The sequence below is a fragment of the Spermophilus citellus genome, assembly GCF_964194105.1.
Source record: "Spermophilus citellus genome assembly, chromosome: 4".
NCBI lineage: Eukaryota > Metazoa > Chordata > Mammalia > Rodentia > Sciuridae > Spermophilus > Spermophilus citellus.
In genome coordinates, this window is record NC_138185.1 from 226,710,342 (window position 1) to 226,846,426 (window position 136,085).

Here is a 136,085-nt window from a genome sequence, read left to right on the forward strand (position 1 = left end):
TCTGCAATCACTGGTGCCTCCGGGGGTCAGGGAAGATGGTAAAGGTGAAGAGAGTTTCTGCTGTTTGCAGAAAGTCCCTGACTCCTGGTGAAAATGTCTTTAAGGAGAGCACGAGAGGCTGTCGGCAGGGAGCGCATCTGCAGAGCTCCCACTCAGATCTGCATTGCAGAGGTGGGAGGGGCTCCACACCCCCAACACCCCCGGCCCCTGGGCTCTGGCAAGCTGGCCCTGGGGAGTGGGGGAGGTATGGTGCCCACCCCAGGTCAGTGCAGAGCACTGGGCAGATGGGGAGGGACAGGGCCCCAGGCTGGGGAGAGCGCCCCTGCACAAAGTCCTCCCCATGGGCCAGGCCCTCGACATCCAGCAGCCCCGCTTGCTCTGGAGAAGTAATGGGCCTAAGGCCCCAATGAGGGAGGTCCCCCTGATACATCTGAAGAGGGAGAAGAAGAGACAGAGCCCATGGCGGCATCCTATCAGATGGCGGATTTCAGCGCAAAAGCATGCAATGGAATAAGCAGGATATTCCTTCAGATAACACACGTACCCCACCCGTCAGCAAGCCCTAGGAGAGGTGTGCTTTGCCCAGACATTGACCTCCAAGCAGAGAGCAGCCCCTGACCCCCGTGAGCAGCAACACCTTGCACACCTACAGAAAATGCACACAGCCAGCCACTCCATGCCACTGAGGAGGAGGCTCTGCACGCAGGAACACCAGAGCCGCAGGACAGGATGACCTGAGGGTCCAGTGGTCCCCAGCAGTGCCACGGGCATGGTCAGGGTCTCCAGAGAAACAGAGCCAACAGGACTGTTACAGTCTGGGTGTGAAGCGTCCCCCAAAAGCTCACGTGTGAGACAGCACAAGAAGGTTCAGAGGGGCAAGGATTGGGTCCTGAGAGCCTTAAGCAATCGGTGAGATTGAGTGGGAACTGAAGGCACGCGGGTGTGGCTGGGGGGTGGGCATCGGGGCGTGGCTGAGGCATGTATTTGTATCTGGAGAGAGGAGTCTCTGTGCTGTCTGATGGTCATGTGAGCTGCTTCTCTCCACCACACTCTTCTGCCAGGGTGTCCTGCCTCACCTGGAGCCTGCCATCACTGGACTGAGGCCTCTGAAGCCACAAGCCCCTAAATAAACTTTCCCTCCTCTGCAACCATTCTTGAAGTCACAGCAGCAAAAAACCTGACTAAAACAGGGACGGGTGGTGTCCTGGTCAGTTTTCCATAACTGCGACACCTGACAGGAGCAACCTGGAGTGGAGGAGTTTTATTTTGGCTCCCAGGTCCAGAGGCTCGGTCCATGGCCAGCTGACTCCACTGCTCTGGTGAGAAGGAGCGTCCTGGCAGTGTGTGCAGGAGAGCTGGGAAGCACAGTGAGGGGAGCCAGGGGGCCAAGATAGAATCCCCAAGTCACACCTGGTGACCCACCTCCCCCAGCCACCTGCCTTCAGTCACCACGCAGCACAGTTGTCCTCTCAAATTGCCGACCCATCAGATCCACCACTTATGAGGCCATGGCTCTTGTGACTGAGTCCCTTGTGCCTCGGACATCCCTGCATTCACACGGGAGCTCTGAGGACACCTCACACCCAAACCACGGGGGGCATAGACGCCCTCGCAGGGGACGAACAGTCAGCTAGCCGGAGACCCAGGAGTCCCCGGTGCAGTACCGGCCCAAGGCCAAAGGCCTGAGAAGCAGGGAAGCCAATGGTGTGAGTTTCAGGCTGAGCGCAGGAGAGGGTGGAAGTCCTAGCTCCAGCAGACCTGCAGAGGTCCCTTTGCACAGCCTCTTTGTTCTAGTCAGGCCTCCCACTGCCTGGACAAGGCTGCCCATCTAGGGGACAGCAGTGTGCTTCGCCCTCCTGCTTGGAGAGACTCCCCAAGACCAGCCCAAAGCAGGCCCCTCCCAGGCACACCCCCACCACCTTGTGCTCAGGGACCCACACCGCCTGGCCCTGGGAAAGCTTTGTAGCCACCCAAGGTCCCAGTCCCATGGGAGCCAAGCCCAAGAAGTCCCTGCTGGTCATGGATGAGGCCCCAGCCCTCCTCCCTTTGCTAGCCAGAGGACACCCCAGCTCCACTGTGGCACATGCAGGTGGCACTGGGCATCGTGTCTGCCTGTTCCTCAACTTTCTTTCACTGGCATAGAAGCTGAGATTGGTGTTTTGTTTCCTAAAGTCCTTAAGGAGCAAAATCCCACACCATCTTGGAGGAAATTAAATTTAGAAATTAGATGCTAAGCTTGGCAGGGACCTTGGCGGAGCCCCAACAGGGCCAGCCTGACACATCCGCTGAGACCACATCACACTTATTAACCTCGTGCTCCAAAGCATATGGAGAAAAGCTGCCAGAAACACGGAGGGGGGGGGGTCCTAACCCACAGTCACAGTGGGAGACTTCAATGTACCTCCTCAGTAATTGCAGATCAAAAAATGAGTAAAGGAAGAGAGGATATCAATAAAACAATTAGCCACGTGCATTAATAGGCAAACAGGACGTTGCACTCTACAAAGGAAGAAGGCAGGTTCCTCTCAAATACCAAGCAAACAAAGGACATGGGAGGACCCAGAAAGCCTGAGGAGGTTCCGAGAGGGCAGCCTGCAAGCTACTCAGCGAGCACAGTGCGCTAAGTCACGCAACTAACAGAGACCTCGCCGCAGAGGCTCTCCCCTCTAGTCAGCTCAGCATTGCCTCAAGGACAAGCCCACACTTGCCCTCCTGTGCCCTCACGGGCAGGTGGCGTCTGCCTTGTGTCTGTGGAATGAGGACCACGCTGTCACACACTCTGCCTCTGGAGAGGAGAGGCAGCAATTCTTCAACATGCACAGCACAGGGGACACAGAGGGTGCTCAACAAATGCTAGTGTGAGACAAGAAGCACGGCCTTCTGGATGTCTCTGACTCAAGGAGGAAACGAAATTCCAGATTGCAGGCTCTTGGCCCAGGGGTTTAGCCAAAGCAGCTCTCAAAGGACAAGGCGTAACCTTAAGGAATTCAACAGGAAATAAGGACGAGTGAGCCCACGCCTGCATTCAGGAAGCCTGGCCAAGGTCGCATTCGCCTGGATGGAGCCGCTTCACTCCCTCCACCTTGGAGCTGCGTCTCCTGGGTCTTTATAAGGAGCCCGTGTTGCTCCTGCCTTTCGGAGAGCAGCAGCAGGCTGTTCCTGCTGCAGTGGGTCCCAGGCCCACTCGGCCTGCACGGGTACGCTTTCTGGTCCACCCTCCTCCCTTCCCAAGACCAGGGACGCTGCAGGGCAGCCGGCCTGAGCTGGGCAGCAGGCATGTGCCAGCCACTGAGGACGAGGCTGCCCGCCCTCTACACATTGTCCTCATCTTCTATTAGGAAACTTTCAAACACAGAAAAGTTGAAATCACAGCACAGAGGCCACCTCTCCCACCCGGTACGTGGAGTCCTGGATCTGTCCCCTCACCTCCTGTCCCCACTGGCCTCCATCCCTCTGCTGCTGGAGCTGCCGGCCGCTCCCCTGAGCCTTGCAGGTGGGTCGTGAGCTGGGTCAGGTTCCGTGCGAGCTCACCATTCTCTTTTCACTTGAAGTAAAATCTGCACGTAGCCAACGTCATTGGGCCACAGCAGCTTGAGGACAGGGTGCCGAGGGAGAGGAGCCATCACGAGAGCAGACAGCAAGTCCACTCGTGAAAAGTCCAGCACAGGGACAGAACATGGATCTGGGTCGTCCAGGGCTGGGGGACTCAGGGGCGGGGCCAAGAGCTCTCCTGAATGTCCCTAAGGAAAACCAGCCCACCCTGGCAGCCCACACCCTTCACCCCAGAACATCCCTCCCACCATCTCCTAGCCAACCCCCCCCCCAGGCAGCCATGGGGTGACTTTGGCCCTGTGACTTCTGCTCAAGGGCTAATTTTGGCCATTCTGGAATTCCACATCACAGTGCTCCGCGGGGGTCTCTCTGGCATGAGATGTCTCTTACTTCAAGAGATGTCTTTGAGATTCATCAGTGTTGTCCTCTGTATCATCAGCAAACACTGACCTGCTTTCAACCACCATCGGATCTGTCTTTTAAGAAGATCTAAACCACAGGCCCGGGGTGCCCGCTGTCTCCCACTGTAAAAGACGATCCTGAACAGGCACCGACCTTTCTTTTACCTCATATGTCCATTCCACTTGGCCCACAGAGTTCTGAACCAATGTCTATGTCTTACACCTGAAAAATATTCACTGACTACTCCTCAAACAGCTATCGTTGGGACCAGTTGAGGGTCCCCAGGGTTCCTGTGTTGAAATTCAGCCCCCACCTGAGGTAGTGGGGGTGCAGAAAGAACCGACTATGGAGTTGAGTTCAGAGGTGGGGCCCCGGGTTAATTCAGACAGATAAGGGAACGGGGTGGGGCCCCACGACTGAACCTGCAGGCTTAGGAAGAGGGGACAGAGAGAAACACACCCGCGCGCACTCTCCCCTTCTCTTGCAGGGTGAGGCCCTGTACCACCTGCCAGAGCCTGTCAGCAAGACTGCCCCTCGGCCTGTCCCTCCCCACCTGGCACGTGGAGTCCTGGATTGGGCGGGGGTGAAGCTCAGCGGGGGTGCTGCCTGGCTTGTGCAAAGTCCTGGTTCAGTCCTCACCCCGCACTAAAAGGGGAGGGAGTTCACCCAATCATTGTGTAATTGGCCACAGAAAACAGAGCTATAAAACATCAACTACTAGTGGAAATGCCACTTTCCCGCTCTCTGATCCCAGGGCTGGGACTGAATCCAGAGCTCTTGATGGGGGCGAGTGCTCTCCACGACACCCCCCACCCCACCCTGCCTGGCACTTGGATTCTTTACCTCCTTAAGCTCTTTGTTAGTCCACATTTCTCTGCCAGATTTGGCTATTTTTACAATTTTCAGCTCACAACTCGTCCAAACCACAATTTGGATGTAAATGATCTATGTCATACGTTTTGACACAAAGGTATTATGCACAAAAAGCACGTCCCCGTGACCCTCCTGCCGCCGATGGGGCGGGTGGGGTGTAGCTCACGTTTCCATGGATGAAAATTACTTATTGTTAAAAAAAACACTGCTCAGCATCCAATTTACTCCTACTTTGGGGTTTTCAAAGATGTTAGCACCAAGCAACTGGTTCACATAAATGAGCACAAAGGGACAAAAGGAGCTTTGTCACAGAAATTCCAAAAACCACAGAGATCCATTATCAGAAATTACGGCAGCGGTCAGCTGATGTGCAGGGCCATCTGCCTGGGTGCCTGCGTCTCCCACTGTCCACAGCGGGCTCTGTTGGGCCCCCAGGTGGGGGCGACGCCCCAGACTGAGGGGCCTGTGGGCAGTCTGGACACCCTTTCACTGTCCGGCCTGGGGAGACCCTGCCCAGGGAGACCCGGCCCAGCTGCCCTGGGACAAAGAGGAGCGGCACCGCCTCTCACCAGCAGAGGGCGCAACACACCGCCAAACGAACTGGGGCCGCGCAGACCGGCTCCTGTATCTGCCCAGGCTGGCGCGGGGACAGAGGGCGGTGCTGCCACCTGCATCCTGGGTTCCAACAGGAAACCCTCCTGCCTGTGTAGGCGTGGGGGACTCCTACCTATGTGAGCCCCCAAACCAGACCAGAACTTGGAGGCACCCTGATGTGACTGGGCGCCCCCATACCCAGCAACTCTGCCCCCAGGGTGGGGAAGACCAGCCAGCACCCCCAGCCTAGGTCCTGGGCCTGGACCCAAGTCTGTGGAGAAGAGCCAGGGGTGGCCTGGGCATCATAGACACCCTTTCTCCCTTCTGAAGGCGGCTGAGCACCTGTCCCTGCTCCAGGGGACGAGGTCCTGGGCCCTCACAGGGAATAGCTTGATGGCTCAGGACCCTCCCCTGGGGATGGCCACACCCAAAGCAAGCCCTGACTTGGCCAGTAGGAGCTGGGTGGCCTGCTGCAAGTAAGGCTTGCCCCCAGCTATGCCCAGGCACTGGGACTGCCCTTATGTCCCCTGCCAACCCACCTGTGACACAAGGGCTCAGCATGATGCCCAAAAAGAGGAGGGCCCAAGGTGCAGGGGGCCCTGCCTACCCTGCCCTCCCCTCCCCTCCATCTCGGCCCAGCTCTTCCTGGAACTCACCTCCCGGGCCCCAGCTTCCCCCTCTGCAGAGCAAGGGTGTGGACGGCTTCCAGCTGGAAGACTGGACCTGCGGAGCCAGCCCGAGCAGGCCATCAGAGCATGGCATTTCTAGCCCAGGACACCCCAGGGGCCACCAGCGCTTCTTGCTCTCCCTCAGTGATGTCACTCCCAACCTGTTGACCACCCTCTGACCAGGCTGGGCCCCACACAGCCCCAGCTTCAGCTCTTGGTCAGGGAACAAGCCCGGGGCATTGCTGGCCTCAACCTGAGGATAGGAATGGAGGCCTTGCTGGCCCTTCCTCCAGCCCCAGGGCATGTTCAGGCCTCCAAATAGGCTCAGGGCCCTTCCAGCTGTCCGGCTGGAGAACTGGCAAGGAAGCAGTCTATCAGGACTACCATGGGCTGCTGCTCTTAGGAAAGTCTTGGTACAGACATCACACCTGGCTTGGGGACCAGGAGGCTTCGGGCACTGTCAGGGTCAGGAGAGGCTGGCGCTAGCCTGGGCCCAAGTGGGGAAGACAAGGCAGAGCTCACTGTGCAGGAAGAGCTCCCCAAGGCCCAGGCTCAGGAGGAAGGACACCCCTGGGGCAAGTGGGCAGAGGCTGGGCCAGCTGTGAGGTTTCTGCAGGGCTGCACCTCAGAGGAGGGTACCCTGAGCAGCCAGAGCCCCTTCCACTCCAGAGGAGGCTTTTGTATCCAAAAGGCACAGGGGCAGATGGCCTTGTAAGTCAGCTGACCACTGCCAGTCTTGGGTGGCTCCAGAGCCCTGACCACCAGGCCCACCCAGAGCATCACTCAGATTGGATTCAGCAGCACCCAGAGCACACCCAGGAATGCAGGCCTGTCTGCTGCCTTAGCTCTAGCCAACACCTGGCTTGTAGCTGCCTGTCTGCTGGCTTCTCTGGGCACAGCTGGAAAGGGCAGGCAACCCCTCAGGGAGTGGCAGGGTGAGCACAGCTTCTCCCCAGAGCTCTGGCCCTCTTGTTCATGGTCGAGTCAGAGACCTGGGGAGAGGTCCAGCAGCAGAAGGTGGGTGTGAGAAGCCAGAGGGCAGGATTTGCCAGAGACCCCCAGCCCTCCCAGGACAATGAGAAGGGGAATCCCAGAATCAGGAGTGGACAGAAAGTTCCCTGGCTGGGAGGCAGGACCTGGGCTCCCATCCCCACCCCTCCTAGCCCATCCACCTGTCTGCACCACAGAAAGGAGGTGCACCCTGCAGGCCTGCTGAGCTCAGTGCTCCCCCTGGGCCTCCCGCCTATGCTGACATCCCAGGTCACTGTGGAAATAAAGGCCACAGAGCCCAATACAGAAGATGAGGGGCATCTGCTGGTCCCTGCTCATGTGCAAGACACACCACAGCCAGGGGTCTGCAGGGCCTTACCCGGCTGAGCCGGGACCGTGGCCTGGACAGCCAACCTTGTCAAGTGGGGACTCTGGGGACTCCTGGCAGGCAGGGGTGGGCCAGACGGGAGGCTGACACCAAGGGGGAGGTCAAGTAAGAGGAAGGTCCCTAGTGGCCCAGGAGTGGGGGACAATCGGGGCCAGCCACATCACAGGGAGGCCGCCTGAGGGGCTCTGGCTGTGGAAAGGCCAGCTGAGGGGAGTAGGACCCAGGCAGGGGAGGAAAGAGGAGCAAGAGCCACTCTTCAGCCATGCCTGGGGAGGACGGCAGAACATCGGGACGGCAGGACAACTTCCTAGAGGCAGAGGCGAGGGGCAGCCAGGCGACGGGTGTCAGGAGAGCCAAGGCCCAGGTGGCCACTGGCACAGGAGCTTCCTGACTGTCCAGAGCAGCAGGGCGTGCCGTGCCCTGACCATGGGCTCACCTCTGCCCATGCTCCAGGAGGCCCTGGCTGCAGTTAGTGGAACACGCACTTTAAGAGCAATCTGGGCCCCAAGGATGCCTGGGCTCCTGGGCTGGTCAGCATCTTCAGGCAACGTGAAACCACTCCTCATGCTAAGGTGAATGACCAATGTCCAGTGCATTTGGAGCCCCGTTTTACCTCCTGCACCTGCGTCCAGTACTTGGGACTGTGTCAGTCAGCGTCCTCCAGAGGAAGAGACCCAGAGAAGGCATCTGTAGGTGCGGCTGTAGAAGGCGGATTGATTAGACTGTCTTACGCCCCACGACGGCTGGAGAGCTGGAGGAGCCCGGAGCTGGGGCCCCAGATGGACCAAGATGCAGCCCAGTCCAGAACCAGAGGCCGGGGGTGCCTTGGAGAACCGGGGGCCAGGGTCCACTTGGGAAGAGTGAGGGAGCTGGAGTCCCACGTCCTCCCGGGTCCCAGCAGCAATCGAGCACCCGCTCAGGAAGCAGCGAGCTTGCGTCTGGACTGCTTCCTCCTCTCCCACCTCCTTCCCACCAGGACCCCACCCCACTGGACTGTGCTGCCCACACTTAGGGCAAGGCTCCGCCTCAGTTTGCAGTCCTGCCAGCCAGCTGTCCCTAGAAATACCTCCCTGGGTTTTCAAGTTCGAGGCCAGCTGCAGCAACTTAGTGAGGCCCTGAACAACTTACCGAGACCCTGTCTCAAAATAAAATATAAAAAGGGCTGGGAGTGTGGCTCAGTGGCTGAGCACCCCTGGGTTCCCTCTCCAGAACCAAAACAAAAGTGTGGGGGACACACCCTCACTGACACACCCAGAAGCCTCTTAATCTTAGGCATCCCTTAAGTGATCAAGTTGACAATCCAGATTATCCACACCCATCCATAACCGTCTGCTCCCCGAATTTTCCCCGAGAGCCCCCAACACCGGGCAGTGCCTGCACTGAGCTGTTACCCAGCGCTTGTTCCCATACCTGCAGGAGAGTCCTCTAACCTTGCCATTCTCCTGCCTCAGCCTCCGGACGGCAGGCAAGGGCCCAAGACCAGCTGTTCATCCACATCCTGAAACATCTCCCACTGTTTATTTATTCGCCGTGTCCCCCTAGTTCAGTATCTATAAGGTTTTCCGTCTTGTTTATTTTTCTTCCCCAAGTTCGATTCTGTCTTACATTAATGCTTCATCTGCTCCACCACTGTTGTTCCACACCACCTGGACCTGGACCCTGAGAACCAGCCCAGGTGCTGCCGGGAGAGCAGAGCGCAGCACATGTAGCATAGGTCAGGGAACCCCCCGAGGGAGGCGGGGTCCTGGCTCCTGCAGCCTGGACCAGAAAGAGGGGCATGTTTCCAGCGGGGACTCTCCTGGGCTGCCTGAGCCTGGTTTACCTCAGGTCACGTCAGGTGCAGCCCTGGGCCGGTCTGGCTGTGAGCCTGCCCTGTGACTCCAGCTCTGTGTCTGTTTACAGGCTGCTGGGAAACGAGGCAGGGAAATCCAGCAAGCGCTCAGGACGGTGACTCACGATCCCACAGTCAGCGCTCATGACCGTGACGACTCAGACCCCGAAGTCAGGTCGGGCTGAACCCACACCAGTCTTCAGGGCCTGGACCTGGTTTGAGGTGCTGGGCTTGTTTTGGTCTGGGCAGTGGCTGAGCCGAGGGACCGCAGTACCCGACTGCCCGGTGCCTGCTCACAGTGCCCTGGCTGACTGGCATGGCTGGCAGAGGTGAAGGTGCCCTGGAGTTGGCTGCCTGGGCTTGGCACAGGGGAGCCTTCACGTGGGTGCAGGCAGCCCAGCGGAGAGGCCGCCGCAGACTGGCTCTTTCATCTACGTGGGTGCGTAAGTTTGGTAAAAACTGAAACTTAAAATAGAAAAGGGAATCGAAAACATAAGCGAGAAACAGGAGGCTACCAGAAATTTTCAGACAGATTAAAAAACAGAACTTCTAGACATTAAAAAATACACATTCTCATTGAAATTAAAAACTCATTCGTCGTCACCGTGAACCCATTAGGATGAGTACCAAAAAACAAATCCAGAACCTGACACCTGGTGGTGAGAATGTGGAAGAACTGGAACCCAGGCCACCATGGGAAGCATCACCGGGCGGCACTCCCGTTTCCACTCAGCCAGGACTCCCTGCGAGCCGCAGTCCCACTCGGGAGACACACCCAAAAGAACTGAGAGCAGGGGCGTGGGCCGGCGCTCACACCCAGGTTCACAGCAGCACTGCTCACGGCAGCCAGAAGGTGGCCGCCACCCTAGTGTGCAGGAGAGACACAGTGGATGAACAGTGAGCGGTCCAGCCACACAGTGGTACTCATCCCTGCAGAGGGAAGCCCTGTCACGTGACCCAGCATGGTGAACCTTGAGGACACCGTGCTGAATGCAGGACAAGTGGACGCGGGACTTTAGAAGGACAAGTGCTACCAGACTTTACCCACGGGGAGTTCCTGGAGCAGCCAGGGCCACAGGCAGAGACAGGACGTGGTTGCCAGGGGCTAGGCAAATGGACGGTCCCACAGCACAGACGCCAAGCCACGGTGGACGTGTGCACCCCCTGGTGCTGGGGGGAGGGTAGGACTGAGGAAGCCAGGCCTGCGGCAGACATGGCCGAGGCACCACCCACGACGGCCTGGGAAGGGACTCGGGGAAAGAAAACAGGAGGCAGTGACTCCGCATCAGTAACTTGAGGGCTCTGGGGCGAGATAGGTCCAGCTGCTGGCGAGCAGCGCCCCGCAGGTCAGAGGGCGTGGCCAGCCAGCTCCCCCACTGCCCCTGCGGCACCAGACACTGGCTATCCTCAGATTCCAAACACAGTGACCTTGTTAAGACAGAGCACAGAACCAACCTCCACTTCACATTTTGAGGGAAAAAACACTCAGTCTGGTCAGAGCCAAGAAAGAGCACACCCAGCAGAGAGCAGCCCTGCAAAGGCCCTGGGGCCAGAGAGGCACAGTGGGCTGATGTCAGCACCCTGGGGGCAAAGGAGACATGCAAGATGCAGCTCAGGTGGCTGGCCCAGAAGGCAGGGGCAGGCTCTGGGGGCCAAGGTCCAGCTTCCCCACAAGCAAGAGCAACTGCAGGCTTCACCTGCAGGGAGGGGAGACAGAACGGGACTGTAGTGGAGCTGGTGGGCCAGGTGAAGGAAGGAGAGCAGACCTTCAGGCCCTTGATGCAGGGCAGGGCAGGGGAGGGGTTAGACTGGTCAGGTTCAGGAAGGATCACCACCCCTGGGTGCGGGGGAGGCCAGGAGCAAGGCCCGGCTGGCTGAGCTGAGCGGCAGCGTCGTCAGCTGGGGTGGAAGCCTCCCACGGCAGGGGGTGCCACTGTCCACTGGCCTCTCCAACTGTGTGCCTCTGGTCCAGTCTCACTTGCTCCCGCAGAACCAACGGGAGGCGAGGGCCAGGCAGACGTCCTGGAGGACCTGGGTGAGGCTGAGCTGGGGTCTGCAGCAGGCAGTGCTGAGCCAGGGCAGGTGGACACCAGGGAGAACAAGAGCAAAGCAGGGCAGAGGAGGCGGCGGGGCCTGGGAGCTGGGTGTGCTGCCAGGGAGGTGGGGGGCATCGTGTCCCCGAAATCCACATCTGGAAGCTGCTGGGGCAATCTCCCACCGTGGGCCTCAGAAGCAAGGTTCCTCCTGCTCTGTCCCCCCTCCTGTCGCTCACCCGCCACTCCCCCCAGGCAAGCCGTGGAAACTAGAATTCCTCTCCCCAAGATGGTCCTGGAAAGCAGAACCTGCTTCCCCCAAACCAGCCACAAAACACAAACCACTGCTCTAACTTTCCCTGCGCTTCCGGGTAGGTCCTACCCCGATTATAGGTCACAAGAGCTGTTTCCAGAAAGGGAGCCTCCTGCCCGCCACCCAAGGGAAGAGGGGCACAGAGGACCCTGAGCACACCAGCTGGTCAGGCCCGCTGAGCCTGAGGGTGAAGTGGCAGCCCCTGGCCTTCAGGTCCCCAGGTCCCCAGTGCTCCTGGCCTTGGCTTTCAGTGAGCCGCCTTTCGTCACAGAGGTGTTGGCGTGACCCTGTATGATGGACAGCACAGGGCCAGCTCCCTTTCTGCCCCTACAGAGCTCAAGCCCCCATGTGGCCATATTTGGGGACAGGGTCTTCAAGAGGCAATGACAGTCACAGCAGGGCACGAGGGCGGGTCCCAATCCTGCAGTAGCCTTCTCAGGACCCGTGAGGCAATGCTGTGGTTTAGCCGCCGCCTGTCTGTGGCAGTGTCACGGCAGCAGGGTTGACTGGCAAGGGGGAACCGAGAGTGTGGGGGCCGCGACACCCCGAGGGCAGGAAGGAACAGAACTGCAGCCTGCAGAGAACCACGAGACAAGGGCACGGCACAAACCCGTGTATCAGCAAACAAGCATTTTCCTAATGCACACATGCACTGCCCAGACAGCTGCCCCCGGGCCTCAGAGGTGCCCCCCTTGGCTGCCACACTGCCCCCACACTTCTCCTGGACCCAAGCAGGACTTTGCATGGAAGTGAGCTGAGCGACCTACTAGGATGGATTCTTCCCCTCCGTACAGGGGATTGAACTCAGGGACACTCAACCACTGAGCCACATCCCAGCCGTATTTTATATTTTATTTAGAGTTAGGGTCTCACTGAGTTGCTTAGTGCCTCTCAGTTGCTGAAGCTGGCTTTGAACTCACGATCCTCCTGTCTCAGCCTCCCCAGCCACTGGGATTACAGGTGTGTACCTCTGCGCCCAGCTGCTGGGCTGGATTCTGAGGATGCCACACTCATTCGTCTCACCCCTCTGGACACTCACTCTGGCACCCCAGCTCCTCACTGCAGGGAAGCCAAGCAGTCCCTGGAGCCTGCAGAGACAGGAGCAAGGCCTTACCCCCAGCACAAGTGAGCGAGCCTTGCAGAGAGGCCCACCAGCCCCCACCTGGCTCCTCCTCAGGACTCTTCCTCCTGCAGCACTCAGGCCTGCCCTGGAAGCCTGGGCTAGGTGCTGGGGCCTTCCCACCACGCCTGCACAGTGCGAAGCCTTTTGCCTGGCAGACGGGGCACCCCAGTTACACAGCAGGAGGTCAGCCCTGGAAGCCAGGGGGTCCCCCCGAGGTGGTAGGGGCCCTTTTGCAGCAGTCTGAGCCGCACCACAGGAACACAGCCCCAAGCTGCCTCCCCTCCAAGTCCTCCAAGTCCTCCTGCGCCCAGCCCACCCCCAGCCCACCCTCAGCCTCCTCCAACCCCGCCTCCCTGTCTGTTCTGGGAACAGAATCCTCAGCTGACCAGTGGAGCAGGAAAGGAGGTGGTAGAGATGGGTAAACTGGGGCAGAGGTCGTGGGCATCCTCGCGGGTCCCCAGCCTCAGCCTCTCTCTCCTTGCACGGGGCTTTACAGGCTGCTGCGAAGCCACCACTGGCTCCGCGCCCCTCCCGTCCCTGGGCCTCAGTTTCCCGGGCAGGAAGGGCGCGGGGTCTCTGGGCCTGGGGCTCCGGGCTCACCGGGACACCACCCAGACGCCAGCCAGTCTCGTGCGACGGAAATGCCCGCCTCGCTGCCCTCCTTCCGGCGAGACTCCGCCCGGCGGCGGCGGGTGCTGGGACTTCCTAGGGGGCAGTGACCCGTCGCCTGTGGGCGGAGTCCGGCGGGTCCCCACGCCGCCCAGCCACGGCCTCTGGGCGCCACCGGGACCCGCCGCACCTGCTCGGGCTGCGCGGCGGCCTCGGGCCCTCGGGACCGTCCTCCGGACCGACTCGCTGCGCAGGCCGCGGGTTCGGTTCGCAGAGATCTGGGTTCAAAGCCGCCCCCGCCGCGCTCGGGGAGCGGCCGCCTCGCAGGTCCTCGGCTTCCCCTCCAGGAGGAAGAACGGCCCCAGCCGGGGTCGCTGGACGGCGGCGTCGCCAGGGGAGCACCGAGGAGTGTCCGGCTGGCGCTGCGGGGACTCCCCTGGCGGAGCTAGGGTGGCCAGCGGAGGCGGAGGCCCAGCCGCTCACCCTGGGCTCGCACTGGCTCCAGCCACCCGGGGTGGAGCGCAGACCCCGTACGTCCTGACCCCGTCCCCGCCCGGGTCCTCGCCCCCACCCCGGTCCATGCCCCCACCCCAGGCCTTCCACGCCTGTGCCCAGGTCTTGCATCCTACCATGGGGGGACAGCAAGCCCCTCGCCTGGGTCATTTTCCAAGTCGTCTTAGATGCTTTTTGACCTGTATTCCTGGATGTAAAATCTAGATGACATTCATCATTTTCTTTAAAAGTGGAAAAAAAAATAGGAGCCCGAATCACATTGAGTATTCTTCCTGTCCACTCTGCTGGAATTATAGAATGGTTGCAGGGGGCCACCCTCAAATGGCATGGCTCCTCGGGGTGTGCCTCTCCCCACAGCACTCCTGGGCCTGGGGGAAACTCCTCTCCCCATCAGGGGGCCCTGCCAGCCCGAGACAGGCGCTCCCTGCACACACTTTATAAGGAGCCCTTTTTAAAGTCCTCCCTGAGCATCTGATTGGAATGTGAACATCTTTCCTGCTGGCTCCCCATAGATCTAAGGGGTCCTCCTAGGAGTTCAGGAATCAGTCAAGGCACATCCCATGTGGATAGATCACAAGACAAAAAGTATTGTTTTTTTCAAGTGATACATTTGTGACTTTTTAAAAATCTGGCAGATAGGGGCAGGTGAAGCCTCCCTCACAGGTGAATTGTTCACCAAAAACCCACCACAGAAGTACATTTGGGGGCGGTAGGTGTAGATGTGGTGCTTGTCTAACAGGTGTGAGTCCTGGGTTCCATCGGAGCACTGCTAAACAATAAAAATAAAATGAAATGAAAACAAATTGGTGATAGCCAGGGGCTTGGGGGCAGAGAGGGAGTGGGTGTTAAGACAGGTGGAGCACAGGGGACTTGGGGGACAGTGAAACTGTTCGGCATGTCATTGAAATGGGGACAGTGACACTATGCCTGTCAACATAGCCTTACAGCAAAAGGCTGAGCCTTGCTTACAGCAAGTTTAAAGACCTAGTAAGAGGTGAGGGTCCCAGGAAGAGGGCAGGCTGTGGCAGAGAATCTCACAAGTGCAGGCAACAGCCTCCCAGGGGCGCCAGGGAGGAGCTACCCCAAGTCTTTTCAGGAACGAGTAGAAATTGAAAACTGAAAGTGAGGCATGCGGGCTAGCACTGTTGCCTCCTGTAGGGTGGGCCACTGCTGCACTGGAACTCAGCAACAGGTGGATGGAGGGCTCCGGCCCCTCCATTGGAGAGGGAGGTGCAGATGACCAAGGTAGGGGCAAGCAGGGTCCACGTGGGATGGACTAGAGCCCGAGACATTGGCGCCAATTCATGTGTAGTCTAAATAGACAGATGGTCACACAGAACTACATATAGACATGTGTTTACGCAGAGCTTAGTATGAACACACTGTCTTACTCCGTTTTCTGTTGCTGTAACCAAATATTCAAAGCAGGGATCTTTATAAAGAAAAGAGACTTATTTAGCTCATGGTTTTGGAGTCTGAAAGTCCAAGATTGGGCCACCATGATGAGCCACATCAAGCACATGGGGTGGCCTTGCTTTATGACCTCTTGCTCTCATGAGAACAAACAGGGGTCTCTAAGAACCACATCAGCACCTTGCAAAGGTGATGCTCCTGTGACCTACTCACCTCCCACTAGAACCCACCTCTGAGGGGTGCCAGCTCTGGCCACCACCACCTCTCAGGCTCCCAGTGTGTGAGCCTGTAGGGGACACACTCAAACCACATCTGAACCCAACACACACACTTCCTCACTCCGTCAGTCCCCTGAGGTCCCAGAAGGCGCAGCACCTGGCAACAACAACCACACCTGCACCCAGATCTGGGTGTCTAACAAGGTCCTCCAGTGCCAGGAGCCAGGGCTCCCTGGGGGGACGGCTGGGGCCAGGGCTGGGCCAGGAAGTGCACAGGATGAGCCTGCAGCTTCTTCAGAGCCAGGAAGTAAGAGCAGCTCCTGCACCCAGGGAGGGGGTGTGTCAGAGGACGCTGGTGCCAGTGAGATCAGGAGCTCCCAGCGGCCAGAGCTGGCACAGATGGTACCACAAAATAAATAACAGAGTACTGGATTAAAGCTCCAGTGGAGATGGGTACCCACAAGTCCACGCTAACATAAATAGATGAGCACGTGGCAGGAGGCAAGTGTCCGGGTAGAACTCCAAGTAAATCTGTGCATGCCTCCGGGAAGGGCTCCCCTGCGCAGCCCGGGAGTGTGGGCTGTCTAACAAGGTCCATAACCTTCCACAGAGCACAGTGTGGGGAGGGCAGGGCGTGGCTTCCCAGGGGCGACGCCTCTGCCAGGCCCCCAGTAAACGGCGATTGTCCTGTGGGTAGGCTGCCCCCTTGACATGATGTGGTGAGCATACCACTGCTCATTTGCCTTCCTCCAAAGACCTGTGCCCCCGGCTCACCAGGAGGGAAGCAGGCCCATCCCAGAGGAGGGGCGTCTCACAGGCCCTGACCAGGACCCCCCGAACAAAAGTCCAGGGGAGGAACACCTGAGAAACTGTCTTCTGGATAATCCGGAGGGGACAGGGTGACTAAGTGTCACCAATAGAAGGCGGCCCAGAGTAGACAGTCCCATTCTACAAGAATAAGGGCTTGGAAAGGTGGGTGGGACCCCAGGGCCACGTGGACCTGCCTTCCCTGCTGCTCAATCCATGTCCAAATTCAAATCCAAATCCATAACCAAACTGTAGCCCCCAGTTTGAGTGTTACACATTTTTCAAGGAATTTATCTATTTCATCTAGGTTTGGGGGTTTATGATTTTAAATAAACACATTATTCACAGTACACCTCTAGTTTTTAATCTTTTCTTTGTCTGTATTCATGGTACTGTGGATGGAACCCAGAGCCTCACACATGCTAGGAAAGTGCTCTACCTTGGAGCTACATCCCTGGCCCTTTCAATTTTTATGTATTTTGTGACAGAATCTCACAAAGTTGCCACGCTGGTCTCAAACTTGCAATCCCTCTGCCTTGTTCTCATGAGTCACTGGGATAGAGGCATGTCCCTCCACCCCTGGCTGAATCTGTTGCATGTTATAACTTTCTTTCTAGCACTACTCAAGCCGGGTCTTGCGCGTCTTGGTGTTGCAGAGGGTTCTTAAAATCTCGCAGGAAGGATTGCAGATAAGTTGCACGTGGCAGCAGGAATTTGGGAAAGTGAGCATAAGAGAAATCAGCATGTAGAACAGGTGCCGACTGGCCTGGACCATGTCTGAAGGGAACGGCCCTTGGAGATTTGGGGGCTGGAAGGGACTTGGGCTTCTTTGATCTTGTTCTGTTCTCTTGGACCCCGTAAGTGGCTGATTATCCCTTGGGGTACCTTTGAGCAAGTTTCCTATGTGAGGGCCATGATGACCCAGTCACAAGGGGTAGTTGTGACATGATGTTGGTAATAAGGGAGGTCCTGGTGATCTGGTCACAAGAGACTGTGGTGACATGGTCTGGAGCCTGTCATTCCCTTAGGGATTGTAAGGTTCAGACGCACCAGCCTTGTGTTCCTGAAGCTTGTCCACGTCTACAAGGTCCCCCATGATTTTAAGTGATTGTTCTCCCAAGTCGGGCTCCCACTGGCCAGGGTCTCACCTGTCCAGTGAGTCTCCCTCTGACCTCAGCTGTGACTCGCGGGTCTTCCTGGGGCTTCCCTGCAGGTTACTGGCCCTCTCTGTCCTTCCCCTGCCCACCTGCCTTGGCTGGCCGCCTATCTGACCTGGGCATTTGTGTGCTGTCATTTCATTCACTCTTGCTCTCCTCCCTCACTTCCTGTCTAACCCTAACCCTGTGGGGACAGCAGTGCTGCTGTGTGTGCCCTCACGACAGTCCTCCAAGCAACTGCTGAATGCACCTTTTCTTTTCCTGGCTTACACAGGGGGAAACAAGCCCAGGGCCACAGCGTGACTTCCCGGCGCCCCAGGTGCCACAGCAGCCCAGGACTTGACCTGACTGCACAGCATCTCCTTCCCTCCTGCCCCCTCTTGGGTGGGACCCAGGCCTTTGTGTTTTTGGACGCCTCTGGCAGCCTGGTGGAGCCCTTTTCACAACCTGGCTGATAAGCACCCCAAATAAAATGCACCAGATTACAAAGGAAACCAGTGATGTTGAAATCCAGTGACCAAAGCAATACAAAATCCACTTTGTCGTACAGTGAACAGTGGCCTCTCCCGTTAAGGTGTTGATCAAGGCCCAGCAGCAGGTCCCTCAGTGTCGAAGCAGGAGCCAGAGTGAGGCCTCGGGGTGGCACAGCAGTTTCCTCCTCTGACTTTGAGAAAATACTAGCTTCCTGCTGGCATGGTGGGTGGCAGGCTCCGTGGTGCTGCCCACCCTTGCCTGACCCTTGCTGAGCAGCACCTGATCTGGGGAGTGGGGGGGGAGACAAAGAAGCAACATGTCTCTGAGTGCCAGGCACAGGATCCCCTCTTCAGGATGCTCCAGCTTGGTACCCGGGAGGGGCCCACCCTCCCTTCCCTTCAGCCTCTGCCACCCGATGGGCACTGCTCCCAGCTTTACTTGCTCCAAACAGGTTTTTGGCGTAGGTTCTGCAAGAGAAGCTGACATGACAAGATCCCAAACAGCTGCCCTCTCCCATGGGTGCTGCCTTATCTGCCCTAATGCTATTTTCCACATGTATCCCTGGCACTTATTACAACTTTTGTTTTATTTATTTCAGCAACCGTGTCTGCAAACCTAATGTCGCAGGAGAAGAGGTGTCTCTAAAGGAGTCCCAAGAGAGAAAGGAACTCATTCAGGACCAGCGGGGGTCTTGGCTTATGTGACAGAATTTCAGCACGTACCAGTCAAAGGCCCAAACAGAGGTTTATTTAGGAGGTGAATACGCATTCGAGGGAGAAGCAGGCCATCTCGAGGGTGTGAGATGCATCTGTGGAACTCTCAGTTTTTCTTTTCTTTCTTTCTTTTTTTTTTTTTTAAGAAAGCCTGGTGATGGTGGGTAGGGAGAGACGTGGAGGGAGGATCTCGGTCTGGTGATCTCAAGATGGGATCTGGTGCTCTCGTCCCTCCCAGCGTGCTTAGGCTGGGAGGTCTTCGTCACCGCATCAGTAGAAAGCACTGGGCAGTCCCCTGATTTACAGGTGTCTTCAAATACTGTATCTCATTTTTAATAATAAATTTTTGGGGGTGTTGGTTAACCGTGTGCAGGTAGATGCACAGATTCCAGGCATTCGGGAGGAGCGGCCTGCAGGGACTGCTCTGGAGCGGCAGGCCTGGACGGCACGGGGACCCCTGGGCGGGGTCTGGTTGGGCCTTGGTCTCCCTCTGGCCTCTCTCACTTCTCCCTTGCTGGCTTTGCTGCAGGTTCTGTCCTGCGACTGGTCCCTTCCTGACCACGCTCCTCCTCCTTCTCCCAGGCACACCTACCACTGGGCTTTATTTTTTCCGTGCGTATTTCAAGTTCCTGGTCCATCTTCTCCAGCAGCCATGCCTCATCCAGGGGAACTTTCAGCTCCTGTCTTTCGTGGCCAGAGACCTGGGCGCCCTACCACGGGGAGGGCAAGGGGAGGGGGATGTGCCCCAGGATGTTGACTCCAGCCAACCCCCTCAGCGCCTCCCCTTTAGCCAGGAAGGGCTCCCCATGTACGCCCCACACCGGGGGCTTGAGGACAGAGGAGGGAGGAAGGAGTTGCCAAACTGTACCTACAGGTACCTTCCTGCAGGAGCGGGAAGGGGAGTGGGCACCGAGGCCTGCTTAGTGGGCAGGGTGCTCTAGGAGACCCTCCTGGACAGTGCATGGGGTCATTGCCACCATCCCACAGGATACCGAGAAGGCATGGAGAGAGACACGGAGAAGGGCCCCTGGAAGGACCTGTCAGGGTTTGGAAATGAGATGTTCCTCCAAATCTCCTGTGTTGGTTCAGGAATATTCAGAGGTGAAATTATCGGATGATGAGAGCTGTAACTTAGTTCATCCCAGTTTGAACGGACTGACTGTGGTCCCTGCAGGCAGGTGGGCCACAGCTGAAAGAGGGGGTCACTGGAGGTTTGCCCTGGTGTACCCTCCCTGAAGCCCCTTCCCCTGGCTCTTTTTGCTGTCTGGTCACCATGAGGTGAGCAGTACTCACCCTTCACTGTAGGTTCTGTCTCACCTGCAGCCCAGAGCAATAGAATCGACCACTGTGGACTGAAACCTCTGAACCCCTAAGCAAAAGTACTTTTCATCCTCTAAATCGGTCTTGTTGTGTGCTCTGATCACAATGGTGAGAAGCCAACTAACACAGAAATCGCTCTTGTCGGGTGTTTTGGTCATAGCAACAAGAAGCTGACTAGAACAGAAGTCAGTACTGAGAAGTGGGGTCTTTGCTGTGACTAATCTGACCATGTGGTTCAGAGCCTTGGAACGGATTTCCAGAAGAGTTTGGAAAAGCTTAGAAATGCAAGCTGGGGAAGCTTAGAGTGTTACAAGTGGAGTTGAATGGGTGATTCTGGTGGGAGCTCTGAAGACCAGAATGCAGACAGTGAAGACTGTAAGACTGTGCTCGTGAGGTGGCACAGGGGAACAAGGATCGTATTTGAAACTGGAATAGAGACCACTCTTGTTCTATTCTGGCAAAAAAATTTAAAAAAGAAAGAAAGAAAGAAATTCATCTACATTTTACCCATGTCCTAAGACTTGTGAGGCTAAATTTCAAAGTGAAGGACTAATTAGTCGGGCAGAGGAAATTTCAAGGCAGCCCAGCATTCAGTCAGCGGCTGGCAGCTTTTAGCCAGGCTTACTATGAGAACTGGGAGCAGAAAGCAGAACTGAAGATTTTTTACAACTTGCAATTTGATCAGAAAAGTGTGTGTAAACATGGGGACAAGAGGGTGTAGTTGTTAAAGAGATAAAGCCCCTTAAGAGATGCTGAGTACTTTGCCCAGAGACACTAGGAAAGATGGCTTGAGGACATCTCAGGAATTTATAAGACCATATCCATTGTAGGGCCAAGGATATAACAAGGAAAAGTCCTTTGAGAAGAGATCCTGGAGGCACCCTGTGCAAGCAGAATCCTCTCACTGTGCATGGTTGTCCAGACACTCAGAGGCCCTCCACGCAGGGTGACAGGGAGCCCAGCTCTGCTCAAGCTGCAGCAGACCTTGGAGTCGTCTGCTTGGTGCTGCTCCTTCAGGAATGCAAAATGCTGGAGTTAAGGGGTCTCGGGAGGCTCCTACCAGGTTACAGTGGAAGGTCCTGGAGGTCAACCAAAATGCAGTGGGGTGAGAGCCCCTGAGAGGGTGACATGGGAAGCTGTGGAGGTGAAGCTGAAGCTGGAAGGGAGGCCCAGGAATTGAGATTACCAGTCATGTGCCTGTCTGCCAGGAGAAGCTTCCAGCCGTGGGGAAAGCCAGGCTACAGGAAAGCCCGAGTACGCTACGACCAGCGAGGCCAAGGGGCAGGGCTGCCGAGCCCTGGGAGGGCGCACATCTGCCCAGTGTCCAGGTGCTGTGCAGGCATCCCAGGACCCGTTTGCCCAGCTGGGCTTTGGTTTGCACTGGTCCCCTCCCTTCACCCTATGCCTTATTCTCCCTTTGGGATGGTACCATTTACCCTGTGCCACTGTGTATTGAGTGTAGGTGACTTGTTTTTGCATCTTTACAGGAGATCATAGCCACAGTTTGTCTTGAATGTCCCAGCAGATTTAGGACTTAGTCTTCCGAGGAGTACTGGAAATATTAATAGAACTCCTGAAGATGGACTAAATGTGTTTTGCACTGTGAGATGGTAATGACTTTGGGGGGACCAGAAGTGGAATGTTATGTTATGGATGTTATGAGGCATCCTCCAAAAAGCTTAAGTTAATGCAGGAATATTCAGAGGTGAAATGATTAGATTATGAGAGCTCTAATGTGGTCAGTCCATCCTAGTTTGAGTAGACTGACTGGGTGACACCTTCTCAGCTGTCTTGAGACTGAGGCCCAGGGCTCATCTGTGGGGTTGGTGATGCGGGCTTCGGGGTGTGGGGTTCATTGTGCGGGTGCAGTCCCAGGTCCCACCAGAGACTGGCAGTGTTGAGCTGCCCGAGCTTTTCCATTCTACCTGGGCAACAAGGGGCAACTCTTGGGTGCCGACCAGAAGGCAGGTGAATGAGCCTCTACAACTAAAACCAGTGCCCAGGCTTCGGCTTCATATGGGAAAGGATGGCTCCCCGAGGCGGCTGCTCCCCAAGCCCCAACTGAGGAGCCAGGCCCACTGCGGAAACCTTCCCACCAAGCTAGCTTCAGAAGTGGGGGACCACAGGACAGGTGGAGAACTGTCCCAAGGCTGGCAGCCCACTGCCCGTCTTTTGCGGGGACATTTGCCCCTTGGGGTGTGGGCTGAGGACTGGACTCGGCGCAGGCAGGAGCTCCAGCTCCAGGGAGCTGCATGCTTCCCACGGGCATGGAGGTCAAAGAGGCAAACTTGGAGACTCCAGGGCCTCGGGTGCTGAGCGGACCCCCATCCCCCTCCAAGACCAGGGTGAAATCTTGACACTGCATTTTGGGAAGGTCAAGGCTCCAGTCTGCCCAGCTCAGACCTGCCCGGCTTCCAGACGAGCTTCGAAGAGGCCAGTCCCTGAAGCAGGCAAGCCAGAGGAGGAAGACCCGTCTCACCAAACTCTGACCCAGTCCTGGCCCCAGGCCAGCTGGGATCCAGTCCTGCCCTGTCCACCCAGCTACTTCTGAGGTTTGGGTACAGAAATGACTCCCATGAGACCATCTCCTGTGCAAATCACAGCCACAATTGCTGACCAAACACAGGAGACACTCGCCAAGGGGCCTGGAGGGGGCCTGAAGCCAGACCCAGACTGTGGGGACAACACTCGGGAGGAAGGATACCAGGGGCAGCTCCCTTGGTGCCAACCCCTGACAACCCATGGGATTCCTAACTGGTAGAACCAGAGGGCAGAGTTTGGGGTGACCACAGCAGCCTGGAAGTGAGGGGGAAACCATAAAAAAGAAGGCCACAGGGTCAGGTGCAGTGGCACATGCCTGTAGTCCCAGCAGCTCAGGAGGCTGAGGCAGGAGGATCGCATGTTCAAAGCCAGCTTCAGCAAGAACGAGGTGCTAAGCAACTCAGTGAGACCCTGCCTCTAAATTAAAAATACAAAATAGGGCTGGGGATGTGGCTCGGTGGTTAAGTGTCCCTGAGTTCAATCTCTAGTACCTGCCCCCTCAAAAAAAGCCACGGGGAGGGATCTCCAAATCCTGCACTGCAAACTGCTGAAACCTCTGGCTGACCCTGGAGCTGAGCTGGCCTGGGACAGAGTCCAAGCAACCCGGGTCGCTGGGCCGGGATTGCACCTGCCTGCCATGTGGGCAGTGTCTACAGTAGAAGTTCATTGGGTTGGTTGCTGGGTAAAATAAAATAAAAATAATGTTAAGAGGCGGATAACAGAATCCTGATGTTACCGTAAGGTCTGGTTTTGCTGCAGGGTGGCCAGGTATTCGGAGACCCGAGTTGGTGAGGAGCAAATTAGGTCTTACTAGGATAAGCTTCCTGATCCCAAAACCAGAAAACAGCCTCACAAAGCCTGATACATTTTGTTTTGTTAGTTTGTTTTTGTTTTGTTTTCCAAAATAGAAAAGCTATTTTTCTGTGCTGCTGGTCTAGCTGCCACTGACTGCATATCGTTGGGCAAGTCTATTAGCCTCTCTGAGCCTTGATATCTACAAACGTAAAATGCAGATACTAATACCAAATTCACAGGATTTTCATGAGGATTAAATTTCAATTTAAATTATTAGTGGGCTGGGGTGGTGGCTCAGCGGTAGAGCGCTCGCCTAGCATGCATGAGGCACTGGGTTCGATCCTCAGCACCACATAAAAATAAATAAATAAAAATAAAGGTATTTAAAAAACAAAACCTTTTAAAAATAAATAAAATGAAGATATTTTGTCCACCTAAAACTAAAAAAAATAAATGTTTAAATAAATAAATTATCATTAGAATTCTATTCTTAGTTTCTAAGTGCCTAGAGAGGGAAAAAGGCGTGAATGGGCAGAGCTGCGCTTCCTGTGGTGGGCCTAGGTAGCAGACTTGGCCCCAAAGGAGATCACAGACCTGCAGTCAGGCCGCTCCCAGGGCTCAGCCTGGGGCTCCAGGGACAAGAGGCTCTGTGGCCAGGAGGGCTCTGAACTGAGGTTGCCGTGGCCTCCCACGACAGGGGACACCTGGGCTGCACCCAGCACTGTGGGGTGCAGGCTGGCATTCTGAGCTGTACTGAGCTCAGGGAAGCCCTGGGGGTTCTTGGGCTCCTGAAGTGAGCAGGAGGGAGGCTGGGGGTTTGTCCCTAGAAGAAGTGCCTTCCTTCCGGGTCCTGAGGAGCCTGGGAGGCCCCTCCCATGGTCTCATGGGGCCCGTCAGGGGGCCAAACCCAGAGCTGCTTTGGAGAAAGCCACCCCCCAGGCCCCAGGGAACTGGCCTGAGTGGGCCCTCCCTTCTCCCTGTCTCCTCCTCCTTTCCCTCCTCCCCCTTCCTGCTTTCCCCAGGAGGCAGCTGGCGGGGGGAACCTGCTTCCTCCGTCTTCCTTCTTCCGGAGCATGACTCAGTCCACAGCTGCTCACCCCCGCAGGCAGTATGTCCCCCAGCAGGGGCCTGCTGGCCAGAGTCTCCTAGCTTCTGCCCACACCAGGGTCTCCCCAGATCCCCCAGCAACTCCATCTGGGGAGTGCAGGGCCGCACAGCTGAGGGTCCCCACCAGGACCTCCCCAGGCCTGGGTGGAAAAGGGAACCTGAGAACACCCCCCAACCCTAGTGGCTGAGCTCCTGGGGGACCCCTTAGGGCCTGTTCCCCTTATGCCCTGGAGGGCAGTGCAGAGGAGAGTACCTTCAGGGCAGGGAGTCTCTGGACTGGGCTGCGGCTTCTTCCAAGGGACACAGTGGACCTGCTGCTTCCACCCTCCGTAGTGGGGGGAAGAGGGCTGCAGGGGAAGCCCAGGGGACAGCACCAGACAACACGGGAGGTTGGGAAGCATGGAAGTTCCTGGAGCGGGCGGCCAGCCAGGGTGGAAGGCTGTGGGAACCGGGCAGGGCAGCCTCCACCCCGCCCTGGAATGCCCTTGGGGACAGACAGCAGGCCCTGAGCCAGGGACTGCTCCCCTCCTGCTCAGACCCTGGGGGGGGGGCACCCCAGCTTCTCTCTTCTGGGATCCACCTCAGTCACCTCCTCCTCTTTCTCTTTGCTCTGCCTCACGGGGGGACCGGGCACCCCAGGCTGCTACTCAGCACCTCTGTGAGCTTGGGCTGTGGTCAAGGCCCCACTTCCAGCCCTAGAAGATGAGACCCCTCTGTTGTCCCCACCTCCTGCCTCTGGACTCCAGCCCTCCCATGTCCCCAGACAACAGCCACTGAAACAGAATCAAGGTCAAATTCCCTCACCCAGGGCCACGGCAGCTACGAGGTGACGCTGGGAGTGACTAGGGTCTCTGAGGCTCTCTTTCCACTTGAAAGCCCACGAGAGTCAGGCCGTGCAGGGGTCCAGGACCCTTGGCTGCTGGCCTCCTGCCAAGTAGGCTCCATGGTTGATTGAACACCATTGCCTGCAGGCCCAGGTGGGCCTCTGTGCCCCACAGAGGTCCCCCAAGAGCTATGCCAAGGGCTGATGTCCAGCCATGATCAGGCTCCTCCCTGGCCTCTGACAGCAACTGCCCCAACTGTCAGCTTGGGCTTCTGCATCTGTACATGGGGACGATGAGAACCCTGCCAATTGCCCCTGGAGACCTGCAGAGTTGTGGGGAAGGGGTGGGGTGCAGGGCACCCACCTCCTCTAGGGGTTGAATTGCCACTCCAAGGTGCTGCCTTGTGCCGGCCAAAGCCCAGACCAAGTCACAACTGAGGCGCCATCTCCAGGCCTAGAGTGAAATCTTTGCAGGGCCTGGCTCTCTGCTGTCTCTGCCCAATGCAGTTCATGGGGCTGTGAGCAGCTGGCCCCGGCCACATGGGCGAGTGTGAAGGGCAAAGTGAGGGTCTGACTGCACTGCCCACGTAGGACCAGAGGCAAAGCTCCCAGTGACCTGTGGCTCTGGTCATTTCTGGCCTTGGTGGTGAAAGGGCACCAGAGGAGCCAGCCATCCCTGGAGGGACCCCAGCAGCTGTGGCTCTTCTCCAGGAGTCATAAGCTGAATGGGGGACTGAGGCCGCAGGGGAGGGCAACAAGTGGATAAGACTGACCCCCAGGGTGTCCAGCTCTTTGTAAATTGCCATCTGACTCATCCTTGCCCAAACCAGCAGCTCAGCACGGCCAGCGTCCCTGGACGTCCACTAAGCAGACTCCCTGTGCAGAGATTCCTCCGTAGCCTCATACCTACCTCCTTAGCTCAGCCCCCACCACGGCCTCCCCACCTCCCCACCCTCATCCTCTCAGCCTCTGGCCACTACCGGTGGGCAGAGCTCCCATAGCACAGGCAGAGCTGGGCAGCGGTCAGCACCCCTCCCCAGCCCCCACAGCCAGCTCTCCGAACTCCAGCTGCAGCTCCAGGGAGAGGGGATGAGTCAGGCCCCAGTCAGAGCCTCACAGGGAGGCAGCCACACAAGCGGCCCCAGGAAGACCAGGCTCCACCTGCAGGGCCATGGGAGCCCTGGCTGGAGCCCTGGACACTCAGAGAGGTGGATGGGGCTGGACCGACACCAGCCAGGGGAAGAGAAGCTAGGGTCAGTGAAGCAGGGTTACCACTCAAAGAGTTCGCCCCGTGGGCCCCCCACATGGCAGGCCACTCACAAACCCCCACTGGAAACTCCAGGCAGGCCAAGGACACCCAGCAGCCACTGAGTCACTCTCAGCCACCACCCGCTCCAGGCAGGCCCTGGAGCTAGGCGGGAGTAGGGGTGCAGGAGGAAAGAGCCCTGGGGATAAGCGTTCCTGCCACTGCAGACCAAAGGGTCCTCTCCACACCCCACTGTAACATGGACGGACAGATGCCTCTGTGTCCTGCAGATAAAGACGACATAAAATGTGCAAAAAGAAATAAAGAATGTTCCGGAGACAGCCAGCCACAGGAAGCCTGGCAGCCTTCTCCCTCACCTCCCAGACACTCCACGTGGGATGTGTGGGGATGCTGTATCCCATCTGGGCTCAGAGCTGGTGGGGGCGTGCAGGGAGGACTCACTGTAGAGGCTCAGTTTGGCTCAGACCCCCACGTCAAACCCACGGGCTATGCATGGGAATCCCCAGCCACCAACAGTGCAGAGATGCCCATGGCCAGTTACTGACCAAGAGCATCCCGGCAGGCTGGCCAGGCCCCTCTCGGGGCCTGACTGGCATTCCATTTTGCAAATGTAGCCAAGGCTGGGGCAGCGCTGAATGAGAGGATGTGAATGCCAGCTGGGGGGCTGCAGAGAGCCACACGTGTGCAGGGTCTGAGGAGAGGGGCCCCAGCCCTGGACACCAGGGTGGGATGGCACCATGCAGGGCATGGAGCTGGGACTGGGGTGGGGGTGGGAGAGAGCCACGCAGGCTGCTGCAAGAGGAGACCCTCCACCTCCTGCTCCGCCTCTGCACACGGCCTCCCCTGAGAGCACAGGTGCAAGGGCCTTCCGCGAAGGTGAAGGAGCACAGGTGGCTGAGCACAAAGCAGGGCTCACCCTGATGGGAGAACAGGGCACCTGGGGACCTGAGCTGGGTCACCGGGGACAAGCAGGGGGCTGTGGGGCCTGGGAGCCTGAGCTGGGTCACCAGGGGCCAGCAGGGGGCTGCAGGGCCTGAGCTGGGTCACCCGAGGTGAGCAGGGGGCTTTGGGGCCTGGCAACCTGAGCTGGGTCACCTGGGGTCAGCAGGGGTCTGTGGGGCCTGGGGGCCTGAGCTGGGTCACCAGGGGTCAGCAGGGGGCTGTGGAACAGGGGACCTGAGCTGGGTCACCTGGGGTCAGCAGGGGGCTGTGAGGCCTGGGGGCCTGAGCTGGGTCACCAGGGGCCAGCAGGGGGCTGTGGGACAGGGGACCTGAGCTGGGTCACCTGGGATGAACAGGGGGCTGTGGGGCCTGAGCTGGGTCACCCGAGGCGAGCAGGGGACTTTGGGACCTGGGGACCTGAGCTGGGTTACCTGGACCAAGTGAGGCCCACCAGCTGATGGGCAGCAACCCCTGGGGTCTCAGGGTGTCCTTGAGGGCTACAGGGCCTGCCTATCCAGGTAAGGGAAGAGTGCAGATCAGGACTCAGCCGTTAAAGGAGTGAGGGTCCATGGGGCTGGGAGCAAGCTGGACGAGGGCGGTCTTATCTACCCTCAATCTAGCAGTAAAGCTGAGGTTGCGTAAGAACTGTAAGAAGCGGGTGTTACTCAACCTAATTCAGGCGCCCATTGTGCAACCACCCAGATCCTAAGGGATGGCCTAGGTGGCAGATCGACCAGCCCCCGGTCCAGGACACGGGTAGCCATCACAGAACTCCTGCTTCCCTCCTGGATAGTCTAGTGCGGATGTGGAGAGAAAGACAGCTGAGCCTGGGATTAACTCGTCCTGCCTGAACTGAGGTCACCGCGCACACTGGCAGGTGCCCAGATCACTGACGCCTTCTCAACGCTAGAGAAACACAGTGTGTCCATGGGTGGTTCGGTGTCCCACAGCCCAGTTGGAATGGCACTCAGGGCTGGGCCAGGAGGCACCTGCTGCCCATGGGCCCCAGGATGCTCCATAGGGCAGGGTCTCGGGGCCCGCCTCACGGGCTGAGAGCAGACTTCAGGGTGTTCTCCTCGGTATCAGCGCTCCTGGTCCAGCTCAGTCACAGTAATAGATTTCGTGATTTTAAGTAAAAAGAATAAACTAATTTAGCCCTCTTTGTAGGTGATATTAAGATTCTTGAAAGAACTTGAGAATCGTCATATTTAAAGGTTTGTTCCATTAATTCCACTGTCTGAAGTGTTAATGACGCAAATCACATACCTTACCTCATGAACACACTGGAAACGGAAGAGGGGCCACGCTGAAAGTCTCTCTCGGAACTTACTGGATTCACAGCAGAACAGTAAGATGGTAAAACAGAGCCCAGGGCCAGTGTGGAAGGCGTCGCCTTAACAGACTGAGGCTTTGTGCCGGAAACCCAGGCCTGGCTTCTCAGAGTGCCTGGGCGTGGCCGGGCAGAGAGGGCCAGGCAGGGAGGGTGACCAGCAGACCAGGGTGGCCTGTGGGAAGGGGCACTGGGGGGGGCTGAGGAGAGCTGGAGTAGGGAAACCACGCCTGGGATGCGGGGTGCCACAGGAAAGGCCAGGACCTGCCGGGCAGTCAGGAGCCCGCTGACAGCCGCGAGCAGCAGATGCAGGAGCGTCCATTCCACATCAGCACTGCAAACGCCTCCCCAGAACCCTCCAAGGCCTGGTGCCTGGCCTTGACTGTGTGGACAAAACAGTCCAGGGCCCAAAACCACCAGCAATGAAACCGGGTCCTCCACACCTCGCGGGGGACCCCAGGCAGGTTCCAATGCCTCAGCCCAGATGCCCTGTGGTTGTCCTGCCCAAGCCTCTCTGCTCCTGCTTTCCAGCTGACCCTGCTGAGTCACCTGGCAGGGCGGTTAGGAGCAGGTCTACATTCCTGCAGAAACCGGGCCTCGGGGCTGGGGGACTCAGGCGCATCTCTCTGCTCAATGTCCTCAAGGAGCACACATTCCACCTGTGCACCCGAGCCCACCCCCAATTCCCAGCACAGGGTGCGGGCACAGCAGCTCCCCACTCCTCACTGGCAGAAGCCCTTAGGGCAAAAGATGACAGGGACTGGCCTGGACAGTCATAGCCGAGCAGATCCTCACCCCTTCCCACCAAGCCATCGATGCAGAACCAAGACTCTCAAGGGGCCAACTGAAGCCACCACAGAAAGGGAGGGGCGCCCAGGGGTCATGAGGGGTGGGTTGGGGTCAGCAGGCTGCTCCCCTGGCCAGTCACTAACTGCCTTGGACAGAGGGCCCGGAGCTTGGGACACCGCCAGCTCTGCCAGCTCCCTGTTCTCTTTGCACCTCCTCAGCAGGGAGGCCTTGCTGCCCGTCCAGCCTGCAGACCTGGGAGCCATGGCCTAACGTGGGGAAGCAGCTAGGAGATGGTGGCCCACACCTGGCCCTGCCCAGCCCTGGAGCCCTGTTGGTTGGTTCAGAGGGAGAACCAGAGTCAGGGCTGAACACCTGCATCCGCAGCCCCCTGCGGGACACATCCAGATGCACAGGCCCTACAGCTAGACTGCACCCACCCACACAGCCAGCAGCCGTCCAGTGTGCTCCGAGGCAGCAGCAGCCATGGAAAAGGATGAGCTGCTCACAGAGCAGCAGGATGGCTCTCGGCCCCGCATGGAGCAGAGAGGCCAGCCACCGGCACGCCTCCACAGCCAGGAAGGGGACGGGCCGTACATCGGGGAAAGGAGAAGTGACCCTGGGGTGCATTAGGCACTAACTCGACTAGGGAAACACCTGGCAGCGTGCCATGGCTCCATCTGCTGTGCGCCCAGACTCAGTTGCCCATCAATAAACACATGCCCAGTGACTCTCGTCCTCACTGCAGTTGTGGTCCCTAGAGTCCCTGACTTGGCACCGATGGAGCCATTGCTCCCAGGGTAGGCTTCTGGGAGCCTCTGATTATGAGGTTCCTCCTCCAATCAAACACAGTCCCCTTGTTTTATGTGTCCCAGCTGCAGACGCCTAACGCACATGTGTGTCATCACCATAAACACTGAGCTCATGTCCCGACCTAGCCCAGCACAAGCATGTTCTCCACGAGTCACAGCACAGCCTGTCTGTGCTTGGGAACGCCAGGCAGCACCTCAGCACTGTGCCTGGGGCCACTTGTAAAGCAAAGTCACCAAGAAAAAACACATATATATATATATATATATATATATTTTTAAGGCACTAACTAGACCAAGAGAGGGCCCTTCATACAAGGTGAGTGCAGGGCAGAGCGGAGAGCGGCCTGGCTGGGCCCCAGGAGCACCTGCGCAGCAGGGGCTCCAGCCTCCACGGATGATGGCAAAACTCAGGTACTTGATCTTAGGGTTATAGGTACGCTTTAGGGTTACAGATAAATTAGGTAGGCAAATTCACAAATACAGAACTAGCAGGTATGAGATGCTGCTCTTTGTGTGGGTGACATTCAAATGAGGAGTACAGAGGCTCCTGACTGAGCCGAGCCTTGACTGACGGCTAAGGGACCGACTGCTCCTTCTAAGAGCAGCTGCGTGGTCCCAGCTTCTGCCTCCCCTTCCCCAGACCACGGATGACCCTGAGCAAGGTCCACCTGAGGTCAGCCTCCTGCAGCCGGACACTCAGCTGCTCTGAGGGTCAATGGAGTACAGGAGAAATGGGGGAGGTACTGAGAAGCTGCCTTGGCTGCTGAGCCGCTGGGCAGGATGCAGAGGGAGGTAGGATGCAGAGGGAGGTGGGGTGCAGAGGTGAGGGGAGGTGCAGGGAGGCCCAGGCAGAGCCTGCAGTCACCTCTCTGGTCCTGTCCATGCCAGCAGGCCACCAAAGTGCGTGGGTGGATGGGGGACAAGTAGATGGGGAGGTGGGCTGGGGGTGATGAGGGGTGGGTGGAGGTGTTTTTAGTGACTTCACTGTGTACCACACCAGAGGTCATCTCAGGGCACCGGCGCCAGGCAGAATGAGAGATTTGAAAAGGAAGACTGCGGAAAGCTTCTGGGAGCCAAGCTGACAAAGGAAACGAAACCCCCGCCAGGCTGTTGCTGGGGTCCGAGTGGTCCCGGTGGCGCTCTGGCCTGTGGACAGCCACCTGCAGCACTCAGGTCTTCCAGCTTTGCACAGGTGGCACTCGGAGGAAGGTTCCTCTCGGGGAGTGCCCACGCCTGCCTGCCTCTTTCTGGTGGCTCAATCTGCAGCCCTTGGGCCTCTCCCCCTCGTCCCCGTCTCAGATTCTGCTTCCCAGCAAGAGGCAGGGGAAGCTGCCTGCAGGCGCAGTGGCAGGACCACCCCCATGTCCTTCGAGTGGGCAGGCATGTGGCCTTGCCGGGGTATGGGCAGCTCCTGGGTGTTGGGCTGTGTCTACCTGCACATCTTTGGGATCTGCTGTCCAGAGCTGTGGGCAGGCATGTGCATAATTCCAGCTCTGAGGACGTCCCCACGCCCCAGGTGGGGAGCTGCTCACAGACATGGCTTCCAGAAGGAACTTCCTGAAGTCAGGTGGAGCCCAATACGCTGGGCAGTGGCTGCAGGAGCAAATGTCTCCCTCCCTCCTCCTCCCCCCCCCCTCTCTCTCTTTCCTGGGGATGGGACCCAGGGTGCTCTGACACCAAGTTATAGCCCCAGCCCTTTTTTGAATTGTTTTTATTTCAATACAGGGTCTCGTTAGGGTACACAGGCCTCAAACTTGGAATCCTCCTGCCTCAGCCTCCCAAGTAGCTGGGACTATAGGCGTGCACTACCTCACCCGGGTAAAACTTCTGAGTCCACACTGGTCCTCGGGTCAACCTCAGGGATAGGGAGCAGCTCAGGATGGGGCTGGGAGGTACCCAAGGTGCAGAGGGTTACAGTTGAGCCACTGGAAGAAATGGGAAGGCCCTTGAATGTCTCCGAAAATCAGTGGTCAAGGTAGGTAGAGCCCCAAAAGCTGACTCCACAGCCCTGGACATGTCAGTCCAGGCCCAAAGTCCAAGAAAAAGCACCCTCTGGTTCCACAGTCCTCACCCGCACTCTGCCAAGGTCTCTGACCCCTGACCCCAGCTGCCCACTACTCACAATATACAGATACCACACAGGGATTTCCTGCTCAGCCAACCCTAGGAACTTCCTCAGTCTCCCCTGTTGACCCCAACTCACCCTGCCTTCTTCACCCTGCTCTGGCCTAGGGGGGCCTGGCCCAACCCTGGGTCCCTGGGCCTAGCCACCCTCAGGCAGGATCAGGGACGCAAGCCCTTGGCAGAGCTGCCCTGGGGAAGTGGGCCCAATCCTTCCCCACCAGGGTAGGGTCCTCCCATTGAGCGTGCTACAGAAGGTCCTGGAAAGGTGGCCCAAGTGCTGCTGCCTGCCCAGCCAGAGCCCCTGCCTGTGTCTGAGTGGAGCTCAGGTGGACAGGCGCTGGCTGGCAAGGAGCGAAGCCTAATGCCAGTATCTCTCCTGCACCTGGACTGTGGCTAAAGGCCACATTCCTCCTCCGGGTCAACAAACACACCCACTGACAGAGCACTGCAGCCTGGCGCCAGCACTGGACATGAGTCAACTAGCCTGCCCCTCCCCCCACTGGTACAAGGCCAGGCCACCACTGAGGTCCTGGCCTCCCTGCCCCCAGGTGGGACCACACCAGGACACTGATGGGGCCCAGGAGACATGGAGGCCAGAACCCTAGCTGGGGGGTGGTGGGCAGAAGGTAGGGCCTCCGCAAGGACTCATGCATTCCAAGAATGGCTGAGTCCCTGCACAGAGAAGAGCCAGTCAGTGCTGGCCCTGGCGGCTCCCCTGGGCTCACCAGGCACTCAGGGCTCTCCTTGGGCAGTGGCCAGCAGACAGGCTGCTTCTGTACTAGGGCTGAGCTAGGGAGATTTCCAGGGCTGAGGCTGCTGGGACTGGGAGTGAATCTGCTCCAGGAGTAGACATTCAGAGACCAGGAAGGATGGGGGAGTATGGGGAGCACCCAGAGGGCATGCCATTGGCTGCAAGGTTAGGAAGCCAGCTGGACTCAAGTCTGAAGAGCCTTCTCTGCCCCTGGGCTGCGCAGTCCGATTACAGTGGAGAGTCAAGGCCAGGTGAGGGGTAACCCTCATCCACGGTCCCCATCCACCCTCATGCTACTGTGGAGGTACCACTTTACAGCTGGGAAAACTGAGGCTCAGCAGAGTCACAGCCCAGTCTGAGGTCACCTGAAGTACCAGAGGAGGTTCTCACAGAACTGGGGAGGGGAGGCGGGATATGCTGTCCATTCCCAGAGGGGAGCTGCCTCTGGACAGGTTTGACAAGGCTCTCCTTTACCCAGAGGGAGAGCGCCAAGGAATCCCGTCCCTCTGCCTCCGTGGGGTGGGCTCGCCAGAGTTAGGGCTATCCGTGGGAGTGGACCTTGAGGATCCTAGGAGGGCGGGGGAGTCGCGGGGGAAGGGGCAGGCAGCTGACAGTGAGCTCTGACTGGGGGGACGAATTCCCGCCGTCTCTACCCCGGTCTGCGCCCACCCGGGCTAGGCTGGCAGGGTGGAAAAGGGGCCCCTCCAGGGCGTTCTCATGGGCGCTCGGGGAGACCCTGCAAGCTCCCTCCTCGGGTGCAGCGGGCGGGGCCTCCCCGGCGACCCCACCTCAGCCCGCCCCCCACGTGGCCGCTGGCGGGCGGGGCGGCGCCTCCCTTTCCTCCGTCGGGCCCCGCCCGAGCCCGCGCTAGCCGGGTCTGACTGTGCGGAGCGCCGCAGTGGGGCCGACTCCCCGCGGCCCCCGACCCGCCGGGACCCAGCGCCGGCCGCGCCACTGCCCCGCCGGCGCCCCCACCCGGTAAGTCCGCAGCCCCCGGGCCGGCCAGGACCCCAGGATAAACTGAGTCCGGGAGGAGGCGGGCGCGCTGCGCGCTTGGAAGGGGACTCCGAGCCCCCGCGGGTGCGCCCCGAGTGATGGCGCGGGCCCGCGGGGCGGCGGGGACCAGTTCCCGGGGTGGGGACTTGGCGCCCCTGGCCTCGCTGTTCCGCGCGCCCCTCCCTGGTCTGCGGCCGGCGCCGAAGTGCGGCCAGAGCGCAAACCACCGGCGGGTGGCGGGCCACGATCCGCTGGGCCTCCCTGGGGCAAGCAGTTCCCGCCTCGCGGCTGCCACATCCTGACCGTGAATCAGCCACAGTTGAGAGAATAAACTTTAACTCCGGTCCCCTGCCCCGGTGGCACCCCAGGCGTGGGCGGGTCTGCGGCCGCGCCCTGACTGCTAGGTTTCTAGCTGCCCGTGCTTGCGCTGGTGGGTACTGCCCCGCCCTAGCACACCAGCGCCTGGCCTTGGGGAGTGTGCCCCTCACAGTTGAGATTGTTGGGGGTGGGAGTGTTTTTATGCTCCTCTTCCTAGGCAGGGATCCCAGGAGTGACCATGACTTTGGGAGGGAGGCCTGTGCACTGCCCCAACCCAGCCCACAGCTGACCCTGGGGAGCACAGTCCCACGGCCAGGTCTTTCTGATCCTCCAGCCACCCAGGACTCCAGGCTGCACAGTGGCAGCACCACACCCCAGCTGGTCAAACCCAGAGTCGGAGTGGCATGGGTGCCTGCACCCAGGCTGGAGTGGGGAAGTTCCCTTCTGCCATCCTTGTCCCTCGCTCTGGCAATGCCATGGGTGGGACCCTGCCTCTCTGGGTCTTAGTTCCCATCTACACTGAAGAGTGGGATCGGTAGCTGAGGCACAGATGTCGTCCCTGCTGCCCTGCAAACCTGGCTCAGGGAGCTGCCCAGGGCAGGGCCTTCAGGAAGTGAACACTGTGGCCTTTGGTTGCAGGGATGGGGTCTGAGGCTTCACCCTGCCCTGTCCCCTCAGGTCATCAGCAACTTTCTGTTAAAAAAGTCAGTTTGGCCCCCAGAGCTGCAGACACCATTACCTGATCTACCTCCCAGCCTCCCCAAGAGCTGGAGCTCCAGACTATCAGAGGCCCCCTGGCAAGCAAAGGGCGAATCAGAGGCCCCCTGGCAAGCAAAGGGCGAGTCTCCAGGAGGACTGAGGGGCAGGAGGGGCTGCCCTCCCTCCGGGAACCGGCCCAGCAGGCTGCTGTGGAGGGCTCTGCTCTCCAGGACCTGGTAACTGGTAGGGCAAAGAGTTAACCCTCGTCACCCTCCCCACTTTGTGGGGGTGCTGACGCCTGTCAGCTAATTGCACAGGCTGTGTGCTCTGGGACTGAGCCTCCTACCTGAAGTAGACTCCGCCTGCCATCAAAGTGCAGTTGTTTCCAGGTTGGGAAAGTTTCAGGGTCGTGAAGGCCACAGGAGGACATGGGATCCTCTGCAGCTTGGGCCAGGTGGAGTCACCAGCCCTGGGTGGGGCAGTGGGTGCTGTCTGAAGCAGGCTCAAGCCCCAGCTTTTTGAAGTGCTTTGTCAAGGACCCCATGGTGGGAGGGATAAGGCCTGACTCTGCTACCTGACCTCTCCCCTGCTTTGGTCTTGCATACAGCAGGAGTCTAATAGGTGGACACAGTGGACACAGTGCATTGAGGAGGGCATGCCCACTTCTGTGGACAAGGCCAGGAGAGCTGGGTGGCAGAGGTCAGCACAGCTAGTCTCTGAGGGGCTGTCCCTCAGGAACACCCAGTGTCAAGGACAAGGAGGCATCCGGGGTGAGTGCCAGTCACTGGAGGTGTGAAAGCAGGCCCAAAACATGTGGCCTCCTGTGAGAGGCCTCTACCCTGCCGGCTCACTTTAGTGAGGAGACTCCTTCCCCCAGGTACTCAGACAGCCTGAGTCCCCAACCTGCTCACAGCTTCGTCTGCCCAGTACCTGCGACCTCCAGCTGACCACCAGCTATGCATGAGCCAGGCAAGGAAAGCAGGAACAACTTGGCCTGTCCCCCACGGGGGCTGTTGCAAGAACTCTCTTACAGCCCCTTTCTCAAGTGATTAGGTAAAGAACAGGGCTGGGTGCTGCCCAGGTGTCCCCTCTGCCTCAGCCCTGAAGAGCTGGCCCAAGCCTGGCCTGTCTTCTGACCACTCATGGCTCCTGAGCGGTGTCTGTGAGCTGAGAGAGTGGAGGGAAGTGGACCGGCCTGCCATATTCCCACTGCTCCATCTGGCCCTTGTGCCTATCCCATGAGGTGCAAGTACTTCAAATGCTGTCCATTTCACGGGTGAGAACACTGAGGCGGAACCATTGGGTTACAGACTTGGGGTCATCCTTTCTGGCAGGAGACACTTACAGAGCCCTGTGGGCATCTGCCCTTGTGCCAGCTGCCCCAGGCCCTGGAGCTGCTGCTTTATCGGGCATTGGGGTGATGGTCTGGTGGGAAGACTGAAGCCAAGGCCCCTCTCCAGCACTATCTGAGGACAGAATGGCCATGGCCTCTTTCCTGTTCTATTTTCCCAACCCCTGTGGCTTCTCCCAGCTGCACCCTGCTACAGGAAGCAGGGGTGGGCAGGATAGCAGAGTGGGTAGAATGGGACTGGGAGAGTCTGGAGTGGACAGCCAGGCAGGGCTCTGCCAGCCTCTATGCCCTTCTTCCTTGCTCCCCTGGTGTGCTAGCACACAGGAGGCCAGGCTGGGCCCTGGCCAGTAATGGAGGCCTCTGCAGAGTCCTGGGGCAGGTATCCTGAGCAGCAGGCCTCCTGCCAGCACGTGACCACAGCTCTCTCCACTGCCCCTTCCCTGAGCTGAAGCTGCTCTGAGTACTCCAGGTCCAGCATGAGAAGAGAGGGGAGGGTCGCCTGGAGAGCTGCCCCCCTCCCCTGGGGATGTGCCCTGGCCAGCCCCACAGTGGAGGCAGACATCTCCCCAGGCAGGGTGTGTGGCCTGGGCTGCCAGGAGGCCAATCTGACCAGGGCCCAACAGGGAGCCCTTGATGGACGGAAGAACAGCCAGAAGACACTTGGGGAGCAAGAGGCAGGGTCTGCTTTCCATTTTGCAGTTGGTGCCACTGAGCCCCAACATCAGAGCTAGTGTGGAGACCGGTCCCAAGCACAGTGGGTCAGAGAGCTGGCAGGTGTCCTAGCTGGACATGCCCGGTGGCAGCTTCCCCCAGACAGTCTGGCATGTGCAGCAGGGGCTTCTCCGTGCTGAGCTTGATCTTGGTCCTTGTTCAGTGCTGGACATGGCCTGGAAGTCAGCCTCCGGCTGCATGAAAACATCTTCATGGCCTCAGTCTCCCCATCTGTTCCTGGCCCTGGGCTGTGGCCTCTGCGTGCAGCCTGCCTCCCCCACCTTCCACATGCCTGTTGTCCCCGTTCTGCTCCAAGTACAGCTTGGCACTGCCGCCTGCGCCCAGCAACAGGGGGCAGGCTGCTCTTCACTGGCCCAGGCGCTGCCTGTCCCCGCCTGTCTGCCTCCTGTGTGCACAGATGTGAGTGGCTTGAGAGCAAGATTCCTGGGGGACCCCAAGCTCAAAGGGCCCAGGCAGGAGAGCAGGGGCTGCTGGGCCCAGAAAGTTACCTCTGAGGGGTGAGGGGTGGGCACTGCGGGCAGTGCTGGCCAAGCCAGCTGGGGGCAGGAGCCACAGGCCCCTGGAGAACACCCTGCCCATTTTACAGACGAGAAAACTGAGTACAGAATCGGCTGGCTTTCCTGAGGGCCCTGGCACTGACACTTCCCCAGGATGCCAACAGGCCTGCCACACCCATGCCAAGGATCTCACTCACCCAGTCAGTTCCGACAGGTCCCCTGGGGCTGGCTGTGGAGGGGCAGGAGCCTGGGAGACTAAAGCAGTGTCCCAGCTGACTCCTGGTTGTCGAGCCGGCCAGGTCTTTGGGTGTGCGCAGTCAGAGCATGGCCCTTTGCTGCAGCTCCAGTCCAGGAGTGGCTTTGACACGCTCCTACGTGTGGAAGACAGTAACGGGAGTCCAGTGGGCCGTCCAAGGCACCTGTGCCCAGCTGTAGGCCCCTTTGTGCCTGGAATCCGAGCTGAGTGCCTTCCCTGGCAGCCGCCCTCATGCTGGGGGCTGCAGGCCGGGCCCCTCCCGCTCCCAGGCTACCTTTGTTCTCCCTGCTTCTGGGGGGTGGCCTGGTTCTGGGACACCTGGGGGGGGGGGCTTGTGGAGCGCAGGCTCAGGACCGGACATCGCGAGGCCCAGAGGAACACTCAGCAGTCAGAACCCGAGTCCTGAAGCCGGCCATCCCTCCCTGGGGAGCATCAGGGAGACCGGGAGGGACAAGTGACCAGTCTTGGGGAGAGGACCCGGCAGGCATCCTGGGATGAGGTGGGGCCTTCAGGCTGCCTGCCCCATCACCCATTCAGCTCCCGTAGGTGGACAGGCCTGCGGCACATCAGCCCAAGGTCATCCCAGCACTGCCGCCTGCAGGGCCTGGCAAGTCCCTTGGCTTCCTCATCTGAGCCCAAGAACCACACCCCTGCACTCCACATTGCTGATGGGGCCTAGCACAGAAGGCGCTGCTGAGGGTGAGGACCTTGGACTCCAAGAGTCCCTGACTGGCGGCCACAGTCTTTGTCATTACCCCACGCCTCTCTCTGGCCCCAGACTCTATACCAAAACCCCCAGAATGTTGAAGGGGGCCAGGCTCTAAGCAAACACCCAGTGGCCCTACTCTGTGCAGCTGGGGAGACTGAGGCCCAGAGGGACCCCTCTGGTGACAGTGCAAGTCTAGGGCACCCTAGCCCTGCTTTATGTCAGAGCAGGTGGAAATGGAAGCCCAGCGTCCTGGCGTGGAGGCCTGCGCCCTTCCTGTCCTCCTAAGGCGAGCTTAGTGAGCTGAGCTCAGGAGGAGGGGACTCTGAGGCCACCCCAGCCCCTTAATAGAGTCCCAGACACAAGGTGCTCAGCACAGGCAGCCCTGTGCCAGACCCTCCTGCCCGGGCCCAGGCCAGCATCGCCCACCGAGCCCCAGCAAGCACTTCCTGTTTACTGTTTCTGTTGGCATTCAGCAGGTGTCCCAGGGACACGTCACAGGCATGTGGGTGAAATCCTACCCAAGGCTTCTTGCTCCTGTGATTCTGGCTTTGGATTCAACACTGCCAGGAGTGCCTTCCCGCCCGCCCCCTCCTCGGACCCCCTTTTCTGGGCTGCACACCTCGGTGCTCCGCAGGGCCCTATTGCCCCAGCCTGCTCCCTGGCCACGGCCACCTCCGGCCCTATATGATCCACGGCCGTGGACATGCAGACAGTGGGTGGACACTCCTCCACCCTTTCCTGAGACCTGCTGTGCACAGGACTCCTACCTGGGCTGAACCCACAAGGCAGGTGACCCCACAAGGCAGCCCTGTCCCCAAGGGCCTGCAGCCTGATGGGAAGGTGCTATACTTGCTGGGTCAGGCTCAAGGGAGCCCAGATTATAGTTAAGAGGGAAGTTGACGGGGTCGCAGCAGGACAGACTCAGCTCTGGGGGCTGCCCCTGAACTCCAGGGAGCTGCCAGGAACTCGAGCAGCTATGGAGAGCTGAGGGTTGCCAGGCAGTGGAAAAATTTGGGCTTTTGGAGGAGCTAAAAATACAGTGTGGCAGCCCCTGCTGCAGTTCCGGAATCCCGCTCCTGCCATGTTCTCCGCCCACCCCTGGAAGACAGGCTCCCTCCTTCACCCTCCCCACGCCTCGGCTGGGTCTAGGCCCAGAAGCATGTCAGCCCCCACGCTGGTGCCAGCAGGCCCCCTCAGACCTGCCACCCCACCCCAGGCCCCCCTCCCAGGCCTCACATGCCCCCCCTGTGTTGAGGTCCCCAGAGCCCCTTGGATTGGCAGTCCTTGCAGGGATGGGCCACAGATGGCAGCACCCACCTCCCCAGTGTCCAGGCTCAAGGGCCAGCCTGCTTATGGGGAGCCTGACCAGAACATGTCACGGATCTCCAGGCCTGGTGGGGCTGGGGACCCAGAGACCCTGCCCTGTGCCGTATGCAGCAGCCTGTGGTTGACTCCTTGGAGGCCGGGGTTGTGGTTTTCCCTGCTGCATAGGTGAGGGAGCTGAGGCCCAGAGGCTAAAGGGCTCACCAGATCCCCCAGAGGGCCAGGATCCCCACGGTGGCCTGCTGGAGGCCAGGGTAATATGCAGGCCTCCTGGCCACTGTGCACAGCTTGGTGCCCACCTGGGCAGCCGCCCCTCTCTGGCCCTGTTTCTCCATCCACTCAGCAGGGGCTGGGTAAGTGGTGTCTGACCCGGGGGCAGCGTTGGTCCTGCTCTGCATGCCCCAGCTCAGCCTGACAGGCGACTACCAGGCAGGGGCAGTGGCCGCCTGGCTTCCGTGAGTAGCACAGTGGCCAGGCATGAGGGAGGCAGGCAGGCGTCTCCATTCCGGACTGGCCAGGCCCAGGCAGAGGAGGCAGACAGGAGTCATACCCGGGAGGTGGCCCAGGGCCTCTTGGACCTCTCCTCCAGAGGGCAGGGTGGGCCCTCAAATCTGGGATGACCCTCACAGGGAGGGAGACCAGGCCTTTGGCATCCGCAGTCTGTGCTGTGCCTGGCCCATCCCAGTGGAAACCCTTGTTGGTAGAAAAAACCACTGGGAAAGAACCACAGTGACCCCAGCAATGTGGAGCTGGAGTCCCCAGGGCTTCAAGCACTGCACCTGAGGCCCTGTCCACTGCGGTTTCACTGACTGGCGGGGGACTCTGGGGGCAGAGGGGACCTTTCTCAGTGCCCTGATCTTCAGCGTCCCAAGGGGCTGAGCCTAGGTGCTCGGGCCCGCAGAGCTGGGACCCTGCGGAAGCTGTGGAAATACAGATTCCTATGCCCCGGGGGAGGCCACGCTGCCACCCCAGGGAGTCTAAGCTGAAGATAGTCCTGGGTTCTGGCTTGTGCCAGGCCCATCTGGGACCCTGACTCTCAGCCTGAGGACATGTAGGGGTGGAGGGGAAGGGCCAGGTGTGTGCGGACCGTGTTGACATCCGTGAGCAATCCCGAGCTCTCACTTTGCCCCCACCCCAGTTCCTCTCTGCGGACCCCACTGTGTCCCAGTTTGCAGATGGAGAACAGAGGGGCAGAGTCACTTGCCCAGGGTAACGTGGAACATGGCTGGTAAGCCCAAGAGGAGCTCTGGAGGCTTCCCGAGTGTTCCACATGGCCTCGTGACATCTGTAAACTGGATTCCCCTGCCCCGGTGCCCATGCACAGCCCGTGGGGGCCTGTGGAGGCTGCTTATTTGGAACCATCTGTGGGGGGTCAGCCGCCACCTCTTGTGCCTGGCAGGGACCTGAAGGCAGGCAGGGGAGGGAGAGAGCTTTATAGATTTGTCTGTAGAAAAGAGGGACGCCTCGGGGATGCACTGGTGGAGGCCACCTGAAGAGGGGATCCTGCAGCTTAGGGGTCTGCCTTCCTCTGGTTGGTTCTAAGTTGGAAGCAGGTGCAAAAATTATGGAAACTGTCAATCATTAATCAAGTCCCAGCTGTTGGGGCCAGTTGCTGCCAGGTTTTGTTTGACATTTGGACTGGTGGCTACAAATCGTGGGTGGGAGTTCTGTCCATCAGTCACCATGGTCCCTTTGTGTACCCAGCTGCATCCTGCAGAGCTGGGATGTTTCCAGGAGGACATCCCTGGTCAGGGCCTGACCCTATGAATGGGCCCGTCCTCCATGAGATTTGGCAGCTTGGCCAGTGTCAGAGAGAGGAGTGCTCTCACCTTGCCTCTGGGTGTCTGGCTGAGTTCCCTGTCCCAGCTGACCCACACCCAGTAGACCCCTGCCCCAACCTGCTGCCCCACACAGGGCCAAGTGGGGCAGCATGCAGCTCAGCCCCAGGACAGGGCATGGGGCCAGGACACAACCTCCTGCCCAGGTGCTGCCCCACAGGCTGAGGGCTCCTGTCAGTTGGGGTCTATAGGGAGAGAGCCTGTAGTCCTGAGGATGGTGGGTGCCCAGGGCCGGGAGGATCCCGAGCACCCTGACCTTTGGTCTGACAGCCTGGAGCCTGGTGGGTCAGTTCTAAGTGACTGTTATCTCTGAAAGATCAGGTTCCCCTGCACCAAGGGCCCCTGGGGCTCCTGGCTGGAGAGGGCACCCTGGATGTCAGAGGCCTGGCCTGGGAGGGTTCACACTCCGTCCCACCCAGTCTGTGCCGAAGGGACGGCAGCTCTGGCCAATGGAGCAGAGGATGGGTGGGGAGGGAGCGTCAGTTCTGGGAGCCTCCTCAGGGTGGAGGGAGATGTGCAGAGGCCGGCAGTCTTGCTCCTCCTGGCCCTGGAGCCCTGGCTCCCTCGCCACCCAGAGGGCTCTGGGAACCTGAGGCTGCCCGGGAGGGCCGAGGGCCAAGGTTGGTGGTGGCCACTTGAAGAGGGGATCCTGCAGCTTAGGGGTCTACGGTGATGAGAAGCCTGAGACAGGAATGGGTGGGCAGAGGCAGCCGCAAGGTTTTGCGCATTTGGGTAAGTGGACAGACGGAGGGAGGACAGCCTGAGGGCCAGGCCTGGGGGAGGGCGCGGGCTCCCCACTCTGAGGCCCAGCATAGGATCTAGATTGAGGAGCCGTGGGGCTGGTATCCACCCAGACGGCCCCCTCACTGCCTGTAGGCCAGGTGTATCCACACCCACAGCCCCTAGGATGCTCCAGCCAGTAGATGTCCAAGACACAGATGAGGAAACTGAGGCTTTGATGAGAATGACTGAGTGGAGGCCTGCTGATGGCCCGAGCTGGGTCCACATGCATAAGACAGCCCTCCTGTCCACACCAGGTTCCTGCCAGAGGGGGCCCAGGGGCCCTGCAGGGCAGGTGGATAAGCAAGAGATAGGGACTAGGCAGGCTGGGTGCTCCCAAGACGCTCACCAGGGCAAAGCCCAGCAGGGCCCTAGGGTGAGGGCAGGCACTGGGACCCAGAGCCTCCCTCGGCTTACTCCTCCAGTGTGGCCATGGTCTCCTGGGTGGTCCCTCTGGCCTGGGGTCTCCCCTCTAGTTTACTGGGTGAGGGAGTACTTGATGCGAGGCTGCACTGGACATTTAGCAGACTCCAGGTCACCAGCTGTGGGGCCATGGGCATGTGACCCTGCCTCCCAGGGGCTGCCTTGTTTCCCCCACCCAAACCTGGCCAGTGTAAATGCCTGCCACGGGAGAGGGGACAGCTGGGGTCAGGTGGAGGGTGCGGGGAGAGCCTGGGGCTTTGGAGGGGTCTGAAGCCCTAGGGCCGTGTTCCACCAAACCCTGCCTTCCACTCCCTGCACCACACTCTGGTTCTCAGGGGCTAAATATAAGATCCAGCCATACATGGTTGCATGAGGGCCTGGGATGCCCCTGACCTTTGAGGCCAGTCTCTGGGGACTACGGTGGGGATGGCATCACAGCCAGCTGGACCCAGGCAGGGCCAGGGGTGGGTGGAGGTGAGAGCAGGGTGGTTTTGCCTGTCCCGTGTTCTGCTTTGGGGAAGGGTCTGGGCTGCAGTCAGCCTGTCGCCCCTGACCAGGTGCACCCCATGTGCCCAGCGTCCGCTCCTCACTGGTGCGCCCTCCACCCACCAGAGGCTGCCAGGCCTGGGGAGACCGGCCTGGCGGGGCTGCTGCCCGCTGGGGGCAACTGGAGCCCCGTGACCCGCCCCTCCTCCCAGCCCTGCTGCCAAAGCTGTGGGCGGCCCAGGAAGCACCCAGAAAGAAAAGGGCACTTTGTTGTGTCGCTGCCACTGCCCAGTGCTGTTCCAGCCAGCCTGGCCACTGCAGCCCATCAGGATCCAAGTTCTGCAGGGACGGCAGGTCCTCTGACCCTGCTCTGAGCCTCAGGTCCTCGTGGGAACGGGGGACTCGCTGCCTGTGCAGGCCCAGGGGAGCCCTCGCTGAGGCCTTCCCAGCTCCTCAGGGCTTGAGCTGGAAGCATGAGGGGAAACTGAGGCAGCGGAAAGTGGCATCCCCATGCCATGGTGACAGCTGGGCCCTGGCCTCCCCTCTGGCTAAGCTGATGGCCCTGTCCCTCTTGGACCCTGCAGTTTGGCAAGATGTCGGTGAAGGAGGGAGCACAGCGCAAGTGGGCCGCGCTGAAGGAGAAGCTGGGGCCGCAGGACTCGGACCCCACGGAGGCCAACCTGGAGAGTGCCGACCCTGAGCTCTGCATCCGGCTGCTCCAGATGCCCTCCGTGGTCAACTACTCAGGCCTGCGCAAGCGCCTGGAGAGCAGCGATGGCGGCTGGATGGTGCAGTTCCTGGAGCAGAGCGGCCTGGACCTGCTGCTGGAGGCGCTGGCCCGGCTGTCGGGCCGTGGCGTGGCCCGCATCGCGGACGCCCTGCTGCAGCTCACCTGCGTCAGCTGCGTGCGTGCCGTCATGAACTCGCAGCAGGGCATCGAGTACATCCTCAGCAACCAGGGCTACGTGCGCCAGCTGTCCCAGGGTAAGCCAGGCCTGCCCAGGTGACATGGGCACAGCCCCTGGCTGGCAAGCACAGGGCAGGCCTGGGGCTCTGGGGCAGTAGGAAGTTGGGCCTGCAGGCCACCTCTCTCCCTCCACCACTCCCACGGGTTGTCCCCCTTCTCCCTCCGCCCTGTGACTCCGTCAGCCCTGTGCTGGCTCCACCCCTGGCTTCAGGCCCTGGTTATCACAATGTCCACCTGAGTGGCCCCCACATATGCTCCACCTGGCTCCAAGCCCTTGGACCTTAGCCATCGCAGCCCCATGTCTGGCCCACTCCTGCTATTGCTGTCCACCGCTCAGCACCCTCCACAGCTCTCCACCCTGCTGTCCCCACTCCTGCCCTAGAGGGCTTGTCCTTCCTGGCAGGCAGACCCTGGCCTTGGCCTCTTGTGCCTACTGCTTCCTGCCTTGTGGCCCCAAGGGCTGCATGTGCTTTATGTTCTGGCCCCAGGGGGTCTCCGCAGGCTGTGGCCAGAGTTCATTGCGGCCTCTGTGAGACACATGGCAGTCTCTGGGTCCTCTGCCCCCCAGCTGTGCTGCTCCAGGGTGGCACTCAGGCTCCAGGGACAGTGGGAACAGCAGGGGCCTGTGTGGTGAGGAAGCCAGAGGCCACCCATTGCTTGTCCAGCGTAGGCCCACACCAACCTCAGCCCCTTCTAGGCTGGGCCCGGCTAGCCCCTGTCAAGCCCTGTGGCCTGTTCTCAGCAGGACGGAGGAGAGACCCCTCCGGACCTTTCCCAGCTCGGGAGATGGGGTGGAAGGCAGAGGTTCAGGGGAAGAGACATCAGGCTGTCCGCTGGGAACGCAGCTGGTACTGAGCTCGGGGAAAACAGCCCAGAGCCAGCAACAGGGTCCATCCTAGTCCAGCCTCATCTGACCCTGGGAGTGCTGGGGTCACCTTCCCCTTCCTCCAGGTGGTCTGGGAGGCGGGGTCAGCTTGGCAGGCAGGGCCCTGTGCCAGCACCTACTGTGGGCATGGGTGAGCACACAGCGCCCCCTGGTGTCTATGTGCCAGGCCTGGAGGGAGTTCCCCCTGGCAGGCAGTGCCCTGAGCAAGGCTGGTCAGGGAGGGTAGATAGGGGACCCATGAGACATCCCCATCTGCAGCCCTGGACACGTCCAATGTGATGGTCAAGAAGCAGGTGTTTGAGCTGCTGGCTGCCCTGTGCATCTACTCGCCTGAGGGCCACGCACTGACCCTGGATGCCCTGGACCACTACAAGGTGAGTGCTGGGCTGTGGCTGGGCGCAGGACCGCCCCAGGGCACACTGACCCCACCCTCCCTGCAGACGGTGTGCAGCCAGCAGTACCGCTTCAGTGTCATCATGAACGAGCTCTCTGACAGTGACAACGTGCCCTACGTGGTCACCCTGCTCAGCGTGGTCAACGCTGTCATCCTTGGCCCCGAGGACCTCCGTACCCGCACCCAGCTGCGGAGCGAGTTCATCGGTAACTGCCACCCAGCCTGGTACCCTCTGCTGCCCAGGGCTCCTGACTGCCCTCCTCCTGGCCAGGCACCTGGCAGGTCTTCCCAAGAGTCCCCTGGGCCAGCCCAGCCCGGGCCAGGGTAGGGGAGTCTCCTGCCACCACTGTGCCTTTAGTGGCCACAGGCCTCAGAACTGGACATCCGTCTCCGTTTAGAGGCTGGTTGGGCAGCAGAAGGAGAAGGGTAGTCTGGTCCCTAATTGCAGTCCTGCCCACTCTGGCAGTGACCACTGAAGGAGTACCATGGTGTAGCCAACATGTCACCCACCTCTGGAGCCTCAGGACCCTGATGTCCTGTGAGCTGGATGACGCATGCAGTGGGGTGAATAGGCAGTGGTGGTAAAAGACTCAGATACGAGGCAGGAGACCCGGGGGACAGAGGCAGCCTCTGAACCCTCTGACCCCCCATCCCTTTCCAGGGCTGCAGCTCCTGGACATTCTGACCCGACTGCGGTGAGTCCCTGCTGTGGCTGGTTCTGCTGGCCTCCCCTCTGCTCCCCAGACCGAGCCCACCTTCCCTGGTGTCCTAGCCTGGCCCTAACAGACCTTAGATGGCAGAGGCAGCTTCCAGGAGAAGCCCCAGTGGCCTGCCCCGAGGCCGGGTCTCAGGCTGGCACCCGGTGCTCGAGTAGCCAGACACAGTGCGAGATGTTCGGGTGGTTCAGACCGAGCCCGGGGATCCCCAGGAGTCACGCTGGCAGCCTTTCATCCCTCCTCTGAGTCAGTGTGTTCAGGTTGCTGACTCGGAATCCTACCCTGCCAGACCCACCTGGCCAAGAACCCCCATCTCAACCTCAGGACTATACTTAGGGTGGACTCCCACCCAGGAAGCCAGCCTGAGGGACTCAGCAGGGCATGGTCCTGTCAAGCTAGCCTTGGGCAAAGGTCTGCTGAGTGGATGGCAGGCCAATTTGGGGGTGGGGTGGGGGCTGGCCTTGCCTGCTGAGGGCTTGGCTCATTGGCCAGGCTGAGCTGACTGGCAATGCCTGCGCCCAGTGAACACTCAGACCCTCCTGCTGGGGCCAGAAGCCCTGCCCCTGCTCCCAGGTAGGCCTGGTGGACCTGCCTCAGGTGTGGTCTTGACCACACCCTCCCATCCTCCGGAGGAAGTCCTGGCTCTACCCTGCACTTAGCCCTCAGGAGAACGTGAGCTCCGTTTATGAGGGGTGTGGAGATGCCCAGGTGGGCAGCCCAGCAGGTTGTGAGGCTCCAACCTGAGCCCACCTCTCAACCTGCTACCCCTGGCTGCCGTGGCCACACGTCAGACACAGGGATGTCCAGGAGACTTGCCCAGTGTCCTCGGGTCAGCAGAGCAGGAACAGATGTGCAGCGGGGCCCTGGGCCACCCTGTCTCGCGTTCCTGGGGAAGCAGGGCTGATGGGAGCAGCAGGTCAGCTGGCCCCGGTCCCTCCTGCCCCAGAGACCTGGAGGACGCTGACCTGCTGATCCAGCTGGAGGCCTTTGAGGAGGCCAAGGCAGAGGACGAGGAGGAGCTGCAGCGTGTGTGCAATGGCCTCAACATGAACAGCCACCAAGAAGTCTTTGCATCCCTGTTCCACAAGGTGTGTTTGGGCTGCGCATGGGTCAGACCCTCCTGTGACCTGGGCAGCAGAACGAGGGTCACACTCCAGGGGGTAGCAAGGGATGAGGGCGCAGAGGTGAGGCAGAGCCCAGAGCAGGCAGCCTGGGAACAGGGTTGGGGCTGCAAGATCCAGAAGGATCGGTTCCAAGGGCCAGGGCTGCGCTGAGTTGCCCTGAGTTGACCATGCCATCCTGGGCCCCGGCTCGCTGGTCACTGTCAGAGGACTTTAGGGAACTACAGGGCCAGTTGAGAGTCTAGGAGACTGGGTTTGAGAGCACCCAGGCCCTCCCTCTAGCTCACTGACTCTGCACCACCCAGAAACATCTGGAGACATTTTTGCTTGGTCACTACTAGGCAGGGCCTGCTCCTGGCATCAAATGGGTGAAAACCATGGATGCCATTTAATATCCCATAATGCACCCAACAGTCCCCAGAGTCACCAGTAACACAAAGAACCCTGTCTCTGAGTTGCTGGTCACCAGGCCTTCAGCTATGTGAAGGGGGTCAGTGGGGACGGACGCCCTTGGCAGACAGGCAGAGGAGGGCACTGCCACTGACCTGCCCTTTGTCGGCCTGCCCTGCTCAGGTGAGCTGCTCTCCAGTGTCAGCCCAGCTGCTGTCAGTGCTACAAGGCCTCCTGCACCTGGAGCCTACCAGCCGCTCAGGACAGCTGCTCTGGGAGGCCCTGGAGAGCCTGGTGAACCGGGCCGTGCTCCTGGCCAGTGATGGTGAGCAGGGGGGTGAGCCAGGCAGGCAGAGGGGTCAACCTGGTGGGAAGAAGCAGGTCTTAGACCATGTGGGGAGTCCCACCCTGACCCCTACCCCATCCTCTGTCTGAGGGAGGTGGCCTCCTTCTGTCTCTGTCCCCAGCCCTCTCTTTTAACCCTGGACATCTCCCCTGCTGCAGCCCAGGAATGCACCCTGGAGGAGGTGGCTGAGCGTCTGCTGTTCAGCAGAGGGAGGCCCCGACCCACCTCCCTGGACAAGGCCCACAAGAGCATCCAGGCCAACCTAGGCCAGAGTCCAAGGGACAGGTCCCCCCAAAACACTGCTGCTCCCATGGCTGGCATGGAGGGCCAGCAGCAGGCCGCAGCTCCTGCCCACCAGCACCCAGTTGGCCTCCAGAGCATCAGTGGGGAGACAGCCCCCCAGCAGCCAGCACACCCCCCACCCCCACCCGCACCGCCCCTCCCCAGTTCCAGCCCTGGGCCCCTTTCACCCCCACTTTCCCTGCCAAGCCTGGAAGCTATGTCTCCCCCAATACCCCCTCCACCTCCATTGCCAGGCCTAAGGTCCATGTCTCCTCCCCCAGCACCCCCTCCACCCCCACCTCCTTTGCCTGACCTGGGGACCACTCCTTCCCCAGTACCCCCTCCACCTCCCTTGCCAGACCTGGGGACCATGCCTCCCCCAGTACTGCCCCCACCCCCGCCTCCCTTGCCAGGCCTGGGGGCCATGTCTCCCCCAGCACCCCCTCTGCCACCTCCCCTGCCTGGCTCCTGTGGGATCTTGCCCCCACCACCTCCTCCACTCCCCCCACCACCGCCTGGAGGGGGCTGGGGCCCCCCTCCACCTCCAACCCTGCCTGCGGGTGGCATGGAAGAGCTCATGGTGGCCCACGTGGACCACAGCCTGGGCTCGGCCTGGGTCCCCAGCCACCGCAGGGTGAACCCACCCACACTGCGCATGAAGAAACTGAACTGGCAGAAACTTCCGTCCAACGTGGCCCGAGGTGAGGCTGCGGAGCCCGAAGGCTGGTGCCACATGAGAGGTGCTGGGGAGGCGTGGTGCACCTTCATTTGCCCGCTCTTGCATGGCCAGGCTAGCCTGGGTCCTGCTCGGGCTCAGTTTCATGTGGTTTGGTGTGGGGCAGGGCCGGAGCAGGGCAGAGGCTTCCTTTGAGGTCCCTCTGGTCCTGTGGGCAGTGTGCATCTCTGGTACTACAGCCCATGCCCAACCCTGTGCCTGGCACCCTGGGGCCTGGGGTGCTGATGCTCAGAGGAGGCCCAGGCCAGACAGGGCAGGTCACCTACCATGTGGATACATGAGTGCATGTCCACATACATGCACAGAGTAGAATAGCAGCCAGGGGTCTTCCTTTGCCAGGCACTTATTAAACGCCTGCTGTATGCTTGGCCTAGGACGGCGTCCAGGCAAGGTACCCTTGACGGCCCTCAGAGGCCTGGCCCACCTGGCCCTAGCCCCCCAGACCTGGGAGGGGGTGTGAGCTTGATGGTGGTGCCCCTCTCCTGCAGAGCGCAACTCCATGTGGGCGACACTCAGCAGCCCTGGCACAGACGCGGTGGAGCCTGACTTCTCCAGCATTGAGCGGCTCTTCTCCTTCCCCGTGGCCAAGCCCAAGGAGCCCACAGCTGCCCCAGCCAGGAAGGAGCCCAAGGAGGTAGGCATGGGGCAAGGATCATCAGGGTCCCCCCACGTCACCCCCTGGGACCCATTCATGTGGCGGTTTTCCAGGTCACTTTTCTTGACTCCAAGAAGAGCCTGAACCTCAACATCTTCCTGAAGCAGTTTAAGTGGTGAGCCTCTCCAGCCAGCCCGGCCGGCAGCGCCCTCTGCGGGCTACTCTGGGGCAGTGCACGCTCCTTCCCCAGGGCAGGAGACCCTAGAGGCCGCCAGTCCTGGTTCTTGAGGAAAAAGGCCCAGTGCATCCAGGACTTTCCCCCAAGGTTCTGGACAAGCTGTGGCCAGTCAGTCACATGGTCCCGCCTCCCAGCCCAGGTTCTTCCATGCTGCAGCTCAGGCACTGGCCCCTGCAGGAGCTCACTGGGTGACCCTGAGCTGTGTCCACCCACCCCGTCTCCTAAGCAGCCCTCTGGAAGGGGGATACTGACAGGGAGTGAGCCGTTGGACCCTACCCTCATTATCACGTGACCCTGGGCAGATGGCTTGCCCTCTCTGTGACCCCCTCCCCTCACCCCTTCAGCTCCAACGAGGAGGTCACCGCCATGATCCGGGCTGGGGACACCACCAAGTTTGACGTGGAGGTTCTCAAACAGCTCCTGAAACTACTTCCAGAGAAGCATGAGGTGAGCTGGGACCCTGGCCCCCGAGCAGGCAGGAAGGGAGGGTCCCAGCACCTCTCTACCCCAGGCGGTACTGCTGCAGGTGGTGGAGGCTGGGAGCAGCCCCCGAGGCCTTCCTGAGGAGGAGGCTGGCCTGCACACCTGCCCACACGTGGTCTCCTCTGGCAGATGGAAAACCTGAGGACATTCACAGAGGAGCGAGCCAAGCTGGCCAACGCCGACCAGTTCTACGTCCTCCTGCTGGACATTCCTTGGTGAGTAGCCTGCCCAGAACCCAGGGAGGGAGAGGGCAGAGGGGCCCTGGGGCAGAGGGGCCCTGGACAGCTGGCTGGATGCCAACGTCGCTCCTGCCCCACATCCCCCACCCATTCCCTCAAAGGGGGGCTCTGAGGCTCCCAAGAGGACCAGGGTCTTCCTGAGAAGGCCCCTCCAGCCCAGGCTGCCCTGGCTATAGGGGAATGGGGTCTTTCCCTAGGCCCCTGCCTGGCCCCACCTCATCCTGGGGCAGGCCCTAAAGAGCATGTGGAAGGGTCCAGGCTGTGGGACTCCTCCTCTGCCCTGCCCACCAAATCCAGAACTCTGTGCCCAGTGGACTCTGAGGGCCCCCACACTGCAGAGTCAGGCAGGCTTTGGGAGCCCCCAGCCCTGACCCCTGCTCTGCCTGGACAGCTACCAGCTGCGGTTGGAGTGCATGCTGCTGTGTGAGGGCACGGCCATTGTGCTGGACATGGTGCGACCCAAGGCCCAGCTGGTGCTCGCCGCCTGTGAGAGTGAGTGGGGCTGGGGAGCCTGGGGACGGGCCTACCAGCAGGAGGGGACAGGGGCTCCTGCTATAGGCCGAGTTGTGGTAGCTGCAGAGGGCCCATGGGGTGCCCACCCCCACCTCACCAGAGACCACCCTGTCTCCACTGCTGCCCCCGCCAGAGACACAAATGCATCAGACACACGTGTGTACGCAGTGTCCTGCACACACTGGCACAACTGGCACAAGTGAAGGCAGACTAATGCGTGCACATACCTGTCAGACGCACACACACACACCACACACACCTCAGACACACATACACACACATGCACCTGTCAGACACACACATGCACACACGTGTAAGACACACGCACATACCTCAGACACATATGCACACCTCACACACACGCACAGGCACAAACCTGTCAGTCACACACACGCACACACCTCAGATGCATACCACACACACACACCTGTCAGACCCACACACACCTCAGATAAACATACACACACATGCACCTGTCAGACACACACGTGTGAGACACACACATACCTCAGACACATACACACACACACACATCTGTCAGACCCACACACACACCTCAGACACACATACACACACTCATGCACCTGTCAGACACACACATACACACATGTGTGAGACACACACGCACACACCTCAGACACATACACACACCTCACACACATGCACATGCACACACCTGTCAGACACACATGCATACACAGGTGCACGTGCAGACTGCCACCTGTGAGGAATGGGCAGGGGTCTGCCAAACCACAGAACAGGGACACAGGTGGGACCTGATGACCAAGGCGCAGTGGACGTCCCCTCCCATCTCAGCCACTGAGCCAGGAGGGCTCCCTGCTCCCCAGAGGGGTGCTTAGCTGAGAACAAGGGCATTGAGGGTTCCAGAAGGTTCCTCCCAGTACCCTGGTGGCCCTAGTGGAAGAACAGGTGGTGGTCATCTGTCCCAGGGGTTGTGAGGGTCCAGAAGACCTCCACCCCAGAGCCTCTGAGCTTGGTGGTGAAGGGCTCATGCCCACTGAGCCCCTGCCCCGTGTTCTTCCCCATGTTGGGCTGAGCTGGGGCAAGGGGCTTGAGGGTGGGGAGGGAGGAACAGACCTCATGCCAGGGCACCTGGGGCCTGGGGCCTCTGTGCCCGCCTTCAGCCCTGCCCGCCTGCAGGCCTGCTCACCAGTCACCGGCTGCCTGTCTTCTGCCAACTGATCCTGAAAATCGGGAACTTCCTCAACTATGTAAGTCAGGGACCTACCCCTCCGCCCTCTAGGCCCTGGAGTGACAGGGAGACTCACTCCCAGTCCCTCCCAGGGCAGCCACACCGGGGACGCTGATGGCTTCAAGATGAGCACCTTGCTGAAGCTCACAGAGACCAAGTCGCAGCAGAACCGGGTGACGCTATTGCACCACGTGCTGGAGGTGGGCCCCAGCAGGACGGGCAGGCTGGAGTGTGCCCCCTGCCCAAGCCCGCACCCCAGCCTCCCCAGGACTCCCTCCAGCCTGCTGGAGCCACGCCACAGGCCCTCCCCAGCACGCCTCCCTCCTGCATCCCCGTGCCAGGACGGTCCTCCATCCTGCCCCAGGACACCCACCCCTGTTGGGAGTGAGGCAGTCCCAAGGCAAATCACACCTGTCAAGATCATAGCCAGGCCCCAGGGAAGGGTCCAGAGGACCCAGGAGGGCCCCAGGGCTGAGGACTTCCTGGGCCTCATTGCTCAGAGTTTGAGCCGGGGCAGGGGCATCCCCAGGTACGTGGGGGGCCAAAATAGGGTCTCATAGATGCATCCTGTTGCAGGAAGTGGAAAAGAGCCACCCTGACCTCCTGCAGCTGCCCCAGGACCTGGCACAGCCCTCCCAGGCCGCAGGGTAGGCAGCTCTCCCCAGCCCGACCCCTGCAGCCCAGGCCAGACCTCAGCCCTGAGCTCCGGTCCCCACCACGAGGCACCAGCGGGCCGGGTCTCGAGCACCTGGAGTGTACGAAGCCTAAGGCCCCAGTAGGGTGTGGGCAGGGCCCCACATTCGCAGTGTGGCTGGACCTCAGCTATCCCCTGACCAGGCCCAACCCTTTGACGCCTTTCAGAATCAACCTGGAGGTTATCCGCTCCGAAGCCAGCACCAACCTGAAGAAGCTTCTGGGGACGGAGCGGAAGGTGTCCACCTCTGACCCGGAGGTGCAGGAGCAGTATGCCCAGCGCCTCCAGGCAAGCAGGAGGGGCCCTGGGGCTAGCAGCCAGGCTGCCTGGTGGGCTCCCGGGAGGCTAGGCTGTGGGCAGAGCAGAGCCCAGGAGGCCTCCGGGGAGGGTGGCCTCTCGGGCTCCTGGCTTCATTTCTGGGAGAGAGGGGCCTCCCTGAGCCTGGGCCCCAGGCACCCAGGGGTGCACAACGCCCACATCGGTCCTGGGCTGACACCTGTGCCTGGAGGCTGTGGCTGCCACCTCCTGATGCAGGGGGGTCCCACCCTCCCCTTGGGCCCAGCCTGGGAGCCCTGGGTGGTGACCAAGCCCCTGCCATCAGGACAGCATCGCGGCCTCCCAGGCTTTGGACAAGGTGTTTGAGGCCATCGAGCAGAAGAAGCTGGAGCTGGCCGACTACCTGTGTGAGGACCCCCAGCAGCTGTCCCTGGAGGACACCTTCAGCACCATGAAGATCTTCCGGGACCTCTTCACCCGTGCCCTGAAGGTGAGCCAGGAAAGGCCCTGGGCAGAGTTGCCCCTCAGTCTAGGGGGTGTGGGTGGGTACAGCCACGTGAGCCAGCCTGGCCTGTCCCTTGTGCCCCTGCAGCCCAGGGAGGGGGACATGCCCACCGAAGGCTCACAGGGTGACTGGGGGCTGCAGAGCCGGGCAATGGGGCTCCTGTCTGCCTGCACAGGAGAACAAGGACAGGAAGGAGCAGGTGGCAAAGGCGGAGAGGAGGAAGCAGCAGCTGGCAGAGGAGGAGGCACGGAGGCCGCGGGGCGAGGATGGGAAGCCTGGTGAGGCCTGGGGGGGCAGGGCCAGGTGGGGTGCCTCCCCCCAGAGCACCGCCCCGGGCCTCTCCTGCGGCTGAGAGCAGCTCTCTGCCTGTCTCTGGCTCCTCAGTCAGGAAGGGCCCTGGGAGGCAGGAGGAGGTGTGTGTCATCGATGCCCTGCTGGCCGACATCAGGAAGGGCTTCCAGCTGCGCAAGACGGCCCGAGGCCGGGGGGACAGCGAGGTGGGCAGCAAGGCCTCAGCAGAACTCCTGCGGGCCACAGTGCCAGGTGAGACCCTGGCCCTCCTCCTCTCTTCGGGTTCCCTGGGGGCACTGGAGGGAGGGGACAGCAGGGGGCAGCTCTGACAGCGTGGCAAGGGGGCTGCCCCGGGGTGGAGGCGTCTGTCCAGCCTCTGAGCAGCCAGGGGACATGGGGGACGGTGCCCACTGCGTCCCTGGGGCTCGGGGACCTGAGGTGGTGGGACAGGAAGGCCTCGGGGAGAGGCCCCCATTCCCAGGTGGCCACCTCAGGATCTGGGGACGGGGGTGGCTCATGTGGCCCCTGGGGTGCCCTCTATTGTCCATGTTGTGGGCAGAGTGAGGATGCAGGACCCTGTCCAGCCTGTGGGAAGCCACACATGGGGACCCCGGAAACGGTGGAGTTGAAGGAATCAGATGCGCCTGGGGGTCAGGAGGGCTGTCCAGAGAGGGGCTGGGCTGGCCCTTCACTGACGCGTCCCTCCATCTACAGCAGCCGCCAGTGACCCTGCCCAGGGCCCCTGTGAGGACGCCAGCCACCCCGCCCCTGAGCTGGGCCTTGATGCTGCTGCAGCTGGGAGGCCACAGAGCTGGGACCTGGTGGATGCTGTGACTCCCAGCCCAGGGCCCCCCGGGGAGGAGGGCAGTCCGCGGCCCTTGGAGAGGCGCTCCTCCTGGTACGTGGATGCCAGTGACTTCCTGGCCCCCGAGGACACGCTGAATCCCCAGCCCTCCGAGGGGGCCTGGCCAGTGACTCTGGGAGACACCCGGGCCCTGAAGCCCCTCCAATTCTCTGGAGACAAGCCCCCCGGGCCTGAGAGTTCAAGCCAGGACCTGGAGGAGCTTGGAGGCTTGCAGGGCGTCCACCAGGCCAAGGCGCACGGCACAGGCCAAGGACCAGAGGACACAGCTATCCAGGGCCAAAGTGCTGGCCTCCCCGCCACAGGCCCTGGTGGGGACGAGGATGGGGAAGACACAGCCCCTGAGTCTGCACTGGACACATCCTTGGACAAGTCCTTCTCCGAGGACGCAGTGACAGACTCCTCGGGGTCTGGCACCCTCCCCAGGTCCCGAGGCCGGGCCTCAAAGGGGACAAGCAAGCGAAGGAAGAAGCGTCCCTCAAGGAGCCAGGAAGGTAACTTGGGGCCAGGCCAGCACAGGTAGGGCTGCCGGCCTGTGGTCAAGCTCTGCGCCCCACACGGGCCCGGCCTCTCCCTGCTGCCAGCGGCCCCTCTCCTGTCCTCTCCAGGGGTGCTGCAGGCGCAACCCCACCCTGGAGAGGGTTGAATAGTCTTGGGCGCACCGCCCGGGGAAGCAAGCCGCACACAGGCGGGCAGCTATGGGGGCCTCCGCTGACAGGTTGCTGCTCCCCTGACCCACTGACCCTGCCCCACTCCCACTCCCACAGGGCCTGGGGGCAGGGCGGCTGCAGCCAGAGGCTGTGAAGGGTAGACTGGCATGCAGCTGCCTTGGGCTCAGTGGCCAGGGAACTGGGGCACTGGACCCCAGTGGCACATGGTCCTGGGGACGTTGGTGAGGCTGGCCTGGTCCCGCGGCCCCCAGATGCCTCATTCAGGGTTTCTCCCCTGTGACAAGTGCTGAGAGTAGTTTCTCTTATTTGAAAGCAGAAGTTGCCCCTGGTTCTGACGCTAATGTAACAAAAAGACTGTGTGCCGTCCAGTGAGGTATGTACGCGCTGGCGCCTGTGGGCTAACGGTGGCAGCGAGCGCTGGGCCTCAGCCTGCAGGATGCTAACCCTGGCCTCCCTCCAGCCTCCTGGGCGTAAATGCCCAGGCCTTGGTGGCGGGCTCCTTCCCGCCCTCCCTGCTGGGGAGGGCCAGGCTGCCTAGCCTCGCTTTCCTGCCGCCTCCTCTGCTAGCACAGGATGCAACCTCAGAGCTGGCCCAGGCACACGGCCTCGAGAGGGCGGGTGGACAGCACCAAGCCGGGCTCCCTTCAGGACTCTGGGCCCCTGGGACACAGTGCCAGGTCTTTGGGGGTGGCCTAATCTTCTGGCCAGCAGGACAGGCTGAGGTTGCTCCTACCCCACGTCTAAGCCCTAACTGCTGCCCGCTAACCTGCAGCTTTGCTGAGCCCACACCTTCACTCCAAGTCGGCACCTAAGGCTGGGCCTCCCAGGTCCACTGCAGTCCTGCTGTGGCCCAGGTGTTGGCCAAGCACACTCCCAGGGAGGCTGTAAAGAGACCAGGATAGTGCCAGGGGCAGATACTGTCCTGGCTAGGGACAAGGGTGGACAGACCCCCCCTGCCCTGTGGCCAGGTCCTTGAGACTGCAGGCTGTTTAGGTGCAGTGTGTGTCAGTTGGTCTCCAGGGCCCGCATACGGACAGGACAGCCAGGGCAGTGGATGTGCCCAAGAGGCTGAGATGCAGCTCGAGCAGCCTGGCCCCCGCGGGTGCCTGGCCTGTCTGAGGGAGGGCAGAGAGCCCGGCTAGCCACGAGCTCTGTGAGCTCAGCTGAGGGGCCATCACCCGCAGCACTGCTCCGGTGGCCACATCTGGCCACGCTGCACACGGCCAGGCCTGATGCTCGGGATTTAGGTTCTGGGTGGGGTCTGCTGTGCGGTGGCCAGACCAGTGGAGACCAGAAGGTGTGCTTCTCCTTACAGTCAGTCGGCCCTCGCTGCGGGGCCCACCTATGCTTGGCCCGAGCCTTTGCTGCCTGGGGCTACTCTCTGAGCTGGGCTATCAGGTCACCCAGTTCCCCCCAGAGGCTAGCTTGTGTCCTCACAGCTCTTCTCCCAGCTGCTGCCCTGGCCTAGGGGACAGTGGGAACATGTAGTCTGTGGGCTTGGAGGGCTGGCAGTGACACGTGGCCCCGGTCCAGTGCCACCCTGGCTCAGTCTGCACCTGCTTCATTTCTGTCGTCCCCAGAGAACTACCACCTGGGTGACCGGGGCCCCAGGAAGAAGTCCTGCCCTTCTAGTGTCCCAGCTCTCTGGGAAAACGTGGCCCCGACAGGACATTGACAGGATCAGGACAACAGTGCCCTCTCCCAGAAGTGCAGACGGCAAAGCCTAGCCTCGCCACCCTGTGCTGCCCCCCGCCAGGCTGGAGGGCCGCGGGAGAGTGTGGGTGGCGTGAGGCTGCCCTCGTCACCCAGGGTGTTAGTCAGCGTTTCTGCTGCTGTGACTAAAGGGCCTCGGCCAGCACAACTGGAGAGGAGGAGAAGGCGATCTGGGGGCTCATGGTTTCAGAGGCCTCAGACCAGAGACAGCAGGCCCCACTCCTCGGGGCTCAAGATGAGGCAGGACATCATGGCCCAAGAGTGTGGCCCAGGGAAGCAGCTGACCCGTGACCAGGAAGCAGAGACTCCTCTCTCCAGATACAAAATAGAGACCCAAGGCCACGCCCAGGGCCACCTCCCAGCCACAGCCGCCACTTAGTCACCACTCAGTTAACCCCACCAGGGGGTTGACTCTCTGGCTGAGGCTCCTCTGACCTTCCTGCATTGTCTCGCATGGACCCTTGGGGGACACCTCACTCCAAACCCTAGCACAGTGACATCTGCCAAACACGGAGGCCCATGGAGCACCCTAGACACCAGAGCAGCTAGGCAGACACGGCCCGTGTCCCACGGCACCTCCGAGAGGGGGTGTCTGGTGTCTCTAGAGGCGAGGTTCTGTCCGGAGCCAGGGTATTTGGAGTCACTACTCAGTGCCTTCCGCTCCGTAGGTCCTGCCTCTTGTCTCCTCTGATGTTTTGGGAGATCCTGTGGCTCTGGTGTGTCTGGGTGGCCTCCCCCGGTGGGGACAGGAACCCTAGCAGAGGGCGCCGGGAGGGCCTGGGCTCTGTGTTGACGTGAAGCTGACTCGTAGCTGAGGCGGTGGTGGCCACAGACCTCCCAGGATGCAAGGCTACAGCTGGGGTGCCACCAGAGCCACACGCCCCTTGCCACCCTGCAGCAGGGTGCCCATCGTCTCTTCTAGGTCTCCTCCCCTTCCTTTGCTGCCTCTGACTTCAGTGCAGGGTGCTCCACCAAGCCCGGCCCTTTCCTGTGCAGGGTGCTCCACCAAGCCCGGCCCTTTCCTGTGCCTCTGGGTCCGCAGCCCTCCCCCCCCCCCCCCCCCGTTCTCTGAGCACCCCTACTCTGGGCCCAGCCTGCAGTGCCCTCCCGTCTGGTTCCCTGGGGTGGGAGGGTCCTGAAGTCCCCCTGAGTGATTTTACCTTTGCTCCTGCTCACTGTCTCTTTTGAACATTGGGATTTCAAACCCAGGTCCCCCTGGGGAGGCCAGGATACTCCCTGTACCAGGGTGGCAGTAAGGGAGGGCTCTTGGGATAGCTGAGTAAAGGCCATGGACAGGAGCCCAGGGTGCTGGGGACAGGGCACCTGTGGGGTCAGCAGGGAGGTGGTCCAGCTGAGGGGACTGCTGGCACTGAGCCCTGGGGCTCTCAGCATGCAATGGAAAACAGGCAGGACAGAGTCCAGCGGAGGGTCAGGCATGGAGGGAGCTCCAGGTGGGATCAGTGAGTGTGGACATGGGGGAGCTGAGCCACGTGGTCCCATCTCAGCAGAGGATACAGCTCAGGGCACCAAGCCTTGTGGAGACGGGCCCTCCACAGGTGCCTCCTGCTCACATCATGTAGGTACCTTCCACCTGGATAAATTTTGCTGCCCCAGGGAAAGACCCTGGGGTCAGAGTGGACCTGGGATACATAACTCAGTCCTGGCAATGGTTGTAGAGGAGTGCAGGGGCCTAGGACCCTGAAGAGGGCACCCGGAGTCGTCCCCAGCAAGGTAGTTTCTTATGATGTCATTTTCTCTTCCTTTCCACAGGCCTCAGACCCAAGCCCAAAGCCAAGTGAGAGAGCCCTGGCCAGCCTGGGCACAGCAGTGGGCAGCTGGATGTAATGTTAGAAATGAATGAAGCTTTCCAGGGCCAGGCTGGGACTGAGCCCCTGAGAACCAAACCTCCGTGCCTTGCCCAGCCAGGGCCTCCGGAAGCCTCCCTGGGTCGTCCTGGCTGGAACCCCGCAGGCACCCATGCCCTGGGCCCGCCCTCCCCCCCGGGCCTCTTGCACGCCCACCTGGTGATCTGCTCTTCAGCCACCACCCAGCCCTGCACCTGCATGTGCCACAGTGGGCTCCTCCCATCTGCCTGCATCGCCTCCACGGCCCTCGGGGGCTGGGCCCCTGTAGTGGGCACAGCGCCCCTGTCCAGCCTGCCACTGCTCAGCTGCTTTTTAACTGGAATGCTGTCCCCTGAGGCCTCACTGTTTCGAGGCAGCTGGCTTGGGGATGGTGAGGGGGCTCCAGGCCTAGGGTGAGGCGGGCCCTGCTGTGGGCAGGCCAACGCCCCCTCCATTTCTGGCCCCTGGAGGTAGGGAGGGGTCTGCCTATGGACACAGCCAGGCCTGCCAACCCTGCGCTGAGCTGGCCCCAAGGGATGGGGAGGGTCCACCTGCGCAGCCACATGGTGGCTCTCAGCAGCTGCTGGGGGTCTCCTCAGTATCTGCCCTGTGAGGGGCAGCCCGGCCCTGCCTCCTCCCACCCCCAGGTGTGTGCTGAGGAGGCTGGAGGCCAGCAAGGACTCTGACCAATAAAAACCAAGCCTGGTCAGCTGTGACCTTGTGTTCCGAGCCGTGGGCTGGGTGGAGGGGTACTTACGGTGCCACCCCATTGTCTTGCCTTCCCAACAGCTTGGGGGTGGCGGAGGGAAGAGAGGGGCAGGCAGATGGAGGAGTGGGTGGGATAGCAGGCGGGGCAGGGGATGGTGAGCAAGGTCTCTGCCCTGTGGAAAGGGGAACAGGAGGTGGAGCGGAGGGGGACAGGGCTCTCCCTGGTCCAGCCTGGAGTCTGCTGCATCTCCAGGGCCTCCCTCAGGTGCCTCGCCCACTTATTCCTGAGGGAATAGGGGGCCTGAGGGCAGGCACCCCCTCAGCACTCTTCCTGTGGAGAGTGGGTGGAGGGACAGAGGGAGGGGTGGCAGGTTGGGGGAGTGCAGGGGTTTGAAGCAAACACCTTTCAGATTAAATTTTTTAAAAATTAGGGGCCGGGCTGTTGGTCAATGTCAGAGCACTTACCTAGCACATGTAAATAACTATGGTGGGCAGTCCCTGACCACAGCAGTGAGGCACTGGGTTTGATCCTCAGCACCACATAAAAATAAATAAATAAAATACAGACATTGTGTCCATCTACAGCTTAAAAATATATCAGTGCAGCAGCCAGCCATGGTGGCCCACACCTACAATCCCAGTGACTCAAGAGGCTGAGGCAGGAGGACTGCATGTTTGAGACCAGCCTGAGCAACTTAGCAAGACCCTATCTCAAAATAAAAACTAAAAGGTGTTGGGGAGGTAGCTCAGTGGTAAAGTGCCTCTGGGTTCAATTCCAAAAAAAACCAAGCAGGCCTGGCCGTGAGCTGCCCCGGTTGTCAGGTTTGCTGGGCGGGGGCCTGCAGAGCCAGCTGCACACTTGAGCAGCCGTCGGGCCCGAGCACCTGCACCCAGGACCCTCAGGTCTCCTGGTGAAGGGAGGCAGGCAGGGTGCCCTGTTGCAAGGCTCCCTCAAGCTGGGCCATGCCCACCCAGAAGGGAACAAGGCGCAGTGCCTCCCAAGCCACTGCCCAGGCCCTCACTTGGAGGCCTGCTGAGCCAGACTCAGCCCTCCCTGCCGCTCAGAGCAGCTGTTGTCCATCTGCCCTTTGCCCAGCCGCCTGGGTTTAGCCAGTTTCTCCCAGGACTTCCCTGGGCACTGTCCAGAGAGCCTGTCCAACACGGGAAGGCCACCACTACCTTGAGATTGGTGCTAGACTTTTGCTTTCCTTGAGGGCACACGGCGGTCCTCCTCAATGGCCAGCAGCAGCCCTCTCTGCTTCATGGAAACGTGCATTGACATGTTCACTCCAGAGCAGCTGTGAGGGCCTGGGGGCCCTGGGGAAGTGGGAAAGCAGGCCTGCCTGCTCCCCCATGGCACAGGACAAGGCCCCCAGGTGGTGGGCAGTCCCTGACCACAGCATGAGCCAGGCATGACTTGCATACTGCAAACTGTGCCCACTGTGAGCACTGGCCGTCTACAGGACCATGAAGCCACCACCAGCAGGCCTGGGGTGCTTCCGGAGAGCCCAGCGTTCCCATGAGCAGGCTCACGGCTTCCTATGCCCATGGGTTTGCCTCTGCTGGACATTCGTGTGAGGGAGGTTGGACATGACCTTCTGTGGCTGGCCTGTTGCCTGTTTCCGAGGTTCGCTGTGCCATGGTGCAGGCACATCGCAGTCCCTGGCTGCCTTGTTCTAGGCTCCAGACCGCGTGCCTGGTCTCCACCCATCCGTCACTTTTGTGAAGGACGCAGCTTGGCACGCTGTCCTTGTGTGGGCTGTTTTCGCTGCTCGGAGGTACATCCCAGGGAAGAGCAGCTGGGTTTCACTTTTTAAGAAATGGCGAGCTGTCTTGGGAAGCGGCTGTGTCTTCCACTCCCGCTTTCGCTGTAGTTTTTAGAGAGCTCGACTCCTCCCTCCCTCTGTCCCCCACAAACTTCCAAAGGTGCCAAGTATTGGACTGTGTGCCCTGTGGGGACCCCACCCTCCTCCTTACAGGGGCGGGGAGGCGGCCCACAGTGAGGCACCTCCAGGGCCCTGTCCTCACTGCCCTCCCCCCACATCAGCTGAGCGGGTTACAACCAGGGTGAACACTAACCCAGCGGGAGCTGGGTCCCTGCCACAGAGCCGGTTCATGGATGCTGTGTAGGTGCAAGCATCTGTGTGTGTCCTGGCCACCATCTGTGACATCGTTCCATGGTGGCCCTTGGGCCCACAATGTGGTGTTGAGGCCACTTGTCTGAGGTGCACAGCTTCAAGGCTGGGAGTCCCCGGCTTTGGGATTGCTGTGGTGCCCACTGTGGTGACAGGTCTGCTACAGGGGGGGAGGGTTCTAATTTGGGAAGGGCCATGTGACTGTCAGGGCCTCCGCTGTGGGGCCTGGACAGGGCTGTTTTTAGAAAAGCCCTGCCCCCCCCCCCATTCAGGCCCATGGCTATTTATAGTCTCAGGCCTGGGGGAATCAGTGCCCCAGGCCAGCTTTTGGCCCTGAACTGCCTGTTTAAGCCCCCATGGTAGGGCCATCAAGGTGGCTCCTGATTCCTCCAAATCTTGACTCACACCTACTGACCCTGAGCCCAGGGTCTCCCCAGTGAGGAGAGCTAGTGCCCCAGTGGGACAAGGGCAAGCACCCTTTGTCTGATGTGCGTTTAAATTGGGCATTCACAGGCCCAATTCCTCTCTCCTGGACACGAAGCCCTGGCAAGCAACCCCGGTTTCCCCTGATAAGGCCCTGTCCTTCCTGTCTGCTGCACCCCCAGCTGCACCCCAGCCATAGTGCAAGGTGGGTCAGCCTGCTCTGCCTCCCTGGAGGGGCCCTCTGCCCTGCCTCACCACCGCCCTGGGCTGGAGCAAGGCCAGGTCATGCGGTCTATGTGGAAAGGCTGCAGCTCTCTCCTGGGAATGTGGTCTTCCAGTTCCAGGCCCCCTGACTGCTGCAGCCCCAGGAGGCATTCTCACCACAGCAACCCAGGGACAGGGAGTGTCCAGAGGGACCTGCCCCGGCAGGAGCAGGGCAAGGGCAGCTGGTGCAGTCTATGTGGCTGGGAACAGGCTGAGGGGACGGGGCTAGGTCTCCAGGGGGGAGGGGGAAGAAGAGAGTGGAGAGGCCACAGGAGGAGGAGGGCAGGGGCTGCAGCACTCTCCTATTCTGGGACAAGCCAAGGGTCCACATCCTTCCTCATGGACATTGTCCAGTCACCCTGGACTCCTTGCCATGGACCTGAGAGCCACCTCAGGAGCCCAAGGCCCCTGGCAGCTCTGTGAGCCACATCCACAAGTGAGCCAGTCAGCTTCGGGCCCTTTTGCACAGGGAGCCCCCAGGGAGAGAAGGAAGGCAGTGTCTCCCAGGCCTGGGCCCTTTCGAGGCCCCCTCTCCAGCTCTGGGCTAGCCTCCTCCAGGCCTACAGTCACAGGCTAGCCCTCCAAGCTAGGTCCACCTGGAGCCAGGTGGAGGGATGTGAGCAGTGCACCCAACCGGGTGCACAGGCGCCAGCAGACCGTGGCCAACGCTCTGGGCCCTCAGTCCCTCCTCTGGGAAAGGAGGGAGGTCTGGTCTGGGGGCTCCTGGAAACCTAGGCCCTACCTTGACGTGGTGCACATCAGGTGACCCTGACAGCGTGGTCCCTCTACCCCAAATTTGGCTACTGAGGGCTGGGTGCTGCAGCCACCTGCACGCTACAGCCAGACCCAGCGCAACAGTGCCCCGGGCCGGTACAGTGCATAGAGGAGGACCCTGACCTGAGAGAGGGCGCCATGCGCGTCTCTCCAGGACCGCTAGGGGGCGCGCGCCCGTCCGAGGATTCTGGGGTTCACGGCGGGCAAGTGAGGCAGGGAGAGAGGACCCTCCAGGTGCGCGCGAAGACGCAGCCCCGGTTGCAAACCACACTCGCGCCCAGTAGGGGAGACCCACCGCCGCAGTTTCGAACCCTGAAGTCCTGGGCCCGGCAAGTCCGGCGGGGCGGGGACGAAGCACAGCGATCCCCGCTGCAGGCAGGACAGGCTCACCTGCGGGGGTCGCGCGCGGGACACCGGTTTCCACTGCTGTGTGTCGGTGCGCCTCCGCCATACCCACCACCCGACGCGCTCCCGGGCAGCGGCGACCAAGGGGCGGTAGTTGCAGCCGCAGGGCCGCAGGTCACCGAGGCGCGTCACCGCGAGCGCCCGGACCCGCCCCCGGCCCGCCCCCCGCCCCGGGCGGCGGCATTTAATGGCGCGGGCACGCGGACCGCGGCGGGCTCCCGGGCAGCCCAGCGCAGCGGACGAGCCGAGCCAGCATGTCGGGGACCCGAGCCTCCAACGACCGGCCCCCCGGCGCGGGCGGCGTCAAGCGGGGGCGGATGCAGCAGGAGGCGGCGGCGACCGGCTCCCGCGTGACCGTGGTGCTGGGCGCGCAGTGGGGGGACGAGGGCAAAGGCAAGGTGGTGGACCTGCTGGCCACGGACGCCGACATCGTCAGCCGCTGCCAGGTGCGGGCCGGGCGCCGGGTCCCTCCCCATCGCGCCCAGCGAGCCCCTCCCCCTCCCCGGGACCCAGACGGACCCTGTCCTCCCGTGCTCTGGCTGGGTCAACTTCTTGGATTCCTTCCCTCCAGGAGCACCTGCTCCAGGAGCGGCCCCCACCCATGCACGCACGCACACACGCACCCTTGCGCACACACTCAGCCCCCTCTTCCACCTGACACCCTGCCCACTCCCCCCTCCCCTGGAGGTGGCCAGAGCCAGAGCTATAAATACAAGTGGCTGAGTTGGACACACCTGATCCTCAGGGGGTGGGGCATACCAAAGGAGTGACGGCCCCTCCCTAGAGGGGACGACCCAGCTCAGGGTGATTCTAGGGCCTCACGACATCCAGGGTCCCTCCCTAGGACACCCCTTTCCTCATTCTGGAAGGAGCCATCACCTGGGGCCCACTGACATCTGGGACAGAGCTGGTCAGTGCATGGCTAGGAGAGAGAGCTGCCTGTCTGGCAGGGAGTGACCCTGGTGACTCAGCCAGGCAGAGGCAGGACACAGACTGAGCCACTGTCCTGTGGAGTGGCCACCAGTACTGATCTGAAGGAGAGTTCTGGAGGGTCCTGCTTGCCATGGAGGGAGGGGCCACAGCCTTCTGGCCAGGGTGACCCAGTGGCTGGTGGTGCCACAGAGGCCAGACACAGGCTTTGTCCCCTGAGGGCCTGGGCAGGGCCTCAGCCAGCTGCGGGCTGCTCTGCCTGAGTCTGTTCTGACAGTTCTGGTCGTAGTCGCCACCACCCTGGTCTCTGTGGGTCCCTGCCTGGTGCTGTGCTGGGGCTTTGGAGCCATGCTGCCTGTGGGCTGTGTCCAGCACAGAGGGGTTAGCTGTGGTGCACATGAGGGTGCTGCTGACCAGGTGGGGAGGAGGGCACCTGCTGGAGCTCCTCCCCCGTTCTGTTGACTCCTTGCTGAGCTCCAGGCATGCCTGAGCTGGACCACCTCCCCAGAGCCTGTGGGCTCAGAGCTCTCCGGCCATACCTGCCTGTCAGGGGATGGGAAGTTCCTGGAAAGTTCTTCCCAGGGTCGGGGGACCTCTACCTCTCTGCCCCAGGCCATGCCAACCAAGCCCATCCCTTCCCCCTGCGGGCCTTAGGGGCAGAGCGGCCCTCAGATCCCCACTCCCTCTGCACTGCACATTCTGCCCCTGGGCATGTGCCACAGACCCTTGTCCCCCTGCAGCCCGGGTATAAAGTGGCCCATGGCTCCAGGGGGGGCCCCAGTCCCAGGGCCCCGCCTGTCTTTGCTCCAGTGGTACCCAGGGCCCCTCCATATAACTCGCCAGCCCTGGTCAGCCCCACATGCTGCAGTGGTGCGAAGACCCTGCCAATCTCAACATAGTGTCTGGGTGGCTGCAGGCTCTGCTCTTGGCTGTGGAGACAGTTCTGAGAGCAGGTCCCTCTGCCCTGCCACCTGGGTCAGCAGACCAGGTCCTGCCCACTCCCATCACTTGACAGGATGAGCAGAGTCCAGAGCAGGCTGGACCCTATCACCTGAATTTGGGGTCAGTAGGTGCCCTCTCCCCTAGCTGGGCCTCCCCCGCTGAGGAGTCCTGGACTCTAGCAGAGTGGGAGCAAACAGTGGAGCCAGGACCCTGTCTCTTCCGGCTCCTAACAGGCCACGAGGCAGGGCCCTCGCTGTGAGCTCCTTTACAGGTGGGGAACCGAGGCCCAGAGCAGTGAAGAGTGACAGCAACGCCTCTTTGGAGCCTCGCAGCTCTTGCCACAGGCCCCCCTGGTAACAGGGCCTGCTCTCCTGCCTCACCCCCCTGGAGAAGGTATTGGACCTGGGAGTTTCACTCCAGGCCCCTCCTCTAGGCAAGGCCCAGAGCCCTTTCCCCTGGGGGTCTGGCCCCCAGCTTGTTGCAGGTGTGCAGTGACCTGGCTTCCTGCATTTGCCTCTCCCCTTAATGGGGCTCTTTGCCTATTACCAGGCTCCCCAACGTCTCCGTGTTTCTCTGCCCCGGAGGACCACCCCTGTGGGGTCACAGGCTGGCAGAGTGAAGGCCAGGCCAGAGGCCCACAGAGGCCACCCTGTGCTTAGAGTGTGCAAGAGCCAGAAGGGGATGCCTGAGGCCAGACCTTGCCATGGACCCCGGGGTTATGCAGGAAGGGGCCAAGGGAACTGGGCAGTGAACACATATGTGGTGGGCAGAGGGCCAGCCTGTGTCCCTGCAGTGAGTTGGCCAGGCTGCTGGTTCCTTAGGCTCCAGGGGGTCACCTGGCCTGCAGCCCAGTTCACTCTAGGTGGCTGCTTTGTCCCCAGGGCGGCCCTGGCCTCTGGAGGGTGCAAGTGCTGGCTCGGCCTCTGCCAACACTGCCCAACAGTCCGGTCTTCAGGTCCTGCTCCCACACATTACTGTGTGCCCACCTCACTCCGAGATCTGACTCTCCGCCTGCCCAGTGGTGGCCTGGGACTGCCCCAGGCCCCGCAGCTGTCCTGCTTCCCTGCTCAGTTGTTTGGGGCCTGCAGTCAGAGTGTGTCCTGGTGGACCAGGGGCACCCGTGGCACCCAGCGCCTCTGGCCTTAGGCCACACCCACCGTGTATCTTTGCCTTGCAGGTCCTGCTCTCTGCTGGGCTGCTGGTCCCCAACCCACCCACAGCCCCCTCATTCACCATGAGCAGCCCCACCTCCGCTGCATGGCTCTGGGCCTCTGGGGACCGTGGCACCCTCTGCTCACTGCCCCTTGCTCTCTCCAGGCCAGGTCTTTCTGAGCCAGGCTGTCCTGCTCTGTCACAGCCTGGGCACCAGCTGCCTCTGGTGCTGGGGCTCCTGCTCTCTTCCCCGGGTAGGGACATGCAAGGCGTCCCAGGAGCCCCTCGGTACCTCCACCTGCCTCCCTCTTTCCATGTCCCTGCGTTTCCTTCTCCGTTGCTTGACCAGCCTCCCAGCCCAGCTGCCCCCTCGGGCGGGCTCACTGAGAGGTCTCCTGGCTGCACCCCAGTGCTGGCCTGCCCTTGCTCTCCGGATCCTCCCTCCGTCCCACAGAGCCTTCCTGTGGGTGCAGGGGCTCCCTGCCCAGGACTGCTGCACAACGTCCCTCCTGCAGTGAGCAAAGGCACTGGGACGCTGATTGTCTGGCTGTGGGGGCTTTGACCTGGTTAGCACTGTGAACTCAGGCCCCTTTGCCCTGGCTCCTGCTGGGGTCACTCTCTAGGTAGGGCTGGCGGGCTGGGGCCGTGTGGAGAGCTGGCTGTGTGTGTTGGGCCGTGGGACCCCAGGGTCTCCCCCGTGTGTTCTGAGGTGCAGCGGTGCTGGTCAGAGAAGACATCCCAGGCACTGAGAGGCCTGTCCTGGGGTTTGAGGGCAATCTGGAGCTTTTCCCAAGGGGGTTATTGGAAACAGTTTGCTTTGGTCCCCAGGCTGCTCCTGGGTGTCCTGGGAGAACAAGGGCCACAGCCTTGAGCAGGGAACACCAGGGGTTGCTTTCAGAAGCAGGTCTCTCCCACCACCTGTGGTCACTGAGCCACGGCAGAGGTCCTGGGAGTGGCACCCCACCTCAGCACTGCCCTCAGCACACACCCACACATGCCCACCCATGCCCACAGAGCCTCCCCTGCTGCCTCCAAGGAGGAGGTGCTGGCCACAGAGGGGTGTCAGTGTTCCCAGTCGGAACAGAGCGGGGGTGACCCAGAGCTGGGAAGGTAAGAGCCGGGTGGCCTAGGAGAAGGGCCCCAGGGAGGTGCCACAGCTGGTGATACAGGTATGAAGGCTGGAGGGCTTCAAGGGAAGGTCAGCACCAGGACAGGGGGCAGCAGGAGCAAAGCTGGGGAAGTTGGGCCATGTCCAGCCCCAGGCTTCGCTGGTGTGGGGGTGCGCAGGTGGCAGCCCCAGGCAGCAGGAGATCATGAGTGCATGGCCCAGAGGGCACCTGGAAGGGGAGAGCATGCAGGCACCAGGGTTGGGTCTCGGGCTGACGGAGCCTAGGGCTCCAGGGCAGCTGGCAGGGGCCGTGCAGCCCTCGGCTACAGGATGGGTAGGGGCAGAGTTGGGTGTCCATGTTGCAGGGCCACAGCCTCCACACATAGGGCCTGCAGGGCCTGGACCTAACCTCTCCACACCTCCCCAGCCCGCCAGCCCTACCTGGAGAGTGACCCCAGCAGGAGCCAGGCCCCCTGCACTGCAGGAGGAGCAGCAGTCAGCAAGGCCATTCTGAAGTGGGATCAGGCCTCAGTCCCTCTATCTGTCCAGGAGGGAGAGAAGCCCATCTTAAACTCCTGACCACCAGGGACCAAGACACTTTGAGTGACTGTCCAGCTGGGCAGGGGACAGTAGGTGGACATCAATGTTCACAGGGGCTTCAGAACTGAGGCTCCACCCCAGAGGGAGAAGGCCTTGGGAAGGGTCTAGAGGGACTGACCATTCTATGATGTCCAGTCGACTCCTCAACACCCCTGACCCTGGGCCCCTGGCCTGGTCTTGAGTGTAGGTCACTACAGGCAGGTGCTCTGGGCCACCATCAGCATGCTCCTGAGAGCAGGGACTGTCTCCTCACCTGGCAGACGGTGGGAGGCACATGGGGTGCTGGAGACGGCCACACCTCTGGGAGTATCGTTCATGCCATAGCCATGTGACAGCACCCCTGCAGTTGTGCAGTGCACATCACATGGGACCATCTCTGGCCACCCACAGCATGATCCAGCCCATTGGCCATGCAAATCGCTCCTCTCCCAGGGCCAGTGGGCCTGGGCTTCTGATCTGCCCGCAGGAGATGCAGGGAGTATCTTAGGTGAACAGAGGGCTCTGCAGAGCCCCTGGAGGACCCTGCACCTGAAACTCAGGTACCTTGGTTCCAACAGGCCACAGCTGCCTCCTGCTCCCAGCAGCAGACAGAGCAGGGCAGCCACTGGGCATCTGCAGAAAGGGGCCAGCTGGCTGGATGGCAACCCAGGCTGCAGGCAATGTTCTGAGACGCTCAGCCTGGCTCTTGTGTCCATCAGTTACTCCTGAGTAGAAGGAAGGTCCGAATGAGGGCTTGCCCCTGGGGCTCCGCACTGGGAGGGGCTAGGAGTAGAGACACATGCTCCATGCAGAGGATGCCCACAACACCATGTCCAGGGGCCTGGTGTCCACCTGACATCAAGATCCCAGTGGACCCCCAAGGAGGGGGACTGGGCAAGGGGCCCACCCAGGGCTGGCCCTAGTGTCTCAGTCCCTTCTCAATCCCACCAACTGCCCCAGCTCCCTGGACAGGTCAAAGCCAAGTCAGGGCTGCGGGCTGCGTTCCCTGTCCTGCACACGAGGGCCCTGCCTCTGCCCGGCCCCAGCCTGACCGATGGAGGTGTCAGCAAGACACTTCTGCCCATCTCTGACGCCCAGAGCCACCCACGGCCAGGCCAAGTCCTCCCCCAGGGCTGGAGCGTGGGCCCCTTGAGGTGGCGTTCGCTCCCCTGGAGTGGGAACGCTGAGCCCGGGGCAATGCGTGCTTGGCAGTAGGCTCCCCTGGGCCACCGTGCTCATTGTCCCACCTCCTCACAGCAGACCACATGGCTGCCAAACTGGGCTGCAGCCCAGAGTGGCCTGTGCGGGGCAGGCCTGGATGCCCTGACCCGCCTCGGGACTGGTGAGCCCACTGTGCCCAGCCCTCCCTGGCCCCTGATGCCCGGCTGTCCTTGGGTGCCTTTTGTTCTGGGAAGCCCAAGCCAGAGGTGGGTCCTCTTGTTCCCAACCCCACCAAGTGCCCCAGATGAGACCCTGCCTGGTGAGGGGAGGGGACACTACCCCACTACACTGGACTCCACATGCTGGGAGCCCCCGTGTGCAGAGGCCTGGCACTTAGTGTACTGGGCTGGCTGGTGCCCCTCAGGAGTGCCTGTGCCTCACGCCTGGGCCCTGCAGTGGGCACTGCCCTGGGTCATCTGACGCCAGCTGGCCCATGACGCCTGTGCTATTCCTGGGAACCTGTGTTTACCCCCAACACAGGCGGGCACACATCATCTCCATGTCCTCGGACCAGCTGAAGAAGGCCAGGGAGACAGGGCACCGCCCAGGGTGTCTGGGCTCCCTGGCCTCTAGCCCTGGTGGCCTGCAGCCCTTGGCCATCTCATGTCCCTGGAGGCCAGCCAGCCCTCGGGGGAGGCCGTGTGTAGCAGAACTTGCCAGTCCTGACTGCGCCACAGACTTGCCTTCTCTGGGGACCTTGGCTTCCCCAGCTGTCACAGGGACCTCCCTGCCTGCCCCCAAGTGGCAAGCACCCCAGTGTGAAGGTGGGGGACACTGTGCATGCCATTGGGGGCAGAGAAGGTAGGCTGGCCCCATCCTGATGGACTCGCCCCACAGGCCTGCGACAGGACACGGGCCTCCTGAGGCCCACAGGCAGAGCTGAGGTCCCCAAGCTGCCCCTTCCTCCCCACCCTGCCACCCGGCCTCTCATCCCCTGCCTGCAGGCAGCCCCTCTAGGTCCCTCCCTGTGTCCTCTCTGTGGAGGCCCACGCAGACCACCTCCAGCACCCATGCCTGCGTCCCTCTTTGTCCCTCTTGCCCTTTCCCCACGGGCACCCTGGGGCCATCGTCATCGGCTCACAGAGCCCTGGTCAGGTCAGACTGCCCCCCACACATCTCCCAGGGCTCTGCTGGCCAGGGACACTGGGGAGGGCAGGTACTGTCATGTGGCCAGAGCCAGCCCTGACTGGGGTGCCCCAGTGCCTTGGCCAGGTCGGACGTGGCTGGGAGGCTCCTGATGGTCCTGCCCTGTGGGCATGGGCGGCAGCGCCCACGTCTGTTCATGGGCATCAGGGCAGACCTGATGGAGCCTCACACATGCATCGGAAAACCTCACTGGTGTCAGGGGACCGTGTGGGGGACTGGCTTCTGGCAGGTGGGTGTCAGACAACTGCTGAAGGTTCTGGCCCAGGTGGGGCTTCGAGGAGGCCCTGGGATGGGGAGGTGGCTGAGGTGTGTAGCTCACCAGCTCCCTCAGGACCAGCTCTCACCTGGGGCCTCGGGCATCTGTCCTCTCCCTGGCCTGGGCTAAAGCTGCGGATCCGCCCAGTGCATCAGGAGGAACCGTGGCCACGGTGCTCATGGGGAGAGGTGAGGGCCACTCAGGTCTCGCCTGGGCGTCTGCTTGGCTGGGTCGTGAGGGTGGAGGACCTGATGTCCCTCAGTCCCATCAACTGGTTGCCCCCTAGCCAGGCAGAGAAGATGGGGTGCAGCTGGGAGGCAATCAGGGTCCCGCTTCTTGGGGCTGCAGTGCCACTTGGTGGCAGGAAGCAGGACGAGCCCGGAGCCTCCCTCCCAGCTGATGCTCACCAGGCCCCTGCAGGTCTGAGCAGGTTCTCAAGAGGCACCAAAAGGTTCTCAAGTGCCTGTGCCGGGGACCTGCTTTGGGGGCAGCACACCATCTCAGGAGAGTATTCTGCCTGCCGGCAAATATGTCCATGCAGGGTGGGCCTCCTGCCCAAGGTTCAGACATACCCCTGTTGGACAGGGCCCTGCCAAGCCACCCAGTGTGGGTGACAGTCTGCCCAGTCATGGCAGAACTTTGATAGCACCCCATCCCAATGGGGTCTCTTTGCATCTGCAGCACCAGAGGCCTACCTCATGAGGACCTGGGACATGGGGTCAGGGGCGGAGCCTGGGCTGTGCTCCAGTGGCTGGTCAGTGGCAGGATAGGGGCTGGAACCTGCTGCCTGGTCCTGCCTCCCCCCACCTGGTGCCCACCCCAGCCCATCGGCCTGACACCGGGTACTTTCCAGGACAGGGCTCCTCTGAGTTGCTTCCCTTGTATTCTCAGGTGGGAGATGCCGGCCAGGGGGAGGGCCGCTGCTGAAGGGGACAGGTTGGGCCTGTTTTGAGAGGGCTGGGCCTTGGTCCTCACCAGAGGAGGCAGCACATGGGGTGGCCTAGAAGCTGAGGCCTGTGCTGAGCCACCTCCTGGAGCCCCTGGGGCCAGCCTGGGCCAGAGCCTCTCCCACCTGGGATGGCATGCTGCCCAGCCTCTGAGGACAGGCTGGGTGGTCACCAGGAACACCTGGAGAGCGGGCTCTGTGGTCAGTGCAGAGGAAGGACAGGCCCCTGCAGAGGCTCATCCCACGAGGGGCAGACGCAAAGGCCTGACTGTCCCAGGAACAGGGCCACCAACCCACCCAGGCCCCTCCCCACGTGTCAGTGGCTGCTGTGCTAGGCTGCCCCAGTCCCACCGCCCGGGAGTCTCCTCACCCCACGGGGATGGTGCTGGGCAGCCCCCAGGGTCAGTCCTCAACTCCTGCTCAGCCGTGTCTCTATTCCCAGGGGGGCAACAATGCTGGCCACACGGTGGTGGTGGACGGCAAGGAGTACGACTTCCACCTGCTGCCCAGCGGCATCATCAACACCAAGGCTGTGTCCTTCATTGGTGAGTGTCCCCAGGACCAGCCCACACCTACCTTTCGGAGGCTGTGAGCGTGGGGCCCAGGAGCTCAGCATGCAGAGAGGGTGGCGGCCACCTGCCCCCAACGCAAACCGAACTGGGAGGTAGAGTCAGTGTGGGTGCAGGGGGCCCTGAGAGGGGCCTGGCCTGGCCTGTCCCCAGGGCCCTGCAGCCAGAATCCTGGCACAGGCTGGGCCTGCCCTGGGGCGGGGCTGCAGGGGGTCGCTGAGCAGGGACCCCTGTGTGCTCCCGTCCCTGGCACACGCGGGGCGAGTGTGGGCGCTGCCTCTGTGTGTGCAGGGGCCCCTTCTGTGTGAGGCGTGGGCTGTGTGGACGGCTGTGCTTCACCGGCCCTGCCCGAGGGGCTGCTGCTCCCGCCGCTGACTGACCTCAGCACTGCCTCCTCCTGTTGACCTTGCTGCAGCCACCCAGGACCTTCCAGTGCCACCTCAGTCTCCACGACTCTGTGGCTCTCCCTCTCTTCCTTCCTGCCCCCTGGCCAGTCAGAGGCGCCCAGCGTCCTGCCCTCTGCTCTCAGCCCCTTCTTCTCCCTTTCCTCCCGGCTCTGCCTGGCATGCTTGGGACTCAACTGACCGCCAGCCCGGTCAGGAAGTGCTGTGTCTGTGCCCAGTTGGTGGCACAGGGCCTGCCACTGTAGACCAGCTGGGGAAGGAGGACCTGGCCCAGGCGGCCGTGAAGGCTCAGAGCCCCGCCAGAGCTCAGAGGCTTGGGGCTCTCCCCAGTGCAGCCCTCATCTCTGTCCCTTGCCGCCGTGACAATCCACATTTCACACCAAAGAACCCAGAGCACAGTGAGGTGACCGCCTTTCTGCATCCCCAGCCCCTGTCCCCAGCTCCCAGGCAGCTGTGACGTGGTACCAACCTGCTGCCTGGGCAGTGGTGCAGGGGACTGGCTGCCAGCCTTGCCCTGCTGGGCCCCGGGCCGTGCTGGGCAGGAAACGAGGCCCAGGAGCCACCGCCGGCCCGGGATGGCATGCTGCCCAGCCTCTGAGGACAGGCCGGGTGGTCACTGGGAACACCTGGAGAGTGGGCTCTGTGGTCAGTGCAGAGGAAGGACAGCCCCTGCAGAGGCTCGTCGCACGAGGGGCAGACACAAAGGCCTGCACAAAACCCTTTGCTGGTGACACTCCTGCCTCTCACATGGCTATTTTGAGATAGTGGCATTTAGGTGACCTGTGCTCCCTGTGGCCAGTCACCCCATCTGGACTGGGGTCAGCCTCCCTTGGCCAAACCTGTGCCGCAGTCAGCCCCATATCACCAGCAGAGGGAGGGGAGCCCCCGGGAAGGCAGCCTTGGTCTCCACTGTGCCTCCTCCGGCCTTGGAGAAGAGGGCTCAAGTTCAGCACCCCCAGCCCACACTCTACCAGTGTGCTGTGTGGCCTTGGGCAAGTCACTCTCCCTCTCTGGGCCGCCTCTGTCTTGCCTATGTGGGACATCTCTGTTTTACACGTTGGGAAGAGCATGTCTCCAGGGGAGGTGCTGCTCTGCTCCTGGGGCACGCTGGTGCTGCATCCCTCCCAGGCTCTGCTCCCCATTTTCATGCCATTTCAGTAAAATAACAGCCAGACTGAGGAGTGATTGGCACATCATAAAGCACAGCTGTGCCACACCCCCCACCTGGATGGCAGAGCACCCTCGGGCCCCAGGAGCCGTGGGGACAGTGCCGCCCACCCACGCAGGCAGCCTGACTGCAGTGTGCTCACCTGGCCCGGGGGGCTGCTTCTACTGGCTCAGACACGGTGGTCACTATTAGTGGTTCTGAATGATTCTGTGTCTCCGAGCCGTTGGAGGGTCACAGCAGACTTGAGAGGCGGGGATGGGTTTCCTGATGCCCTGCGCTCATGCAGACTGGCGTGTGCCCGTTGCTGGGGGTCAGGGGGAGGGGGGAGCGCTGGCTGCCCGAGGGCAGCTTCTGCTGGATTCTGTGGGCTAGGATGTGTGAGGACTTACCAGCACAGCACCAGACAGGGCCACGGCCCAAGCCCCTGCGCCCTGCTCAGCACGCCTTCGCCCAGCTCTGGCGCCCTGCTCAGCACCCCTTTGCCCGACCCTGGCTCTGCCAGTGTGCACCTCATGCCTTTGCCTTTCCTGGTGACTGAAGATGGGGTTCGTTAAGTTGAGCTTTGGGGTGTAAGTGCCTTCACCGGCCCCGGGAGCGGCACGGGGCAGTGCGGCTTGGGCTCTGCTCCTGTGCAGTCTGCGTTTCAGGGTCCCCGTGCCCTCTGTGGCTTCCTGGCTCCTTTCTTTGTGGTGCTGAGTGACGTCCCGTGGCCTGAATGTGCAGTTCGTCCTCCACTCGCCCACTGAAGGACACTGGGTAACCTCCAGGCTTTGGCGGCCTGAGCACAGCTGCCGTGAGCGCCCCAGGCAGGCTCTGTGTGGGTGGGTTTCAGGTCCCAAGGAGCACGACCCTGTGAGCACCCGCCATCCACCCGCAGGGCCTCCCATCGCCCCAAACTGAAGCTCTGAGACCTGAAACCTGCCCACCCTTTCCCCCACCCCTGGGAGACGCCCTCTGCCTCTGTCCCTGCGCTGGTCAGTGCAGGGACCTCCTGGGATGGGAGCCTCTGGTTCCCGCGCAACAGCATCCATCCAGCTGATTGCACTGAGCATCACACCCACGGCCGCCTTGCCGTGAGAGACTTCCTTTCAGGACTGAATTACAGTCGGTGTGGGGCTGGACCATGTGGCTCATCTGCCCATCCCTGGACAGACACCTGGGCAGCTTCGGCCCCTGCCTGCTGGAGCAGAGTGGCTGTGGGCAGTGTGTCTCAGGGTCTGCGACGCGACCCACCCTGTCGGTGTGTTCCAGGCAATGGCGTGGTCATCCACTTGCCCGGCTTGTTTGAAGAGGCAGAGAAGAACGAGAAGAAAGGTAGGCTGGGTCCCTGAGGCCTGCCCGCCCACGCGCATTGGGCCAGCAGGCGGGGCAGCCTCTCCAGCTGGGCCCCGTCTCTGCCCAGGCAGAAGGCAGGGTCCTCGCCCAGTGGGCAGCAGCTGGGCAGCCTAGAGGCCTGCTTTAGGTCACTGCCTCAGCGTCACAGGCAGGTGGACGCTGGAGCCTCAGGCTCAGGAAGTCCAGGAAGGGCGGCTGGAGCAGGAAGAGCCCTGGGCCTGCAGGGTTGTCCTCCCAGAGCTCAGCAGGGGAGAGGCAGGGGTCAGAGTGGTCACCTGCTGCACGGTGTGGGGGACTCTCTTGGCCTCTTGGCCATGTGCTCACCCTTGGATGGCCGGGTGTGCTGGCCGACTTTGGCACTTCTCACCTGAGTACGGTGCACCTGTGAGCACAGCCAACCTGTGTGCCCTGTGCCCACAGGACTGAAGGACTGGGAGAAGAGGCTCATCATCTCTGACCGGGCCCACCTGGGTGAGGTTCACACTGCGGGGCTGGGGGGCTGGAGCCCCACCCCCTCACCCTGGGAGGCCCCCTCTCCCTCCCTCGCCCCTGACTTTCTCAAAGAGCTTGAGCGGGAGCCAGGGCCAACCCATCTGCAGACAGGGGACTAGGGCACAGGCAGCCTGGGACTCAGGGACTCTGGCGTCTACTCTTGGCCAGGGTGACAGTCACACCCAAGCCTTCCCACGCCCTCCCAGTGGCCACCTGCCACAGGCGGGCCCCGCTGAGCTCTGCCCTCTGCTGTCCCTGCCCCCGGTGCCTGCGGCCCGCAGTGTTCGACTTCCACCAGGCCGTGGACGGGCTTCAGGAGGTGCAGCGCCAGGCGCAGGAGGGCAAGAAGTGAGTACCCAGGCGCAACTGCTGCGGCCCCCATCCCTCAGCTGGCAGCCTTGGGGGGCATCCAGTCCCAGGGGCAGGATGCCAACCAACTCAAAGCCACTACAGAACACTAGGCCATCCACCTCTCAGGCCACACCCTCCCTCCCCTTGGTGGCCCAAGGGAGCTGAAAAGAGCCGGCCACCTGCCCAGCCAGCACCACTGTGACACCAGAACCCTGTCCCTGCATACCCAATGGCCACACACTCATCCACTCAGAGATGTCCATCAGAGCCTCGGACTTGCGGGGCGATGGGGGTGAAGCAACCGCATCCTGCCCTGGGAGATGATGGTCTCACTCGTGCGCTGGCTCCCGGGGCTCCGACTGGCCTGTGTGATGCATGGACACAGGCGGCCCATGCAGTGCCCCCGTCCAGGAAGCCAAGGTGGGGCGCAGGTGGGGTGGCCAGGGCAGAGGGCACTGCTGGGGTGAGGGGGCTCAGCACACTGCCCACCAGCCCCAGCTGGCTCTGCAGGTGGCAGCGAGGGTCAGCGGGGGCCTCAGCAGCATGGGATCCCCGTCTTTCAGCATCGGCACCACCAAGAAGGGAATTGGACCAACCTACTCCTCCAAAGCCGCCCGGACGGGCCTCCGCATCTGTGACCTCCTGTCGGACTTCGAGGAGTTCTCTACCAGGTGCCTGCACGTCCACGCCCTGGGCCGGCAGGGAGGTTGGGGGGCACACGGATCCAGGCAGGGATGCGGCTCCCTGTGTGGACCGTCAGGGGTCACAGCGAGGTCACTCATGCAGATTCAAGAACCTGGCCCAGCAGCACCAGTCCATGTTCCCCACCTTGGAAGTAGACGTGGAAGGGCAGCTCAAGAGGCTCAAGGTGACCCTGGGGCCTGGGCAAGGCGCCTGGTGGGAGGCCCCGTCCCATGCCATTGCTGCCTGGGAGCCTGGCCTCACCCTCCGCACCTGCAGGGCTTTGCTGAGCGGATCAGACCCATGGTGCGCGACGGTGTGTACTTCATGTACGAGGCGCTCCACGGCCCCCCCAAGAGGATCCTGGTAGAAGGCGCCAATGCAGCCCTCCTAGACATCGACTTCGGTGCGTCCCCCTCAGAGCCGCCACCCAGGGGCCATGCTTCCTGACAGGCCTTGTGTGCGGAAGCAGGTGGGGTGAAGCAGTCACACCCTGGCTGCAGGGCCACCCATGCCCATGAGTGAGATCCCTCATCCCCCGTCCCCCTAATTTCAGCTGGGAGAGGAAAGAGGGAAGGGCTGAGCTAGAGATGAAGGAATTGGCAGCCAGAAGGCCAGGAGGGGGACCAGGGGCCCTGCAAGGCTGGGTCCTTTCTGTCCCTGCTCCACAGGGCACAGTCTGCCACACTGTCGGGCAGCCAGGCCGCCTCAGTCTCACCAGACTCCTATGTGAGCCACATGGCCCAGCACCCAGTGCCCATGTAGGGCACTGCCCCAGGACAGCCCCTCAGACCCCTGGCCCTGTTGACCCTCTTTGTGGAGAAGGTCTTGGGCCCCAGGCCCGCAAGGTGAAGGGCAGCCCCAGTCCTCTGTCTTACAGGGACCTACCCTTTTGTGACTTCTTCCAACTGCACGGTGGGCGGCGTGTGCACGGGACTGGGCATCCCCCCGCAGAACATAGGCGACGTGTACGGAGTGGTGAAGGCCTACACCACCCGCGTGGGCATCGGGGCCTTCCCCACCGAGCAGATCAATGTGAGTGCCAGCCCCAGCACCAGGCGGTGGAACTGTGTGGGGAGCCACAGGGACCTTGGTTGGCCATGCCCGACCCCCCAGTGAGGCCCTCCTGTGGCACAGGCAGGGCTCCTGCACCATTTCAACGGCAACAGCACTGTGGCCAGAGTGTGTGTGTGTGTGTGTGTGTGTGTGTGTGTGTGTGTGCATGTGTGTGTGTGCGTGTGCGTGTGTGCATGTGTGTGTGTGTGTGCGTGCATGTGCACACGTGTGCACACGTGTGCGCCCACCACTACCCTGGGAAACTCGTGAGGCCCACGGGCAAGTGGGGGCACCTCAAACCCCTCAGAGCACCCTCATGTTGGTTAGCCACCCAGCTCAGAGGGACACCCATGTCCTCTGGGCCTCTCGGGGGTTTGGGTTATCTTTGTCCTTTTCTGGGCCTCATCCAACTAGGGTGTCTGTCCACCAAGCACAGGAATCAAGGCTGAACGCACAGCCCTCTCCCCACCTCAGAGCACTTCTGGAAGCCACGGTGGCTCTGAATCTGCAGGAGCCACTGGCCTTCCCTTCCCCAGCCTCACCCACCTTGGCAGGGTGGGATGACCACAGGCCTCGTCCCAGAGCAGGGGGACAGGAGCAGGTGCCCACGAGAGCCAGAATTGGGGAGCTGTGGCTCACATGCAGAGGCAAGCAGCTCCCTGGTGGGCAGGGGCATGGAGGAGGAGATAAGCACACCCCCTGCCCCCAAAGTCCAGCTGCAGGACCAGGCCCCTCGCATACCTGCCCTCGTCCAAGCAGGAGGGAAGACGGCCAGCTCCTGGCCTTCTGGGGACAAGGTTCTGCCAGCCCAGAACTACACTGGGCAGCAAGGCCCGGCCACTGCGCGCCCAGGTGGGGATGTGGCTGCCAGGAACGTGGAGGTGTGGGGCGTGTCTCGGAGGTGCCTTCAAGGACTGCCGGGTCAGGAGGAGGAGGAGGGCAGAGGAGCCGGTGGACAGGAGAGGACACACGGCTCCTGTCACGGTTCCCATCGTGGCTCCCGTGGACCGTCTTCCCTGTCCTCGTGCAGGAAATCGGAGACCTGCTGCAGAACCGCGGCCACGAATGGGGGGTGACCACAGGCAGGAAGCGGCGCTGTGGCTGGCTGGACCTGATGATCCTCAGATATGCCCACATGGTCAACGGGTTCACGGCGTAAGCAGCCCCTCCTCAGCTCGCCAGAGCTGACTCCTAGGAAGGGCGCAAACCCCTGATCCATGGGAAGGCCACCTGGGAAGCGCCAGATACCTCTCCCCCACGTGGGTGGATCCCACAGAGGGAACCTGAGTGGGACCTGAGGTTAGGACCCAGAGCGCTGCAGCCCCAGCCGCACAGCCCTTGGGAGAAGCCTCTCTGGCCCTGAGGGAGAAGCCCAAGGGGCCCCTGCTGCCAGCTGGAACGGCTGCGGGCATTTTCCCAGGGGTGCAGCAGTCGGGGCAGGGCAGCCTCCAGTGGTTCTCTGTGAAGTCCCTGAGGTCCAGTTGCTCAGGACCGTCTCCTGGGAACAGAGGCTTGCTGGACCGAGGGTTCACTGCTTCATCTCCAGTTTGACAACACAGGCCAGGGTCGTGAGCTACCTCCAACCAGGTGGAAAGGTCCCTGTTGGGTTCAAGACTTAACCAGACTTAACCTAGCTCACAGGGCTAGGACCCCACAAAAGCCATGCTGGGGGTCCCACGGGGCAGGAGGCACAGGCAGAGGGAGCTCTGACCGCCAGAGAAAGCTGAGATGAGGGGAACAGGGCTCCCCGTGGGGACACTCAAGGAAGGGGAACGTCCTTGAACGGCCAAGGCAGGGTACAGCCCTGAGGTGGGCTTCCTGCCCCCTGGCCTGTTTGTCAATCACATTTCTTTGGGGATCACCCGTCTTTATTCTCAATTGACAGTCTGCTGATGTCTCTTGGTTTTTGGACAGGCTGGCCTTGACCAAGCTGGACATCCTGGACGTCCTGGGTGAGATCAAAGTCGGCGTCTCGTACAAGCTCAATGGAAAGAGGATCCCCTACTTCCCAGGTACTGGAATGAGCCACTGTTTTTCTGTCCATTGGGACATCTGTTTGGCTTTGATGGAGGCAACCCGAGGTTCCTGAGACAGAGGGGTTTCCTGGCTCAGTGGGCAGAGGGCGGGCTGCTGCTCCCCCAAAGACCCACGTCCTTCCTGGCTTTGGTCTTTCACGGGTTCTTGGGGAAGCCTGACCAGGTCTCAGAGCCAGGAAGGAGGTGGGTCTTGACTGCAGTGCCTTCTGATGGCCTGAGAATAGCTCAGGGGACAGGACTGTTTCTGACTACCTACAGTCATTGCCTGAGGACCCTGGGGACCCTCAGTCACTTCGGCAGAGGAGGACCTCCTCCAGGAAGGGCAATGCCCCATGAGTTAGTGGACGTGAACTGCTCTGGAAAACTGGGACATGGAGCTGGCCCTCCCCTCAGCGAGCATGCCTTGTGGCTAGCTGTACTGACCTGGCTTTTCGGTGCTGGGGGAACCCAGGCTGGGGGAACGCGCTCCACCACCAGGCCCCTGGTCCTGACTGGAGTCTGAGGATCTCCTGGGCTCCGACTGGGCATCCCTTCCTTTGGAAAGCATAAGGGGTGTTGCTTTCCTGGGTTCCAGTGCCCATGGTCTGGAAGGCTCCCCTCAGCCTCACACCCAGGGTCATGCTGACCTGCTCTTCCTTAGCCTCCTCTGCAGTGGCCGGGGTAACTGCCCCTTGCTTACAACCTCTGAGCAGACCTGGGTATGCCTGGAAGTGCCCCTGGGCTACAGGAGCCGCGTGTGTCCTCAGGGCCCTCCTGGCCCTGTTGACCCCTGACCTTTGAGAGCATGTGGCTTGGAGGCTGAGTCTCCTCCTGGTGCTCAGGGCTCTGTGCACAGTGAGCACCAGGATTCAGGGACCCTTGGTGGGCACTCGTTCCAGTATCTTCCCCGAGTCAGGGATGGCACCACCTTGGGCCATGGTGTCCCAGCACAGAGCAGGTGTCTCTGTGCCTGAGGCTTGATGCTCCTGGGCAGGGGCACATGTCCCTCAGGGTGCCTCCTGCCTCAGAATTCAGATTTCCAGGTGGGGCCTCATTGAAGAACAGTGCTGAGTGCGAGTCCCCAGTGGGTGTGCCCTGGCCTGGAGGGCACAGCCAGTGTCTGCCCCCTGCTCTTCCCATGCTGGGAAAGCCACAGGGCCGCCTGCCCTCACTGACATTGCCCTGCAGTCGTCAGTGTCCGAGGGACCACTCTGCCCATGTGTCCCCCAGCTAACCAGGAAATACTTCAGAAGGTTGAGGTGGAGTACGAAACACTGCCCGGCTGGAAAGCAGACACCACGGGTGCCAGGAAGTGGGAGGACCTGCCCCCCCAGGCCCAGAGCTACGTGCGGTTTGTGGAGAATCACGTGGGTGTGGCAGGTGGGTGCCTGAGCCCCCATGGCCACCCCTCCCTGCACCCTGGACCTCAGGTGCCCCAGGGGCCTGTGTCCCAGTGCAGGGCCTGGAGGCTATAAGACTCCTGCCAGGTGCAGTGACCAGGAGGGTGTATCAGATGGAAGAGGGGAGGGGCCGGAGCTGGGGTGGCTCCTGGGACACCTCACTTCAGCAGCAGTGGCCAGGGGCAGCCCCGTGACTCTGCCAGGAACAGCTGCCCCAGATGCAGATGGCCACTAGGCATGTGTTAGCCCCGTCCAGGGGGTTCTCGCCATGTGGCAAGCCCTGGGAACAGGCGCAGGCAGACCGAACCGCCCACTGTGTGCTACCATTGATGCTTTCAGTCAAACATTTCCACTTAAATTTCCAACTTTGGAATATCTCCATTTGGAGAAAAATCGCCCCACTGTCAGATGACTGTCACGTGTGTTGTGACCACTCTGCTGTCCTTCCAGTCAAATGGGTTGGCGTTGGCAAGTCCAGAGAGTCCATGATCCAGCTGTTTTAGATGAGCCGACCCGGGCAGGCCACAGCAGCCCCTGTCCCCGTGTGAGCCGCTGTAGGTGTCACAGCTACACCATCCACGGAAATAGGAAAATGGGTTTCTGCACTTTGATTTTCTATTTAAGCCTTCAGCTCAACCCACTGAATTCTGCGATGGTCTTAATCATCTGCAAGTGAGCTCCATGTACAGTTTTTAAGATTCTGCTGTTTAAAATGAGCCTAAGTGCTTCAAACAGGGCCCCCGGCACACTGATGTCACATGGTGTGTCCAGCTGGAGCCGTGTTGCAATAAACACATCCCAGAGCCACTGAGCAGTGGTCACTGTGTGCTTGCCTTGACCTTGTCCTTGTTGCTTTTCAACACTGAAAGGCACCTACTCCCCATGACCAGCGTCCAGATGATGCAGCCTCCTAAGAGAAAGGCTCAGTCAGTAGCTGAGAATGGCTACCACTACCAGCAGGCACTCTGAGACCCCAGGAAGAGGCAAATGGGCCCAGGGTTACACAACGCACAATTCACTGGGGACTTAGAGACTCTGGCAGCAAGTCAGGGAAATCCCACATCCTAAGGCAACAGGCTGGAGTTTACTTGCTAAGCTAGACCATGCCAGGCCATGGTCACCTGAAATGTAGCTTTTCTCAAAACCTGTTAACATGTCCAGCATCAGTTAACAGTGTGGATGTCAGGGGCCCACATGTCACACTGGGCTGGCTATCTGAAGGACGTCATCCCACAGGGTTTGGGGTGGGGCCAGGGTAACTGGTGGGCAAAATGGAACCCCTGCAGTTGGGTATCACAAAGCTAAGCCAGGTATATGCTCAGAAAACAAAATGGAGCAAGCTCATGTAGGATGGACCAAGTGTATTAAATATGTTTTTCAAAACTAACCAACTACGTTGAGGATGAAGTTCAGGGGTAGAGCATTTGCCCAGAGTGCACAAGGCCTAGGTTCCTTCCTCAGCACTGCAAAAAAAAAAAAAAAAAAAAAAAACGAAAGACAAAATTTCAAAACTAACTACCTTAATGAATTACACTCTAGCTAGGGCTGCCACCCAGCTAGGACCCACTGGATAATCCAAGAAAGATAATCACACCCGCCCGAGAGGGCAGTGGAGCCCAGGGGCAGCCCGTCTCCACTCCAGCTGGGCAAGCTTGGGCACAGTTCCTCCAAGCTGCATCCAATGCTCAAACACTTCTTGACTGGTCTGAGCCTTCCACTGCTGACCATGGTCTCTACCCACAGGGGCGCCAAGTGGCCTCCTTCGATAACGTTTCAGAGTTTGGGGTACATTTAGAAAAATAACTGCCCTCTGATATCCTTCCCGAGGGCAGGGATTGCATGGAGGGACCCAGAGTCTCCCAGGTGACTCCAGACTAGTTGGCACCAAGTCAGATGGTCCCCCTGCTGAAGGCCACCTGGGTTTGCTTTCCAACAGACTTCAATGGTCCAGGAAGTCCTACAGGCTTGGCCTGACTGGCTCACTCCCAGAAGACACCAACTCACATGACAGTGGGCTCAGGGAAAAAACCCCTATGACCCCAGGCTCACCAGCAAACTCCCAAATGGTACCAAGAAGGACCTTCAGGGTTTGAAAGGAAATGGGAAATGCCAGTGTGGCTACCTCCCCACCTCTTGGCCACTTGGTGGCCTTCCTGTGCCTTCCTGATGCTCAGCACACAGCCATGGGAGGAGACAGAAGCAAACCCAGTTCCTTGGGTTTTCTGGGAATTTTTTTCCTTCCACAATACAGCAGGAAAGGCAAAAGGAAAGAGTTTTCCAGCAGCAGATATTTGGAGGGTTTGGGATTTTTGCACTTTATATAGACAACACAGCCCTAGGGCAGACAGTGTAGGCTAGGTCTCTGTTCAACACAGGGGTAAAAGAAAAATCAGTGACTCGATGGCCACGTGAAGCTTGCAATTTCCTGTTACCTGGGAACCCCCCTTGAGTGTAAGCTGCACCTCACACCAGAGGCAGGGCTCAGGCACCCTGAGTCTGTGGGTCCCTACCTCCTCCCAGGGTGGTCCTCAGGGTGTCCGGCCACAGAGCTTTCCCTGAAAATGCCTCCCAGACACCCCCTCCACCCCGTGGAACGGTGGAGAGAAACAGCCTGGCCCAACCACTGACCCACACTGCTGTGGTGCCCACCTTCAGTCCCAGCAGGTGCCTGGGACCTGGCGCCTACCAATTCTACTACTTAGAGCTCCCTGAGAGACCCTGCTTAGGTAACACCCTGGACCCCAGTAGACTCCCCCACAGGTCTTGCTCTCAGGCTCTTGCCCATGTGCTGCCTGGGCATGTGCTGGATAGCTCCCACGGGTGCTCGCCAGGCACCCTGCTCTCCTCTCTTGGATCTGGGAGGACTGATCTCCTCTATCCTTCTCTCTGTTTTGTTGAGCAGCCTCCCCTGTGTCCCTCCCAAAGCTGACCTCCCATCAGGGCTGTCCCAGAGAGGGCTACCTTGACAAGCATAAACTGGACACAGGTCAGAGACAGAGCTACAAGGACACTGTAACAAGTTTCCTGTGAGAGGGACACAGTCATGGGTTGGAGACTCTGGCATCGGGTGTCACCAGGACAAGGAAATACCCTGTGAAAGGCTCCCAATAAATGTTCATGCCCAGGTCAGGAGCCTGGTCAAGAAAGGGCTAGAGATCATGGCCACTATCCAGATGCCCCCTCAGAACCAAACCAGGGGAAACTCGTGACGGCCATGTTCTTTAATAAGTGCATTCCCTAGCACTTCTGAAAGCTGCCGGCTGGTTTAGAAGTTAAACTGTATCTATCGGCACCTGGGCATCCGTCCCCCATCCTGGTCCATGAGAGGTGAATCTGGGTGTCCAGAAAAGGCCTTCCATGCACAGGCTGTCCAGAGCAGCTCAGCCATTACAGCCAAGGCCTGGCATCAGCCCAGGGCCCAGTGGGGTGGGCAAGCAAACCAAGGTTCTGCTAGACAGTGAGACACTTGGTGCCAAAAGGAACCAGCTGCCCACAGGTGCACGAAGGTGGGGGCAAAGTTGGAGTGCTGAGAAGTAGCCAGACACAGAGCTTCAGAGCAGCAGTGCCACCCTTAGGGATGGGACACAGAGCAGAATCACTGCTCAGGGTGAGGAAGGTAGGATAGTTACGGGATCCCAGTTCTTTTATTTTAATGTAAAGGCCACTCCATAAAGTTAACCTGTAGAAACATTCCAGCTAACTCCTTCATCCTGGGGTGATGGGAATAGGAGGAGGTCAGACCTGAGTTAAGGCTACAGCCTCAAGAGCTAACCGACAGCCTTTTCCAATGTTTGTGTAGCATGGATTTTGACCATTGCCTCTACCCAGAAGCCATAGAAGCCCCTAGACTAGTACATGAAAGTGGCAATCTGCTGAGGTCCTCTCTCAGCTTGTGGGAATTCTGTCTTTTGTTCTCATTTAAATAAATCCTATTATTTTATGCTCACTCCTCTTCATCTGTGAATTTCATTCTTTGAATTCAAAAGACAAGGACCAAGAAAGAAATTGGCAGTGAGCTTCTAGGGTTTGCCATTAAGAGCTGCAACATACCACTCCACAGTAGTGGAGAAGAATCTGGTTTTGCCAGCTGAGACCCTTGAAGCATCCCCTGCTGTGATTAGCTCTAAGGCTAAAATGGACTTTCTCAACTGTAGAGGCCTGCAGTTTAGGCAGACCTCACCCCCCAGCAGAAGCAAAGAACTGAGTTTTGTCCCAAACTCAGGTTGAGCAGATACATCCAACACTTACTGCACCCTCAATGAGTGGTTCTTGAATCCAGACTCGACTGAAATGGAAGAGCTAAGAAGATTCTCTGTCGCTGCTTTACATGTATTTAGTATGTTAAAGATTCTATGGCAGTTTTGCAGTGGAGCATTCCTATAGCCCCAGAATCTGGAGGTTGAGGCAAGAGGATTGCAAGTTTGAGGCCAACCTGGGAAACTGTCACATCCACAGCCCAGCTGTGCCAGTGATAGGTTTGGGGAAAGCCGAATAAAGTACCCAGAAACAGCCTGGGAGCTGTGATCGCTGGGGAAAGCTGACAGGAGACTAGTCTGCTCTAGGGAGAGTCCATGGCCACAGGCCAGGTTAGCAGCTCCTCCACCCATCACTGCACCTTCTCCCCAGGGCATTTAGTCCAGTGGTGTCAGGCGGATGAGGGACACGAGCTTTTCCCCAGTGCCACATTCTGCACCCATTGCCACTCAGAGAGGGTGTCACGTTTGGCTGCAGAAGCAGTGACATCATCAGCACGAGCTTGCTGAGCTTGCTAGGACGTCACGGAACAGCGCCCTGGCCTCCATGCAGGAAAGTGGCTTTCTACAGATAACCCCCTCTGCCCTGGTGCCCAGGGTGCAGAACTCACCAGCCCAGGTGTTTTACTGTCCCCCTTTGCTTTAGGGATGATAAAGAGCAACTTAGCAAGATCCTATCTCAAAATAAAGGGGCTGGTTGTGGTGGCATATGCCTGTAACCCCAGTGGCTGAGGCAGGAGGATCACGAGTTCAAAGCCAGCCTCTGCAAAAGCGAGACGCTAAGCAACTCAGTGAGACCCTGATACAAAATAGGACTGGGAGTGTGGCTCAGTGGTCAGTGCCCTGAGTTCAATCCCAGGTACCCAAAATAAAATAAAGGGATGTTCCTTGGTGATGAAGACTTGCCTAGAACGAGCGAGGTCCTGGGTTCAACCCCGGACAACAATTAAAAAAAATTTAAAGGAGAAAATAAATAAGTCCTAAGGCAGTTTCAACCGCCCTTCCCGGCGGCCCGCCTGCGGAGCCGTTATCCTTCCGATGGAGAACTCGGAGCAGGCACTACGCCCTCACACTCGGGGCTGGAAACAGAACCGCCACCTGCCTCCCCAGGGCTTCCGGGGCCGCTCGCTGCGCCCGCCGCTACCGCCCCCGCCCTTCCCACGCAGCGCCACGCCGGAGCCACGCCCCCGAGCGAGCGTCGGCCTATCCGCGCCCTATCGCCCAGGAGCCCCGCCCTGCCTCGCCTCTGACTTAACACCACCCACGGGCCTCCCAAGTTCCGCCCCTGAGATCCCGGAGTACCCTCGGCCTCCACCTTGGCCTTTCCCGCGCCGCCGAGCTCCGCCCCCCGCTCGGCCCTCGACCTATCCCGCTCCGTGCTTCTCACGAGCCCCGCCCCCAATCTCTTACTAGCCTATCCCGCGCCGCGCCGCGCCCTAGCCACGCCACGCCCTCGCCCGGCGGTTGGCGCGCGGCTGTGACGTCGGGGTCAGCGCGTGGCGCGCGCGGCGGTCGGCGTCCTGTGGCCCCGCGGCCATGCCCAAGCGGGGCTGCCCCTTCGCGGACGCCGCCCCGCTGCAGCTCAAAGTCCGCGTGGGCCGAAAGGAGCTGAGCCACGGCGTGTGCGCCGAGCGCTACTCTCGGGAGATTTTCGGTGAGTGCGGGCGGCCGCGGCTTCCCATTGGCCTGGCCCGGGCAGCGGTCCCGGGACCCTCCCGCCCAGAGCAGAGGGAGCCGGAGCGGGCGGGCAGCGCCGGTAGGGGGCAGCGGACACGAGAATGACCCAGTGCACGCCCTCCTTCCCCCAGCCTGCCCCCGCCCCGCCCCGCTCCGCTCCGCGCCAAGCCAAGCCGGGACATGTCTGTCCCTCGAGGACGCGAGGGCCGGGAGGGATGGAGGTGGCACCGATGCACGAGCACGGGCACGGGGAGCAGGGATGGTCTCGGGAGGCCCAGAGTCGAGGCCGAGTCCTGGAGGGTGAGCTAGCCAGGAGGGGAAGAGGCCAGGGCCCTGGAAACGGCGAGGCAGGCGTTCTGGGTATGTGAGGGCAGTGGAGGCGTGGGAGGCCGCCTCCTGCAGAATGCCAGGCAGGTTCGTGTTACTGAGCATCACTTTGGCGAGCCTAACTTCTGGGGCAGATGCAGAGTAGAATTTACTTTACCCTGGTGGTTGTAGACACAGAGTTTATACTCACATTGGCAGTCAGAAAACATCCTGGTGTGAGTTTGTGGGTTGCTGCTTGTGCCTTTGGGGTGTGGAGAAGAAGCCTGTGTTTGGAAAAAAACAAAGACCCCTTTCAAGGCCCTGGTTCTCCTCCTATGTCTGCAGTTCTGTGCCCTCTCCCTGGTCAGGGCTGCCACCTGAAATGCTTTTGAGGCCACACAGGTGATGAAACCAATGAAGCCAGAGACTGTGGCTGGACTTAAAGCATGTGCCCTTAACAACTAGAAACAGGAGAATTAAGTAGAATTGGAAGCTAAGTCATCTCCCTCTCTACATCCTCTCTTGAGATTCCTATCTTGGCCTGTTGGCAGGAGCTTGTTCCTCCTCTCTGGGTCAGGAGGGGTGCTGTGCTCTGTAGTGTGGGCAGGACTGACATGCAGATCGAAGTCACATGGGATGAGTTCCAGGCCACAGCAAGCACCTTAATCTCCACTTCAGATGGACCAGGAACCCTTTCCTCAGCATGTGACCCCCCCCCCCTTTCCCACATTCTCACACAAATATAGGCGGAAGCACCCAGTTAGGCTGGCATTAGCCACTCCATTTGAGTTCCCACAGCCATTATTTGCATCTGGCATCTCCACCGGGGCCACGCTGGGCAAATTTTTCTGGGGACTGGCGGGTTGGCATTTGATTTTGTAAGGCTTCCTGGATACCTTTGTGTAGCAGTGGAAATCTACTGCCCTGTGCACTGAGCAGTCACTCCAGCTCTTAGGCATGAATAGGTGTTCAAGACCTGTAGAAGGTTCTGGGGTCCCTTGATCAGGAGTTGTCTGCTGTCCTGTCGTTTTTAGTTGTAGATGGATATATAGCTTTATTTTTATTTATTTATTTTTATGTGGTGCTGTGGATCAAACCCATGGCCTTGACATGGGAGACAAGCACTCCACCACTGAGCCACAACCCCAGCCCATGCTGCCCTGTTTTGCTGGCCTCTCTGGAGGTGATGGGGATGTGCCCAGGCTTGCAGGCTCAGCTGAGCCTCTGGTTTCCCCCTACCTCCTTGGGGGCAGCTTTTTGAAGAGTAGTGTTCAAGGGTGCAGAACTTCTTCTGCATGACATAGGCCACCTTGAGGATGGGAGTACAGGGGAGGAGAGAGGAAAGGGACACAAGCCCCATGAAGTGAGGCCAGCTGTGGTTGCTGAGAATGAGCAGACCAATAGAAGGAGGACCTGTGTGGGACACAGGTGGGGCTGTAGTGATGCTGGCTGCCAAGCCAGGGGAGACAGAGGAGGCCTTGCCTTTCCAGGGAGCAGCGTGAGCCAGAGTAACAGGGGACAGGCACAAAGAACTCCCTGTGCCATCCTGATAGGTCATAAGATGGCTGTTGAGGGCTTCATGGCTGCACAGTGTAAATTTGAGGAATGGTCTGTCTTCCCCAGAGAAGACCAAGCAACTCCTTTTCCACGGGGCCCAGGCCTGCAGGAACTATGTGTGGGGTGAAGGCTGTGCCATCGTCCACCTGCCAGAGTCCCCAAAGCCCGGCCCTACAGGTGTACCTCGAGCTGTAAGGGGGCAGATGCTGATTGGACCAGATGGCCGACTGATCAGGAGCCGAGCCCAGGCCCCTGAGGCTGGTGAGTGGCTGCCAGTGGCACTTCCTGTCTGTGGTGCTGCGGGTGGGCAGTGCAAGATAGTCAGCTCAGATGCTTTTCCTGCCTCACAAGCAGGAGTCCGACCCAGAGTCTGATACACAGGGCAAGTGGCAGAAGTTCAGAAGGATTCTGCTGGGAGATCTGATTATCAGGCCAGGAAAGGAGTAGGACTCACCTGGCCTCCTGCCTGCTTGGCACTCTGCCCTTCTCTGTTCTGTGGAGGTGGGAGTGTCAGGGGTGCAGTGCTCAGACAGAGTCCCAGGCCCACCTGGATCTGTTCAGGGGGTCAGAGAGGGGTCCAGGACCCTTGGTTAAGTAGCGGGCCACACCTTGCAACACAGGAACACACCAGGTTCTGATAAAGCAGTCAGCAAGAAGTCCTGTGCTCAGTAGCAGGTGATGCAGCAGTAGGCGGACCTGCAGTCTCGTGGAGGGAGCACTGTGGATCTCTAGTAGAATGGGATCTGGGCACTGTGCTCAGCTGGAGAGTTTCTAAGGGATCCAGTGCCAGAGTGGGGCAGACTAGGTCAGTTGCAGGGAAGAGAGGTGAGCCCACAGCCCCTGCGCTCTTCCACTCCCCTTCCAGGCTGACAGCATGCTGTTTCTTTTCCTCACAGACCTGTCAGGGGCCACAGCCATCGCCTGTTCCTCATGCGTGCGAGCTGCTGATGGGAAGGTGGTCTGCAGCCAGTGCGAGCGGGCCCTGTGTGGGCAGTGTGTGCGCACTTGCTGGGGCTGTGGTGCAGTGGCCTGTGCCCTGTGTGGCCTTGTGGAGTAAGTGCTTTGGTCCATGGTGCTGCTAGAACCATGGTCACCATGCTCTGGGTGTGCCCACAGGGTAGTGGACAGGTCCTCTATAGGTGCCATCTACCATCACCTAGCAGGACAGGACATGATGACAATAAATGCCTTGTATAGCTTTATTTATTTTTTTTTTTCTGAACCTTAGTAGTTCTTTCTCAAGGAAATCCAGATTCACCAATGGTCAGTTCTCTCTGTGGCCTCCTTTCTTCAACAGCTTTGTGTCTTGGTCTTCTTGGCTCCACACTTCCTCATAGATTTGCTTCCTGCATTGTGTGCTGATGTTTGAGGAACACCTGATGCATGGCAGCAGGTGCATGCTGCATGTGTGTTTGCCAGGTTATTAGCTCTTTAAGCAGGAAATGGGAAGTTGGCTTAGTCCGCTGTGTGTGAGTGCATGCTGCTGCAGCTGGCTGGCTCTGGTATCCACAAGGTGCCAGGAGGCTGTTCCCACCCCAGCAGCTAGCCTATCCACTTGTCCTGCCCCTTCAAAAGACAAGTTCCCCCAGACATGCAAGTGGCTCTGAAGATCCAAACAAGCTCAGGTCCAGCAGTTTAAGGCTGTGTAAAACTGAAAACCACATGTCAGAGGGCATCTTTCCCTTGAGGTGCTCTTCAGTTGGGGAGACCTGGACGGCCCTGGAGGGGTGCTCTAGGGAGAAGTCCCAGGCCCCATGGCCAGGTGGGAGTCCAGTGACATGCAGCATTCAGTTTGGGAACTAGTGTTAGGCTAGTCCTGAAGCGGGTGCTCCTCCTGTGGTTTCCCAACCTGATTTGGGTCTTTTTCCTACTGACAGTAAACTGAAAGGGCAGTGTCTTTGTAGCCCTTCCCTGCAGGTCCGCAGGAGGTGGGCTCTCCACCCTCTGTTACCAGTGAATGACCTGCCCCAGGTCACTACCTGGAAGTCATGTCCCCAGGCTTGGCTGCCAGGCCTACCCCACCCCTTGCAGCTTCCGCCAAACATGGCCCTGGATTCCCATTCAGGACAAGCAGCTGCAAGAGTGGCAGAAAACAAGGGCTTCTCTAACGTGGTTCTGATGTAACTGAAATGCAGCTCAGCTGGCCGTCACCCACCTACCTGGTGGCCCCGCTTGGCCCCTACCTGCTCCGTTGCCTCAGGCTCACAGGCTGGCTGCTGGCGCTGTGTTGACTGCTGGCCTCTGGCGCCACTGGCAGATGGTCTGAGCACCAGGTAACCGTCAGCGCTGGCTTTGCTGACGCGTTTTAGATGGCATGTCCTTACTTGCATCTTGGTTAGCACATTGTTCCTGTGTGTCCTTTGCGTGTCCCTCCCAGTCAGTGTCTCCTATGACTGACTGGCTCCTCTTAAAAGTCTCATTCATTAGGAGAGAGCGCTGTTCCATGTGCTTCTTATGCGAGCCGTTGTGTTTTGTGAATTCTGACAGGATGTCGGCGGGGTTCTGGGGAGAGCGTGTCCTGTGTGAAACCCAGCTGGGCTTCTCAGCCTGTGTCACTCCAGCCGGCGCTGGGTTGTGGCTTAGGCAGACTTACCCTCATGTTCTAGAGGCTGGAAGTCCAAAATCAGGGTGCCTGCAAGGTGGGCTCCTTCCGAGGCTGTCAGGAGAATCCATTGCAGGCCCCTTGGGGCATCTGGTGGCCATGGCCGCACTGGGCTTTCCTTATGGATGCCTATCTCCGTGTGCTTTGATGTCCTCCTCTTCTGTGTCTTTCTCCTTGTGTTACCTCCTCTGAAGGCCCCCATTGCTCTCCTATGGGGGGACCTCATTTTGATTGATTGCATCTGCTCTGCAGCTGGGAACAGGGGAAGGATGTGAGCCAGTTCCTGAAGATGGTGTGCCTGCATGCTGGGCCACCCCTGGGTGGGGGGTGTCCCAAACAGGCGCTGCAATGTCCCTGCCACATGAGCCTGTTCCACAGGTCTTATGCTTCTGTCCTGGGTTAGGACGGCGGGGGACAGGGAGGCATAGCCCAGGCCCTAACACAGCTCTCCTCTCTCCCCTACCCCCCGCCCCGGTGGCGGTTCAGCTGCAGTGGCGTCTGGGAGAAGGCCCTGTGCACCAGCTGCGCCATGTTTGAAGCCTGAGGCTCCTGTGGACGGCACACACATCCGTGCTGAAGAGGGCAGGAGTGGCTTGTGTGTTGCATTTTGTACCCTGATGACAGAATCAAATAAACCCCTTTATATTTGCATGTGAGGACTCCTGTCATAGCCATCTGAGGGTGAAGCATGGGGTCTGCCCAGGCTGGGGGCATAACAGGTGGGCAGCAGCTGCCTCCTACAGCCTTGCAGAGTGTGCCTGCCCTCTGCATCAGAAGCTCCTACTCATCACCAACCTGGCGCAGGGACCCAGAGCCTGATTGAGTGGTTTCCAGTGTACAGTGTCACCTCATGCTGGTGTCCCTCCCAAACTGCCCCCTGAAATACCTTGTCACATGCATGGCCAGGGCCCCAGGCGGTGTGACAGGCCCTGCCCTCCAGGAGCTCTCTCCAGCAGAGGAGGCATCCTAGCGGTGCTGGGGGTGGCAGTCCTTGTCCCATTTTGAGCAGGCAGAGTTGCACAGGGCCAGGTGGAGCTGGGCATGGAGGATGGAGCAGGGCTAGAGTTGTACAGGAAGGCCATGGGTGCTGGTCCTTGTGAATCCAAGGGCCTGAGTTGGTAAGGTGGATCACAGTGACACTGTGAAGCCCTGGGCTGGGCTGAGGCAGGGTGGGACTGTGTGCTGGGAGACCCTTCACTTCTATGGGCACTGGGATGTGCTGGCCAGGGTTCAGGGGCAAGTGACACTGAGGAAGGCTGGTGGTGAGCAGGTGACAGCTAGAGCCTGGAGTGGGACTTGGGGCTGGAGCAGCAAGCAGGCTGCTGTGGCAGTGCCAGGTGGCAGAGGGGCCCACAGAGGGTTGGCAGCCTCTCCCTGGACATGGAGCACGCTTGAGGCTGTTAGCCAGGTGCTGGCTATCCTTGTTGAGGGTGACCTCCTGCCACAGAGGCCCAGGGCCTCGCTGCCATGGCTTCTGTTGCTGCCTCGCCCCACGGCCCAGCTCTCTGCAGGCCTTGTTGGTTCTCCCTTCTGCATCCTCCAGCCTGTCTACCCGGGCCCCAAGGAATGCCATGGCAGCCATTCTGCCTCCATCTCCACTCAGGATGGCTGCACAGCCCCGCCACTGCAGGCCGTCCCAGTACAGCTGCTGGGCCATCTCTCCTCCGCCCAGCCCCTGGAGTGGGCCTCGAATGTTCCCCCTTGGAACCCTCACTTCCTCTGCCTGGGGCTCTTCCTGTGGGCACCTTTAAGGCTTGCTCTCATTTCTCTCAGGTTTGGGCTCAGAGAAGCCTCCAGTGTCTAGTTCACAGCTCCCTTCCATCACTCCCTCAGCCCCCCAGCTGTCCCCACTGGACATGACATGTGTACACCTATCAACTCTTCCTGCTGCAAGGGGTGGGACCTGCATGAAATGGCACCTGGCAGCTTGGTAGTGAGTGTCTGTCTGGTGTCCAGCTATGGTGGAGCCACAGGGATTGGCCTTCAGACAACTCACAGAGAAGACAAAATGCCAGATGTGGCACAGCAGCCAGCACAGGAGAGTGACCCCAAAGAGCAGGGAACAAATGTGCAGAGCCGGCCGCCACCTGGGATGGCACATGGAGAACTCAGCGGCCTGAATCGAGATAGCTGAAGGTCGGCCAGGGCCTCTGGAGTTTGCACACTTAAGTGGAGATCACCCGGAGGAGCATCCTCTCAAGGCCCTTTTCATACATGCGAGAGTCAGGAAGAGAGGGAAGCCTCGTCCTCGTGGGGCACCAACTCAAGGTTGGAAGGCCATGTTCACCTGGAGCAGCTGCCCTGTGGAACCCACCTCACCAGGCCAGACCTGGGTGGTACTCCACTGTGTCCAGAACAGAACTCCAGAGTGAAGAGGCTTTGTTTCAGTCCAACATCCAGTGGAATGAAGTCTAGTACCTGGTGTCCATGGAAGAAAACATGCCCAGAAGCAGGACAGCAGTACCCATAGGGCCATCGCCAGCCAGGGGGACACTGGACTCCACCCCAGACAAGGGTGCTGGTGGCTCACTGCGCCCTCCTATTCAGAAAGCAGAGGAAGCTGGGGCTCGCGGAGGCGGGTGAGGGCGGCACAGCCCAGGTGCCTCACTAGGCGACAGGTGGGGAGCAGGGTGGACACCGCGGAAGAGACTGCGAGCCTGCAGGGCGCTGCAGAGCCACAGAAGAGCAGGGTTTGGCCGAGTGGAGTCCTGGGGCAGCCTGGGGGCTGGAATTGGGGTGGGAGTGGACAGCTGCTAGAAGAAAAAGTGGCTATAAAATGTCCCCATTCGACAGAATCATAAGCCCACTGATGCAAGAAGCCTGACATGGCCCCAAGGAAAATGCTACACACGTCATGAGCCAATTCCCTGAAACCAACAGAAAAGGAAACTCTTCAGTAGCCAGAGAAGAAATACACTCTATGCTGGGAGGATAAAGATGAGAATAGCAGCAGAGGATCGTTGGAGACCAAGCAGGCACAGTGGGACAACACAGTAGGACAGCACAGTGACCGCTCTTCAGGCAGCCTCAAGTCCCCTGTGCTGTGCCCCAGGAGCAGACCATAGGGACCTGGAGAGCCAGTCTGCACTGAAGACACCTTGGGTGGGTCCCAGGCTTCCCTGTGCCACCCCACAGAGCTGCCTGACGAGGACCAGAACCACCAGCCCAGTGAACCTCTTTCTTTTGTGACTTACCCACACTGTGGTTTTGTCCCTAGCAACAAAATGGACAAACTCATTGAAAATTTTTGACAAAAATGAAAAAGAAATGCTTTTCAGACAGGCAGGGGCTGTACAAGAATGACAGGAATGTCAAAGAAGCTTTCAGACAGGAGGAAATTGTACCAGGAGGAAAGTAGGCCTGTGTGAAGATCCTGGCGGTCAGGGTGGTGGACATGGTAGGCTTCCAGGCTGTTTTAAGATCTCTGGGAAGGACAACCAGCCATGTGGCGAGAATGCCAAAGACCCAGCGCAAAGGCCACAGGAGAACATGGGCAAAGGAGTTGAGTAGACCCTTCTCTGTAGAAGAGTCACCAGTGGCTGTCAGCAGAGGGTCCAGCCCTATTGACCCCAGGAAATGCCACACCTGTACTGCACACCTTCAATATGGCCTTCACCCAGTGAGGAGCCCGTGCCCTGATGAGGGAGTTCTGATATCGCTGCCACACATGAACCTGAAAAATTCTGCTGCGTCCAGTAAAGCCAGCCAGACAGAAACTGCACGACCCGCCTTGAGGCCCTGAGCAGTGGGACTAGAAGCAGCAGAAAGCAGACGCCGGGGACAGGGCAGTGGGAGGTACTGCTTGAGGGCCCAGTGTCTATCAGTGGAGACAGAAGCTTCCAGAGGAGACAGCAGTTTCTGCTCAACAGCTTCCTGTACTTGATGCCATTAACTGCAGGTTATAATGTAAAATTTGTATCTTTAGCACAACAAAAATAATTTTTCAAAAAGCATTTGTTCAAACAAAAATGTATTTGGGATTTTATGATAAATGCAAACAACATTTATGATGACAATACTAAGGCACTAAGGCCAAGAAAGAAGTGGGAGTGCCCTGTTGGAGGTTCCCAGGGGCTGTGCGTGAGGGCCCAGGCACAGGCAGACACCTTGAACAGCAGGCCCAGCCTCGCCCACAGCCTGCAGCTGCGCTTTCTTGGTGTTAGGCAGACCCGTGTTCTACGGCAGCACGGTGTCCTGGAGTGAGATGCTGTTGCTGGGAAAGCCCAGAGAAGTAGGCTGGTAAAGACCAGAAAATGGGGTGATAAGGAAGTCATCCCAAAGGCAGAAAAGGAGAGAAGGGACCGAGAACAGATGGTGCAGGAGTAGCAGGGTGGCATGTTTGAGCCCACCATCACCCACGTTAAATGTGAAAGTCCAAATGAGAACCTCAGCTATACAGGACAGAGGCCATTGGGCCTGGTTTGTTTTTTTTTTTTTTAAATAAACCATGTAAATGCATACACATACACACAGTGTATCTTTTTTTTTTTTTTTTTTAAAGAGAGAGAATTTCTTAATATTTATTTTTTAGTTTTCGGTGGATACAACATCTTTGTTATGTATGTGGTGCTGAGGATCGAATCCGGGCCGCACGCATGCCAGGCGAGCACGCTACCAGTTGAGCCACATCCCCAGCCCTGGGCCTGTTTTTTGTTTTGTTTTTTAACAAAAAAGAAAAACCTAAGCTGGGAGCAGTGGCACACACCTGTAATCCCAGCTACTCAAGAGGCTGAGGGAGGAGGACCATGGTTGAGGCCAGCCTGGGTCTTTTAACAAAACCCTATCTCAAAACTAAAGGCTGTGGATGTAGACAAGGGGTGGAGTGCTCTTCCCGCCTATGTGAGGCCTGGGCTCAACCCACAGAGCGGTCTTGATGGTCTAGAAGAAAACCGCTTGAGTGTCAAAGAACCAAGTTAGAAGCCAGAAGGTAGGATGAACATCTGTCATTAGGCAGATTTCATGGCGGTGGCATCCCAGGGAAGTACAGGCCCAGCCCTTAGCACACCCAGCATGTCCAGCACATCCTGTCACCAGGGCGGGCACAGCCTTTAGCCACACCTGCTGACACGTGGAAGTTCCAGGTGCTAAGGCCACTCCTGTTATCTTCCTGTCCCTCTGAGCCTGCCTTGTGCTGGGCACAGGGAACCCAGCAAGGACAGCTGCTTCCTCCTGGCAGAATCTGAGTCTCCCTGGCTGGACCCTGATGTGCAGCAGCCTCCTGTGTGGCCACATAACCCTGCCCCTCTCATCTGCCTTGCAATCTAGGCCTGCGCTGCCCCTTGTGAGGCCACCTGTGCCTTCTAGGAATTTCACAAAACGTTCAGCTCCTTGCAACCCCCCACCACTGCTTCCCCCACTCCTCTGCCACAGACAGCAAGGAAGGTCGGGTGGGCTCAGTGGGCTCTATCCCTGCCTTTGTTCCTTTAGGGCTTTGCCTGCCTGTGACAGGGACACAAAACAGGCCTGTTCTGAGTAGCAGAGTCCCCAGGGGCTCTTGCGGAAGGAGCAGCCCTGGCTGCAGCTGCCCCCTTTCCATATCACATGAGCCACCGTGGTTGGGTTTTGCGAAGTGTGAGGGTGGCACGCGGCTGCTGTACTTTGGTTTTGTTGCTGCTCATGTGCAGATGTGCAACCTGGCCCTCCAGATGCAGTGTCCTCCCGCAGAGTAGCTGAGTTCTTACTGGTGTGGCTTGAAACTCAGCCTGGTGGAACCAGACCCTGGACCACCCAGAGAACTTGGGCTGCTCCAGACATGGCTCTGTTTGGCTACCAGAGGTCCACACTGTCACCCCCATCCCACCCCCAGTGAAGGTGGGATAGCCAGCCCTTCTCAGAGGGGCCAGCTGCCATCCCTGCACACCCACCAGCCTTGGGCTCTGCTTGTGCACATCTGCAGGGAGTCCAGGCCATTAGCCATGAAAAAGCAGAGGCTGCAGGGCCCTGTGGGCCCCTCCCTGCCTGTCCCTAAGAGCCACTCCTGGCCTTGTTGAGGGTGCAGTTCTGCCAGGTGTCCACCAGGTGGCACCAACAGCATATCGGTCCAGCTGCTTGGACTCCATTGGTTCTTGGTGCTCTAGCTGTGCCCCTCCCCCTGCAGCCTTTCCTGGCTCTGTCCTCTATCAAGCTGCTCCTAGGGGCTTCCTGGAGCCTTCTTGCACTGTGGCCCAGGTCATCACTGCAATCTGCTCCATCCTTCCTGGGAGTCCTGCTCTTACTAGCTGCTCTGCCTGACAAACAGCAGCAGGAGCTGGCAGGCAGCCTGGACAGCCTTTGGGGGAGAGGGTTGGGTATAGGGGAGCAGGAACAGTGCTGGTGCCCAGCAGCATCTTCCCTTGGGAGTCTCAGGACAGTCGCTGGGCCTCTAGCCAAATCCTTGCAACCCTGAACTCACTGGGATGTGAGGAAAGGGCTCCTGCTGAGCCTGGAGTGCCAGCTTCCCTAGGCCACGAGCCCCACCCAGCCCCGGCAGAGCCAGCCACAAACTTGAAAAGCAATTTTTATTGAAGAGTTTGGAGGGAAAGTATCATAATAGTAAAAATGCTAAAGTTGACTGTTGTAAAAAACGGCGTGGTACAGCAGCGGGTGCCGTCTGGCCAGGGGCAGGAGGGCCAGGACACGGCCTGGAGTAAAGCATCTGGAAGGACAAGTGCTAAGAGACCATCTGAGTGGAGGCCATGACCTGAGGGGAGGGGGCTTTCCTGTCACTAAGATGAACCCCCGAGTGCCTCCACACAGCAGAATAGACAGCAACAACTGAAACTCGCTCCCCTGCCCTGTCAGGCCCACCCCCCAGCCCCATGTGGGGCCAGCTCCAAGGACCTCCTCAGAGGCACAGTCCTTGGGCTAGGGGCTGCCATGTGCCTTCCTGAGGGAATGGAGGTGCTCCCGGTGCCCCCAGGCCGGGACAGGGGCCTGGTCCTTAAAGGCAGGTGTTAGCCAAGAGGGACGGCGGCAGACAGGGCGGTGGCCAGACCCACAGGCCCACATTGCAGGGGGCTGCAGAAGTCCTTAACGTTCTCCTAGGGAATTTAATGTTCTGAGGGCCAAGGCCATATTTGGAGAACAAATCGGATGAAATAAATTAAGAAAAACTGCAGAAGAGTTTTCCTTTTGACCTGGCGGGGAGGCAGGATGCCATCCACAGCAGGAATATCCTCCCACCCGTGGAGGCTGGCATAGCTCCTCCCCAATGCGTCTGAAAATGAGACCATCAGATACAGATCGTCCACATGAGGCTCCTGGGTCCAGGACATCTCGCAGCACAGGGCTGCCAAGGCCCTCCTGGCGGCCCTCAGGCTGTGCCGCTGGCCGAGTAGGAGAACTGGGGGAAGTGTGGCCTGCGCTCGCTGTCCACGCACTCCATGTTGTCATCTGCGGGGCCACAAAGATGGCTCAGACCTAATGCTACCCATCATGCAGCAGGGCCCCCACCCACAAGCCATGAGCCTGGCCCTCAGAATGCCAATTCCCTACCCTGGTCACTACCAGCCTTCAAGAGGAACTGGATCTTAAAGCATCTGAAGCCAATAAAGCCAGACACTGCTGCCCCAGGCAGAGGCAGTGCCCAGTCTGCCCTGGAGAGAGCGGCTCTCCCTCACCTTGGTCAGGCGGTGTGATGGTGATCATCTGCGCCGTGAACTCCTCATCAAAATACCTGGTATCCGTCTCTGATGTGACCTGGGGCTTGAAGGGTGGGCTGAGCTGCAGTGGGGGACAGGAAAGACAGGTTAGAGGCCTCCCTCCATTCCCCAGCAAACCCCACCTCAGGAGGAGCTGGACCCTCCCAGCGCCTGAGCTCCCCCAGGCAGCACTGCCATCCTGAGAAGGGCACGGCTCTGGGAGGGGTGCTCCCGGGAACCCCAACAGTAAGGGGAGGGACAGTCCTGATCCCTCCCTGGCTATCATTTACTCAGGTTTTCTTAAGAATGGGGAAGGAAAGGGTCAAAAGCAGACTGGGCCAGGGCACCGGGTGAGCCTGCCTGCCTCTTTCTGCCCAGGGAGCACGCAGCATTCAGCTAGGCAAGAACACAGCTGGGAGAGGACCTCCAGTGGCCCCAGGGTCACAGGCAGGCACTGTCCTTAGTCACCTTAGGACAGAACTACCCTAGAGGACTCGTGTGGTTTTGGGTCAGGGCTGGGCAGAAGGTGTCAGGAAGCTGGGCAAGAGCAGGGAGGACTGAGGCATGGGCCTAACCCATCAGTCACATGTGAACTGTGATGGGCATTCAGCAAGGGTGTGCTCAGTGACAGGACCCATGTAGTACAGCCCTTCTGCCTGCTGGTGGACTCCACACTGCTGGTAGAGCCGGTGCTGTCCCCCACACTCAAGGGGGCATAGCTCTCCTAGCAGCAGCAGGGCCTGAGGTCGAACCCTGGAGGAACCAGTAGCGAGCAGGGGGTGCCACCTCAGCCAGCCCCCACCCGTGCAGCACTGGGGAGGGGCCCTGGTACTGGCACCAGATGCAGTGCAGGCGAGGCACAGGGTGTGTGCAGCTCCTCTGGGGGAGGAGGAAGGGCTGGGCCAGCTTCCAGGAGGACGGCTGCTGTGTCAGACCCTCTGAGTGCAGGCCACAGAGGGCATGGACAAAGCTCCTGGTCGCCGGGCCTTGGCAGGCCCAGTGGCCAGTGTGCCAATCAGCCACGCACTACCCTGTACGTGAGGGAAGGGTACGCGCCCAGGCGGCTGTGCGCATGTGCAGAAGTGAGCATGCTCGCAGGGGAGGAGCCAGTCGTGACTGGGTGCATGGGGAGCTTGGCACCTTCTTCTCATACACATCCTGCCACACGATGCTGGCAAAGAAGCGGTGCTGCATGATCTCCTTGGCGTCCTCGGAGCCCCCGCCAAGCCTGCAGGGAGACAAGCGAGAGGCTCAGGCCACGCTCAGCCGGGCAGCACCTCTGGTGGGACCCAGCATGCCCCTCTGAACAGCTGTGGGAAGCCCCGCAGTTAGAGCTGCAGCAGGTTGAGGGCTGCCCCCAACCTGGGCCTGCCCCGCCCCGACGCTGAGCGCAGGCCATAGATGAGCACTGTCCCACACTGTTGGGCACGGCCCTAGGCACACCTGGGGCGGGGCCAGGAGCAAAGCTGTAGCCAGGCTGGCGCCCTTACCTCTGCTTGGGGTCCTTCTTCAGCAGCCCGGAGAGCAGGGACTTGGCCTCTGGGCCCAGCGTGCGAGGGAAGCGGATCTCCTCCATCAGTATGAGCTCAAACAACTTCTCGTGGTCCTGGTTGTAGAAGGGCAGGCGGCCGCACAGCATCTCGTACATGACCACACCCAGCCCCCACCAGTCCACGGCCCGGCCATAGTCATTGTCCTCCAGCACCTGAACAGGGGCTCAGTGTCACATCGTGCCAGGACACCGGAGACGAGGGGCAAGAGGGTGGGGTGCTCAGTGCCATAGTACACACATAACGTGTGGGGACACCCACCTCAGGGGCCAGGTACTCAGGTGTCCCACAGAAGGTCTTCATGGTGGCGCCGTCCTTAATGCCCTCCTTGCACAGCCCGAAGTCCGTGATCTTAATGTGCCCGTCCTTGTCCAGCATGAGGTTCTCCAGCTGTGCAGGGAGGCCCTGGTCATTGACGCCAAGCCCCACCCCTGGCTCCCGCCAGCCCGTGGCGCACCTTGAGGTCGCGGTACACGACATTCTTCTCGGAGTGCAGGTAGTCCAGGGCCGACACGATCTCTGCGCCGTAGAAACGAGCCCGGTCCTCGGAGAACACACGCTCGCGGGACAGGTGGAAGAAGAGCTGCGGGAGGGGAGCCTAAGGGGCCGCAGGAGGCTCCGCCCCACCCCGGCAGGGGAGGGGTCACCTCAGCAGGCAGCTACTACCCCCAAACACCACACCGCTGGAGCAGGACGTCTGAGGCCCCCAGAGGGACAAGTGCCACCCATGAAGCTCTCCCACTGTGAAGCTGGGCACCTCAGGCAGCAAAGCCATCTGTCCACCCACCCTTTGCCCAGCACTTCACCCAGCCCTACCTCGCCCCCATTGGCGTACTCCATGACGAAGCAGAGGCGGTCGTGGGTCTGGAAGGAATACTTCAAGGCCTGAAATGGAGCACAGCTGGAGCCAGGGCCTGACACAGGCCACCAGGCTGGGCCCAGGCAGCCAAGAGGCACAGGGCTTGTTTTAAAGACGAGCAATATGGGGTCTGGGTTCAAGTCCAAGGGAAAATTAGGGTCTCAAGTGGATAGTGTGCCAGGCTCTGGGGCCACCAGAATCAGGTAAGAAGCTGAGCGTTGGCTTGGGGCTTCTGGCCCTAGGTTCCCAGCTGCCAGGGCTACCTTCCCATCTGTGCCCAGAGCAGCCTTGTCCGAAGGGAAGGCCCACTAATGACCAATGCTGAGCCTCCCTCAGAAATATTACAGGCCCCTGGTCATGTGCCGCTCCTGGGCCAGCTCCCCAGGGCAGGGGTACACCCAGCCTGCACCTCAACAGAGGTCTGCAGAGAGGCAGGGTGTGGGGTGCTTGGGGCCCAGGGCCTTAGCAGGGTGGAAGACCAAGGTCACCTGCTTTGCCTTCCGTGAACACTGAGCCAGCAAGCACTGCCCAGGCCCATACCAGGTACCCTCTCACCCAACCTTCCGCTGGCCACATGTGAAGCCCGTGGGTGTGCCTGGAAGACAGGACAGCAGCCCCGTGCCAGTGTCTTCCTGCCCTGCCCCTCCCTGCCTAGGCAGGACGGCGCCCACTCACTGTGAGGAAGGGGTGCCTGGAGTTCTGCAGGACGCGGTTCTCAGTGAGTGTGTGGGCCACCTCGTCCTGAAAGGCAAGGCCAGGTGAGCACCCAGGCCACCCTGCACCCTGTCCCTGCCCCATATGCTGCCCACCCGATACCTTGGCCACGATGACCTCCTTCTTCAGGATCTTCATAGCATAGTAGCGGCCTGTGGCCTTCTCCTTCACCAGGATCACCTTCCCAAAGGTGCCCTTGCCCAGTAGCTTCAGGTACTCAAACTCATTCATGGTCTGTGGCAGTGGGCAGAGCCTACTCAGCACCCTGCTCAGCACCACCAGCCCCGGGGGCAGAACCATCTGCTGGACAGTGTACAAGGTGGTAGGGCCTGTATCACCTCTGGCAGGCTAGGTGTGGATTGGGGCCCCACCTTCACACCTGTGGGACAAGTGGGAGGCCAGTGCTCACAGCAGAACTGGGCAACACCCCAGGCCCTCTGGCTACTGTCCTGACTTCACTTCCAACACAAGGGGGTGTCCAGGGAGGGAGCAAGGCCTCCTGTCAGCAGAGGCAGGGGCTGGGCCTCACCACGCGGTGCTTGGGCTTGGCCAGGGACACCTCCATCTCCTCTGCTCCCGAGTTATCACTGGGTGAGCCCGAACGGAAGTCCATCATCTCTTCCTCTTGCCTCTTGAGTCCATCAGCCACGGTCTGGATGGCTGTTGTCCACTCCTCCCTGCAGGGGCTCAAGTGAGACTCTGGGCACCAGCAGGGACTCCACCATGCATCGCCCACAGCCAGCTGGCAGTTCCAGCTCAGGCAGCTGTCTGTCCCCAGGCAGAGCCCTGAGGGGCCACCTGGCCTAGACTGCACACATTCCAGGACACTGAGGTCCAGCCCCAGCAGGATAGCATCCCCTCCCACCCTGTGTTCATTTCCAGCCTCAGTTTCCCCACCCATACCCTACAGGCCTAGGCTAGTTTGCAAAATGACCTCTGAGGAGGGCCATCTGCCAACCCAGGCATCCATCTCCAACCCTGGAGGCCACCTTCTGCAGCCAGGCCCTTGCCCTCACCCCACATACCGCTCCTCAGGCGTCTCCACATGGAAGGTGCGTTCGATGACCGTAGTCCACTGCAGGCAGCGGATGATGAAGGTGTTGGGCCTGGGCCGCTCTGTCTTCATCAGCTGGCATTCTGGGTGGGCAGGGAGCATCTGTCTGCACTTGACCTCCCTACAGTGCTGCCACAGGGACTAGGGCCCTATTCCAGCTGGGACACTCTACTCTGGAGCTGCAAGGCACCCCGAGAGGGTGTCCGGGGCTGTGAGGTCAGCCCCACACCATCGTTCCTCCCCAGTGCTTCCTGTGGTCTCTGAGCCCCAAATAGTGCCAGAGCCCTGAGGAGGGCAATGGAGGTGCGTGGAGATTGGGGCCACAGCCACCCTTCCTACCCGGTGCAGGGATCTCTTGCTGTTTTCCCAGCCACAGCTAGAGCATCTGCAGAATATGCTCATCTGCAGCACACACACCTGGAGCATGCACACCTGCCATGGCTGGATTGTGGGGGACACACCAGGCCCTGAGGGGTATGAGTGCTGTGAGCAGAGAGGGCGTCTCAGCAGGACTCTGTGGGCAGGAGGGGCTGAGGGGCCAGCCCAGGGGCCTCCCGCATTCCATCGTCTGGGCCCTGGCAACGCAAGGGGCTGGCTGGCTCCACTGAGTGAGCAAGGGGCCGCCTGCCAGGCCTGGGGGCCGGGAAGGGGCTTGGGGCCCAGCCTTGGGGAAGGACCTGATCAGCACGGTGGGAAACCTGCCTGGGCCCTGTCATCTGGGCACATGGCCTCCTGCTCATTCCCAGAAAGCCTGTCAGTGGGAGGTGGTGCCCAGAGCTGGGGTCTCGTCCCGTCACACCAGATCCCATCCTCAGAGAAGCTCCTGGACAGGGGCTACAGCACAGCCGCCCACTCCATGCTCTGCTGCTTAGCAGGCCCCAGAGGCTGGGACCGCCCTCTGTGTGCCACCTCCAGAGCCCCTCTCCTCTTCCCTGCCCTCAGCCAGGGCTGCCTCCCGACAGCAAGGCCCTGCTTTGGGAACCCAGGGAATATGGCCTCCTCCACACCCCACAGAGGGGAACCAGGGAGAGCTTGCGGGGAACCTACTAGGGGATGGGGGGTCTGCTTCCTGGGTCTCTTCCCATATGGGTGTCCCCCACCACTGCAGGGCCAGCAGCTCGAGGAACCAGGAAAAAGGAAATCAGGGCTCAGAGAAATCCGATCCTGAAAAGGCCCCCACAGGAGGCCCCTCGACCAGGAGCCCCATAGGGCAAGGCCTCTGCTCCCTGATGAGGAGCCTCGTCTGATGGTAGGGCTGCTGACGTCCTCCCCCTCAGCCCAGCGCCAGGCACACAGGATGGGCTGGTGAGGAGCAGGTGGGGGTCCTTCCCCATCCAGCCTGGGGATGGCAACCTGTACATCTCCTCCTCCAAGGCCCCAGAACCCCGGGGACAAGCAGGGTGGAGGGGTTAGAGGACCCAGGATCCTAGGAGGGTGAGCGGAGCCACCTGGTGTGAAGGGTGACATGAGCAAGGGACCAGGGGTAGAACCCAGGTCTGGGGCATCGCACTGTACATCCAGATGCAGCCCGAGACGGATCCCAGAGACCTGCCTTGAGCCCACTGCTCCAGATGTCCCACAGCTGATCCCTCACCACCCACACAGTCACACCTGCATGCCTGGCCAGCACCCTGGGCCAGCCCCTGGGAAGACTGGGCCACAGGGAGGTACACCTGCCCCAGCGTCTCAATCACTCTGGCTCGTGTGGGCTGGAACCTGCGATGCCACCTTCACCCATCAGGAGGGTGGGACACAGCTAGGAAGGCCCAACAGCCCCACAGGCCAGGGCTCTGGGAGTAAGGGAGGTGGTGCTCTCTCTCTGTGCCCTCCCCACCAGGGGTATCCCAGTGGGTGCCCCTGGCTGCTCTGTGAAGCCCCAACCAGAGGAAGGCCCAGTCTCCCCAGAGGCCAGGCTCTGTCCACAGGTGAGACCCCTCGTCCTTCCAAGCAAGAGCACCAGGGCTGGGGAGTAGTTTGGATGGCCCGGGCCCAGTCAGCATTGGCTTCTCAGCAGTCCTACAGAAGGTGACAGGAGCCAGCTCTGCTAGGCCTGTTCCCAGGGATGACACAGGCCAAAAGAGGGCCTTGGCAGGGAGTTTGGTGGGCACAGAAAGCTCTAGCCCTGCTCAGCCACCTCATTCCAACCCAAGGTGGCCAGGGGGACACTTACGTGCCACAGAGAAGTTATTGAGGGGGGACTCCCTCTGGTCAACATCCTGGGGCCGCTCCTTGTAGCCGATGAAGGTTCCGTCATTCTTGAGGAGGAAGTATCGTGGCCGCCAAGTCTTGATGTACTCCCCTGTGGGACAGGGCTGTGAGGGTCTATGTCAACCCCCTCCTGGCCCCACCCCACAGGACATGTGCATGGGCAGCAGGCTGGGGTGAGCTGCTTGTGACAGTGCTGGGTCCAGGGAGGCAGGCTTGCTGGCGTTTCAGGCCCAGGGCACCCAGACTCAGGGAGTAGCACTGATGGGGAAATGGGGAGGGGCCAGAGGGCACGCAGGGTCTGGCAGATGGCAGCCACAGGTGACAATGGCATGTGTGGCTGCCTACCACAGCCAGAACCTGGTGTCTGGAGGGGAGAGGACCAGCACCACACTCCTGGCAGAAGTTGATCTCTGTGCCGGAGTCAGCCAGAGGGGCAGAGCTGCCGAGTGGGGGCATGGACCAGACCCAGGAGGCACCCAGAGCTGGATACCGTGGGCATCAGGACCCAGGCTGGGACTGCCCTGGGTCAACCAGGTGCACGGGAACATCCCCCTCAAGTTTTGCAACATCAGCCGTAAGCAGGCGTTCACACGTAGGAACCAGAGCAGATGTCCTCTGTGAGCTCACAGTGACTGTCATTTTTCATACTGACACCCGGAAAAAATGTTTCATTTACATTTTGCCGAGCAAGGAGTCTGAAGAGCAACGGGGAGCTCACTAATGAGGCGACTTCTTCATCTGCAGGGACACTGGGCAGAGGGCAGAGGAGCCGGCCCATGGGGCAGGGTCCTCCTGCCACACTGAGCTCTGGACGAGGGCACCTGGAGGGACGTGGGGGACAAGCAATGGCTCTGTCACCAGGCCATCTACCACTGGGTCCAGCAGGGTGAGGCCTAGGTGCTTACGCCCCCAATGCACGGTACACTTGCTATGGCCAGGCACCCAGGGGACCAGGCTCCAGCCCATGGAGATCGTCTCCTGGGGTGTATGGGTCATAGAGGGCCAGGCAAAGGTGCTGCTCCTCTCCCCACAGCCCTGAGGGTCCTGACCAGCCTGCCTTCTCTATCCAAGGCCACACTGCATCCTGGTGTTCCAGGTGGGTGCACTGTCCTCCTAGTGCTGTGGGTTGGGACCCTCTGAAAGCCATTTCCTTCCTGCATAGAAGCCTGTACCCCCTCGAGGCCACCCACCTGCCAGGTGCAGGCCGAAGGAACTCTGGGTACAGTGCACCCCCTGGGCTCCCCCTCCCTGTGGCTCCCACTACCCAGACACTGCAGCCAGATGCTCCACAAGCAATGCAGAGGCCTGGCCTCATTCTGCATGGCCTGAAGTGGGAGTGCCTGTCATGGGAGTGGCCCCCGGCCAGCCCCGGGGTGGCCAGAGCCCACTCTCAGGCCACACCCCCAGCCCAAGAACCTGCCCTCAGCACTTAGGAAGGGGCAGGGAGGAGCTCTCCGAGATGCTGTGCAGAGCTCACGTGTGGGAAGGTACCTCCAAAGGAAGGAAAGATGTCACCCGCCTTTTGCTGGCCTACAGCTCATGTGGCCGCAGGGCAACTGCCAACCCAGCTCCAACACCTCTGGCCCTGGATCCCATGGCCACTTGGGGCCTTGCCTAATAGCCAATGCCAACGCTGGAGAATGGGGTCTGAAACCCCAGCAACTGGCCTCCCCCAGCACAAACCCCGGGCCAACTCTGCCTAGGTCAGCGCACCCCACCTGCAGCTCCTCCAGGAGACCCTCCCTGTGGCCTCAGGGCCTGGGAGGTACAGCAGGCAGCAGAGACTCCAGAGATCAGGCAGAGCCGGCTGGGGGGCTGCACGCCCACCCCATCCTGCCCCTCTTACCCCCCACGTGTGCCCACCCGCCAGCGCCAGTCTGGAGCTGTCGGCCCCTGATGGAGTGCCTCCCATCTCGCCAGCTGCCGCTCCCCAGGACGCTAACTGAGCAGAGAGGCTGATGAGCACCGCACCCGCTCGCCCCGGAAATCCATCTTGATCCCACCACCACAGCCCCCCGTGTGCCCCGCACGGCCCCCAGCACCACCCGGCACTCAGTGCGCCCGCCTGGCTCCCAGCCCCCCATGGCCCCTGAGCACCCTAGGACAGGAGGTTCTAGGAGCCAGATCTGGGGGTGCCCAGCCCCCCAGAGATCTCAGGAGGGACTCAGTATCCTCCCATTCCCAGCTTTCAAGGCCCTGGGCCCAGGAGACCCAGGTGCGCAGAGGGACAAGGAGAGGACCTGAGCAGGCCTTTGCATGCAGCAGCCTGACACACAGGAAAACCCTCCAGAGGGGAGCAGGGCCCTGGGGCCAAGGCTCCAGGACACACACTTCTCTTTCTTCACCCCACCTCATGTCCAGCTGGGCCGTCACTCATGGTGTCCACCAAGCCAGCTGCAGCATGGGCCATGGCCTGCATGTTAATGTGTTCAGCCCAGACAGAAGGCTAGGCCAGCAGCCAGCTCAGACAACAGCACTCACTTCAGGGCTGAGTGACACAAGATGGACAGGTGGAGGACATGGCTGCCCTTGTGGTCACAGGATGCCTGTGGAGTAGCACTTGCCCACCCCTGGGTCTCTAGTGCCAGATCCAGGCCTCACTCCACCAGTCTCACCAAGCTCCACACACCAACAGGAAGAGACTGACTCAAAGGGGCCACTCTTCTTCTTTAGTGTCACCAGAGGTACGGGCACTCACCCTGGCTGCCAAGCTCCATACCCCATCACAGCTGCTGAATGTCTTGCACTTGGGTGGGAGTCCAGCCTGGAGGGACTGTGCCAGCCAGTGTCCTCCTCTCCCTGAACAGCCCACAGGGCAGCAGAAGGACAAGGTCCCCCAGCGAGCCCATGTTCCAGACAGATGTAAGGCAGTGATAAGCTGCAAGGCCAAGACTGCCCCTCAGGCTGTCACCCCTAGACAGGGTCCCTACTGCTCTGCACAACCAGGGCCTTCTCCTGCTCTCCACTTGGTGGACGGCAAATCACAGCAAACCCCCAGGCCCCAGGGCACCCCCAACAACACCCCGGAGCTCAGCTGGGACCCACAGTCCATGCCGGGTGCAGCGCAGCCTGGGCCTCAGCCCGGCACTGCAGCAGTTCCACTTCCCGTGGGCAGTCAGTCAGGACCCTATGCCTGCTGTGAGGACATGGTGGCCCATGCCCATCCCCGCTCCAATGCCAGGACTCCTGGGCAGGGCAGAGGCAAGACCTCAACCAGCCTCCAGGATTCCCTAGAACCTTCCCTGGAGGCAGAAGAGCCAAGGAGGGGAGGGGACCCCTGCTGTGCCCACCCCCAAGACCAGGTCCTGTCAGGCCCAGGGAAAGAATACACATAGCCAGCAGAAGTCCATACCCGCCATGGCCCGTGTACAACTTGGGGATCCAGGCACAAGGAGCTGGATACAGGGCAGGCAGTGTTCCCCATCCTCTTGCAGCCCCTAGGTCCCTCAGTATCCCTGAGGGTCAGCCCCTCCTGTGCTGAAGGCTGAGGTTCTGGCAGGCCAGCCTCTCCAGGAAGTCTCCTCACCCAACCTCCCACAACCCAAGTACTACCATCAGGGCCACAAGGCCAGTGCTTGGGAAGAAGACAGGCCAAGGCCTGCCCTCTCCACGCTGGGCCACGGGTCCTGGGGCACCCACAGCCCAGGCCCCACCTGGGCCCTCCTGAGTTGCTGTGACTCTCGACCCTCCAAGCCACGCCACCAGGCCGCCAGGTCCTGAGCTCCATGAACATCCTCTGAAAGTCCCCAGTTCTCGGGAAACTGCTGGATAAACACTTTGCCACAGCGGCAATGACAGGCGGCAGCTGGCAGGGGGCCAGGCGGCACCGAGCTGTTTCTCCACAGCAAAGTGAGCCCCAGCAGGCCTGGGGAGCAGGCACCAGCTGACAGCGGGACCGCACGGTCCCCTGCCGCAGACACATCCATCGCCCACCGACAGCTGCCGGGCGCCCATTTACCTTCTCCAGCACACTGAGCAGACGGCCCTGCTGACAGCAGCCCACGGGCTATGTGTCCAGCCCTCGCTGCCTGCTAGGTGGGCAGTGGGCAGCACGGGTCATCTCCAAAGCCCAATGTACCAGGCCCCTGCCTGGGTCAGAGTCCCACTGTTCCTTATCCCAGCAGGGTCCACAGGCAGGTGGACCCTGTGACCACAAGCCAGAGAAGGAAGGGAAGAGGCCACGTGATCAAGGCCACAGACTCGGCCTGGTATGGCCCAGCCAAGGGCACACGAGCTGCCCCCTGGATGAGCCCTTCTAAAGACGGCACTTGGGGTCTGAATAGGGATGGGGCACAAGCATCCTTGGTCAAAGAGGTGTCCAGCCCCTGCCCAGCAGAGGCTGATGCTACACAGATCCTGGCTGCACCTTTCTCCAGCCGGAGATCCTGCCCCACTCTCCCAGAAAGCCCAGCTGGGTGGCAGGGGTCATTGTGTCCACTAGCTCTCTACGGAAACCAAGACTCAGAGGGACCCTCAATGTCACAGACATGAGCCAGGTGCAGTGGTGCACGCCTGCAATCCCAGCATCTCAGAAGGCTGAGGCAGGAAGATCACGTGTTCAAAGCCAGCGCCAGCAACTTAGCAAGGCCCCAAACAACTCAGGGAGGCCCCCGTCTCCAAATAAAATATAAAACAAGAGCTGGGGATGGGGCTCAGTGGTTAAGTGCCTCTGGGTTCAAACCCTAGTACCAAAAAAAAAAAAAAAAAAAAGGCAGATATGACCAAAGCCCCAGGTCCTGCTGGGACACACCCTGAGCTCCTTCCTCACAGGTCTCTGGTCTTCACGAAGGCTGGCAACAATGCACACACAGGTGGGAGAGGGGAGGGCGGGCCTGGCACCATCAAACCCACTCTTGCCAAGGTATGGCTGAAGCACGGGGCCCCTCAGCTCCTCCGGCCACTCCAGGGCAGCACTGCTGGGCCTGTCCTCCAGGCCCCCATCCCCCAAACTGCGGCCCCCAAACCTCCTGCTGAGCTGCAGCAGAATGCACACCAGGTCCCACCCACCCAGCCCTTCTCCCAGACCCCACATCCTCCAGGACACTGCACAACACCCACCCCTTGGCAGAAAGGGGCCATATTGGACCCCTATAGGACACAGCTGGTTCTTGTCCCCCAGATCATCCCACTCAGCAGTGTCCACGGCCTCTGCACTCAGCAGGCAGCCCTGCCCCATGCCCACCACCTGGCTTCAGGTCACTCCCACCTGGCAGCCCAACACCTGCCTGTCTCTGGCCACCCTACTTACTCAGCTGCAGCCCACTGACCAGGTGCCACCCACTCTGCTCTGGCCAAGCCATCCCCGCCTGCAGTCTGTGTCAGAACCCACACGCTGGGGCCTCCTGCCACCCATTCTACCTGCCTCCCCACCTAAGGGTGGCACAGCAGGGGCAGTTCAATCAGCCCACACGAAGGGGCCCGTGAAGGAATATGCTCTGGAGGGGCGGGGAGGACAGAGGGCTGCTCCTGTCCTGCTCCAGGAGAGGGCTCCTGCCCCAGCTAGTCCCGGCCTGGACCCCCACACAGCACCAGGCCCAGGGGCTCCGGTCCAGGGCCTGCAGGCCCCGCATGTAGCCCAGATGGGCCCAAGCAAGAGAGGTAATGAGGTTCCCAGTAGGACAGAGGACAAGGAGCCAGGAGGGGGTGAGCAAGCAGAGCCACCCTGTGGGGGACAGGGAGCTCAGGAGGAGGAGTGGAGAGGAAGCCTGGGAGCCACCACTCCCAACCCTGACAAAGCTATGGGAGGCCTGGGCAGGGGCTGAGCCTGCAGGGGAGGCAAGGGGAGGGGACGTGACCCTAGAGCTCTTCGCCAGCAGGTCACCCCTAAGCCCCACCCCCCTCAATGACAAGGTCTCTAAGATACAGACTTATTATTACTTCCCAGGGTTAAAGTTCCCCAAGGCAGGGAGACAGAGGGGCCACACAAGCCTGAGTGGGGACAAGTGCTCCAGCAGGCAGGGTCATCCTGGCCGGGGCCTGGGGCCAGCTCTGGGCTGGGGGAGCCTCTGGGTGGGGTGTGCCAAGCGGGCACAGCAGTGGCCTTATGGCTGTGGGGCAGTCCTGGGCAGCGGGCAGCAGTCCTACTCCTGTTGCAGGAGGGCCCAAAGCTGGGCACTGGCCCTGGGCCTCGCCTGGGGTTCCCGGGAGGGGTGAGTGCCCTGCCAAGCCCTTCCCTGCGGCGTTTCTAAGAGCCTCCACTGAGGCCTTGATGAGAGGGGGTGGCCAGTCACCTGGGGGCTGTCCCACCACACTTCTGCCCCTGTGCAGGCCTAGTGTCCCTCCTGCCAGTGCTCTCCATGCCGCCCTACAGGGTGGACAGCAGAGCAGGTCAGGAGGTGGCCCTAGGGCCCTGCTCCTACTCACACCATCCTTCCCTGTGACCCCCACCATAGAGTCTGGCCCCCTACAGGACACCCATGCCCAAAGAGGGCAGGCAACCAGGCAGCAGAAGCAAGAGCACTCCCCACTCAGAGCCACCAGGCTCATCGGCCCCAGGGCCAGGCTGGGCCATTGGTGAGTGACCCCACGCCCCCAGCATGAGGCTGCCCAGCTTCCTCTTTTGTTGTTTGTGTTGAAGGGTGAGCGCAACACATTCACCAAGCAGGAAACGGCCCCGTACCAGCCAAGCCAAGGCTGCCGCCATCGGCCAAGCACCATGTCACCAGGCCCGTCCCCTGGGCTCAAAGGCTGGCACACGTTGCCCGCCCTCTCCCTGCACACCTACACATCTCTTCCAGGCTGTCCCCATGGCCAGCACATGTCCTCCTTAAGAGGGACACTTGGTGCTCACTGGTCAGGCCAAGGGCATAGCAGGGCCCCCGGGGAGCACCTATGGCCAACCCACACCTGACCCCAGGGAAACGGAGGCCCAGGGAGGCTGGCAGAACTGCTCACAGGTTCAGGGGCCCCCGGGGGGCTTCCCTCAGTGGTTCTGCAGAGCAACTCCCACCTTTGCACTCAAGCAGTTGACCTGCAACCCTTGCTGTGCACGCTGACACGGGTCACCCGGCCCCACAGACTACCTTCCACTCATGTCCGCTCAGCAAAGCTGCGGCCTCCCAGGAGAAAGGGAGCTGGGCTATATCCTCAGGGTGCAGACCCCCGCCCACACAAGGACCCTGGAACTAGCTGACAGCATGGCCAGGGCCATAGCTGGGCATGCACGGGAGTCTGTGTCACTGAAGTGGACCACTCTGCACCCCAGAGCCCCCCACAGGGACAGCCTGTGCCAGGACCTCAAGACTGAACCAGAGTTCGTAGGAGGGAGACAATACCCAGGAGGCCCTCGGGGCCAGAGCCAGGCCTCAGTATCCCCACTATGCCTGAAGGGGTCTGGGTCAGGGGGAAGGTCCATGCCAGGATGGGGCAGCCTGGCCCCGGGCAGAGGCCTAGCTTCCAGGCGTTAAGTTAAACTGAGGCCAGGCACATGCCTGCAATCCAGCTACGCAGGAGGCTGAGGCAGGAGGATGGCAAGTCCCAGGCCAGCCTGGGCAACTTAGCAGCAAGACCCTGTCTCAAAACAAAAATTAAAATGGGTTGCGAGGGGCTGGGGATGTGGCTCAAGCGGTAGCGCGCTCGCCTGGCATGCATGTGGCCCAGGTTCGATCCTCAGCATCACATACAAACAAAGATGTTGTGTCTGCTGAAAACTAAAAAACAAATATTAAAAAAAAATTCTCTCTCTCAAAAAAAAAAAAAAAGGGTTGCGAACGTAGCTTAGTGGTAAGTAAAGCACTGCTGGGCTCAAGCTCAGGACCACACATACAAGAGGAAAACCCAGAAAGTCCAAATGAGGTCCCAACAGGCCTCCTACACACACCCAGGCATACACACCTTGAAGACCCACTCAGGCGACCACATCTGGGAGACGGGGCAGGCTGGCTCCCTCCACCTCCACCCCATGGCCTCAGGCTGCTTCCTCTGCTGGGCCCTGCTGGCCCCTGGGAGACTGGGAGGTGCCCACTGGTCAGCACACACTTCTACTTCCAGAGTTCATCCTGACCCAGCCTCCTGGCCACCCTCCCCTCCCTCTCCTCATCCGGCCACCTGCCGTGAGTCAGGGACACTGAAGACAAGCATGGCCAGGAGGACGACAGTGAGGTCCTGGGCTGGAGGCTTGACCAGAGCGGCTGTCCACAGGGCAGGGTGGAGCGGGAACTGTCAGCACTGGGGCAAGGAGACAAAGGTGGCCCAGGCTTTGAGGGGACCACACTCCAAAAGCAGTGGCGCAGCCGGCCTGTTGCACAGCACAGAGCTCTCCACTTGGAGGCCAAAAACTGGGTGCCCTGGGCCAAGCCCAGCCACCTGCAACCTGCCCCAGGGTGGCTCCTGAATGCCTGCTCCCAGGAGCTCACCTGAGGCAGACCTCTGGAAACGGGAAGCGGGCAGCACTGATCTGGCCTGGCCACCCACCGGGTGGTACTGCAGCTTCCTCCACAACCCACCTGGGGCTGCCTGGTTGGGCCACCTCCCCACGAGCTCTGGCCCTCAGCAGCTTGCGTCCATGATCCCGGGATGGCTCCCTGTTAGACACATGGGGACGTGGAGGCCCAGGGGTGCCTGGCCAGCTGCAAGTCTGTCAGCAGCTCTGGCTCTGGTGTGGGTGATTCCGGCAGGCATGTTCTGAACGCAGCCTGGGGCCACTCCCCAGAGATGGGTGCCCACCACCTCAGTGGCAAGAGAAAGAGCCTGGGCCTGGTCTGCAGACATGGCCGTCTGGCCCCTCATTTGTGGTAGGACACACATCCACTCTCATCCCCACACTTACACGGCCCCAGAAGGCACGGTCACCCACATGGGGCCAGCCCAGGTGGCCATGGTGGGCTGTGCCTGGGGACTTGGGCTGAGAACCAGTGTATTCCAGGTCCCCGATGCACGGGAGCCAGCAGAGAGGCAGACCCAGGCCCACCCTGGACAGGTCACTCCCAGGTGGCAAAGACAAGTGGACAGGGCATCAGAGGGCTGGAGGGCCTGGAGGACACCTGTGTTGCCCACTCCTCCCACTAGGAGGTCCAGGGCATTCAGAAAGCAGGGCAGTCCAAGCAAGGGCCCTGGGCCAGAGCAGAACTCAGAGGGACCATGCAGGAAGGTGTGCAGTCCACCTCCCATGCCCGGCTACCCTGCTAGAGCCCATGCCCCTGGGCTGGGGCTAGAGGAAGACGAGTGGGGCTGGGGACAGGACCCTCTCCCCTGGTGTGGCTGGCACCAGGCAGCAGGGCCTGGAGGCTGCTGAGACTGCCTGGATGGCAACCCCCACTTAAAGGGCCCCCCTCCATCCCACCAGGACAGGGCGTCACAAGCAGGGGGACCCCCACAGACCACGAGCACCCTGCACCAGGTCTCTACCCCACCCATTCCCACTGTGTAAATGGGGAAGCCAAGGCCCGAGGTGCTGGAGGTGCACAGAGCAGCCCCATGGGGTCTCTCGGATGCCCCCTGGGGCCCGCTTGCCCCCCCCTCCCAGGCCCCTTCCGAAGGTACAACCAGAGTGGCAACCTGGTCACCAGGAGCCCAGGCCTCAGAAGTGCTCCTACCCAAGTCTGGCTGGCTGCCACAGGCCCTGTGTGACTGGGGCCAGGCACCTCCTGGGTTGGCCCTAAATCTAACAGTCACTCAACAAGCATTCACCAAGAAAGCAGACTGTTTGGGGCACAGAAAAGGGTCAGGGGTCAGGGCTATGAGATGAGGCAAAGGGTAAGATGTGGCTGAAGGGCCTGGGAGAGTAGGCAATGGCTCCATGGACCCAGGCCCAGCAACACTGACCAACCGAGCTCCAGCACACAGCTGACCACACCCTCAATCCCCACCTCAAGCCCTGGGCCCTGGCACCTCCCAGCCACCCTGCAGCCTCCTCCAGTAGCTCCCAGACCTGCCCTGCTGGGAAGCTCCCGTATGTCCCCCAGAACCCTGCCTCATGATACCCACTTCCACCATGACTCCCTGTCTGGGGGGCCTGGGGCTGCCTCCTCCCCTCAAGACACGGGGTTCATCTGCTGGAGGTGGAGTGCGAGGAGTGGTGACCTGCTGGCACGGATCGCCAGAACTTCCCGGGGAGCAGGTTTGCAGGAAGAGGAAGTCAGAAGGGGGCAGGCTAATGCCCGCCCTGGTACAATAGGGAGTGGCTGGCCCAGGACCCCTGGCTGTGAAGCCCACCTCTAGCAGGACAGAGGGGAGAACAGCGGGAAGGCGAGGGCTGCACTCAGATCCTGTTCCCCTGCTCCTCGCTGGGCCCCTTGGGCAGCGCACTTCCCCTGGGCTGCGGGGCCGCAGGAGTGGGAAGGCGGGGGGCAGCCAGCTCTGCAGCTCCAACACAAACAGGCCCCAGTCGGCCAGGGCCCTGGGTGGAGCAGAACCCCCTCCCCGGAGTCCAGGCCTCAGGTGGGCAACAGGCCAAGCCCAGCAGCCTGCCCTGCCCTGCCCTCAGGAGCCCTTGGGCAGTGCCTCAGGCTGCCAGCGTGCCAGGCCTGGAACTGCTGGGTCCTCGCCGCCTTCCAGGAAAGCCAGGAGGAAGGCTGGAGCGGCCTGGCGTGCCCCGCCCACCAGGCCCTGCCAGGCAGGGGCCCGAACAGCAGGCCCTGCACAGGGCCTCCCCTCCCACTCGGGAGGCCCACAAGGCTTGACCTCCACACTGTGGCGGGGTGCTGGGTCCAGGAGCCTCAGGAAAGCGGCCCCTCCTCCCAGCTGGCCTGGCACAAGCACCCACACCTGAAGGAAGCCCATAGGCCGGCGGCCCCACTGGCTCCAGGACCCCAGGTGGACCAGGGCTCACTCCCTGGCCCTGCCCCCCAGGGCCAGCCTGAGGGCAGGCACTGACCTCGTTTGTGTAGCCACCCCTCTTTCACGATGGCCACGTCGTTCATGGTGTCCGTGGCCCCTGCTGGCCGGGGCGGCCCAAGGGTGCAGACACGCTCCTCCAGCAGGCTCCCTCTGGGCTCTGGCGGCCTAGCTGCAGCCTCTGGAAGAAGCAAACAGAGAGTGTGTGAGGGCCGTCTGCTGGGGGCGCCCCCCCAAGCTCTCAGAGAGCCCCGGGGCCACGCTCCTCGCCATCTCAGCCAGGGTCTGCCTTCCCTGTGGCCCCTCCCGGCTCCCAGCCCCCATCCTCACCCACCCTCCTCTGCCAGCCTGCCTACCCCCCACAGCACCAGGCCAGGCAGAAGCCCACGCCACTGGACACTGCTCCCCAAACCCATGTGCTCAGAGCAGCTGCCACGCTCACCTCCCAGGTCTAGGTGCAAACCACTTCCACCCCAGAAAGCCCTCTGGGGTATCCCAGCCTCCTCCACCTGCTGCACCAGCTGAGAGAACACCTCCTCCAGGCAGCCCTCTGACCCTTTCACCAATCCTGATGACGGTGACCCTCTCTGCTCTCCCTGTCCAGGTCATTTCCAGTCACAGGTTGAGATCCCCAGGGCAGGGCCCCGGGGCTCCTCCCTCCTGCTCCCACCACTGGGAAAGCAGAAATTCAAACAAGAAGGCAGGGCCAGGAGAGCAGCGGCTGAGCCCTCCAGGGTGAGACTGAAAACCTCCCCAGGCCCCTCCTAAACCACAGAGCCCCTGCCGCTCTGAATCTGGTTCATTCATTCAGCCAACATGTACCAGGCATCTCTGGTTTTGCCAGGCCCCGCACTGGGGCTTAGGGACAAAGAGATGTTCAGATGGTCCTGTTAGTAAGGAGCACCCAGAGCAGGGTGGTTTCAGACCCATAATTACAGCATTCAGGAGGCCAGGGACGGGGAGGAGGGGCACTGAACAAGCCCCTGCCCTGCAGTGGCCTACCAGCCAGCCATCACCAAAGTACACTTTGCCCATTGATCCCACAGGGCCCTCTCCACAGCTCCCAAGCTGGAAGAACTCCTAGGCATCCCTCAAAGCCCCGTTCCCACGTCACCAACTCTGGGCATCCTGGAAAAGAGTACTCGGACACTCTTCCTGCCAGCAGCCTTCCAGGAGGACACTCTAAAGACAGGCTCAGGAGAGGCCCCTGAGGACCACTGTGCGATGGATCCCAACACAGCAGCCCAGACACTGCCACAGGCCACCTCTCTGGCCTCCTGAGGTACAGGATAGGCACCCCCTGAGAGTCACTTTGCCTTAATTGTCTTAAACTAACTTGACACAGCAGGAAGGTCCTGCTGCCTGTGTCAAATGTCCCAACAGGGAAGACCACGCCCGGCCCTGAGGAACTCTGAGGAACTCCAGGTGCTCAGCAGGTCCTGCGGGAGTGTCAGGAAGCACGACTAGAGGGCTAGGCCCAGCAAGGGCCCACAGGGGGATCTCTGGGCGTGGCCTGCAGGCAGAGCTGGACTGGAAAACTCTGATGTCCCCCACCCCACGCGCCAGGCCTGAGGCCTGCTACTGACAGTCAGACAGCTGTCCAGAGATGTATGTAAAAATATATCCATGCACACAGCAGTGTCCACACCAAATCAGAGGCATGGCCTCCGCAGGGACCCTGCCTCTGGGCTCTGTGGCACGCGCCTCACCATGAGGGCATATTGTTGCTATTATTACTGAAGTCACAGCATTTATAGAAACACAAGGCTCTGAAGAGCTCCCTCCCAGGACAGGTCTGTGAGTGGCATGTTAGGCTGGGGCCCCATCAACATGCCCCGCCCTTCACTTGGGTGAGGGGCTCTGCAGGCAAGACTGGCCCTCTGCAACCAGGCCATGGGGCCCAGGAATGGACAGGGGGTGGGGATCTGGCCACAGAGCACAGGCCTTAGTCCACCAGCTTACCATGGCCCAAATCAGGAATCAGTCCCGCGGGACATGTCCACCAGCTGGCCCAGGATCCCAAATCCTTGGGGCAAGCCCCAGTGGTTCCAGGCCTCCAGAACCCACCCAGGGCAGGAAGCAGTTCCGGGCCCAGAGGGCCAGCAGTCCTTTGTGGGCTAACCTGGGCACCCTCCCCCACAGACAACTTTTTGTCCACGGGGAACGAGGTCTCCCTCCCAGGTCCTCCCCAGGCTTGCAGGCCGCCCGGGGCCGAGCCTTCTCCCGGCCCCCAACCACCCTTTCTGCCGCCGCCTCCCGGGCCCCCGCGCCCCGAAGCGCGCCTCTCCCGGCGCGGGCCCCTCGCGGCGGCGCGGCTGCCAAGGTCAAGGGGCGGCCTGGCGGGTGGACGGCACCCCGCGCCCCGCGCGGGCCTCCAGCGCGGCCGGCCTGCGCCCCGCGCCTCGCGCCCCACGCCCAGGCCGCCGCTCGGCCACTTCCTGCTCGGCCGCCGCGGCCCGCCCGCGCCGCGGCCCTGCCGTGAACAAAGCGGCCCCGCCACGGGGCAGATCGGGCGCGGCGCGGGCACTCACCGGGCCGCCGCGTGCGGGCGAGCGGGGCCTAGCCGGGCCGCGGCCTCCGGCGCCCGGCGCTCCGCATCCCGCGGGCCGGCGCTGGGCGGGGCCGGCTGGGGCCGCGGCGGGGCGGGCGCTGCTGGCCGGGCCTCGCGAGGCGCCGCGGTGCCGCCGGTGCGCGCTGCTCGCTCGCGGCCGCCTGCTCCCGTTCTCCGGGCGCGCTGGCTGCGCTGGGCCGGCCGCCCGCCGCCTCGGTCCTGAGCCACCGCCGCCGCCGCCGCCGCCGGCCCGCCCTCTCCCCGCCCCGCGCCCGCCCCGCGCTCGAGCCGCCGCCCACATCCGCCTCCGCCGCCCCGGGCGCCCCCAGCGCGCGGCCGTCGGCCAGGGCGGAGCGCGCCCGGCGAGTGCGGCGGGCGGACGGGCGCGGCCCTCGGGTGGCCTGCGGCCAAGGCTGGGCAGTAACGGAGGCCCGCCGCGGGAGTGGGCCGGCCGCCATCGGCCTGTCCCGGGGCCACATCCTTTTGGGCCTCCGTTTCCTCGTTTATAAAGTAACCCGGCTCTCCTCTGCCCAGCTCCCACGCGCCCCTATCCAGACCTGGGTGGGGTGGGGGAGGTTAATTTGACTTTCACAATGTGCCCCAAGTGTGCACGTCCCTGTACTGGGGGCAGGGAGGGAGTGGCCACTAGTGTCCTAAAGGGAGGAAGGGGCGACTCAGTCATTTCTCTCTGCGCTGACAGCCACTAAAGCAGATGGAGGACTTTGCAGGTGACAGAGGGAGAAGGGGGTCCACCTGGCCTGGGTCCCAAGCAAGCTGGATTCAGATGCCTGGATGAGGAGCTGTGTGCTGCAGGGTTGCGGGGCCAGAGACAGCCCAGGATCTTTCTCAGAAGGGCCCAGCACCCAGTCAGCAGAAGGGTTCCATCCGGTTTCCTGAGGGAATTACAGAACCTACTCCTGGCCAGGGGGTCCACCACCCTGCTCCTGCCTGAGGCCCAAGGAGATAATGACCCTTGGCAGAGGAACCAATGAGCTCGTCCTTGAGTGGTGTCTTTGGGGAGATGCCATTTTCACTTTTCATTCAAAGGTCAGAATTCAGCTGGAGGAGGAAGATTCAGCCCACCTTGCCACTAACACTCGTGGGTGTTGTCCCTGCCTCCTAGGGCTGCACCAGAGGACCCTCCCCAGGGAAGGACTCCCCCTGCACACCAGGGAGTGGCTCCTCCCTGAGGCTGTTCTGCTCCCTCTCCAACACAGCTGACCCAGTGACTGCCTAACCCCAGACTCGGACTTGCCTGGAGGGAGCCTAGTGAGAGGCCCAGTATGCTGCTCAGACTGGATGCCCCCAGAACCTGGGCCTTAGATATCTGTCCATTACTCAATATATGTTGACCCTGGCCACAAGGTCCCCCAGGGCTGATTCTCTAGGCTGACCTCCAAATGGCCACTAGGAGCCATCAGGGCGCCCTCTTGTGGAAGCCTATGATTCCCTCTGCTCTCTGGGGCTGGTCTCCAGAAGGCCTCCCTGTCTTCTCTAGCCCCTTGGTCTGGCGTGGGCAGTTAGCCCATGCCTGCTGTGAGCTGTGCACCCATGCAGCAACCAATCCTACCTCTGTCTCTGAGTCTACCCTCCTCCCAGTCCTGGATCTCCCGGTGGCAGGGCCACCCTTCTTCTCTGACCTCCCAGAAAGAAAGCAAAGCCCTCTCTTTGGAATATCCCTCTCTCCTCCATCAACACAAATGCTGAGGAGAGGACCTAGCCCCATGGCTCAGCCTGGCTGCTGCTCTGACTGAAGTGCACTAAGCCAGCTGTTTCCAACAAAAACTGTGGCACTGGCCCCTGGAGAGCGCAGCCACCTGCCACTCCTGGAGCACGGACCTCCAGTCCTGTCACCTTCTGCAGCTGCAGGCTGTGCTGGCCATTGGGCAGGACACAGGCTGCAAGGTCTCAGCAGCAGCTGCAGGGCGGGGCCCTGAGGCAGCTCCCAGACCAGATGGTTGGCCTGAGTCTGGAGAGGTACTGCCCACACCACTGTCACCCCAACTAGGGCTCTGTGGTGGCGTCCTGTCATCTCTGTACCTGAGACCCAGCATGGTCCCCAGCACCAACTCAGTGCTGCCTAGACCAGCCTGTCTTTCAGCACAGGGCGAGCAGGGGGTACTTGAAGTTAGATCTTCTGACCTAAGAGGTGCAGGGCCTTCTTGCCACTGTCCCCTCCTCTTCTCTGGCCTATCCCTAGTTGGGCAGGCCATCCTGGTATTGCAAGCCTCCTTTTGACCATCTCTGCACTGCTATCTCTTGGTTCTGGAGGCAGAGCACAGCAGTGTCTAGTCTGAGGAGATACTGCTAGATAGCTGCCATGGAGGAGCTGGGCACGGCTACTTGACACTGAACACCCCTCTGTGCCCATCCATGCACCCGGCAGTGGACACAGCAACCTGGGCTCTGACACGGGAAGGGATGCACCTGACCACACTGCCTAGGGAGCACCCTGGAGAAGGCCAAGCAGGAGTGGAAAGTGTCCTCAGGGTCGGGAGGGTCAGGGAAGACCACGCTAAGGAGGTGATCTCTGAGCAGAGACAGGAATGAAGAGGAGCCAGTAAAGGGCTCTTTGGAGGAGAACATTCCAGAACCTGAGTGACCAGCACTGCAGAGGCTCCGAGACCTTGCTGTGGCCAGGGTCTGCAGTTAGCTTTCACGAAGTCCCCTGCATGTGTTCTGTTTCCTGCTTTGCAGATGAGGATCTTCAGTGTCATGCAGTTAAGGCCTGTGCCAGGCTGGTGGAGCTTTGACTTAGGTGGTCCTGCAGAAGGTCAGACCTGGGCTCACCCCAAGCTCAGCTGCTCCTGCTGGGCAGGGTGGTGGTAGAAATACTCAAGCAAATGGAGGGAGAGAGTGGCTGTCTTCAGGAAGGGGTCTTCTGAGAGGGAAGGGTTCTCTTGCCCCTAAACTGGTCTTGGTGGCTTGGTGCAGTGTGATACCAGGGTTCCAAGCTGCAGTTGCAGATTTAGGAAATAAAAATGCAGGACATCTGGTCAAATTTGAAGTTCAAATAAACAAGGAATAATTTTCTAGTATAACAGTAGGACTTTCCTTCTCTTATGCTCTAGATCCTGGCTTCAGTGGACTCCAGCACCTCTGGCATCCCCTAAAGCCCCCAATCTTCCAGGTTTGAATAAGACTCTGGGGCTCCCGCCCACCCCCTGCCGGCCAGGAGTTCTCCCATCTCACACTCCATCACTATGCCCTCCCCCCATGCCTGAGGAGAAAAGTTGGGGGTGCCCCACTTCCCCTGTCCCACATATAGCCTCTGGCCATCCTGCTTGGATACCTGGTGGAGACCCTGACCTTTGTACTCCAGGCCCTCTCCCAGTGCCACCTCATCCCCACTGAAGGCACCCTTCCACATCCATCCTCCACCAGCCGTGGCTGTGCCCACTTTGCTCTGTGCCCTCCACCCCTGGGCTGCCTGGGCTGCCTGGGCATTACAGGCTGGCAATTCCAAATGAGTCTGCTTGGATTGGACTCCGGTTCAGCGGCAGCACCTGCTGTGTGTCCCTAGGCACGGCTCCTGCCCTCCCTCACCTAAAAGAAGGACAAATAAGAGCATCTGATTAATGGGGCCCTGAAGCTGAACTAGGCACTGCCCAGAATCCCTTTAGACCATGTCCCTGAGAGAAGCTGAAGTACAGCCCTCTGCAGGAGAGGGACTCAACCCCCCCCCCACACACACACACAACTCCATTGCTGCCAGGCTGTACCTTCTCCAACAAGAACCAGGTGCCTCCTCTCACCCTCGGACCGTGCTTTCCCTAGAACACCCTCTCCAAGTCTCTCCTCTTTGAGCACTTTCCTGCCTGCCCTGGCTCTGCTTGTCGTTGTGGCCTGTTCATGTCCCACCCTGTCTCCCCAGAGGTACCCAGTTCTATGCATCCAACACATAGCTGAGCTCGCCTGGCCTCCAGTCTAGGGTAAGGGCAAGGAATCCCCTGAGCTGGGTTCCAGTGGGATCGAGATCCTGCTCAGAGCCTGGAAGTGGGGGAAATTAACTTAAAGGGAAGCTTCCTAGGAAGAAGGGGATGTCATCTTTTTAGGATTTATGATCTCCCTCCTGCGCCCCTCGCCAGCTCCAAAGCCAGTGCCTCCTCTAGGTGGCCTGAGGCCCGGGTCCCGGCTGTGCCCTCAGTGCCCAAGCGCGGGCCAAGAGAAAAAGTGGGCACCCCGAAAGGGTCCCTTTGCAGAGTAGTGCAGTGGGGACCCCAGGGGGAACGCGGAGACCGAGGCTGCAAGTATCGCGAGAGAGCCCCCCATTCTCCCTCCCACACGCCCCGCAGTGTCCTGCACCCCCTTCCACCGCAGCGCCCTAACTGGCTGCGCGCGCGGGACCCGCCCGGTGTGGCCGACAGGGAAGGGTGGCGAGGTGACCTCAGCGGTTCCGCCGCTCCGGGAAGTCGCCTCGGCCCGCCCCCTCCAGCCCCCGCCCAGAGTTTCGCTCTCGGGGCGGGGCGAGCGGCGGGCGGTGCCGGGCCGGCCAAGTTGGAGAGCGCCCCGCCCGGCGCCCTCCCGGTCCCCGAGCCCTCCCCGCCGGGGCACGCTGTCCGTAGCTCCGTGCGCGTCGGGCCGCACCGGGAGGGCGCGCAGCGCGGGCGGCGACCGGAGAGCAGCGCGGGCGGTGGAGGTGAGCTCGGGGACGGGCTCCCGGCTCCGCCTGCCCTGCCACCGGCCGGCTTCCCGCGACCGCGCTGCCATAAATGGGGCCGGCGGCGGTGGCAGCAGCTGGAGGACTGGGCGGCAGCTGGAAGCTGCGCGGAGGCGCGGGGCGGAGGGGGCGGCCCGGCGACTCCGGCGTCGAGGGACCCGGCGGACGGGCGGGCGCCCCAGAGTGAAGTTCAGGGTCGGGGACTCACACAGGTTCGCGCCGGGGGCCCCTCAGAGCGCGCCCTGGGCCCCGCCCCCGCGGCGGTGTGGCTTCTATTTACTTTCGATCGAGTTTTTCCTGCTCGAGGCAGGTGCCCAGAGAGGCTCCGGGCTGGCGGTTGCGCGCGTCACTCCCGCGCGGCTCTTTCCGAGCCGCTTGCACCGGGAAAGAAGATCTTGTCGGGCTGCCCAGGAGCGACCGGTGGCTGCGGTGTCGCCAGGCGCGCTGACAGGCGTCCCGTTTGTGCCCAGGTGATGACGGCGGCAGCATGGAGTTCCCGGAGCACGGCGGCCGGCTGCTGGGCCGCCTGAGGCAGCAGCGCGAACTGGGCTTCCTGTGCGACTGCACCGTGCTGGTGGGCGACGCGCGCTTCCCTGCCCACCGCGCGGTGCTGGCAGCTTGCAGCGTCTACTTCCATCTCTTCTACAGGGACCTGCCGGCAGGCAGCCGCGACACGGTGCGGCTCAACGGCGACATCGTGACGGCGCCCGCCTTTGGCCGTCTGCTGGACTTCATGTATGAGGGCCGCCTGGACCTGTGCAGCCTGCCTGTGGAAGACGTGCTGGCCGCAGCCAGCTACCTGCACATGTATGACATTGTAAAGGTCTGCAAGGGCAGGCTCAAGGAGAAGGACCGGGAACTGGACCTGCAGACCCCTGCGCCTGGGGCAGAGCTTCCTGGCAGGTCACCATGTCCCCTGTCTGCATGGACCCCTGATGTCTGCCCAGATGCCCAGAAGGCCAAGCTTCCTAGAGTAGGGATCAAAGCTACAACTGGGCCTCCTCCTTGGCAGGCCCTAGGACAGTCAGAGGGGGCCCTGGACCTGTCCTTGAAGCCTGGCCCAAGACAGGAGCCAGTCCATCCACCCTGCATCCTACAGACACCCCTCCGCAGCCAGATGCAGCAAGGGGCCCAACCACTGGTGAAGGAGGAGCAGAATTCACTGCCTGAACAGGAAGATAGAAGTGTCCTTCAGAATTCCTGCATCCCGCCACAGCCAGCCAGCGTTCCTGCAGCCCGGGATCTGGCGGTGGACTTGGAGCCGCTGCCCATCCTTGGGGCAGGCAGCCAGGAGCTCGAGCAGGATGCTGAGCGGGTGGTGGGCATGGAGGAGCTGGGCCCTGGGGGGCATCTCTGCATCTGCCCATTGTGCTGCAAGCTGTTCCCCAGTGCCCATGCACTCCAGCTGCATCTCAGTGCTCACTTCCGTGAGCGGGATAGTGCCCGGGCCCGGTTCTCACCCGACAGCGCTGTGCCCACGTGCACGCTCTGCAGCAAGACCTTCTCATGCACGTACACCCTGAAGAGGCATGAGCGGACACACTCAGGGGAGAAACCCTACACATGTGTGCAGTGCGGCAAGAGCTTCCAGTACTCCCACAACCTGAGCCGGCATGCCGTGGTCCACACCCGCGAGAAGCCACACGCCTGCCGCTGGTGTGAGCGCCGTTTCACGCAGTCTGGGGACCTATACCGCCACGTCCGCAAGTTCCACTGTGGCCTTGTCAAGTCCCTGCTGGTGTGATGCATCCCCTGGGGCCCTGAGGTCAGTGGGAGAAAAGGGGCAGGGCCCTTCCAGGTGGGACGGGGATGGAGTCAGAGTTTGGACAGGTGGCCCAAGGCTGCCGGCTCTGGAGCAGGCGGGTGGCTCATAGCCTTCCTCCTTCCAGGTGCCCACCGCCTCCATTCCCCTGCCCCTGTGGTTGTTCCCTGCAATTGTGCCCCCACCAGACCCCTCCAGCCACGTCTCAGAGGTGTCGACTGGCACTTGCTTGGGCCTGGGCTCCTTGGTGTGAGGCGGCTCAGGGGTCCTGTGTCTTGGTACTTTGAGACAACCCTCTGGCATGCTCAGGGGTGTCCTCGTGAGCCTGGTGCCATGGTAGGGGAGTGACTTGTGTATCAGAAAGGTCAGTGAGTCCACAGCAGGATGTTCAGAGGACAGGTCACTCCTGGGGAGTGCCAGCAGGGACTGCCTGGGTAGAGCTGGTATCCCAGGGGGTGAGCCCTACAGGGGCCCTGGGGCAGCCAGAGAGCCTACTAAAGCTGAGTGTTATTGTCAGTTATTGGAGTTATTGTCACAGAGTGAATTTCAGAGCGTGTGGCGCTGACCACACTGTAACTTTGGACAGAGAAAGTAGAAATTTTGAAATGGATTCTCTTTAGATCCAGAAAGAGCCTCTTACGACTACCAGATGTCTGCCAGAGGGAAGGAGGCCTGACAACCACACAGGGTGCCTCCTTGCAGCCCTGGGGTGACGAGGGAGCTGACAGTGGCAGTCACTACAGGAGCCAAGCTCTGTGTGTTGTAGGTGCTGCTGGGATAAGGCAGGCCTGACTGCAAGGGTCGCTTTCCTCCAAGGGAAGGGTCTCCCAGGAGCTGTGGTTACTGAGCACATGGTCGACGGCTGCCCTGCTTCAGCAGGAACAGTGTTTGCAGAGCCCCCTTTCCCCGTGGGGCATGGCAGGAACGGCCGTCACATGGAAGGGGAGGCAGGCATCTTGTGGGCTGGAGCCGTAGCACCCCCCACCCGCCATGGCTGCTGGCCTTGAATGTGAAGGGCCACCCCTGCCCTACCCTCTGCCCTACCCCTGCATTTGCAGTTGTTCAGGGTCGAGCTGCTTCACCCACCTACTCACCAAGCAAATCTTGTGGCCAGAACCTCAAGGGTTGCAACAAGTGGGTGGGGCAGTGCCACAGTGACTCTGGCCTCAGGCCAGCAGGTGGCAGAGCTGCCGGACATCTGGCTTTCCCCAGACCACTGGGCTGCTTCTGCTGGGATTGGAAGTGGCACGGAGTCTAGCTAAGTCTAAGTTATTGTTTCTTCTCCTGATAACACTTAATGTTGTATTTATTTGTCTGCCTGCTCTACAGTGAAATGACAGCTGGCCTTCTCAGAGGGTGGACAGATCATAGATCACCTCCCTGCAGGGTCTGGCCTCTCCTGGTGTGTCCGCTGCTGGCCTGGAGGCCAGTGCCTCTCAGTCATGCCATAGACTCCCCGCACTGTGGGCTGGCTGCAGTCTGGAGAGAACTGGGGGACGAGGAACCAGCTTCTGATGATCTTGGCTCCCGCCACCAACCTCTAGAAGGGCTGGGGGACTTTGTGCTGTGCTGTGCCCATGACCTGGAGTTGCCGTGTGCATGGGCATGTGTGTGCATGCACATGTGTGTGCATTTGGTAACTCCAGTACCTGTCAGGGCTAGGTCTAGCCAGCAGCCCTGCCAATAACCAGCTGCTCCTCCACCAGAGCAGGGAAACGGCTGCCTTGCTGGTTTCCCTGAGAGCTCTCCTGAGGCAGGGAAGCCTGCCCTGAGTCACCAACACTGGAGTCCTTGTCCTCTGTGCAGTTACTGTGAAGCTGGTGTAAAGAGAAGGGGTGGGTTTGATCTGCAGCCGGCAGTCAGGTGATGTGCACGTGTACATACCCACATCTGAACCCTACTCATGTGCTACAGTGTGGACCAGGCACATGGAGCACTGGGTGAGGGGCCGGGGCCAGCCCAGCCACCTGCCATGGGCACCCTGCTGCTCTGCCCCAGAGGGATGGGAGGGCACCCCTGCAGGACGGCTCTTCCTGCTGGGCGCTTGGCTGGGAGGTTTTGTTTGCAGGTCCCTGCCGTGGCCAGCGTGTGCCTGTCGTGGAGATGAGTGCTGTTTTCCGTTTTCATGACATCATGGTGTCACAGTGACAGTGGAATAAAACCCAATGCAGGTGAACATGGCCACGATCATTTCTGGGGATGAGAAGGGCAGGAGGGATGGGCACTGGTGAGCTGGGCTGGGTGCCAATGGGTGGTGGGCACTCTGGGGGCTCTGTCCCAGATGCCACCGTGTGCTCCTATCTGGTGGGAGTGTCCTGCTGTCTTTCCCCAGGTTTGCTCCTGACTGAGGACGGGAGGCGGAGCTGGGCAGGGAGGGACTGGATACAGGCTGGGATGGTGGCATCAGGTGGGAAGCCAGGCCCCCCGAGGAAACCTGCAGACGCTGGCAGGTGGCTACAGACAGGCCTCAGCCTTGGATCTGAGACCTCCTGCTTCTGGGCTCCAGGTCCTTCTCCCAACTCCCTGACCCCCGCTTTCCCCAACCAGCCTTTGCTCTCCTGCCTCCCGCCTCGTGACTCATTGGCACCTCCTCAGAGGACAGGCCCCCAGGGGTGGCTGGGCTGCTTGGCCCCTTGGGAGGCACCAAGCTCTGTGGAGCCTCGAGTCAGGCTGGCTCTGGGCTGCTGACCCGGTGGGCAGTCCCAGCACCTCCCACCCCACCAGGCGTTAAGCTGCCTACAAGAGTCCCTGAGTCCTGGGCTTTGGCTCCCTTACTAAGCCCAGGGGAGGTGGAGCAGGGCGGCCTCCATATGTACTAGCTGTGGCCTGCCCAGACATTGGCTCTGCAGAGCAGCCCACTCTGTTTGGGAAAAGCCAGAATGGAGCCCAAGCTCTGGGTGGAGTGGGGGTCATGGCTTGTTAAAGGATCCCCAGAGGGCCAGCTGAGCTGGCACGAGAAGGGCCCACTCCCATGGCGTTCCCAGTTCTGACCCCAGATGCAAACCTTGCTCTTGGGAGGTGGCCTGCCCTGCTCTCTGCACCCCCCCCCCGACACCCTCCAGTCTGGACCCAAGCCACTGTCCTGCAGGGAGGCCCTCACATGTTCCCAGTTGGGCCGTGACTCAGCCCAGGCCTTCCCATGGGGGGTGGAGGAAGCATTTGCCATGAAACTGGGCAGGGAGGAGGCAGCCTCTGTCCCCTGGGGTGGGGGCTTCCCAGGGCCCCTCTGGCCTGCTCAGCTCTGCCAAGCCGAGCTCACACCCAGCTCACCACCGGAGCCTCCTCCATAGCTGCTGTCCACTTCAGGGCAGTGCGGGCCTCCTAGCCCCTCCCTGGAGGCCATGCAGCCTGACCCGTTGGCTGGATGTAAACTGAGGCAGTGAAAGGGCCTAGCAGTGACCGTGGTGGCAAATTCAGGACTTCCCTTTCTTCCAGAAATGTCAGAATCCTGAGCCGTTTGTGGGGGGTACAGGGACACAAAGCTGTCAAAGACCTGGGGCCTCCACTGAGACACTGCTCTGCAGAGCAGCAGGAAGAAGGCCAGAGGAATGCAGAGGTGGCCTGTCAGGAGCCTCTGTGGGGATCACATAGAGACAGGCACCAGGCCGGGGCCGGACCAGGGCCAAGGTGCATCAGAGTAAGGAGTCACTGAACAGACGCAGCTTTGGGGTGAACCAGGGTGGCACGTGGCACAGCAATGGCTGCAGCCCTGGGAAGCCTGGCAGGTGTGCAGCAGGGAGCTCTGGGGGCCAACCCTTCCTTCTCCGCTTCCTCAGCCCCCGGCCCTGGGGTGGAGCTGAAGGGTGCTCCAAGTACATCTGGTCTCTGCCTTTTCCAATTCGTAAGTGGCACCAAATCCTTCCCTGGCACAGGGTGGTTCTACAGACACTCAAGGAACCTAGAGCAAATACACAGGGTGCAGATATGGTTCCACACCGGACCCTCGGAAGCACTGTGGAGTGGACACCAAGCCCTCTGGACCTCTGCCCTGGTCTTCCACAGCATCTCTCCTCCCCACTCAGTCCCACCTTCTTGTCACCAGTATGACCATCACCTCCACTTCCATGTCCTCCACCCCTGCCACCATCAGCTCCGCCAGCATCATCAATACCTTCATCACATCCATTACCACCACCACCACCTCCATCCTATCATCTTCACCTCCATCACCTCCATCATGAATACCTTCACCTCCGTAACCACCACCACCACCTCTACCTTCACTTCCATTTTCACTACCACCACCATCACTTCCACCTTCTCCACTTCAACCTCCACCTCTATCACCTTCACCTCCATCACCTTTACCACTACCACCATCATCTCCATCACTACCAATACCTCCATCACCTCCACCTCCACAACCCCAACCTCAACCTCAACCTCCATCATCTTCACTACCACCACCATCACTACCTTCACTCCCATTTCTACCACCACCATCTCCACCACTACTTCCAACACCTCCACCACCACCACCACCTCAACCTTCACTTCCATAACTTTCACCACCACCACCATCACTTCTTCCTCCTCCATCACCTCCACCATCAATACCACCATCACCTCCACCCCTATCACCATCACTGTACCTTCACCACCACCACCTCCACCACTTCCATCACCTCCACCATCACCTCTGCCAGCTCCATTACTACTTCCATCACTGCCAGTACATCTGCCGTCACCTCCACCCCCAGCACCATCACACTACCACCACCACCCACCTCTTCATCACCATACCTCCATCACCACCACCACCATGGCTGCCACCACCACCCATCACCACCACCACTGCCATCATCACCACCACCACCAACATTATCACCACCACCACCTCCACCTCAGGCCATAGCCCCCAGCTCTGTGGATGAGTCCCCGACTCTGGGCCAGCCTGCAAGCTAAGGAAGTTGTTTTGTGTATCTTCAAACTGGGGAGCGGCTGAAGAGAGGAGTGACCACCCTCCTCACCTTGTGGGGCCACAGGATTTGCACTCCCTCCGCCTTCAGGTTCCAGGAGTCTGTTCAGCAGCTCTGCACCTGTCCCTCGCACCCCACCACCCTGTACTGAGCAAAGGAGGTCCTCAGCCCCGTGAAGCAGGCCTGTGCCTCCCCTGGTGGATAGCCACTGTCACCTCCTGGCACACACCTGGCAGGGGCCTGCTGATGGTGGCAGCTCCTGTGGCATGCAGGGCCACCTGTGTGTCCAGCCACCATGCTACTTCCTGTTTCCCACCTCAGTGTCCTCACCTGTAAGTGGGGTCAGTGGAGGGGGAATGCCTGTGAGCTCACAGGGCATGAAGGATGGCCCCTGCCCAGCGCCCTGCAGGCCCTCACAGGTCAGAGCGGGGCCCAGGCTGAGGAGATGGGCAGCAAGGCCCTCCCAGGGCGGTGGTCTCCTGGGTCTGCTCCGCAGGGCTTGTGGAGGCTGCTGTTGGAGGACTGTTGCTGCTGGCCTGCCTGGAGAGACCCACCCCTCAGGGAGTCGCTCGCTCATGTCTCCCACGCCCTCTCTCCTGCAGCTGTGGCAATGGCTGGGCGGCTGAGGCCGTCCCAGGCTCCAGGCTGGCAGTGGCAGAACACACTCCTGTGGAGCTGCCGGGTGAGCAGAGGTGGCCCAGGGGCCCAGGGCCACGTGAGACCCCAGGTCATGGTGACGGGGCATCAAGGCAGGCCCACGCACCCAGCTGTGGCCCAAGCCCCAAGTGACCCCTGAGAGACTCTGTGGACCTAGGCATCCAGGACTTGCCTTTCTGAACTGGACCCTAGAGCAAGGGAAATATGTGCCCACTTCTCACCTGACAAGGGGCCACAGGCAGGGCGACCTGGACAGGCCCATGGCCCTGGAGGCTGGAGTCCGTCCAAGTGTTGGCAGGAGGGCTCCCACCGAGGCCTTGCCCGGCTTGCCAGGCTTGTTCCTTGGCACCCTGGCCTCCTGTTCTGACAAGGACCCCCGTCACATTGGATCAGTGCGGCCCATTTTACCTTGATCACCTCTCCAGGTCCCACCTCCAAACACAGCAGGGCGAGGTCGGCCACAGAAGACCAGCTCCAGCTCCCAGCGAGAGCCAGGCAGGAGAGGGCTCTGCCCTGCCATGGGAGCAGGGCCATGGGGTGCAGGTGTGTGGCTCGGGTCCCACAGACACCTCCCAGAGGAATGTACAGGTGGCTGGTGAGCACGCAGGGAAACAGTCACTGTCCCTGGTCACCAGGAAATGTGCAAATTAGGACCCCAAGGAGCGACCACTGCATGCAGCCCCCCGGGGGTTGATGACAGCAGGGAACAGCGCAGTATGGAGCTGGGGCGCCCCCTGCTGTGGGGGTCTCCAGGGGGCTCAGCCTCATTGGAAAGGGACCAGAAGTTGTTTCTGGGCGGGGGATCTGACCTGGAGCATCACCCTTGCTAGGCAAGTGCTCCACCACTGAGCCACTGAGCCGCAGCCCAGCCCTTGGTCTCCTGCCTGGGTTCTCTCCCCCTGGCACCACCTCCACCCCCTCTGCGCCCCTGCCTTCAGGGGGGCACTGTGATTGGTTTTCTGTGACTTCGATGTTTCTTTTCACGAATAAAAGCAAATATCATCCCCCATCGTCACCCCTAAAAGGTAGTGTGCTGACGCGTCTCCACGCCTCGCCGGTCTCCCTTAGAGCACCTGCGACCCCGGCACGCAGACCCTCCTCGGCCCTCCCTCTCTGTACCCTGCACGGCGTGCTTCAGGGTGAGGGGTGCCATGTGTGCTTCCAGGTCACATGGGTACTTCTAATTCCCCAGAGGGCACGGGCTGCCTCCCTCCAGGTCGCCCTCTCTCCACTCCCCCGGCACCCGCTCCCCGCAACTTGCCAATGTTACCAAACTCACAGTTTTTTCAAAACCCGTTAGGCAAGAAACAGTAGCTGAGTGTCATTTCGATTGACACTTCTCTGATGATGAGACTCGATATCTTCTCCTCGGTGACTCTGCAGGGCCCTCTGCCCATTCTCCTGCTGGGTTTTCCTCTCCGACCTTACAGATCCACCGATTTCTAAGACGCTTTGTGGTTTTCCTGATTTGACATTCTCATCTCTGATCCTTTGGTCAACAGCGGCAGAGGGTCCAGTGTGGCTCTGAGGTGGTGTCACTTGGATGAGCACGTCACCTGACGGAACGTGCATCTCTACCGGCTGACCAGAGCCAGTCCCTCCACGCCCTTCACGCCCTCCCGCAGCCAGGCCTGGCTGGGCGCGGAGCTGGGCGCGGAGCTGGGCGGGGCTTGCCCTGCTTTCTCCGTTCTCTTGGCTCCTTTCTTGCTGGGTTCTTAGTGACTCTAGAACCAGCTCCCCTGATCTGAAGGGAAGTGGCTCTCCTCTGAACCCAGTCAGGAATCCAGCCACACCTGCAGCCGCTCCTGGTCTCACAGGAGCACGTCAGGAAGTCTGGATGCTCCCCCCAGCTGGTTTCCTGCAAGTGAAGCCACAAGTGTGCTCGGCTTCTGGCTGAGCACCCCGACCCAGTGGCTCCTCCTTGGGTGAAGGATGTCCAGTCTCCTCCTTCCCATGGGATCCAGTCCCTGCATACCCTCTGTCCTCATCTCCTGGCTCAGGAGCTTGCCTGAGCCATCCCTCTCAAAGATCCAGAACATGCCCAGCCCCAGGGCCTTTGCACCTACTCACCCTTGGTATGGGGAGTAAGGAAGTTCCCTCCCAGCTCTTTCTACCAGGGCCTGGGGCCCTGGAGTTGGGGGTCTAGGGAACTAAGGATTGTGGGACTGAGTGGGGCAGGAGCTTGGGGAGAAGGGGCCCTTGTCAGAGCTATGAGTTCCACTTTCTGTGCAGAGGCTCCAGATGGAAGGGCTTCTGCTCCTAGTACCAGGCGATTGTGCATAAGAACCCTTTCCTGGCAACCTCCTAGCTTGATTCACCTTTTGGTAGGGCTGACACAAGTGACTCCCTTGGATTTAGACAATTTCCCTCCTTGTCCTTGAGTATCCCACATCCATCCCATAGGTGGGTTGGGGTGGGCCTGTCCTGGTTCTGGTCTGATTGGATCCCGCACCAAAGGGGAAGTGACACTTGAAGTCAGTGTGAGAATGCTTTTTGCCACAGCAGCAAAGAGTCGGGGGAGGGGGTCTCCGGCCCCACTTACCTGGAGCCACTGTTAAGTGGCTCTGTGGATGACAGTGTCTCAGAACACCAAGCCAGACCATTCTGTCTGGAGCTGTACTTCTGCAGAGTTTCGACAGGAAGCAGTTACAGTTTTACAACAGCCAACAAGAATGAAGCAAGCTGGGTTGGCAAAGTAGATTCGAACCAAGAAACAGTTTCTAAACATTATTATCAATTTTTACCAAAGAGCTTTAAAGAGAGGCCCATTTGTTTGCAAAATGAGTATAGTTTTATCAGAAAACTGTCTTAAGAGAGAGAGGGTAAAAAAAGACGCCTGTGAGTGGCAGGAGATGTAGAGTGACCAAGTCGAAGCCCAGAGGGCTGTTCTCAGCTCCCAAGGAGCTGGGATCTTTGTAGCAGACAGTAATGAAATGTCAGAATTAGGACTGGTAAGCATGTGAAACAACGAATCTCTAAGGGCTTCATCCAACTGTGGAACATATATTAATAATGTGCTTATATAAATATAGATCTCATACACGTCTTTTGAATTTGAAATCTCAAAGTTGATTCTAGACCCAAAAGACTTCATTTTAGAGTTTATCAAGCATATCAAAGGACTGGGGGTGTGGCTCAGTGGTAGAGCACTTGCCTAGTGTGTGCAAGGCCCTGGGTTTGACCACCATTGTGGGGGAAAATATATATGTATATTCTACATATCTCGAAGCTCTAAAACATTTAGCTAAATAGGATCATTATGAAATAAGAGCAAGGTGATAAAACAAAATATTTTAAGGCAAATGATAGAATCTTTGCTTTTTAGGCAACTCACCTAAACAGTGAAACAGGGAAACCCACAGTCCCCTGCTAAAAGCAGATGGGTGTCCAGAGCCATCCTGACTAGTGGTGGGGCCGGTTCTCCCTGTCCTCTGTGGCTGTGTGCAGGCGCTGGCCTCAGGGCCCCTGCTGAGTAGCAGGGTCTGGCTTGCCTCTGGCACCCCAGCGGGGCCATGTGTCAGTGGTACCTGAGCTCCTCCAGCGTCTCCTGGCTCTGGACGGAGCTCCCTACCCAGGCTGGCTTCACCAACACCCAGTCATACAGAGCTTTATACGGAAGCACACTGCTGCTGTTTCAAACACGCCTCTCTGGTGCATCTGAAGCTAGCCCCGACCCTTCCCTCAATATGGCCTGTTCAGGGGTCGAGGAGAACCAGGTTCTCAGGCGCTGCCTCCTGAGTCCATCTGAAGACGGACTCTTAGGTGGAGAGGAAAGTGTGCTCCCAGGAAACGTGGCCTGGCTTCTCCTGCACCCCCAGACAGCTCTGGCCGGATGCAGCCAGCACCACCCAGCAACTTCTGATCAGGAGTAGGTGGGCCAAGAGCTCAGACCTTCCTTTCTTTGTGGAAAAGCTGGCAAAAATGTCTCCGTGTTCCTAAACTGTCAACTCTTAAATCAGTCAGACTCTCCTGCCACCCTGTACACCCTGTAGCACATCCCCCATGTTTAACCTTTCCTCAGTTACTTTTTTTTTAAAGAGAGAGACAGAGACAGAGACAGAGACAGAGAGAGAGAGAGAGAGAGAATTTTAATATTTATTTTTTAGTTCTCGGTGGACAAAACATCTTTGTTGGTATGTGGTGCTGAGGATCCAACCCAGGCCACACACATGCCAGGCGAGCGCGCTACGGCTTGAGCCACATCCCCAGCCCTCCTCAGTTACTTTTATCTAGTTACAAAGCATTAAATGAC

General features: G+C 60.6%; 5 protein-coding genes and 1 long non-coding RNA gene across 21 annotated transcripts in view; 4 read left to right on the plus strand and 2 right to left on the minus strand.

Moving 5' to 3' along the window:
• Nucleotides 1-31,167: 31,167 nt before the first annotated feature.
• On the plus strand, nt 31,168-60,359 carry INF2 (inverted formin 2). 4 transcript variants are annotated; one of them, XR_014021335.1, is made up of 24 exons: nt 31,168-34,247; nt 44,262-44,661; nt 45,789-45,904; nt 45,971-46,130; nt 46,586-46,619; nt 47,587-47,728; nt 48,335-48,476; nt 48,656-49,480; nt 50,004-50,149; nt 50,224-50,285; nt 50,693-50,795; nt 50,961-51,046; nt 51,462-51,562; nt 52,745-52,815; nt 52,889-52,996; nt 53,373-53,443; nt 53,658-53,778; nt 54,092-54,256; nt 54,447-54,549; nt 54,656-54,814; nt 55,277-55,918; nt 56,412-56,468; nt 57,676-57,905; nt 59,579-60,359. XR_014021335.1 is itself a non-coding variant. In XM_081288911.1 (23 exons), the coding sequence occupies exons 1-22, from the start codon at nt 33,987-33,989 to the stop codon at nt 56,465-56,467; spliced, it is 4,074 nt and encodes a 1,357-aa protein (XP_081145037.1). In that variant the 5' UTR covers nt 31,168-33,986; the 3' UTR covers nt 56,468; nt 59,579-60,359. The 4 variants fall into 4 exon arrangements, 3 of the variants coding, with proteins under 3 accessions (XP_081145037.1, XP_081145038.1, XP_081145039.1); XM_081288911.1 differs by lacking the exon at nt 57,676-57,905; XM_081288913.1 differs by lacking the exons at nt 31,168-34,247; nt 57,676-57,905 and adding an exon at nt 38,252-42,720.
• Nucleotides 60,360-64,552: 4,193 nt separating this feature from the next.
• On the plus strand, nt 64,553-82,938 carry ADSS1 (adenylosuccinate synthase 1). Of its 7 annotated transcripts, none has more exons than XM_081288916.1 (14): nt 71,516-71,668; nt 71,827-71,883; nt 73,084-73,186; nt 76,034-76,096; nt 76,538-76,588; nt 76,891-76,957; nt 77,524-77,631; nt 77,747-77,828; nt 77,921-78,047; nt 78,522-78,676; nt 79,728-79,852; nt 80,612-80,709; nt 81,943-82,092; nt 82,563-82,938. In XM_081288916.1, exons 1-14 carry the CDS (start codon nt 71,531-71,533, stop codon nt 82,613-82,615), a joined length of 1,377 nt encoding a protein of 458 aa, XP_081145042.1. In that variant the 5' UTR covers nt 71,516-71,530; the 3' UTR covers nt 82,616-82,938. The 7 variants fall into 7 exon arrangements, with proteins under 7 accessions (XP_081145043.1, XP_081145045.1, XP_081145042.1 ...); XM_081288918.1 differs by having other exon boundaries at nt 71,596-71,668; nt 71,762-71,883; XM_081288917.1 differs by lacking the exons at nt 71,516-71,668; nt 71,827-71,883 and adding an exon at nt 64,553-64,807.
• Nucleotides 82,709-89,963, minus strand: LOC308646248. The gene is made up of 2 exons (XR_014021337.1): nt 88,560-89,963; nt 82,709-83,575 (listed from the first exon to the last, which is right to left on the minus strand). It is a non-coding gene; the product is annotated as an uncharacterized lncRNA (long non-coding RNA).
• SIVA1 (SIVA1 apoptosis inducing factor) lies at nt 87,829-93,178 on the plus strand. Of its 3 annotated transcripts, XM_081288922.1 has the most exons (5): nt 87,829-88,019; nt 89,972-90,166; nt 90,802-90,958; nt 91,134-91,168; nt 92,994-93,178. In XM_081288922.1, exons 1-5 carry the CDS (start codon nt 87,902-87,904, stop codon nt 93,161-93,163), a joined length of 675 nt encoding a protein of 224 aa, XP_081145048.1. In that variant the 5' UTR covers nt 87,829-87,901; the 3' UTR covers nt 93,164-93,178. The 3 variants fall into 3 exon arrangements, 2 of the variants coding, with proteins under 2 accessions (XP_081145048.1, XP_081145049.1); XR_014021336.1 differs by having other exon boundaries at nt 87,832-88,019; nt 90,802-91,168; nt 92,994-93,158; XM_081288923.1 differs by lacking the exon at nt 91,134-91,168 and having other exon boundaries at nt 87,832-88,019; nt 92,994-93,158.
• Nucleotides 93,179-98,987: 5,809 nt separating this feature from the next.
• Nucleotides 98,988-120,081, minus strand: AKT1 (AKT serine/threonine kinase 1). 2 transcript variants are annotated; one of them, XM_081291005.1, is made up of 14 exons: nt 119,816-120,077; nt 117,325-117,465; nt 106,474-106,602; nt 104,275-104,386; nt 103,779-103,926; nt 103,352-103,483; nt 103,211-103,276; nt 102,493-102,561; nt 102,134-102,259; nt 101,938-102,066; nt 101,617-101,831; nt 101,267-101,354; nt 100,106-100,208; nt 98,988-99,878 (listed from the first exon to the last, which is right to left on the minus strand). In XM_081291005.1, the coding sequence occupies exons 2-14, from the start codon at nt 117,368-117,370 to the stop codon at nt 99,799-99,801; spliced, it is 1,443 nt and encodes a 480-aa protein (XP_081147131.1). In that variant the 5' UTR covers nt 117,371-117,465; nt 119,816-120,077; the 3' UTR covers nt 98,988-99,798. The 2 variants fall into 2 exon arrangements, with proteins under 2 accessions (XP_081147131.1, XP_081147132.1); XM_081291006.1 differs by lacking the exon at nt 101,267-101,354 and having other exon boundaries at nt 119,816-120,081.
• Nucleotides 120,082-124,266: 4,185 nt separating this feature from the next.
• Nucleotides 124,267-136,085, plus strand: part of ZBTB42 (zinc finger and BTB domain containing 42) — a 13,111-nt gene continuing 1,292 nt past the window's right edge. The window contains exons 1-3 of one of the 4 annotated variants that reach the window (XM_081288713.1): nt 124,267-124,474; nt 124,966-128,428; nt 128,590-128,806. In XM_081288713.1, coding sequence (XP_081144839.1) covers nt 124,983-126,239 — 1,257 coding nt within the window. In that variant the 5' untranslated portion in view covers nt 124,267-124,474; nt 124,966-124,982 and the 3' untranslated portion in view covers nt 126,240-128,428; nt 128,590-128,806. Of the gene's footprint in view, nt 128,429-128,589; nt 128,807-136,085 lie in introns of those variants that run through there. The other 3 variants (XM_081288711.1, XM_081288714.1, XM_081288712.1) reach the window with 3 other exon arrangements.

Coding starts and splice junctions, on each gene's coding strand:
- INF2 (XM_081288911.1), top strand. CDS start 33,987: ATGGGCGCTCGGGGAGACCCTGCAAGCTCCCTCCTCGGGTGCAGCGGG. Junction 34,248..44,261: donor CCCGCCGGCGCCCCCACCCG/GTAAGTCCGCAG, acceptor TGGACCCTGCAG/TTTGGCAAGATGTCGGTGAA. Junction 44,662..45,788: donor CGTGCGCCAGCTGTCCCAGG/GTAAGCCAGGCC, acceptor CCCCATCTGCAG/CCCTGGACACGTCCAATGTG.
- ADSS1 (XM_081288914.1), top strand. CDS start 71,611: ATGCATCGGAAAACCTCACTGGTGTCAGGGGACCGTGTGGGGGACTGG. Junction 77,632..77,746: donor TTCGAGGAGTTCTCTACCAG/GTGCCTGCACGT, acceptor TCACTCATGCAG/ATTCAAGAACCTGGCCCAGC. Junction 82,093..82,562: donor GAATCACGTGGGTGTGGCAG/GTGGGTGCCTGA, acceptor CTGTCCTTCCAG/TCAAATGGGTTGGCGTTGGC.
- SIVA1 (XM_081288922.1), top strand. CDS start 87,902: ATGCCCAAGCGGGGCTGCCCCTTCGCGGACGCCGCCCCGCTGCAGCTC. Junction 90,959..91,133: donor GCCCTGTGTGGCCTTGTGGA/GTAAGTGCTTTG, acceptor TCTGAACCTTAG/TAGTTCTTTCTCAAGGAAAT. Junction 91,169..92,993: donor GAAATCCAGATTCACCAATG/GTCAGTTCTCTC, acceptor GTGGCGGTTCAG/CTGCAGTGGCGTCTGGGAGA.
- AKT1 (XM_081291005.1), bottom strand. CDS start 117,370: ATGAACGACGTGGCCATCGTGAAAGAGGGGTGGCTACACAAACGAG. Junction 103,484..103,778: donor CCAAGCCCAAGCACCGCGTG/GTGAGGCCCAGC, acceptor CCACTGCCACAG/ACCATGAATGAGTTTGAGTA. Junction 102,260..102,492: donor AGTACGCCAATGGGGGCGAG/GTAGGGCTGGGT, acceptor CCCCTCCCGCAG/CTCTTCTTCCACCTGTCCCG.